The sequence below is a fragment of the Pavona decussata genome, unplaced genomic scaffold (assembly GCF_977016875.1).
Source record: "Pavona decussata unplaced genomic scaffold, jaPavDecu1.1 SCAFFOLD_122, whole genome shotgun sequence".
Taxonomy (NCBI): domain Eukaryota; kingdom Metazoa; phylum Cnidaria; class Anthozoa; order Scleractinia; family Agariciidae; genus Pavona; species Pavona decussata.
In genome coordinates, this window is record NW_028145536.1 from 704,925 (window position 1) to 848,783 (window position 143,859).

The window sequence follows — 143,859 nt, forward strand, 5'->3', positions numbered from 1 at the left end:
GCTACAAGTTGATGCCCATGCAATGGAATTCCAAAAGAAGTGCTAACACAATACACATTACTAACCTATTAAAACATGTAGTGTCAAAGAAGACTGGAAAATATTCATTTACTTCTCTCATCATGACTACAGCCATGCCTCCTTCCCCTAAAGCAGTCAGTTAGATAGGGATTGAGTGTAGCTCAGAACCTGGTCTGACCACTCCCCTTCTGCTAATTTTCTTAAAATGTCCCCCACTATTTTCAGTTTCCGCAAATGGCTTTTAAAGAAACAAAGTACATGTACCAAATTAATTGTATATAGTCATGTACACAATTCACAGGTCCCAAAACCTCATCTTTTAGAGCAGTACGCTACTTGTACATCTCAGAGTTTCAATTTTGTCTCTATAGTGCCTATTGAAGGTTAGCTCAGTCTCAAGATCACAGAGCAAAATGTTCTCCTATTTCAATTCTACTTCATAACATCCATATCAGGGATTTTTACATGCATCATGTAAGATTGATTGATTGATTGATTGATTGATTGATTGAGTGACTGACTGACTGACTGACTGACTAACTGACTGATTGATTGATTGATTGATTGAGTGACTGACTGATTGATTGATTGAGTGACTGACTGACTGACTGGCTGAGTGACTGACTGATTGATTGACTGATTGATTGATTGAGTAAGTGGGTGACTGAGTGACCGACTGATTGATTGATTGATTGATTGATTGATTGATTGACTAACTAAAGGCTTCCATCCAAAGAATAAACTTGTTATTTTCTAGAAGATACTGAAAACTGAAACTACTAGACAAGCAACAAGCAAGTCAGCACAGGCCCGTAACCAGGGGGGGTGCACGGGGTCCGTTCACATCCCCCCCCCCCCCCCACAGGCCCCAAAGGTCTGCATTTTGATACTCGCAATATCCAAGTTACATGTAAGGAGTGTAGTCCGTTAAAGTGGAGTTTAAAACTTAACAGTGATATTTGAAAAAAGCCAAAGAGTGGAAAAAGCAGTAATGTATTCACCGGTAAACTAAAACCAGCTGCACTCTAGTAGCCAGAGCCATTCAGAACATTTCACTAAGCGCACAGATGTCCGAGCTTATCTGAATGAATAATGAAGTTATGGGTAAGGGAGAACAGGAAAATAGAAAGAGGAAGGCTACAGCTAAATCGTGCCAGACTCTCAATACATGGGTCAGTAAAGTACCCCATCCAGAGCCATCAGACGCTGACAATGACTGTGCAGTCTGCGACGACAGCCCAGCTGAAACCACAACTTCAGATCTATCTCAGTTAACTACAGTTTTACAGCGAGATATAGAAGGTAAATCACACTTATTTTCGCGATGTCCACCAGTCTTGATCCCATTATTATGCTCTGAGATTTAGTCGCTATTCCTTAATATGAAACAAACTTACATACAGTGAGGAAACACAGAGTAACAATTCGGAGAGGGACTGGGGGGGGGTTAATCTAAAGCAGCACCTTCTGGAAATCCGCAGGCATCACAAACCATCAAAATAGAAGTTTTTGAGACACAACGAGGGAAAATAAATTTTATGTTTCCCTTGGTCTCTTATCGTCATTTCCTGATGCATGTCAATATTCTATGAAAAGCTGATGTGTACTTTCTTAACAATTCTGCAATATATTATGTATAAAATTGTAGAGACTTCGCAAGCTCCAGTACCTGAAAATACTGATGACTATCTAACGCAGCATCACTTAGAACCAATGATGCAACAAGAACTAAATGACATTGGGAAGTTTTCGACGACCTCTGAGAAATTTGGTTCTTCCGCAAATAAGCTGCCAGTTGGTCAGAAGTATCACTTGTCTGATTAAAAGTCATTTTGTGCCACCGATTAACTACAACTTTCCAAAGCGATTTCTTCATTAGTGCCGAAGACGGTTTCAGTCACGATACCACAGTGAGTACTCGTGGATGGTCTACAGCCCTTCAGTAGATGGAGTATTCTGTAAACACTGTGCTTTGATGACACCTATGCATTGCAGGAAAGACAAGGGCGCTTTCATAAACTGGCATATGAGCAAATGAAGTACCATCACGACGCAATAATCGCTACCGAATCCTTCCTTAATTCGGAGCAAAACATGAACAACCGAATAGATGACGAAAATCAAGGCTTACAACAACAAATTACACAAATGGGTAAGTGAGAGATAACAGTACAATATTGTTTCTTATTTCTTTCAGATACTCCTCAAAACCGAAGGAAGACAGGCCAAATATAGCAGCCAAAGCTCTTAAGGAGTGCGATGATGATCTCTTTCCAAATATATATGCGCTCCTAAAGATATGCGTCTGCAACGAGCTGTAAATGCGAAAGAAGTGCAAGTTGTTTAAGGCGGCTGCATACATATAACAGCGCATGCATGGGCCAGGAAAGGCTGTCGTCCCTCGCACTAATACACATTCATTATCAAGTTAAAATTGTTTTTGATGAGGTCTAAATCTGTTTGCCACCAAACACCCACGGGAAGCTGGAGTTCGGGACAATTCTGAGGGAATATTAGTTCCAGAGTATTTTGATGTATCATTTCACATCGTAAAATTAGTCCTTAATAACTTACTTCAAACAATTGTATTTGACAAATGTAATATTCAGTTCCTACCGTGTACTTTGCCGTTACAATTTCTCATGTATTGCTACTTTCCTAAATAAACGGATCAGCTATAGACAATAAAAAATACATTTTGGTATTTTGGTCCACTTTGGCCTCTTTAGCACCCCCCCACATAAAATCCTGGTTACGAGCCTGCAGCATCATTTTCATTTTATTACACGATGTCCAGTTGGAGCAAGAGGGGTGTATGTGCATTTCTGGGCTTGAAATCTGAATTTCTCAATGTTATCAACTCCGTTTTGGCATATGCTTTGTTGATTTTGTCCTTTATGCTTATAATAAAATGAAAATGATGCTGACTTACTTGTTTAGTATACAGAAAATTGTACAATTTATTGTAGCTTCAGTTTGTCAGGAGAAAGTAATAACCTTATTCTTTGGATTGAAGCTTTTAGTTTGAAAACTAATAATTACATGTAGTATTATGAACTAGTGTATTATTTTCCTTAGTGATATCCAGTCTGTTTACCAGAATATAAATTAGTCAATTTGGTGCAAAATCAGATGTCATGCCCCTCTTGTTTCAAGCCCTGCAAATGTGATCAAGCAAAGGGTGCAAAAAAATAGAGGTTTTATGTTCTCACCACTGCTCCCTGCTCCCAAAAGTATCCTCAAGATTAAATTTTAGAAATGCTAACTAAATCATCCTTACTAAAGCCTTCCCTTATATAATTACTCGGGCCGTAAGGCGGACCGAGTTAAGGTTTTGGTAGCATTATCAAATTCTTTTTTCTTTTTGGGGTCGCGATGGGCCGAGAGATAAGACTTCGAGCCATGAGTTATTGTTCTCGGTCTCGTTTTTTGTACTCGGCTGGTACGAGTTATGTTTTCTGTCAAGTTATCAAATTCTTTAAATTCTCGGTCGCGTTCTTTGTTTTCGGACCGTGAGGAGTGTTTACAATATGCGAGCCAGACGTGCGAGGCATGAACAAAACATGCGAGGCATGCGAGGCATGCGAGGCATGAACAACCCCAACATAAACTGCTAACCCTTAAGCTAACTGGGGAGCTATTTAAGCTAATCTAAGTGCTATTTAGGCTGACTGGAGTGCTCTTTAGGCTAATTGGAGTGCCTCAAGGTTAATTTTGTTTAATCGAAAATTTGGCAACTAAATCAGTCTATGACCTCGCGTGCCAAGATAGATAAAGATGTCTCACGTTTACTATAGATAAACAATCAATGTAGAAATGGTTTCTGTCTTCAAATGAAAGGTTTTCCTTTCCCCTGAATTTCATTAAAAAATATAAACAGAGAAACATTAAAAAACGTACAAGGATATAAATGTATGCGTAATGCGTAACGTTACTCTAGATCCGGGGGGGTGTACTCAACAGATGCTTGGATAGGGAGGTGCGGCCCGGGCGTTCAAACCCTGACCCTGTTTAAGACACAATTCGCCAATTTCCCTATCCCGTTTAAGGCAGAATTTAAAATTTTCAGGCCCTTTCTAAGACATTTAACCCAAAATCACACCCTGTTTAAGACTAGAATGAAATAAGAATACAGTAGTTTCTTATTGTATTTTAATGCATTGGCAATCACAATCTGTTTAAGCCATTAGGTAATGTAGGGATACCCTGTTTCAGACAGAAAGTGATGAAATAGATACCCCATTCAAGACAAAACACCCTGAAAACCATACCCTATCGGGCCGCACGTCCCCGTTGAGGCCACATAAGGGAGTAACCCCCCGGGTCTAGATCATACCGAAAAATACGATCCATCATTGACCCGGCGTCACATACATTTCAGGACCGCACAAATGGTTTCTGTCTCTAAACGAAAGGTGAAAACGTAAGGATTAAAGCCCGGGGATTAAAAAAAGCATTCATATGACAAATGTCGTTTTCCCCTGTATTTTATTCTGACTGCAAGAAATGCAATTCTATCCGGTGGTTACTTATTGCCTCACTATATCTCTGTATCTATCTATTTGGTAGTCAGCGAGCAAGCTCTCTTGGGGGTGGGGGGCGGGACAGGGAAAGAGGCTATCTATTTAGGGGAATTGGCAATGCTGGAGGTTATCACTGTTAAAAGATTGTAGGCTTTCCGCACCACACAGTCAAATATGGCCCCAGTATAAGCTGGAAACAGCTTCTTGTTAACCAACCTTTCTAATCTATCAGTCAGTTCTTGGCTTTCATCCTCTGGTAAAATTTCATAAATATCAGAATTCTCTAGGGGATGTTTGTATCCTTTCTTAAATACATCATTCATCCACCTGGAAGTGAAGATAAAAAAAAGAAAATTAAAAATAGCTGGATTCTTGTTGAGTGAGGCTAGGTGAGCATTCTCGGTGACTGCAGTTTCGTGGTCATGCGCCCGGGTCATGTGGTGATGATTATGTAATTAGAAAATTGTTTCCCACAGGAGCTACAATTTAGAAACCTGTACCGATTACTGACATTATCAACTACATATTTTTTTATAAGAACTCACCAAAACGTAAAAAACTTGCTGATATACGTGGCTTTAGCCATTGGGTTGGCTGTGGTGTGCATCCTCTCGACCGCCATCTTGCCTTTGGGGCGCGTGGATGCGCAGAGAATGGGTAGAGGCGTCCATATAAAATTTAGACTGCGGACAACGGACTGCGGATTACGGACTGGATGACTATGCCCTGCAGAACAGGCGCGATTTTTTTTTTCTCGTTTTCCTGCAGGCGAGTACAGGCAAGCGTAGCCTCCCACGCAGTCGTTTTTAGGGGACTGCTATAAAATTTTTTTTTTTGCATCCCTCCCGTCGTGCGTGACTCGCGCGTGTCTCCACTCGCCTAAAAAACGCCAAAAATAATAAATAAATAAATAATAATAATAATAATAATAATAATAATAATAATAATTAAATAATAATAAATATTAGAGTAAATATGAGAAGTCCAAGGACTAGTGCAAAGCCGATAGATACAGCGTGTAAATGTATTTTAAAACAATATTTCCGCTGGCCAGACCAGCCTTCTTCAGGTTTAGGATGCCTACTAAATTACAAGTGGAAAATATCGCGGACTACGGACTACATCTTGAAATTCTTCGTTTAGGGGTGATGTAGCCATTATGTAGGTAATGCCAATTGCCAAATGTTTCGTTTGTCACGCTTATCAGCGACTTTACCCTCGATTTGTTGCAAAAGTAAGTAAAATAATTGTATATAATTAACCTCCCCGTCGGTATTCGACGACAAAATATTAACGGCAGACTGATCCCAACGGCGGAGGTGACGAGCTTGAGAGAACAAACAACAAAAGCTAGGATAACTGAAATATATTTGTTTTTTAAAAAAACAAATTTTTTTGCCCGATATTTCGGTTGTTTCTTAAGCGCTGCCGAAAGCGATAATAAAAAAAATGTATGTACACCCACAGTGGGTGACTAATGAGGTGAAGTTGTCACCCCCCCCCCCCCCCACCTAAAAAAAAAAAATTCATATTTGGAGAAAGCGTTATCTCCCAAAAGACGGGAGGGAATCACGATTATTTTCTCCGGTCACCGGAAAACCCACCCACCGGCGTCTTCAGAACCTAAAAAAAACAAACGTCTCGCTAGTTGTTGCTCTCCCCATTCTCTGCGCATCCACGGACACGAACGACAAGATGGCGGTGGAGAGGATGCACACCACAGCCAACCCAATGGCTAAAGCCACGTATATCAGCAAGTATTTTACGTATTGGTGAGTTCGCCTCAACAATTTGTAGTTGATAATGTCTCCTTGATGGTACTATTGCGGTCATTTCAGTATTGTGGGATTAGTGGTTCTGTTCTGTTTACAATAATTGTTTGTACGCATTCAAACGTAACAGACGACGCATGCACAAGAGTTTGGGAATTTATTTTGGAGTTTAATTTACTGTTCAGGCCTACATTCTACCGCTGTAAACAATAAATATCCGGCCTTTTAAGGGTTGGCGGGAATAAGAGTGAACTAATAGAAAAGTTTGAACAGGCTCGATCAGGTCGTCATACACGGAACATGAGCCTTCGAACAGTTCAACGAGAGAGTACAACTGCAACGTAACACTGTCATTCACCAAAATTTCAGCTTCTGTGATTTGCGATTCCTGTGAATTGTGAATTTACTGGTTTCTGGTCTCTGATCTCTTGTGCTGTTAAAGCCGTCAATTTCTGGGGAAATTAATGAATTGATTTTTTAATTACATATAGAAGTTTCAGCTTCATTTACAAAGTACTGGGCACGTGTCTTTTGAACGCCTTCAGTTACGTAAGCTGGGGGCCAATTCCTCAGTAGATTATTTTTTGGGAAGATTTCTGCATAGTCCCATACAATAATTATAGGTATAAATTTTGTCACAATAAGAGCTCTATAATTTCATACTCACCGATTTTGGAAGAGGGTTAGTATGACAGTTGTTTAGCATAATTAAGGTATGGGGTTGTGCAGAATTGTTCCCAAAAATGCTACACAGTACAGTATAAGACAGGTCCTGGAGAAAAGGGAGTGATAATTAATATTCCAGAAATCAAGTGACAACAATTAACTTCTGAGTCATTAAAGTCATTTAGGTGCACTTAACAGAAGACGTTAAAGTCGTCAGACTTTAAATGCATCTGTCTTATTTACCGTTTTTATACTAGACGTTAAAGTCATCTCGAGACGACTTTAACCTCTCTAGCATAAAAACAGCCATTGTTACTTTTAGACTTTTGAAGCACTTTTAGTCTTTAGTATTAATTTTCTTTATTGGTTTTGATTATTTTTGAATCAATTCAATTTGACTGGTTTCCTTAGAGTTTGGAGAAATTGAGAAATCCCAGATGGTGGCTGTGATGAGTCAATTTCAAAATTCTTATGTTATATAACATCATTGTCCCATTATGTGGATACCAAAGTAAACAAATTTGAATGAACTATGTATAATATAGGGTTAATGTTATGAAGGGGGAAGTGCCTACTCCCCCCCCCCCCAACCCCACCGAGGCTCAGGAATTTTTAAAAACAACAACAACAACAACAAAAACAGGCTGAATAGTGTTATTACGTACATCTTCTTACTTCTTCCATTTATCTCCACCAGGAAGTTAGGGCATACAGTGTAGCTACTCCTATTACAGTAACTGTAAAATTCTGAATAAATCATTTATACTCTGCAAAGTGTCATATTACACAGCTCTACAGTATAGTAAGTACCTTACCCATGCACACAGCTATATCAGCTAGGCAGTGATGGCCATGGACAGCTGTTTTGGCTTTGTTAGGCCTCAGCAGCATGGCATAGCCGTCGGGCACCTCTACAACCCAGCTGTGTTACAGGTGCCCTTTAATGCTGAGCCGGGTGCAAAAGCCCCCATTTAAGTGCTAGCTCTACTCTTTCCACCCGCTGCGGCAGTAATGATCACCTCTAACATGGCTTTCAGGTTATAGAGGTGATGAGGCCTAACAAGGTTAATGCCTAACAGCTATCCATGACTGCCCCTGTCCTGGTGATTTGGTTATTAATGCATGGAAGGTACAGGCCACACTGCTGTCAGCTGTATAGTGTGACCCTTGTGGTATAAATTGCTAAATTCTGAATTTAAGCCACCCAGAATATAAGCCCCCTAAATACTAGCCTGCGAACAGCAGACGTATTTCCAGTCGCACATGTATGTTAGTTCTCGGAGGTACGACTGGAAATTTGTCTGCTGTTCGCAGGCTACCTAAATACAGACCTCCCAAATCTTAGCTGCTACTTAAGATTATAAGCCCTTCTTCCCTCCCCCAAATATACATGTACATACATGGACTGTTAGGGTTAATAGCCATTTTACATGTACAGTAAGCTGTTAACTTTCATATTTGAAATGCAAAATAGCTTCCAATAATTAGCCAAGTTCCCCCCCCCCCCTAAAAAAAAAAGGCCCCATCCCACCCTCAGAAGTCCCAATTTTTTTACCAATTTCACTTATGGCGTGGATTACTGACAAGCAAATTTTGTCCATGTCTCCACCAAGTGTAGGTTTCAAATTTTGGTAACATGAACCTGTTATTTAGCCAGGCTACGCCATCCTCCCCTTTCATAATGCTTGCCTGGAAAGTTTGGCAGGCCACATTACATGTACCGGTATGTCCCAATAACGTTTAATCATGTGTTCCCCTGCATGTCACAAGTGGACAAAAGAGAAAATGAATGTCAATCACATGGGAGAGGTTTTGATATGTATTTGCACATCAGCAAACTATCTCTACAGGTTTTTAAATGGTAGCTTCTGTGGGCAACAATTTTCTAATTTAAAAATTCATAGTCATTACCACATGATCATGAAACTGCAGTCACCAAGAATTCTCATCTCACTCAACAAGAATCCAGCTATTTTTAATTTTCTGTTTTTGTCTTGGTTCACTTCTAGGTGGATGAATGATGTATTCAAGAAAGGATACAAACATCCCCTGGAGAATTCTGATATTTATGAAATTTTACCAGAGGATGAAAGCCAAGAACTTACTGACAGATTAGAAAGGTTGGTTAAGGAGAGGAAGTGGGAAGGATAGCTTTAATTAATAGTTAAGTAACATTAATTCTATAGAATTAAATCTTGATGGAACGGTGATGAAAGCATCTGTGGTTTTTGCACTACAGTGGAACCCCGTTAAAACGACCACCTTTGGGCTATGAAAATGTGGTCATAATAACAGGATGGTTGGTTTAACAAGGTTGTAAAACTAAGAAAATGACCGGACTTTCAATTCGTATGGGGCACAAAACAGCGGTTGTAATAATGAGGTGGTCATAAGGTGGGGGTCCACTGTATTAATTTTACTAGCTCTGTGCCTTTAGATGTATGTCACCAAGCATTTAAGGTGATGTCCAGAAAAAAAAAATTATTTGACAGTACTCAATGAACAACTTACATGTACATATAGCATAGAGCTAAAAGTTGTGTAAAACTAAATACATTGATCAGTCTAACTTTTTTTAATACCAGGTCGTCTATAAAATAATTATTTTACTTCCTGAAGGTATAAACAATAATGCTTGACTCAAATTTGTTTTTTAAAAAAATGCAAGTACTGTACATGTAAGTTTTTGTTGATGGTCTCTTTTTTTTCTTTACAGTTTGTGGGATAAAGAAGTAAAAGATGCAGAGAGGAAAAACAGAAGACCAAGACTCAGAAATGCTTTCATTAAATTCTTAGGATTTCGATATCTTCTGCTTTCATTATTTCCTTTAGTGGAGGTATGTGTAAATTCTATTTTATTTGTCAACTGGTATTCGATAATATTAAATGTGTTTGACATGATAGTAAATACCAGTAAATCTAATTTTAAAACTTACTTCTTGTTCATATCTTGTCTTGGAATAAAAGCAAGATTGTGGAGATATTTTCTAGGTTGTTCTAGTTGTAATGATTGAGGTTCAGACTTTTTTACCAGGGGCATATTTTTGGACAGATATAACTGTGATTACAACCCACTGATTAATTTTCACATGTTCTCATTAATTTGAACAAAACACGTCACCTGGTACCAAGTTTAATGGCAGTTTTCAGAAGATAACAGTTGTCTGATTTGATAACAGTCACCCAATTTTTTCAACAATTAAGAAAAACAAAGAAAGAACATCACAGCTTTAATTCTTAGTTGTTATAATCCAATCCAGTGAAATTGAGAAAAGCAGTCAGTCCTGCATTTATTTGCCTGTTAAATCATGCCATGGCCATCACTGGCTGTTTTGTCCTTTCCACAGTAAAGCGCACATGTTTTAGAAATTAATTGGAGGGTTATAAATAAATAAAACCCTTTTCTGGCTCACTGGTATATCAGGGGATAATGCCCTTGGCTTAAAGATTGTTGTCTGCATTTCACAGTTGCCCTCAAAGCTTCATATCTCCACCAACTGTTCATTTTTAGGACATTCAATCTTTAATTCAGTCTTGGGCATCATACTCTGATATACATGTACAACAAATAATAATAACAAGCCACCTGGACTGTGAAGGGGTTAAATATATACCGATAATCGTTATTAAGGAGGGATGATGTCACATTATTAGCTGTGTGCGGGACTTTGTAAAACTTAATTTGATGAAAAACTGGCTTCAGAAAAATTAATAGATTTACCGTACTAAACTTAGAAAAATGTGTGAACTTTTGTGTGGACTAGGTGATTCGCTTGAACTTGATTAATAGTAAAATTAACAAACCAATCTGCATGCAATGTATTACACTGTAAATAACATCATTCAGTCCTTTTGCATGCCACCTTTTCTCAGTCATTCTTTCAATTACAGTTTGTTTGTGTGCTACATGCATAAATCAATTTTGATTTTCACCAATAATGTTTTTGTCCATGTTGTGCAGGAAGGAGTGAAAGTCTGTGCCCCAATACTCATTGGTAGACTACTGAGCTTCTTTACTCCTGAGCCTGGTATAAGTAAAACTGATGCCTACATTACTGCAGCACTTCTTTCGCTTGTAGTCCTGACTGAGGGAGCAGTTCACGCTCCCAATTTTTTTAAGAATACAAGGCATGGCTTGCAATTGAGGATTGCTGCAGGGTCACTCATCTATAGAAAGGTTGGTCAGTTGGAATCTGCATGCCAAGACAAACACTTAATATTTTTGCCAAGTTTTACTCTTTAAAGAAAATTAATTGTAACTTAAAAGTTCACAAAGCCAAATTCCATTTGGCAAAATAACAAGAAACAAGTTGTCTTTAACCATCTTGCATTTTTACCCCAAATAAAATGCAAAAAAGGAGAAAATATCTTGCCCAGGGCAAATTGTTTCCCGAAGGAATTGGCCGAAACAACAAAAAAAAAACAATCTAGAAACCCCTATAGGTTGGTTGTGCACCAAGCCCGTCAGTCATTAATATTTTCAACAGCTAAATACAGAATGATTCAACCAGGAGACCAGTAATTAGTGGAAATTACATAGGGGCCAGGTAGAGGGGGGAAGGGTGGGTATGTTTTAATAGTGAATGGGAAAAGGAGAGAAAAAAATGTTAACCTGACAGTTTTTTTAACAATTGTTGTGCAATAGCTGGAAGGGGCATACAGCTCACAGGAAAAAGCCCAGAATGTGGTGGAAACTGGGGGCAAAATCCACACTACTAAAGTGGGAAGTGGAGATGCCCTACCCCAACCCTACCTCCCCCCCCCCCCATCCTACAGTTTTTACCTCATTAATTAGTTATAGTTTACTTATGGGAGTGGCTGATGAGTGAGAACCCCCCCCCCCCCCCCATCCTACAGTTTTTACCTCATTAATTAGTTATAGTTTACTTTTGGGAGTGGCTGATGAGTGAGAAAGAGAAGACGGTTTGAATTGTTTTTATTCCAAAGAACAAGCAGCAGCATCAGTTGGATAATCTTGTTGCAAAGGGTAGTTTGGAAAGGTATCATTGTTCTGTAGGATGTACCAGTAGTGAATTTTGTATCATCTACAGTCAGGTGAAGGTGAACATGCAACAATAGTTGAGCCATTGAACACACAGGGCTTGTATATAAAGGGTTCATGAGAACATGCTGAAAATCAACGAATACAAGTGAACTTGACTTGCAGCTTATTGTTTATGTGATGTATCTGTTTTAGGCGCTGCGACTAAGCCATACCTCATTATCAAAAACAACAACTGGTCAAATAGTAAATCTCATCACAAGTGACGTTCAGAGACTGGAGTCGGTATGTACAGCTGGAGTTAAAATTATATTAAAATTAAAAATTGTTTTTAGTTAAAAGAATGATATTTAAGTAGCTGACAGTCAGATTGATGAGAATTAAAAGTCAGAACTAGGCTGATTGATTTGGTTCCATGCAGTAGTAACGTAATTTCATCATATCATTATTTGACTACACCAACTACCAGAATCCTTCAGGTTTTTGTTTTCTCATGCTTATTAGAGCTGTGGTTATTAATGAAATGAGTTCAGATACATGTAGTTGTAGTCAAATAATGCCATTATGAAAATCGTCTATCAGTAGCCTCTAGCTATTTATCATTATTTTATACATGTACATGTATGTGGCATGCGTGCATTTCTCAAAATATCTGAAAACAATTCAGGCCCCTAAAACCGAACTAAGGTAAAAGGCTGAAAAGTTAACAACATCAAGAAGGGCATCAGGCTAGTTTAATGTGTAAAACTGCTGTTTTACACCTTTTGGACCTGGAAACTCTTCAGGTGTTTTGACAAACAGACCCCTGGGTACAGCCCCCACCATGACACTGTTGCCACTTTTACTTGCCACACTTTAGAAGGGGTTACGATTGAACGCTGTGCTAAGGTTATGGACTAGCATCCTATCATGGAGGAGGGGGATGAGGAAGTTAGGGAAATTCACTGTAACTGGGCCTGATGGCGCTGATGAGCTACCTGGCTCATTGGACTCATCCTCTTGGACTGGATGGAGTATTGTTAACCCTGTTATTATTATTATTTTTTAAATTTTTTAATTTTGTTTTTATTTATTTATTTATTTATTTATTTATTTATTTATTTATCTATTTTTTATTTTTATTTTTTTTCTTCGTTTTTTACTAGATGACCATGTTCCTGCATTATATCTGGGTGGCTCCTTTGGCAGTGGCTGTGGTAGCATTTCTCAGCTGGAGAGAAGTTGGACTTTCTGTTCTGCCTGGAGTTTTTCTTTTCCTGCTGCTTGTCCCATTTCAGTGGTGGATTGGAAGATTTTTTGCCCGATTAAGGTAAAAGGTATTTTGGTGGTGGGGGGACTGAAATTTCAAAACAAATCAAAGGCTCCTGTGAGCCAACTCGGAAATGCAGAAGTAAATAGTGGCAAGGTATTTAAAACGTTGTTCACATTATGTTTGGTTGGCCCAGGACTCGAAATGTAAGCCATTAAGGCTTATGAGGAGCCTCACGAGCATTTCATTCCATATCCTAAGTTGCTTAGATTTTTAGCCGTTTCCCTCAGCAAGATTGAGCTCCTTGAATAAGTTTGTATTTTTTTTTTTTTTGAGAAAGTTTCAATTTTGAAAACTGTGTGGAGCCTTGGGAATGGTTGGCTTTTAAAGGTGAGAAAAAGGAAAAAAAAGAATACGTGAATGAGCAGAGAACACCCTCAGACGTTTCTCCATCGTATTTTCTCCTTCCATTTTGCGCGAATCCCTGTTCACATGGACGACAATCTCGGCCTTAGCGGTTTTCAATGCGGCGCTTTCAGTTACCAATTTGAAAATAAAAACGTAGGAAGACTATATACATTGGTCAAGTATTCTTTAAATAAAAAAGACGTCAATTTTTATAATTGAAGGAGAAGGAACCTAAAGCGAGCCGTGAGAGTACGCCACATTTGAAAGTTTACGACAGATGGACCGACCGATTGACCGAGTGACATTTAACCCACATTACGGTAACTCCTTTATTGCGCTAGGCGCATCCACGAGTTAAAAATGAAAAGAGATGCTGCCAAGCATGAGATTCAGTTGCATGGTTTTTTATTGTACATTGATGTGTTCTGTTGTGTACTGTGCGCTTTCGTCCCTTTCAGATCCAAAGTTGCTGTCCTGACAGACCAACGTATCAAAGTAATGAACGAAATCATCTCAGGAATGAGAGTTATCAAGATGTACACTTGGGAAAAGCCCTTTGCTAAGTTGGTGGCTGATGTTCGAAGGTTTGCACCAAAAAAACTGAAAATGCATTACGTTGTGACTTGTAAATAAAGTTTAAGGTGCACTATTTATAAAATAACTGGTTTTGGTTCTATGACAAAACTGCATGTTGTTGGCTGCGTTAATATCTGAATCAGTTAGTGGCTGATGTTCGAAGGTTGGCGCCAGAAAACTGAAAAGTGAAATACGTTGTAAACTGTAAATGAAGTGTAAGGTGTATAATTTATAAAATTACTGGCTTTTGATCTATGGCAAAACTGTTGTTGGTTGCACGAATGTCCGAGTTTATTACCTTGAATCCCAGTCAAAAAGTCTACGCAACCTTGATATATATATTTTTCTATTTAGGCGAGAAACAAAAGCAGTGAAGCTCACATCATTCTTCCGTGCTATCAATGGTGCATTCTATCTTTCTGCTCTGTCTGTTGTCAACTTGGTGGTTTTTACAACATTTGTGATGACTGGCCACACGCTAACTGCCGAAAGAGTGTTTGTTGTTCTCGGACTGTTCATGTCAGTGAGAGTATGTTTCACTTTGTTTTTCTCTCTTGGTGTGATGTATCTCAAAGAGGCTTCTGTGTCCGAAAAGCGGCTACAAGTAAGGACTGTTAGAAATTTTAAATTTAATGTTTCCCACTTATAGACTTAGCTAAAAAGGCTTCGTTCGCTGTGTTGTTACGTTGGTGGCGAAGTGAAAATGAATGTACGATTGCTTGGTTTTATGAACTGAGTTGATAAGGTACATGTACACTTGGAAAGGTCGACGTACAAAAGCTGCCATTTGCAGCACTAGAACTTTCTCGTTGGATACATGTGCTCTAACCAAGGGCTAGCACTTGTTAATTATGTTTCCAGTCTGAGAGTTGGGTCCAGTGAACAACGTACGGCACAAATTCCGAAAGTAGCGACTCCCTGAAAGTAACTTCAAAAAATTGTGGCCTCTTATAAATCTCTAAGGTAAAGGCCCTCCGAAATTAGTGAGCCCCAAAGACTGCTTTTACCGCTAGCCACCTACTAGTAGAATGAGGAGCTACTAGTCCTAACCTCTGCTACTTGCCTTACTAAAAACATTCGAACTTGAAAACGTAGTTAGGTTTATTGTCATTGTTTATGTAGAGGTGTTTAGAGTTGTTGTTATCTAAAGTTCGTTATTTTAAAGAGTAATGTTGTTTGCTACATTTTTGTTCTTAGAAATTCTTAGAGTTAGAAGAAAGAGATCCAAATTGCTCTGCTAAATCAAATAGCTTTGGCAGTGAAACAGACGCTCCAGTGGTGCAGTTAAATGGTATTACAGCGTATTGGGATCCGGTAAGAATACTTGTGTCTGTTCCGTTGTGACATTGTTTTTAAAAGCAAAACAAAGCAAAACAGCCAAGAACAACCATTTACTTGAAATGCTATAGAATGTCAGTAATAAGTTTGAGTGTGACTCAGTTTTGTTTGTAAGCGAAAAATGTTTCAGCTAACGAGTAAGCCTTTATCTCTTTAAAAATGAATGTTATTACACATGATTTAAAAATTATGTGCTTTAGACTCGTTCACATACTATTGATCCTTAGACCTCTGAGAGGGCAATACAGCTATTCCCAGATTTTTTTTAAATCCTTTTTGGTGGACGTGGCTTGTAATTATACTTTTGAAGTTGTGATCTAGGGCAACGATAGCCCCTCTGTGCCTGTGATCTGCAACATCAGTCATCTTTCTTTCAAACTGATCAAGGCATATGTATTAGCCAGGACGGCTTACATTTGACAACAAAAACAAGCCACATTCTAAGTTATTCCCATTTCTGCAACATGAACTCCTGACCACAGGTACTCCATCTTTACACTTGAAATGATTTTTGGTGTGTTGTAATAACAAGAAATTATTAAATGGATGCACTGACAACGGGGCATCTCTTTTTACACTTTGAAGATTGAGCTAACTGGTTTTGGTGATTTTTCAGTAAGAAAAGTACGGGATGTATGTGAAACAATATCTGAATATAATTTTCGACCTCTTTCAGACACTAAACCCCACTTTGAAGGATGTCACTTTTGAAGCAAATTTGGTATGTTATTTTTATCCATTAAATAGTATCACTAATTGATCTAATTCATGGCATTCGCGAAGGGAATGACTGCATAACGTAACATAAATTAATTTGTTCAATACAGAACCTTTTTATATACTGAGGCCCTCAATAATCTTTCTTTCGAAATGTTTTTATATCTCAGACTATTTGAACTTTGATACACTGTGTACAACTAGGAAACTTTTAATGTACTGGATTAGTTGAGTCTCGCCAACTGGAAATTTGATAAGGATGCAACTGACTCAAATTGGATAGCAACTGTTTTTGGTGATGGTCTTACAGTAATGCCATTTGGTCTTTGTACTGTCCCAAGAACCTTTGACAGACTTCTCCAGTTCTCCTCAGGAGTGTACAGTCAAGAAGTGCTTTTTGTATGTGTTCACCCAGAAGGCCTGATTTTATTTTTGCAATTTCGTGCTTTGAATATACAGGGCTGTTATTTAAGTGTATGTGACAGAATCGTTTTTAATCGCTTGATAAAATCTTCATGTTCTCGTATGAAAATTGAAAGATAATTCCTTATCGATTCTTTTTCTACTGGGGATCGTAGGTCTGTGACGCCTATACAAGAATGCTAGTCTCGTGACTTCTCTATTCCTCAACTGTGTGGACGAAAATTTTGAATGGGACTGTTGAATACTCAGAATAAAACAAGTGAGAAATAGAGAAACCAAGAGACTAAGCGTTCCTGTATTGACATCACAGCGCTACTTTATAGTAAATGATCATTTGAATGATTTAGTGAACTCACAGACTCGAAAAAAAACGTACAGTCGAACCTCTTTATTACGGACACCAAGGGGACAGGGATAAGTGTCCGCATTATAGAGGTGTCCGTTTTGGAGAAGTAGGCTTTATATGGATTTCGGTCTCTCGGGGACCAAGTGAACTGTCCGTAATAGAGAGGTGTCCGTAAGGAGAGGTTCCACTGTATCAGTTTTGAGCTCCCAAAGAGAAAACCTCATTGTTATTTTTTTACATTTGACCACGTTAAACTGAATAGATCCTTATCAAAGCCTTATCAGCTCAAAGCTGATACGTTTTGCATTTTAGGAAAGACAAGGAGTCATGTCATCCCTTAGTGTTTGATGTTTTGTTGCTTTTTCTTCAGGGAGAGCTTCACATTATCATTGGGCCCGTGGGTGCAGGAAAGGTAATCCTGTTTTGCATTAGCTCCATTCGTCTGTAAAGTTTAGTGCATTACATGTATATATCTTTGACCTTGTCAGTTGTTGAAGTGCTCTTTACTAGGAACTGTTTGGTTCCTCAAGACGAATGTTTGCCAGCATTGTTTCTGTAGTTATCAAGGGTGTGAATATGGTACCAGCCATTTGTGAGGCCTAGACAAAGAGAATGCTTGTTTGTAACCCTGTAGTGGATTGGCATCCTTTTAGGGAGACGTAGCAACATTATAAATCGCTTTATGCTGGTAATGCTGTGATAAGCCGCTTACACAGTTGTGATCAGTGACTGCCAATCATCAATCATCTGTCATGACCATCAACTGTAGAGAAACTAACTGGCGACTTAGATTTTGACAGTAACTAAAAGGCAACAGTTATGGATGTGTCGTTACTTTTTGTGGTCCTCTGCCTTCCTTCTGGAACCAAGCAGTTTTAGGTGACTGCACCATGCATATTCATGTAGCATGCTTATAGAGAAGCAGTCGATTTGAAGTTGCATTATTGTTATTCTTTGCAGTCATCATTGTTGATGGTCGTCCTTGGTGAATTGCCAATTTCCGATGGTGACCAGAAGGTGCATGGAAGAATAGGCTATGCATCCCAACAAGCTTGGATTTTTTCTGGAACAGTGAAGGAGAATATCGTATTTGGTCAAGAATTTGACGAAGACCGTTACTTAGAAGTCATTGAGGCTTGCGCGTTGCAAAAGGTTGGCAATTGTATGATTTTTGTAGTACTTTGATTTCATGTTGTTTCTCCTCTAATGATTTCATCCCCTCGTGAACCTTTTTTGTCAGAAATTAAACCGCTCTTTTTGTCCCAATTCTAGTGTTTCTCTAACTGGTGTTCCTGTGAATTCCACGCTGTGGCTTGCAAAGCCTGCATCTCCTTTGCCCATTTGTTTTTTAACTGATAGTTGTCTTCTTTCTTTGTCGTTTATTAGTCTGACCCTGTCCATGTGTTCCTTTTTTTTTCTGTTTGGGAATGGAACCACGCTTAGACGACGGTGGAAAACCCCGAGATAGACAGTTTACTTTATATATCTCTTATGATACCCTGGAGCACTTATATTTATATCTATTTTGTTGCAATTTTTTATTGTAAATGGTGTTGTAATTTGAAAGGTAGAATTAGGGAGGGGGGAGGGGAGCATTTATTTAGGTAAATATGGTGTATAGAAGATCATAGTTCCATCTGTTTAGGGACAAACCAAAGATTACATTAGACAATGGTCATAGTCGTATTTTATTTATCTTCGGTTAATCCTTCAGATATCCACACAAACAAATCAATAACTTATTTCAATAACTTATAATGTCAAAAAAAAAATTAAGTTAAATTAAATTAAAAAGAAAAATTCGTTCTTTACAAGAATGTCATGCTCCTGATAAATTATTTACAGTAGAAAGGGGATTACTCACTTTGCAAATTGTGGTGTACTATTTGTCATCTAAACTCGGCCAGCGATGACACCTCTCTCAGCTGTTCCACAAATGCGCACCACTGGAACTAAAGCGTCGTTTGCGATGATCTCTGCGCCTGCGGGGAAGCGGAAGCCGAACTGCGAGCCTACACTGCGTACATTAGAGTTCCCGCACTGTAGCTGGTAACATTCCCTTGCTCCTTGCATTGTAGGACTTGGAGCTTTTTCCCAGCGGTGATTCCACCTTGGTTGGAGAAAGAGGTGTAGTACTAAGCGGTGGACAGAAAGCACGCATTAGCTTAGCAAGGTTGGTTTGTCTTTTGCTGTTATATTTTGGGCCATTGTCTTTTCCTCGGAATAGTTCAAACAGTGACATGTACGTATGAATTATCCTTACTTATAAATGAATTGATGATTGCTAAGTGAAGTACCTATTCAGGAAATACTTGTATAGTTTAGGCAAATGGACTGTATGTTTTAAGGGTTCCTGGGTAAATGAGAACACAATTCTAAATATCTATTACGTGAAATAACGTAGAGGTGAGTCAGTCAGCAAGTCTAGGAAAACCTTTGAGAGTGTTCATTGTTCATGTTATTTTTGTAATCACTAGAAGTTTCCAAAACGCGTAACTTGTCTTGTTTTTATCCTATTTGAGACCAAAGCGTATGGTTTCCAAGCTACTATCTCAGACCTGATCTTCTAAAACCTGTTTCTGCTCCCAGCACTTACTTTCTCCTTATTTTCTTTCTCCCTCGGTGAAGAAAAGCACGAGAACGTGGTGTCAAACTTTGTTTAGTCATATCCAATTCAAATCCAGTAACCATTGTGTGAAGTCACTTTTTCTCTCATTGTCAGTGAAATGTTGATTTTTAATCAGGTTTGTGTTCGCGCTCTCATAATTCTCGTGTTCTTAAAAGACACTTCCAACCACTTTTTTACCAGAAAGCATTTAATTTTTTGCCAGATTTCAGAGAGCTCTTATGACCGTGTTACACAGCCACCATCCGCTTTCTTTTACTCCCAAGTTGGTACACACGATGACTCCTTCTAATGAGTGCACTCTTTGTTAATCTTGTCTAACAGCCACGATATCTCTCCATTGGCTATCGTTCGCCATGTGTACGAGCTTTTCCTCTTTTGTTGTTCTTTTCCGTCCAGATTTGGGTTTAATTCAAAGCAGCCTGGGTTGCAGTTTCAGCCTCTTTCAACAAAGCATGGCCAATTCAACTCCGTCACTTCCCTACTTTCGTCACAGCTGTTCTCTCATGTAGCTCCTCATTCAGCAACTTCACCAGCTAGAGTATATCTTCAATCAGTATTCATCGCAGACTCCATCCCTCCAAATAGTTAAGCTTCCTGCTATTGTCTCTGTGAGCATTCTGGTCTTCAAGTGTATAACGGCACAGGTATTACGTTGGTGCCCTGCAGCGGTCCTAGGTTTGGATAGTTACTGAACTTAATCCATATTTAGAATTGCTAAAAAAGGGCTTAAAACTGATCTAAAAAACTTATTAAGTAAAAAGTTTCCCAAATTTTCGAACCGTATCTCTGGTCCTTCTTCTTGGGTTGTCTTCATTTTTACAGAAGCAGCCGTTGGAAGTCCAAACCTTTTTACTAACATCCTCTTACCAGGGCACCTTGAACTCCTTTATTGCTTCCATGCTCATCAAGGTACACAGGATGTCACTTCAAAGGGTTTCCCAGTTAACAATTTACCTGCGCCGTCTGTCTTGATGTTTACCTTTTTTATTTTTTCTTTAATTCCCGGGCCAAACGAGGATGAGAGTTGTAGAGAGTTCAGACTCTTGTTCTTGTTTTTCCTGGAACGCTCAAGGGCGCTCTCTTCCTCTCACGCTGTCATCGACTTTCTCGTGCTCTCATGGAATTTAAACCAGTTTAAATTGTCGTTAGTGTCGAGGACAGTTTTCTCTCGTTTATCTCAGTCTTGGGAGTCGTGAGAGAATTTAACAATGAGCAGCTACCGTAAATCTTCAATGGGCTTAACAAGTATTGGAAAAACAGTATGACGACTGAGTCATCGGTGACGGCACGCACACTTTGCAAGGGACGAAAGAAGTGGAGTAACGACGAAGTTTTTTCTTTTTTTTTTTTTTTTTGTCCAATAGGCCATTTTACAGTTATGTGTTTTGTGACCTGGCCTTGGATTGAAAGCGAGGCTGGGGGTGACCTTGTTTTGATACAAACCTCACTGTTTTTCATATGTAAATGCAAACTAGTTAACATGAGAACAGCATGATCTACATATGAAAAGCAGTGAGGTTTGTATCAAAACAAGGTCACCCCCAGCCTCGCTTCCAATCCAAGGCCAAGCCACTAAGCACACAACTGTAAAATGGCCTATTGACTTGTTCGAAAAAAGGCCTTGTCAAGGTGCCGTATCATTTCACGCCACCAGCAGTGTCTTCAAGGTGCAACTCTTCGACTGTATTATTGATGTAGCCTTTATCCGTCCGACAATTGATCCACTTTCTAGTTTTGTCTCCCTGTTAGCACGAGTAACATTATTCTTCCCTTCTTCTAACATAAACATGAGCAATAAACATGCAGCAGCTTTTCTCTTACGTGTAAAATTGTTCGCGCGTGATTATCATGCCTCAGCTCGCGGCGGACCCTCTCGCTTTCTGTTGGCCCCAAGCGCCAACTCTAGTCCTAGCCTCGTTTGACCCGGGCTTGACCCCAATATAGTCGCTCTGGTCCTACCAGATCATCAAAAATCAAATCCTGTGGAACAGTCTGACACAATTGTATGACTTGTTGATAAAGGAGTGATAAGATTTGTTTTCTAAACTGCAGTATAGCAATTAGTTACAGTATTAATTGTATGCAGCTGGTTTTCCTCTATTTGCTTCATTTTCCAGGGCTGTCTACCACAATGCAGACATATATCTCCTGGATGATCCTTTGAGTGCTGTAGACACACATGTAGGACGGGAACTCTTTGACAAGTAAGTCACATTTAAGCAACACTGTTTTTTTTTTCTGTCATTATATTTAGTTTGGGGCCCTGTTTACGTTGTGTCAGTTTTATCTGAATTTATTGAATTGGAATGGGGACGAAATCTTGTTTCTTGAATTCGATGCTCGAGCGAAAATGGTTGGATTTTAAGTGATGTCATCCATGAGACAAGGACGATATGTACGTTATTTAACCACGGCCATTCATGTTTTATCTTTTTGATGCCCCAGGTGTATTCTTGGCCTACTAAAGGATAAAATCTGTATTTTGGTAACCCATCAACTGCAATACCTGAAGGATGCTACCTCAGTTTTGTGTTTGCAGGAGGTTAGTAGACGGAGCTACTTAATGTTGTTGATATGTTATTGTTTTGTGCAGAACTATAAACTCGGCCTTACTGACTCCTAACTGCTGCTTAATATCCATGATGCGATTCGCTTTTTGAAATTTATTGTTGTGCCATTAACGTGTTTACTATCCAACGTCAGAGAATACCAGGTGGTACTTTCAAAAAATGAGTGATTAGGAAAGTCAAAACACACTGACCAGGAAGCCAACTGGACTAAAGAAACAGATAATTACCGACCAGTTAGGTCAACGAAGAGTTAGTGTTTTTCCTGATGTCAACCTTCAAGGAATTCTTGTAAAACCAGTCTACAAGCACAACCTTACATAGAAACAGAAAAACGATTGAACTTTAATCACGAGAAAAACTACCAAAATTATTGAAAACTAAGTGACAACTAAACCAACATCCTAAAATTAGCTTCAGAACAAAAATAATAGAACTATGACTTTATGATCGGTGTTACATTCATGGATGTTTTATTCTTTTGGTTGGGTCATCCGTGCACACGACGAACGTGGGAAGTGGGGTGCGTGACGACCCCAACGAGTGAACGAAGGGGAGGAGTGCATGACGAGCTCGTGACGTGTTACATTCATGGTTACTGAAGTCCTTTGATTAGGTCATCCATGCACATGCCTGTCTTCAGTCACCGGGAAAGGCCACTAAGATTATATTGGTGAAAGTTTGTGTCATTGTTCGTTAATCGTTGTACATTTCCAGTTTTCATATGTTGAAAATAATACATATAGTTTGGGTACTTTCCATTTGCGAGGATTGGCCGACCAGAGCGTCCGCGTAGGAGACTACGGCCAGATGGGTTAGTATATAGACAAGGAATGCGCCTTTTTGTAAATGATTAAATGATTTTTCGACAAATTCCTCCAAAAGTCAGTTAGAAATGGCCTTTACTTTGTCTTTCAGGGTTGCTGTGTTGGCCAAGGCACAGTTTCAGAGTTATCAAAGTCAGGTCTTGATGTGCGGTCCCTAATCTCCATTCCGGAATCCGACAGTGACAGCGCTATTGATACAGATCATGTTCAAATGGAGGAGAAAAATGGAGACATTAATTCCACTCAAATCGCTGAAGTTAAACCTGTGGTAGGAACGTTTTTCAGTTTACGTGTTGAGAGAAGGGAGCCCGTGAAATGTTTCAGGGCTTTAACAGATCAGAGTCTTTCCATTTCTAACGTCCGTAACTGTGCCGTTAAATTTGTTTTGGTCAGCTGGCCATCTGGCTTTGTGAGGTTGATGAACGGTCTGTTATCTGAGACACTGGTTTAGCAGTTAAATGTCAACCTCCACTATTGAAATAAATTAACGTTAAATAGTTGGATTTTAATAAGGCCTATTATTTTCCCATTTTGGCGTCCATGACGTCATACATTTGCCAATTATTCTACACTAAAGAACTTTTGGTTCCTGACAATAGTGGCAACCGTATGGCGTTGTAAAAGTGAAGATGACGGCGCACAGGAAATTTAAATGCAAAAATGGGCGACAATCATATCCAACTTTTAGAGCACAACAATGATACAGGTGTATCTCCGCTTTTTTAAACATTTGCAAAAGTTTATCGTCTATTTGTTGTAAGAGTGAAGGTTTTCTTTTAAATTCTGTAAGTAACAAAGTGTGTTAGCTTTGGTGTTTTATTGTAAGGACTGGTGGAGAAAGTCTGCAGGCTAATGTTGGTGTGTTAAGCGTCCAACTAAACGTTTTTGTACTCATTTGTTAACAGGAATCTAACAAAAAGCAAACCCCTGGGAAGGAAGATCGCTACACAGGAACAGTAACTTGGAAGGTGTACATCGATTATTGGAAAGCAGGAGCTGGAATTCTTGTACTAATACTGTTGGCTGTGGTTTTCCTTGCTGGTCAGGTGCGAAAAGACGTCTACCCTATAGCACTATTATGCTGAGCTTGAATTATGAAGAATTACGATATTAAGAATAGATCAAGTGACGTAGTGTCCCTTTTTAATTTTTTTTAAGTTTGTTAATTTAATTGTAAGTTTACTTAATAGTAAATGATAGGTTTCACCAATTAGTTTAGGATGGTTTCCCTTGGCTAGCAAAGATTGACACGTTAACAAAGCTAGCCTAGCCTAGCTTAGTCTATCCTGTCCTCTCCAAGCCTAACCAATCCTATCCCATCGTAGCTTACCGTGGCTTAGCTATCCTATCCTATCCTAGCCTAACCAATCCTATCCCATCGTAGCTTACCTTGGCTTAGCTATCCAGGATATGACAAGATAGATATGTTCTAGATCTTCATCTACGTTTTCACTTTTTCTGGATTACAGCTTCCCTTTTGCGCTTAAATGGGTGTGATTTTGCCCTCGGAAGAACGCTGCTTCCAGCGTGCTTTATTGAGGCCAGGGTCTTTTTAGGAGGCATTGTAATGCGAGACAAACATTACAAATATGTTGTGGTTTACATTTGGGTTTGGTTTGAAAATTTTTAACCAGTTGGACTTTTAGTTTCCACATTCCAGAATTTGACACAAAGGAGAATAAACAAACACAAATTTAAACCACAGACATGTATTTTGAAGCATTCTACAAAATCGTTGATCTTATTTCAATTTACATTCTTCAAATTCTTTAGGCAGCAGTTATGTCTTCAGATTGGTGGCTGGCTCAGTGGTAAGTTCTTATTACCAAGGTGATATTGTATAATTATCCTCTTCTACTGCCCCTCCACAGCAAGTTAGCCTATCTATGTTTGCTGGATACAGACGTTGTGGAGGACGCAAAGAACTTGAGACTGTCAATTGATTTGAGCTCCAGCTATCGAACTTGAGCCAGCGACCTGGAAAAGGGAGACCTGGTACAAAATAGTTGTAGCTGTTTGCTTGAACCACAGGTCAAAGGAAGCCAGAGAGGTTTCGATTTCCTTCCCCCTTTCCCCTTTTCTAGCAAACTGATCTTTTTCATTTTGGGTTTTATTAAGAAAAGAAAAAGTACTTTTATTTCTTTCTCGTATACGTCATTCCTTTCTTCTGTTTCCACCAGTGTTTTAAACTGTAGATGAACAATTTCTTTTCACAGGGCAGATGCAGAGGAAGAACATGCTTCCTTTTCAGGAAACTCAACAAGTGAAACTGTCGATCTTACTGAGATAAGGAAACGTAATATTTCAATTTACGGTGGCCTTGTCGTTGGCACGTTTCTCCTTGGATACGCAGGCGTGGGCCTTTTCCTCTACGTTACGGTATCTGCTTCCCGGAATCTTCACGACAGGATGTTTGAAAAGCTTGTTGGCGCAACCATTTACTTCTTTGATCACAACCCTGTTGGTAAGTGGGTGCTAACTTTGTATGAACAGTTTACTGTTAAATGCATAAGAAGACACGTTTTCCGCCACGAAATGTTCATCGAATGTTCACTTCAACTTGTCCGACCGTTCTCTGAAGATTTTCTGATCGTTGCCCGAAAGTCAAAGGAACGTTTCCGGACATTTTGAGAAGTTCTCGGATATTTGCTGAAGTTTGCCAGAGATGACTAAGGAGTTCCGGAGACGTTTGACTACTCAAACAGTTCTTAATTCATTCATCGCTTTATCAGAAAGAAAGCGATAACTTTTATACAGTCGTGACCATGAAATTCAATTTCATGAATTTCGAGCGTGAGTTTTGTCTTTAAAAGAACGGTTTGACATGAACAATTTTCTGTCCAAGGCCTTTTTCGTGCCTGGGTAACATCAAATCAATTTTACACTCTTTGTATCTCACCTTGCCTAGGGTAATTCGTGTTTTTTGTTTGTTTTGATTTTTGTTTTTGTTTTTTTAATTTTTTGTAGTCTGTCACCTTTATTCTCTGATTAAAGAATCAAAAGAGATTGGAAGCCAACCCTTTCTTTCAATTAAGTGTCTTGATCTTCGAGTAGACTACGCTTTATGATCTGCAGCCCGCGTAACAACAGACAGCGTTGTTACGCGTTAATCTGTAGCCAGTACTTTGCCATAACACTAGCCTGCAAATATAACTTGTTGTAACTTAATCTAATTAACCCGCTGATGCTTACGAGCTTTAAGTGGAATGTCCCTTTGCAGCTTGTACGGTCAATTTTTAGCCAACCTTTGTACTTCAAGTCGGAGTTTAAAAGATTCTCTTTCAAGATCGAAGACTTTAGTTTAGCCTGTTAATAAAACAATAAATCTTGTGTGCATTTTCAGGAAGGGTGTTGAACAGATTCTCAAAAGACATTGGTCAGATGGATGAAATGTTGCCGTATACATTCTATGATTACGCTCGAGTAAGGTTGCTGTTATTGTTATTATTATTATATTTTTTTTGGAGGGGGAGGGGGGAGGCACTGTAATTAGCCTAATCTATACTGCTTCCCCAGTTTTTTTTTTTCCACTTTCTGTAAGATGTTTTCACATAGTAAAGCTAAGTGAAATCAACATAACATGACATGATGTGACATGACATGGTGTGACGTGACATGACATGACGTGACATAACATGACGTGGCGTGGCGTGACATGGGAAGGCGTGACGTGACGTGACATGATATCACACGGCATGACATGACATGACATCACATAAAATAAAATAAAACCTACCTCAGAGTTCAAAGAAATTAGGGATTAAGAGTGACTAACGAAAGCAAACTAAGGACAGCAATACAGCCTCGGTAAATTAGACTTTTTCAAAGCAGAAATTCAAAGCATTCACATATTTGCTTGAGATGCTAAATACCGCACCGGCTTTGAAAAACCTTTCTGTCCGTTTGCTGAACGAAATTTAATTTTGGAAACATTAGTGCTAATGAAGAGAAAAGCTTGGACATAACAAATATTGTCCTGTAGGTACATAAATTATAGTTAACGTTAACATTTGGCAATCATATTGAGTACATGACAGTACAAAACAGCAGTACTGCAAACGAACTTTGGCGAATTTTGCCCTCTCTTCTCCCCCTTACCCCTTCAAAATTTCTAATGGCCTCGTAACAATTTTCGGCGCAGTCGGTGCCGGAAACGAAATGTCTTATGAGTTCCTGCAATCTCAGATATTCGTTGATGACGGCGCAAAACTTGGCGGATTTAACAGCTAACAAAGCGAATTTCTTTAAGCTTATACATTGCGGACTTGAGAAATTTCATGTATTTTAGAAATTTCAGTTTATGCGGATTGTCGTATGGGGTTAAAATTTTTCGATTATTGTATAAAACCTAACTTTGAAAAACGAACACAAAAATAATTTTGTACGTAAAAAAATACCATGTGACACTTTCGCCTTATTACGGGAAATTCCTGTGACATCATGCAATTTGTCTAAAAACTTCCACGAGGTGTCAAGACAACTAAGTCAAACGGTTTCCGTCCTCAACCATGCCTTTACCCTGCCTTCGAAAAGATTATTGCTGAGGCTAACAATTCGGCTTGCTAAGATTTTCGTGCCACGTTTCACCAAAAATTTAATGCTACAGGATCTATGGGGCTCCATGTGCCTTTACAGAACAGAACATAAATAAAAAGCTTTTATGCTTGTTTGACGCTATATAAAGTCTCTTAAGTTGTTACTGCTTTTAATTGCAGCTAATGCTTCAAGCATTTGCGGTTTTGTTGCTGAATGTGGTGGCCATGCCGTACCTACTGGCAGCAGTCATTCCTATTATAGTGTTGTTCCTTTTCATACGGCACTACTACTTGAAGTCTTCAAGAGAGATCAAACGCCTTGAAGCAATGAGTAAGTCTTAGCCTGGTTGCCTGCCTGTTAAACCCTTTTCTTCCAGTCTAAACGAAAGGGTGGCTTCTCATTGTTGTACGTCTGAGCACTTGAAATACTCCGGAACGAGCAGCAACTTTTGTAAAAAGAAAAGAGTAATTCAGCTATCTTTTGAGTAAAATTCCGAACATAACCGCGACCCCAACCACACACCCTCCTGAATTCAAGCCCTCCAAACCTCGGAAGTTAAAATCCATTCGATAATAACCAACCCTCCCTTCCTTCCCCGCATATAGGTCCATGGGATTTTAGGGTTAACTGTTTTTATTTTTTCACACCCAACAAATTTTGAACAACAAACTTTCCTTCAATAATAAGCTCCCTCCCCACACCCCGATTTGTTTATTTGCCAATTATTTTGTTTCTTGTTCCTCTTCAGACCGCAATCCGTTGTACTCTCACGTGTCCGCGACTCTTCAAGGTCTCACCACCATCCGAGCTTACTCAGCAGAAGACAGATTTCGACACTCTTATCATGTCTACCAAGATGATCACACGGCCTCCTGGTTCTTATTTCTGACAGCATCCAGGTGGCTGGGGTCCCGCCTTGACTTCATGTGTGCCCTCTTTATAACTTTGGCAGCCTTTACTCCGCTGTTGATGGCAGAAGGCGGGATAAGTAAGTCACGATAAAGAAACGATGTTAAATGCGAGGCTTGGTTACTTTTTGAACCATTAAACCGTGTTAAGTATGGCACAAGCTGGGCATAGCAAAGAAACAGAGACACACAGCGGTTCATTTCCAAGATCATTTTCCGAGCCTTTAGGGGTATTTCAGTATGCCAACAAAGTTCAATCTGCTCGGATTCTCTTGCTGAATTTTTAAGCAACAGAAAATGTTTGAGAACACAACCAAATCCCCGCATTTACGAGTTGCTGTTTGATTTGTAAAAATCCTAACTAACGGCATCTCTCGTCTCTTCAAAAGCAAAAGAAATAATTTTTCCATGCTTAGGAAGGAAGGCTAAGGAAAGTTCAAAGTTCAATCCGAATTTCTGAGGCGATTCAACATCCTTCTTATTTCTTCAGGAAAGTGGATTTATTTATTCAACGCAGAAAATAGCCAGGCTTGTAGGGTTGTAAGCAAGATTTGAAAGATTCAAAGTAAAGCTGATAGAGAGCTATACAATCCTTCTAGTGGAACGTTTGCTATTTTAAAATTTCTTGGTTCCTGGCTGTTTTCATCCTCGTGAAATCTCTCTTTTTTCATCATTTTTCAAGGTATTTCTGCTGGAGTGGTTGGCCTTTCTCTGACGTATGCTAAAGTTTTAAGTGGAGGATTCCAGTGGTGCATACGACAGAGCGCTGAGGTAGAGAGCCTGGTAAGTTATAATATTGAATGTTAAAGTTTGCCGCCGGTTTTGCTTCAGAGTTGCTTTTCTTTGAGAGCGCGCAAGAGTGGGTTATAGTCGCAAGAACCCGACATTTATGTTCAATACTCCCAAATGGAGTCGAATTGTCTAAAAGCACAGACGATCTGACTCACCAGTCGCATAAGACTTACAGCGTGTGCACGAGAATACAATTCCATTCACCAACCTGGGTCGAATTCGTTTATATCCGACTCATCGGAGGTCAGGTCATGTGTAAGTGCACAAAGGGACCACAAAATGTGACGAGTCCACGCGGTCCGATCGGGTGGACTCCACCCGTCTTCATGAAAGTCGTATAATTACGCGGGGTGCCCTGAAGGGGCATACCGTGTCTAAAAACGGATCGATTTCTTTTTTTTTTTTTTTTTCTTCGTAGTAGCTACAAATCTGTACATTAATTTATTCATTAAACTCTCCCCTCTCCTACTCGGGATGTATTGTTCTGATTGTCTTCAACAAAAGCAGGCCAATCAAAATCTTTTTTTGTCGCTTATATCGCGAGGGAGGGGACCCACTCACCCCTACTTGTGTGACGTCAAAGCATCATTTGATTTATTTATCAAAACCGGATTAAATTGGGCGCCATATTGTTAACATGTTGTGGACTCAAGTGTGCCGTTTTCAAACGAAAATTTCACCATTTTGAAGCGGTGAATCGAAAGAATAACTTCAAAGAAGCACTCGACATTTAAAACGGTGGAAATTGGTGAGTTCCTGGCAAAGGAATCGTGCTTTGTTTGACAGTCTTAGAAGCACGATGGGAGACTGAAAAGAGGTCATTGAGAAGCTTACGTTCTCGTAATGGAATTTCCGCAATTTCCGGTCAACCTAAGAAGCGTAACACAAGGGAAACAGCGTAACGTGATCTTTGTGACTCAAACCATTCCATCAGCAAGGATAGTTTTATCAATTTGCGAAGCATACAGTTGGAATAAATGAACTAGTCACAGCATCACGCGTACATGCCAGTATAGGCATCTTGTTTGTTTTTGTAACTGAATTAATATGGTAATTAACAGAGATTGGAGAGCTGACCGAGCTTCAGAGCGAATCCGCTCTGTAAGCAGGGGCGTTGCGACCATATACGCATGTACGCAAGTGCGTACCTCGAAAATCTTAAAAGAATATTTTATTTATTTATTTATTTATTTATTTATTTATTTATTTATTTATTTGTTTATTTGTTTATTTATTTATTTATTTATTTATTTGACTTACAGTATTTATTTATTTACTTATAGATTTTTTGGCGGAAAGCGAGTTATACACATGCAAGAGTTTTCTCTTATTACTGCTGCTATTTTACGAAAAGAAAACTGTGTGAATATTGCACTATTCATTTTAATATGAGAGTTCGAACCCCAATCACACAACGGTGATGGTCGAGACACTTGTGTCAACTTACGCTGCCGAACGCAGTTTTAGCAGCATGAAGAGACTGAAAACCCCACTTCGAAGCACTATGAGTGAGGAGAGGCTGTCCTCTTTGGCAATACTCCACACACACAAGCACAAGAATGTGGATATTGACAATCTAGTTTCCGAATTTTCCCGTCGTAAAGGGAGACGTGTCGCCCTTTTCCTGTAGCCACATTTACAGTTGATAATACACAAGTCTAATATACACTTATATCAGTTGTACCAAAGGCTGACAAATAAACAACAAAGTCACTGAATAGTTAGCGTTTTTTCATGCTTTGATTTATGAACCTCCCAGGCCCTTAAAATAAACTTTTCTGGGGGAGCATGCCCCCACACCACCCAAGAGTCTCGCGCCTTCGGCGCTCGTTTCACTACGCCCTCCTGTGCGTACCTAAACGGAAAAACCACGCTACGCCCCTGGTAAGCTCATGCTCAGACGATCCGATTCATCGGAAGGATCAAGCAATGATTATTGTAAAAAGATTTTATAAAAATAAATAACAACTTGTGGCATTTTCCTCCAACGGCTCGTAACGCAACGGGAGGAGCGTTGCGTGACGAGCCTAAAAAGTTTCTCGGAACATCCCGAGATGCGCAGAATTTTTACACCTGTAGTAAAAAACATCCTGCCGTCTTTAAAAGGGATATGTCGTGGAGATTATTTCTACTCTTTGGTCAAAACTGTGCCAAGTATGTTTTCTTTATCTTATCCTGTAGATGACTTCAGTGGAACGTGTTATGGAATACACTCATCTGGAACAAGAATCGCAACCTGACGATAAAACTGTCGCTGTACCAGAGGAGTGGCCAAAGTACGGAATAATTACGGCTGAAGGACTTTACTATGCACATCATCACACAATGCCTTACGTGTTGAGGAAAATGAATTTTTGCATAAGGGCAGAGGAAAAGGTAACCTAGACCATCTACTAGTGATACGGTTAGTCAGAAAACAGTCTTAAATAGGAATCAAAATGGAATGCGAATCTTGTGCAGTAGCTGGTAAAATACTACTTTGTTGTGATTTGTCTCAGGTGGGTGTCGTTGGTAGAACTGGAGCTGGTAAATCATCATTGATGACGGCTTTATTTAGGCTGGCAGAACCGAAAGGAACAGTTCGGATAGACGCTGTACCTATCACCGGCATTTCACTGCATGACTTGAGACGTAACCTGTCCATTATTCCTCAGGTGAGGGGTTTTCTTTATAAACATTCACGGTCGGTAAACACGCGCCCATCGCTGTAAGCACAGTCATTTTAAAAGATTGCAATGACCGGGTAATACTATTCAAGGACGGTGCCTCCTAATACAGAAGTATTTTTGCACACTTCATGGCTATGCGGGAAAAGAGGGTCTTGGTAAGGGCTGTTGGAATCCAAAAAGAAACTTTGGAGTAACCACGCATTTTTCAGAGATAAAAGAATTATCAAAAGCTTTTAAATGCATAGCAATGTGTAGTGCTGTTTTCAAATTATCGCAGAAAAGTGCGTGGTTACCCCATATTATCTTTTTTTGTTGTTGTTGTTGTTGTTTTTCGTTTTTTTTTCTTTTTTTTTTTTTTGATTCCTACAACCCTTGGTACGTTCTGCCTTTCCCCTATAGTCATAAACAGTGCAAAAATATTTCTGTTTTTGGAACCACCGTCCTTTTGAAAGCGGAGTTTCTTGGACCATCCTGGGATGCGCAGAAAGTTTGCGCAACGGCGACGACAACGCCGCAAAACAATAGGTTTATTGAACAAAAACAATCGCTCTGCACGTGCTTTTTTCATTTTGGTACATTTCTTTGTCTTCCTCTGCAAAACAACAACGTGAAATGACCAAATTCAAGGTTTTGTGGAGAACGTGAACGCACGACGGTGAATTTTTCACTTTCTTTCTTAACTTGTACGCTACTCCTACCAATTTGGTGCCTGGATAGCTCGCCATTTTTTGTAAAAGTCGAGCGAGTTGAAATAATCGCGAAGTAGCACAAATGAAAGAAAGATATATTTTCGGGTGACGTTTACGTTGCCGTTGCCGTCGTCGTTGCTTAAGCTCCCTAATGTTACGCCAGTTGTGCATAATTTGTACCGTTGTCATCAAAAGTGCTTCGAGCTGAAAGTGACAATAGTTGAGTATTAATTTCACAAGCAACTTGACTTGTTACTGCAGTTCCACATTCAAATGAGCATAAAGAGTTGACTTCACTGGAAGATAACTTCCATTGATGTTGATACATAAACATCAGTCAGAGAAGATAAACGGGAAGAAGATAATTAAGGAAACTATCCTTTATTTATTTACTCTATTACTTATTGTTATTTTTTTAAGGATCCGGTCCTGTTCAGTGGAAGCCTTAGGAAAAATTTGGATCCTTTCAATCAGTATGGGGACTCGGAACTGTGGAATGCATTAGAAGAGGTTCGTACCAAAAAGGGATGTACAAAACACTTTAGTGTTCCAGTGTCCCATGAAGGGCCTTGAAATATGTTGTTTGAAAGTATGTATTTCATAATATTTTATCCCAGAATACATAGAAGAAAAGATACCCTAAAAATGCGCGAAAATGGTCTGTTAATTTTCGCGATCTTACATCGCATCCATACAAAAACCTTCATTACACCAAATACCGGTATAGTCTTCGCCAAAAGACTTTAACAATTGCCAAAAGCAAATCTGTATCGGCTAGTTTAGTTTGGGGTGCGTTACACTGGCAATGAGAAGTGTTGACGTCGTATTACGTGTAATTACGTCATGACTGCCAAATGGCGGCCATCTTGAATTTCTGGACTACCCAAACTTCAGAAAAGCGCGGAAATTGAACGAAAACGAACGTTGAATCCGTTGAGAGTGCTATCAAGCCTCCCTAGCATGTCTCCAAGTCCTAGCGAGGAAATTGGGGTACCGGGAGTCAAAGTGAATGCTTTGCGATTTCAAAGGTTTTTTTCTTTTGTTTGTTTCGTTTAATCATGTGCCCATACGCCTTCCTTTCTTAGGTACAACTAAAGGAAACAGTATATGAGCTACCAGATGGACTGGAAACTGAACTAACTGAGGGAGGCTCAAATTTCAGTGTGGGTCAGCGGCAACTAGTGTGCCTAGCACGCGCAATCCTGAAACACAATAAAATATTGATCATAGACGAAGCAACGGCAAATGTGGATCTTAGGTATAAACACTAATCAGCACTAACTAGTCATCCTTTGAGTGACCGTGGAGGAATTAGAACTTTATTAATATCCACCTCGAGAAAAACATTTAGGAAACTTGTCATAACAAATTTGTTCCAACAGGAACCACCTTGTCTGGGGTAGGAGGGTTATCGAAGACAGTACCTATCTCATGAGCTTTACCGACAAAATTTTATTGGCTTTAAAATTTGCGTTGACACTGAAATATTCAGCTAGCAACAGACAGCATTGCTAGATAAACAAGACAAGTGAGGTTTTAATCTCATTGTCATTTTCACTGCTGGATAGAGGGGTGGCTATGCAATAATGACACCATCGTTTGAGGTTGAGGAAGGGGGGTGCAGGCAGAGATCACCATCTACTTTGTGGTTTGGTGGGTCCTGTTCGAGTATAGTAGTTTTGACCACTTCCTTGAATGTCGAAGCGAGTGATTCTGAAGGATGACATCGCTCTGTAATAGCTTCCATGTAAAAGGTGTGGCCGTATAGAGGGTCGTAAGTTTATTGGTGTTTTAACACTTTGCGGCAGACTAAAGGTTACCAAGGTTCAACTTTAACAGTTTATCATCGTGGTAAAAATAAAGTCACAGCAACATCTTGCGTGACACGAGATTTGACCTTGGTTATGTGCAAGCTATTCATAGCATCTTGTGACAGTTTTGTCATCTTCTTGGAACTTCTCAGGTAATTGTGGACCTTATGACCGTTGCCATTGCCTTGCATTGAGTTCTGCTCCGAGCTGATTTCGTGGTCGCCACCAATAACACACATTTCGCCGGTATCTCAGCCGTAACAGTTCCATAAGCCAGTCTCGTAAATGAATAATCTTGGGTCCGATTCAGACGCCTTACCTTTTCTAATTTCGCTCCAATGTGGTGTTATGCAGCCAGTTGTTCCTCTCCCGTTTGTTGAAATTTTGCTGTGCCTAACTGAAATCTGTTAAGAAAGTGATTTAGACGCCGTACCACTGCCAAATAACTGAGAGGGACGGTGTCTGAACTGATAGTAACCGGTAATTTTCTTGATTCCAGCACGGACGCTTTAATCCAGGAGACCATACGTAACAAGTTTCAACGTTGTACAGTTCTGACTATCGCTCACAGACTCAACACCATTATGGACTCGGACAGAGTCATGGTAAGCGGAGTTTGTTTATTCTAGAGTGCGACATGGCAAGATTTACAAATACAAGTTTGCAATAGGTGTCAAACGTGAGCCATTTTTGGGACAGTTAAGAACATCGGCCCATAAAAGTAACTGATAACTGAGAAATAGCTTCAATTAATTTAAAGATAAATGGGCCAAAGTTTAACTGGTAACTGAGATTCCTCTACCCCACCCGGACAATCTAATCTGGTTTCTGATTATGCCTTCTCCTCTATCAATGATTGTCTGTTCATTAGGAGACCCCAATAACCATGCAGTATTCCTTTTTTTCTTCTGATTGTGTTCTAGGATCGATTTCCGCCTCTCACTCGGGTCCGTTTTTACTCCCGCGATTGCGAGCTCATTTTTCCGAACAGCGTCTGGTAATCGACCCTAGTTGTGTTCCAGCTAGCACAAAAATACACTTGAAGGCTTTAGTTTGCTGTGTACCGAAATAACCGCTACACAGGAGACTTCTTTGCCTTTGGCATTTGACGCGGATTTCAACATTAAGACTTTGGCGTTAAATTTGCAGTCATTGTACCACATTCAACTCACGGCGCACTGTTGACGGTATTACAATTTCGTCACTTGTCAATGCCATCACCGCGACTCAAAAAATTAAAGTTGCTTAATTATGGGATTTGATAAAGTATTTTCGAAATAAGCATAATTTATTATTCAGTAAGTGACCCTGGCATACTCGAAAAAAAGGAAATCCGAGTGCTCCTATCAGGGGTCGAACCTAAGACCTTCCGATTACTAGTTCGTATGCTCTACCACTGAGCTACAAGAGACTCGTGGGAGCTAAGGCCATTTGGAAATAGTATCCTAGAAAAACGTCTAATCGGCAAGAATTAGATACGTATTCAAATTTCCCATAGGCACCTGTGTCCTATTTTCTCCATACAAATCTGACAAACGGCTAATGCTTGAAACGTCAGCTCCGGAATCTCTTGCCAGTGATTAAATTACCTTATTATATACCTAGACTTTCACTGAACAAAACGAGCACTGTGATTGGTTGATTCTTGGTCACGTGCCCCTGATCAAATGCAAATGTCTCCCGACCGAGATACACAGTTGCTGCCCTCTCAGTTGTTGGTTTGTTTGTTTGTTTGTTTGTTTGTTTGTTTGTTTTGCTGTGATTGTTGAAGGGAAAGTCTAAATATATGACAAAGCACTTAATGTATGGTCCCTCGGGAAACTATTTAGTTTTGTTTTCCATCGAGTCCTGATGTTTCCTTCGACTTCGTTTCGGGAAACATCAGGACTCTCGGGAAAACAAAACTAACTGTTTCCCTCAGGACCATACATTAAGTGTATATTATTACTGACTCAGTTGATAAGACCAAATATTCGTTTCCACTCCCCCCACCGACAAAGTACCACAGTTTCCCATCTATTCGCCAGTAAGACTCGATTACGTGGTTGGCCCCAATTTTCTTTTTTGGATCTCGAGATCCCTTAATAGGACCTGCTTTTCTCGCAAAAATAACACAGTTTTAAGAGGCACCGTTCTTAACATGTGATTCACCTTTCTTTCTTACATTGCTTATATAGGTGACCCTGCTAACTCCAAATCAAACCCGTTTACCACGCATTTATTTATTTATTTATTTTTTTTTATTTTTGTTTTTCTTCAGTCATTTACTATCGGTATCTAGAACTCTGCTACCTACTAGTTTTTACTTCCCTTCACCAAAACTAACCTAACACGCATTAGTATAAATCTACCAGTGTTCTATCACAAATGCCGTTCTCTGATTGGCTACGCTACTCGCTATCTATTCTGTGATAGATAGTGAGTAGCGGTTTTCAACAAAATGGCGGCCGCTTCCTCGAGTTTTTGAAGTGTCTGCGATGAGGATATAGATAATTTACTTGTTTATTTTGAACGACAAGTAGATTTATACTAAAACAATTAGATTCGCTCTCGATTTCTATGCATGATAGCTGATTCGGGCTGCGCCCTCATCAGCTATCACGCGATAGAAATCTCGAGCTCATAATCTAATTGTTAATTAGAAAGTGTCAGAATGGAAGTCGTACAAACATTACATAGAACCTTGATTGCACTTCCTGTGAACAAGGTACACTCTTCCAAGTATGGCACAATTGTTACAATTAATTTTAAAAACTGCTTTGACTATCGTTGTTTTCCAGACCAAAATTCCATGTTAATTAATAATAATTCCCATGAAGTTTGTACGCTAACCCAGCTCGAAACAGCCGGGTTTAACTTTATAAAGCACATTTTTATTCTCTTCATTTTTTGCGCTTTGGATTCCAGGTACTGGACGAGGGAAAGCTAGTGGAATTTGACGAGCCTTATTTGCTGCTCCAAAACAAAGACAGTTTATTTTCAAAAATGGTGGAGCACACCAGCAAACATTTGGCGACGAATCTATACGATGTAGCGCGTCAGGCGTTCTTTTCACGACACGAACTCACTGAAGATTGTGATTTGGATCCGTTGCGGCGGAAATCGATGGACGAATTAACGACATTGCAACAAGAGCAACAACAAGGACCGGAGAATGAAGAAGATTTCGAATTACCTTCACCGAGAGTTAGAAGTAGTTCTTCGTTAGAAAAGGAGAAGTTATTGTTTGAATCAACTGTTTAATGTTCGTGGAAGGACGCATTTCTAGTCAATTTAAGGTTGTTAAAAATCGTTTTCAAGAATGTTATAGATGATGTTTTTAAAGTGCCCCTGGGACGAAAATTTCATTTTCCATCTTTTTGCATTTTCGTGTAGAAGATGACCTTCTTACTCATGTTGTGAACTAAATAACAGCAGAATACAGTTTATGAAGTAGAATCCATATGAAAATTAGCCATGTGGAATTTTTCGTGTTGAGCCAATGACGTTACTTCCTGTATTTTGAGCCTTAACTTCCGGAACAAGGCCAAGTAATGGCGGCCGTAAAATCTCGAATAAAAAGCTAAAAAAAATCCTTCCAATCGCCGTAAAGGATTGAAATTTGGTAACATGAGTAAGAGGGTCATATTCTACACGAAATGCAAAAAGATGGAAAATGAAATTTTCGTCCCAGGGGCACTTTAAACGGTGTGCATCAAAATATATTTAATTAAGTATATTGTATTAAGTCCTCGACTCCACTGGTCAGTTTCAGTTACACTCATGACGAATGTAGTGACGAATTTTGGCCGGGTAAAATTTGCTGGAAAAAAATGAATCTCTCTCTTCGAGTTCATTCCGAACAATGTGAGCCTTGTGGCGTACTTCAAGGCCCACTACGTTTTGATGATTCTGATCGAAATTCTCTTAGCCAATTGATGTACATCTGGAATGTTTGCCGATGACACGTACATTGTACTGTCTACTTACTCTGACGTCGATGGGATTATGCCAAAAATTTAAAACAAATCAATTTGGCGGAACTCAATGCAGCTGGGAAAAAAGCCAGTAGAAAGCCCTTATTGCCCTTGTTTTATGTCTGATTTGTTCACTTACCTCATAGTCCTCGTCGCTGTCACTCCACATTATGACCAAAGAGGCAAGGAAAAAAACATCAGTCATCTTTTCTTACATTGCTGTTGACGTCAGTGAAACGTTATTGGCCAGCTAATCGCTTGACCGACATTGTGTTACATACCCTTTACATTTTCCATTAAAAGGTGCTTTGAAAACGAATTTGTTTTAGTAAAAATGCTCGAAGACCAGAATACATGGATAAGTGTCGTTCTGGTGTGTTTTAAAGCTCCACACTTTAAAGTGATCAAGCGGTTTATCAAGAGCAAATTCAAGTTCCTAAAATACTGTCTTAGAATAAACGCCATAGGCTTAATTGCAGCAAATCTTAGGCTAAGTTTTGAAAATTTCACTGACCTTATAATTTTTCAAGAGCTATAAAAACTATGTAGTTTGTTGAGTTTATTGTTTTTCAAGAGACTTCAACGTTCCGTTGAAATTTTCTACTAAACATCCATTTTTACTTTTATTGTTGAATTGTTTCCATATTTTAGGCAAATCCTCGTCAACCCTTAAGTTTCGTTCTAACAATATTCACATTTGATTTAGGCCTAATTTTCATTCTAATACTATACACTACTGATTTTGGCTTAAAGGTTATCTTCGCACGGTCTATTTGCATTGTCACAATGTGCTTATTGTAGACATTGTACCCTGTTCAAGTAATGACAGATTTCTACGGGTCAGATAATGTAAATGATGAACTTCACCCAGTTGCACATTCTTCTACACGCTCATCTGTGCATGCTTTTAAGTTACCCATTACTAGATGTGATTTTTAAAGTTTTTCTTGCCAAGAACCTTACTGGACTGGAACAGACTGCCAAGACAAGTAGCTTTGGCAAAATCGCTTGAGACTTTTAAGGAAGCTATTGTTGTTGTTATTATTATTATTATTATTATTATTATTATTATTATTATTATTATTATTATTATTATTATTATTATTATTATTATTATTATTTTTAGTTCTTCGCGCATTCCTGTAAATTCATATTAAATTTGGACTTAAATGGTAAATAAATAAATTATATGATTTTAGTACCAACAAAAGCAAAAAGAAAAAAAAACAGCAACAAAATAGCGTGACATGTTTGAACAGCCTGTCTTTTCTCTTCCGGTGTTTGACCCTTGTTCTGTGGTCCTTTAATAAAGTTTTCTGCCTACTGTCGATGCACACAAGTTTCAATTCCTTGGCTCATTTTGCGTTTTGCTTGTTCTGCCATTTTGGCATCCTTTGCCTCTCGCTATCAGCATCTGATAGTGACCTGTGTCAGGTTCAGCCTTGTTGCCAGGCCTAATCGCCCTTTAAAATATTGAGCGAATATAGTGCTAGTGCTGCCTATCTGAGACTTGGGATCGACCGTGACATCGCGTCTTACGTGACGTCTTGCTGTTCTCATAGTATTAAGTAAACGTTCTCTCACGAAAATCTCTTCCATCCGACTAACTGCCCCTGGGTCTCCGAGGATGCCACAATCCTTGCACGTAGGCGAAAGCTAGTTTTTTATTTTTTGTTTCTTTTTTTTTTTTATGGATATTCCTATTGTTGACTTGTCTGGCCTTGCAAACGCAAGCCCAAGTTTAGAAACATTAACTGCGATTGGGAAAGCTTGCCTGGATTTCGGTTTTTTCTACGTCGTCAACCACGGAATAGCTGATGAGCTACAAGTAAACGTTTTCGAAAAGTTGTGGCAGTTCTTCAGTCTTCCAGCTGCAAAAAAGGAAGAAATTCATCGAAGAGACGGTTTTCGTGGGTATTTTTGCAAGGAAGAAGAGCGCAGTATCGAGTATGGCTGCACAGAATGGAAAGAAGGGATCTATTATTTTCGAGACTTCACGAATGTGCCCGGCGGAAGTAGAGAAACTGTATTCTGTGGTCTGAATCCTTGGCCTAAAGATGAATATGTCCCCAACTTCCAACCAGTGGTAAAGGATTACTTTGCGAAGACCCAGGAATTAGCATCACAACTCTTAAGCTGTATTGCATTGAGCTTAGGTACGCACGCAACTTAAGGCTCGTTTTCACTAGCGACGGAGTCGTAAGCGAAGGCGTAAGAGCGCTTATGACCAAGTGAAAATCAAAAATCGGAGTCGTAAGCGGAGTCATAAGCGCGACGGAATCGCAGTCAGAAGAATCAGAACGTTTCCATTTTCTTCCGACTCCGCTTACGACTCCGTCGCTTACGTTCCGCTTAAGCAAAGCTGTTTTCACTAGATCATAAGCTCTACGCTTCTGACTCCGACTCCGTCGCTAGTGAAAACCAGCCGGCTTTTTTAACAGATCGCATTCCTGACAGTACAGTCAATATCTTTTTTTGACCCATCACAAATTGCAACAGAAAGTTTTTCCTCGCCATCCAACTCAGAAAAGCACACTATTTATCATATCAAAAGTCTAGAAAAATCTAAGAAGGGGAAGATACAGAATTTTCATTGAGACAATATGGCATGAAAACGAGGCTGACTACAGCAACCTACTTTCAGGATCTTTTTGACCAAAAATTCACCATTATTCAAAGTTTTGGGTCCAAAGGAAAGACAGGTGAATCATATCTTGTAATCCTGTCAACCAATACTTTTCTAATTGATACAAATATGTTTTTCTAAGTTTAGCATGAAAACGAGGCTAAATACAAAACAGCACGATTGTCATTATATACTGAAAAAAGACACCTGTTTCTGAGACACCTCAGCACATGCAGTTTCAGTAAAAACGTCTGTTTATGAATCCCCCGAGATACCTTCTGTTGCAATTAGTTATAGGTTGACCTTTTTTATTCCCTAAAATACTTGGACTAACTTTTGAACTGGCATATTGTAAGCAAGAGGGTCAATATGCCCTAGGCGTGAATTAGCTTTTTAGTATGGGGTTAAGGCTAGGAGACCCTGTCCCCAGGGGGGTACTCCGGATTTCAAGTGACAGGGATCATCGAAGGGTTTTTTGTGGTTTGAAATTTTTGATTCCAGGATTTAATTGGGTAGGAAAATTTAGCAAATATTTTTTGGGGTGGCTTGATTTAATAGGGAATTTTTTGGGTATGCAAAACAATCTGAAAATTTGTGACAGTGTCCGCATATTCCGGCCGCGTAGTTCTGTGAATAAATTACAACCAAACTTGTTTTGCTGCTGTTTGTTTGGTCCAGGGATTTTGTTGGAAGCCCTAGGGATTTTTTTGCCTAGGGATTTTTTTGGGTTTTGATTTTTGCCCCCATTCAATCATCCCAATCACTTGAAATCCGAAGTACCCCCCTGGGACCCTGTCTAGCTTGTTTATATTAATATACAAATATACAAAATTAATCATGGTGACTTGTAGTTGTGACCTCTGACCTGTAAAAGAAACCTGAACTTTAGCCAGTTTAAGCTAGAAGAAATTGTAACACATTTTCTAATTGGCTGTTTAAATTGCATAATTTATCTGTGGTTTGTCAAGGTTAGTGGGTTGGGGGGGGGAGCAATGTTGTTGGAATTGCCAGGGTTGTGTAGGTTTGCGAGGGTTTTGATATAATTATGTGTTGTTTGGGTATATACACTTGGTACTGGTTGAGATATTAGTCAACATATCAATTAAAGGTAGCCTTCATGGTAGTTATATTGGTGGATGTTAAGGGCCTCTACAGACTAGGCCATTTGTTACCGACAACTATTTTGTTGTTGATCATAAAAAGTTTTCGATAACAGAAAATCCAGCGTGTTAACACCCCCACCAAACATTCAATGACCTTATCCACGCTCTTTATTGCAATGTTGTTAGTTATGCATGAATTCATCAGATGTATTTAGGTCACATGGTCAAGTAGAAATAGAACACTGTAAAATGTCGCTCTTTACACACAAGTGTGGCATTGTGATTTACTCCCGAAGATAATTGCTATGGGCCGATGGTACATTTATCAGTTGTGTAACATTTTTATTGTTAATTTTCCTTTTAAAATTATATGTTGCTGAAATTATATCGTAATATTTCTTTTTCTTTTCCGTGTAGGCCTTGAACAGGATTTCTTTAGCAAAAAATATACTGATGATCCATTTGCACAACTAGCAATGTTTCACTACCCACCACACCCTGCCACTTCCAAAGATGGCAATGAAGTGTGGGGGGTGGGTAGGCACACCGACTATGGCATGCTGACAATTCTTCTTCAAGATGACGTGGGTGGGCTGCAAGTGGAGACCAAGAATGGTTCATGGATTGAAGTCCCCCCAGTTCCTGGCTCGTTTGTCATCAATTTAGGTGACATGATGGAAATCTGGACAAGTGGTGCTTTGAGGGCGGGACCACACAGAGTCAAAGTTTCACCATCTCGTCACAGACTCTCAGTTGCCATGTTTTATGATCCAGGGTTTGATTGTGTTATTTCACCCATTCCTCTGGACAACACATTAATCCCTGTAGAAAAGACTGCAGCCAAGCTGTCCATGGAATTCCCAATACGTTATGGTGACTACGCCATAAAGAAATATTCTAACATTTTACCAGGGAATGATGAGCCTCAGAACTCTCAAGGAAATTGATTTAGATAAAAGAGTTTCAGGATTGTAAGTGTTATCATTTTAGTAAACTGAGATGTGATGTACTTTTTGAGCTTGTAGAGTTTACTTTTTTTAACTGATTTTAATTGACTTTGCTTGCAATTTTGATTGCTCATCTATTGGGCTCTTTTCTCAATAAACATATGAGCTAGCGCTATTAAAAGATACTTTTGATGGCAAATTTTATTTTAACAGTGCAACACAATTTCCTGTTGTCCCCCACTACTCACCGCTCGCATGCATGCAACTCACACTTCGATTATCTTGTGTTCTTCCCCGCAGATTCTCAAGCAAAAGGGAGACTGCTTGCAGTCTAGTTCGGAGAACATTTAAATACTGCAGCATGTACGACCAACTTTAAGATGCCCCATCATATCCTGTGCACATTTACCCCCCTCCACAAGAAAAATTGAGGAAGGACCTTCTTCGATTTTTCTCGTGGAGGGCAGCTGTGCACAGGCCACTCCGTCATGACTGACTTTAAATAGATCTGTATAGACAATCATTCACTAAGCATGCAGTTTGAATGTCTTGATGATCTCCTTTGTGTCCAAGTCAACAAGATCATTGTGAATTTTATACACTGTACCAAATACAGCCTCGATGCTCATCTTCTAGTTTGTAGTACAGAAAATGAAAATATAATTTGTTTACCCATGGAGCACCAAAGAGCTCTCTAGGAGCTTGTCCAAATTGAAATTTGGAAATGTTGGTTTTTGTGGTGGGAAAGAAGAACCCAAGTACCTGGAGTAAAACCTTCGAGCAGGGGTGAGAACCAACAAACTCAACCCACAAATGGCATCAACTCTGGGAATCTAACCCAGGCCACATTGGTAGGAGCTGAATGGCCTCACCACTGCACCATCCCTTCACCATCCCTGCTTCCTGGTTATCAGCCAAGATGCGTTAGCGTGCCACCACCTCTAGATGCATTGTTATAACTGTTGAGAGGAATTCTCACAGCCCTACTAACATCGTAAACTTTTTTCCAAACCCTTAACCCTAAACCCCTATCAACCTCAAGAGTTAACTCTGTGGACAAATCCTGAATATTTGTAGCAGAATTTACAGTAACACTACTCTCCTCTCCAGCTACCCCACCGAATAATATTGCAGTTTCAGAAAATATCCATACCCACCCAATGGTAGCACAAGAGAGCTTGCTCGCAGGCTAACCCAATGGAAGATCAGTGGAAATCCTAAAGGGGTGGGGGAGGGACTCAAACAGCAGTGTCAAGTTACAATGGAATTTCTAAGGAGGTAGGTGGGGGGGGGGGGGGTCAAACCAAACAACCTTCCATGGGGGGTTGGCTTTTTTCTGGAAAAATGCAATGCCTGAAAAAAAAGAGATGATCATATGAGTAAGTCATACATATAAGATCACATCAACAACCCTTTGCACAACTGGACCGCAATAGAATAAAGCAGACATTTTAATTTTTGAAACAACAATGATGCACTTTGATGCTCAGTATTCAATTACAAGTCAGTCATATAATGCAAATATTGCCCGTTATTCACAAAACTGTATGAAGACGCAAGTCTTAAGTTCTTAATCAACCTGTAGAAGGATAAAATTGCCACAAAATAGAAACATCATAACGAAGGTTGATTACAGAACAATCCAAGTACATCGATTTATCAAATCAACTGTTCTTTGTTAAGAAGTCCACCAGCATAGATAGAGTCAAACTGCATTTGCCCAAGTTTATGTAACATCACTGCTTCAAAAGACGTCATGAAATGTTTTGAATCTTGAATTAAGAAAATCCACTCCAGATGAGTTAATACAACGTTCACACATCATTTTCATAGTCCTTCGGGTTCTTTCTGTTTCGTTGTTTAAAGTCGTTCGTCCCCCAGTTGTAGATCAATACTCCAACGACGATAGCCGGTAACTGGTAGGGTAACTGCCACTTCACTCTTCTTACCCAGTTAGCGAGACTCTTGGTAAACCCAGCAAAAGCGCGCTGCTCAAATGGAGACAATGAGTAGGTAACAACGTTCTTGGACCTTCCAATCGCACCCCATTTTCTGCCCATGTTGAAAAACAAACTCCCAAACGAGGGACAATCACGGTCAAAGTTGGAATACTCAACCCAATATGGCGTCCACCAGAAGCTCTTGTAGGCGCGAAAAGAGCCTTGGGATTTCTCATGACGAAGATATCCGATAATTTCCGAGAACTTCCGATCTAATTTCGTGAGCCACTGATTGCGGGCTCACGGGAAGTTGTTGATTTCCGGCAGTGAGTGAATTGAAAAATCTTCCGCTTTGGTCTCTACTTTGCACGCAGCGGAAACTAAACGCGTTTAGTTGCCTCAGGGGACTAAAGATTTATACTTGAAACATCCAAAGCTTACGTATGCGGCTGGCAACAGTCTATTCGTTTTGCTATGGGGAAGAGAAGCAGAATGGGAACTGAGGAACGCTACCGGCTTGTTGTTCCAAAACATGCTCAAACCACGGAACTTCTACGCGATCCTCATTCGAAGCACAATCGGAATAATGCGATCAAGACCACAAAATATTCAATATGGTCCTTCTTTCCGAAGAACTTATTCGAACAATTTCATCGCTTCGCGAATATTTATTTCTTGGCTATCGTTATTTTAAATTTGATTCCAGAGATTAATGCGTTTGGAAAATACATCGCCATGGCCCCTCTGATTTTCGTTTTAGCTGTCACCGCAATCAAAGATTTGTTTGAAGATCGCAGACGGTACAAATCAGATAAAGCAGTGAACAACAGCATTTGCCACGTTTTTAAGAGGTAAGAAAAATCATTTTCTCTTTTTTTTTTTTTTTTAATATATAAGTACTTATCTTAAACACGAAAGGTTACTTTTTTCATGTAGGCTGAAGATTTTATTGCTTAAATTTTATGAATTCTTAATTCATTTGCATTTATAGTCCACGTGTAACCAATGAAAATTGTTAATAAGTCCTGAGCTTAAAGGCTTTAAGCATATTAAATTTTGGTAAAAATTTGTTCAGCTGTGAAATTGAAAAGGAGGCTTTGAAGCGCGCACGTGTATGAAAGCACTTCAAAATGATACTTGGATGTTCAAGCTGAATCGATCGTGTTTAACTTCTGAACCCTGCAGTTAGACATCAAATTAATTTGGATATTTTCGATGAAGAGATTACATCACTATTTTTAACTAAACATGCCAGTTTTGTACTTTTATTTATTTTTTATTAGTCTGTGAAGGAATCATTGTGATTTTGATGTCTATAAGAATAGACATGTTGGAGGATAATTTATAACGATGGATGGATTTTTTATCATGCAATATGTTAATAATTACGTTTTGCATTGACGTCACGAAAAACAATGTCAACATTTCCTGCAATATCAGATTTCAGACCTTTGGCCTGGGATGCTTACTGATGTTGCCTCTGAAGGAAATATTCATATCAATTACGACTGTTAAAGAAACACTCCAGTGGAAGAGTAAGGGGAAGTTTGAAAATAAAAACAATTCAGGGAAGTCAAGAGCTCCAAAACTTAAAATTTGAAGTTAACTTTTCAGGGTTGATTTTTTAAACAATGTGACATCGGGTTGTTCTTTGTCCAGAGGTCAGTTGGAAACAATACATGAAGCTGGCCTAGGCATTGGCTAAGATTCAGGTGGCCACCACAAAAGCAGAAAATCTGATTGCAGTTTACTGAGTTGCTCTGACTTATACACGTACATAGTGGCAGACCAGCTGGCGTTCTGTTCTTATTTTCTGCGTTCTTATCCCTGTTATTAACTGATTCTGTCACACCTTCGTTTATGTTATTAAATCATATTTACATGTAGGGGTATCAAATGGTCTTTTCGAGCGTGAGAGCACTGTGGGCTTTTACTTCAAGCACGATCATTGATCAAATTTGTCTTGCGAGTAGCCAGCACTTTAGAAAATACAACTGGCGAGCAGCGAGCACTCTGAAATTTTTCTGCTACAGTGTGTAGTAGCAAAGCTTGGCATGTTTTCATAAGAATGCGCCTAGTAGTCTCAGAGTTACACCTCCACAATTTGTAACACTTTTACATCTTGTTGTGATCCAGGTTATGGCATGTACACGTATAATTGTGTAACTTATGTTATTGTCGTGTACTTTCAACAGAACTTAACAGCTAGATTCAGTATCATGTAGAGATACATTTACATATTTCTGTACCTAAAAACCTACAAAGCATGATTTAAGAAATTTCGAGCAATCAAACAAAATTAAATGAGAGTCCAGACATGCAAGCAGTTGCGAAAATTTTGTGATCTCAAGTAAGTTAGGACTCATTTAATTTTTGCAAGCAAATCGAGCAATAAGACCAAATTTTACAAGCACTAGAAAATTTTAGGGACCATTCAATACCCCTACATTTTATTGCCCCCTTCAAATGCTGCATGGTTTTGTTTTATGAAGTAGCCATAATTTAACTGGTAGTACTAAAAGTAAATGATAATAAATTAAAATCTAGGACTTTCATCAGGACTTGTAAATGGTGGATCAATTTGACCTCTTTATCAAACTAAGGTGACTGGTAATGAACTCGGGTGCATGATTTCAGTAAATATAAGGGTACTTTCAGAACAGGCTGTTACTGCATGAACAACCTGGGTTCTTAATGCAAATTTCAACTGTTATGTTATATATTATTTTATATTTCATTTCTTTCCCTTTTATTATTCAAGCGATACCAATGAATACCAGCCAATAGCATGGAAGAAAGTGGTAGTGGGTGACTTCATAAAGCTGAGCAGCGATGAGATCATCCCAGCAGACCTTCTGTTGTTAAATTCAAGTGATGCTAATTCCATTTGCCATATCGAGACAGCCAATCTTGATGGTGAAACCAATCTCAAACAGCGAGAGGTTGTGAAAGGACTAAACAGGGTAAGATAGGAAGACTGAGGTATAATATTGCAGTTACTGTAGAATTGCACTCAGTCTTTAAATCCTTTAAGAGAAAGAAAAAATTGAAGACCTTGAGGGAGTAATTCAGATTTCAAGGTCAAACACTACTTGTAACTTATAGCGTATCTTTGACCATGAGAATCCCTACACCCTACATGTAGGAGACAACAGTTCCTTTAAATATTTTGGCCTTGGCTAGTACTAACTAAAGTGCCATTAATGGCACAAGATGCAGTTAAATGCTCAATATGTGGTACCAAAACATCTTGGAAAGTTCTGTGCGTTCAAGGCAAATTAGACTTTATAATTGATTTACAACCCCTTCAACTTTAGCAACTTTTTTCCTTTGTAGCCAGTCAAGAACTTGATATCTTTAATAAAGGAACCATTGCACTAAGATTTGCAAATTAAGCTATACAAAGTCATGTAGTTTAGGGATATATACTCTTCAAATAATACTATGTGGGAGGAATAGGAAAATTTTCAACATTTTTCTTTTCACGTTTTGGACACGTCTGTAACCTGCGCCATCCCTGCTCATACCCCAGAGAATTCTTTTTAAAATGATGTTTTTACGTGGTACTCTCCCGGTTTGCAGTTACCAGGTTAGAAAAAATGGGCATTTCTCGTGGGCATTAAATTAAAGGTTCAGTGTGTGTAATAGTAGCTGCGAAGTGTATACGCAAAGATACATGTATATAGGGGGTTGGACTGTCGGGCTCTTGCATTAGTTTACAGCTTTCAATATTAAACTAATTTTTCTGTTTCTTATTCGGCAGGGGAATTCCAGATTTTCTCCCGATCAGTTTCCTTACAAACTGAAGTGTGCCGTACCCGATAATCACATTCACAGATTTCATGGAACTTTGTAAGCACGGTGTTTTTTTTTTTTTTTTTGTGACGATCAGCTGATTGGAATCTTTTCTGTAAAACTTTGAATGTTCCCAGTCCTTAATTAAACTTGGCTTTCACTAGTGACGCAAGCACAGTCTCAAGCACAAGCACAAGCTTAAGTAGTAAGAGTACTTTTTTCACCGTGTCTGAAAACAGATTCAACACTGAAGCAGAAGGATCAAAATTTTTCCCTTTTCTTGTGCCTCAGGTTTTGCTTGCGTAGTGTTCATTTTCACTAGACATTAAGCTCTTATGCTTGTGCTTACGCCCGTGCTTGTGTCGCTAGTGATAACCAGGAGGCTGTAGGCCATCCTCTCTTTTTCTGCGTTTCTTGTTGTTGTGGTTCCAAAATTTAGGGTTGGTTACAAAATAAAAATTAAGCCAAGTTAAGAAATGTAAACAAAAATAATAAAGAGGAGGGGTTTGAATGTGGAAACAGCTGCAGCTGTATTAAAAAAAAAAAAAAACAAGATTGATAGCTTTGATTTAAATGATCAAATCTTATCATGGTTCATTGGTTCACAAAATAGCAGCAGATAGACACTTCCTGAGAAAACACTTCCTGAGAATCTACAGGTGTGGCTTTCAGGTGTTACTTGGAGAATTATCTAAAATTTCTATCAAATGAATATTAATAACTTTAATTTTTTCTTGATTACAAAACTGAATGGCAAAAAATCGTAGTTGGTCAGTCAGATGACAGAGGAAGAAAGGGGATGGATAATTAAAGCAATGTGACAACTTAAGTTAATATTTTCTGTTCTGCTTTGCACTTAGGATAAATGACAATGGAAGAGAGTTGGCAGTCGACAAAAACAACTTGTTGCTACGTGGGTGTGTTATTCGCAATACCGACTGGGTGGAGGGAATGGTTGTTTATGCAGGTTTGTTGCTCTCAGGTCATCATCTTTTGGCTTTATGCACTGGGTTGATTTCCAGGGTTTAAGTCTGACCACTCTACATTATGTAGGTTCATGTTAATTAAAGGGCGGCCGGACCTTACTGCCATGGCGATTTTGCTGTATGTTGGTGAAAACTGTGCTTGCAAATATTTGACTTCTCTGAAAAAAATATGAAATCATTTTTCTGAGTGAGAATAAACTATAATCTTATCATTCAGTTTTTAACCATTTTTCCAAGCTGTACATGTATACATAGTCTACTTGATTCAAAAATTGGCCAAATTTTTTCAAGTTTCACTCTAGTTCCATCCTAACCATCGATCTGCAGACAAAGAGGTAGACCAACAGTATATTTCAGCCTTGGTGAACCAAATGCTCACTTGATATATGTTACCCAACCACTTATAACTTGAACATAGACTTAATTAAAGGCACATTAAACTTAAAATCACTAAAAAGGAAATGCCTTGATTTTTAGACAAATTCTCCCAACTAGTAACATAACAAATGTATGGAGGACAGTGAGGCGAAAATGCATGTACATGTTGATATTGGGGTTGAAAGGGTTAAAAAAACCTCCCTGACCCCTCAGCCAATATCAATATAAAAATAGTAATAATCAAAGATTATGGAGTGCATTCGATGATCTCCATCCCAGGTTCTTTGCCAAGTTGGTGATGATGTCATCTGCCCCTGCAAAGTCCCCGGGTCATGCCAGATATGTGTCCATTATCTACAGTGTATTAGTTGATTGATTGGCTGTCCCATATAATCTCAACTCCAATCTGTATTAGGAGTGCGTTCTTTCTACTTCGAACTTAATAACTTACTGGCACTTGATGTCACTGATATACTTACATGTAGTCCTGCTTGAAAAAATAATGTCCATAGGCAGTATCTGTTGTTTCAACATACCATGCGACACTGGGCACATGACCATCATCACTTCTGCATGCATTACATGCCTGTGTTTGTCTAATCTATATGGCAACAGTTTGATGGCAGTGCATGACCAGGTTTGATCCAGTAACCTTCAAATTGAAAATCCCCCCTTCCTCCCCACTGGGCCACACTCCATTTTAGTACTCCAACAAATACCTCAAGGATTACTAATCGAGTTTGAGGTCCGCACTGCAAGTTAGGGACCAAGATTTTTGCCGTTGATTTATGGCCCAAGTGCAAAGTGCACAGGCCATAAATCAACAAGGATCCGTAGCTACTGTAGTACGGACCATGAGAACAAGGTTAGTAATGAGGTTAAGTGTGGGAAAGGAAAACTTTCAAATTTAGCAGGCCATACAGTGAAATAGGGCCCAGTAAATTGACCAATCACACTGCACATACTAACTGAGAGATAATAATAATTAATAAACACAATCATTGCCAACTCTATGACGTCTCCAAAATGCGTTGTACATGTATAATATTTCTTATCATTTTAGGTCATGACACCAAAGCTCTCATGAACAACAGTGGACCACGATACAAACGCAGCAAGGTTGAGAGAGATCTTAACCTGGACGTCATTGCCTGTGTTGTTATCCTCTTCGTCCTTTGCTTACTTGGAGGAGTTGGTAAAGTTTTAATAATAATTAATTAATCATAGTGTCCTCTGTCAGCTAAGGTTGTTTGTTGGCTGACAGTTTACCAACAGTCAAGTGACAGGTGTATGGGGAGGCTGTTCTTCAATTTTGCCGTATCTTTGACCATGTTAGTCTGCATGATCAGCAAGGATTTAGTAAGGTTCTAAGGACTTACAAAGATTTATTTAAGAATAAGATCATTACAATTTCCACCTTTTCTATTTTATTTTATTTATTTATTTATTTATTTATTTATTTATTTTATTTAATATTTTTTTTGTACAATATCCTTAATGATCTGCCCAACCTGTGCAAGCTAGATCCTTAAAGCCTTTAAGTAAGAATTTGTAAGAATCTGGATCCAGGTAAGAGGTTGAAGGTCCTGGACAAGATTCTATACTTAAATTTTTTGTTTGTTTGAATGTTTGTTTGTTTGTTTGTTTGTTTCTTTCTTTCTTTCTTTCTCTCATTGTATACATGGTTAAAGAGTCATTAAACATTTAAATGAATGAGATCTTGCAAGATCACCTCAATGAACCAGAGGTGAAATAAAAACTGAACGTATTTCCATACAAACTGCGCAGAAATGAACATTAAGAGGGATGATTTACTACATCATAAACTTTGTGTTTGACTGTGTCACACTTGCTGTCCTTTCCTTCTAGGATGTGGCTTCTGGACAAGCCGCAACGATTTCTTCAACAGACATTTCACTCCTGGGTCAAACAGTTCTGGCGAGCCTTTTGTAAGAGGCCCATTGATGGAGGGTTTTATTAGATTCTGGACTTTCGTTATCATTTTACAGGTTTGTTCTCAAACAACAGAAATTGTATGGCCAAGAACACTCCGTAGTTTGTTTTAATGGAATATAATACTTTTTATTAAAAACTGAATCATTGTATAATGCAATTCGAGGGATTTGATTGGCTTAGCGGCCATGGTATATGAGCCATTATACCATGGCTGAGAAATGGCGGCCATTAAATTGTCTGCTGGTTATTCTTGCACAGCGAAATCAGTAAGATCTAGCAATATTTCTTGATTGTTTTTAATAAAACAATTATTCCACTTGGGCTTGTTGGATATGAGATGATTATAGCCAACTCGGCGCTACGCGCCTCGTTGGCTATCTATCATCTCATATCCAACACGCGCTCATGGAATAATTGTTAAATATACTGTATCAGGTTACAAGTAATATATCAAAACAAAAGGAAGAGTGTTTCATCCGATATACAAACACATAGAAATGCCAGGTTGAAAATGCGAGGCACAGCTGAATTTTTTTATTTTTTATTTTTATTTTTATTTTTATTTATTTATTTATTTATTTATTTATTTACTTAGTTATTTATTTATTTGGAAATCAGATGAAATACTCTTTTGGGTGTTCGATATACATGAAGCTTCTCAAGTCATTAATAATAATAATAATAATTCAAAGCAAAAATTGACCAAATTTTATGATAATTAAGATCGCATTTCTAATTGAAAGCTCCTAAAGTTGCGGTAGTGGTTTTCTTTGTTTTCTCTTCATGAAGTACTAATGGGTTTGAAAATCCTTTTTAAAATCACCGTCACCAGAAATTCAGTTTTAGTTGTGAACAAAACTTGTTTCAATGAAAGTACATGTAGTGCTTTCTCTAGTGAAATTATTAATGACTTGTGTCGTTCGACGAGTGCTTAACACTTTCATAACATAGGAGTGCACATTTCCAGTATACACCATCTGTGTCCCAAGTCATCAATAAGTATTCACATGTAGTCGGATGGACTTCGCACAAGTCTAGATGTAACTACTTGACCAGTAGTCTCGTGAATTCAGATGGATTAAGTGGAAGACTAGACATTTCTACATGTACTTGACTGCAAATCTGTTTTGAAAAGCAAACACCTACTGGGATTTTTGGAAATACAACAGCAGCCTGGAAAACCAGGAAGTAAAATCTTGATGATCCGTTGAATAATTGCTATTAAACCAAAAACGTCTATTTATCAGTTGTAGTATTCTTACAGCTTTCATTCCCTAAATCCAGTCGAGGTCTTGTTTTTTTTTTGTTTTTGTTTTTGTTTTTTTGTTTTGTTTTGTTTTTTCCAGTAAAATTGTTAGATTCAATTGCAACAGGCTCACGCTCACTTACTACGGACTGATCTCAAATTGCTGCAACCAAATTTTAGTTTCCTTGGAGTGTTCAAGACTGGAGTAGTCTACTGAATAGTAAATTCACTTGGCTTGATGTCATCTTCTCCTTTTTATATATAGGAGACAGCAGGGATGGCGCAGTGGTGAGAGCACTCGCCTCTCACCAGTGTGGCTCGGTTTTGATTCCCGGACTTGGTGTCATATGTGGGTTGAGTTTGTTGTTGGTTCTTGTCCTTGCTCCGAGAGGTTTTTCTCCGGGTACTCCGGTTTTCCCTCTCCTCAAAAACCAACATTTCCAAATTCCAATTCGATCTCGAGTCTGAGGGCCACAGGTTTGTCAGTTGTAACAGTGTCACCAAAAGTGTCACCCTCGTTACATGTATTAAAACAAAGTTGGTTGGTTGGTTGGTTGGTTGGTTGGTTGGTTGGTTGGTTGGTTGGTTGGTTGGTTGGTTGGTTGGTTGGTTGGTTGGTTGGTTGGTTGGTTGGTTGGTTGGTTGGTTGGTTGGTTGGTTGGTTGGTTGGTTGGTTGGTTGGTTGGTTGGTTGGTTGGTTGGTTGGTTGGTTGGTTGGTTGGTTGGTTGGTTGGTTGGTTGGTTGGTTGGTTGGTTGGTTGGTTGGTTGGTTGGTTGGTTGGTTGGTTGGTTGGTTGGTTGGTTGGTTGGTTGGTTGGTTGGTTGGTTGGTTGGTTGGTTGGTTGGTTGGTTGGTTGGTTGGTTGGTTGGTTGGTTGGTTGGTTGGTTGGTTGGTTGGTTGGTTGGTTGGTTGGTTGGTTGGTTGGTTGGTTGGTTGGTTGGTTGGTTGGTTGGTTGGTTGGTTGGTTGGTTGGTTGGTTGGTTGGTTGATTGATTGATTGATTGATTGATTGATTCATTGATTCATTTCATTGATTGATTGATTGATTGATTTTTTTATTTAGGTCCTAATACCAATCTCACTGTACGTTTCTATGGAAGTTGTCAAGTTATTCCAAGTCTACTTCATATCTAATGATCTGCAGCTGTATTATGCCGAGATAGATCAGCCAGTGCTATGCCGTGCACTCAATATTAACGAAGATCTTGGACAAATCAAATATGTTTTCTCAGACAAGACAGGAACTCTGACTGAAAATAAAATGGTGTTCAAGAAGTGTACGATTGGCGGAAGGAACTTTGCCCACAAGGATAAACTGGGTAAGAATTATCAGGTTGGCGATCAGGTATTCAAAATTTCCCAAGTTGCAGTCAGGTAGCGGTGTGTAATTTCAGTTGTCCCGCAGCGGGGAGGGGGGGGGGGGGAGGGTGGGGCGTGATGGGTCTGTTAGTTTCAAGAAGGTGATTATACAAAGGCAACTAAGTTTAATTCTGGAAATCGACGTCTGAGGGTGTTAGGGAGATTTTAGCGGGGCCATTATTTTCAAAAACGGGATCCCAGGTATTTCACCTTGTCAAATGGAACACTGGGATTACAGATAAACTGGAGGTGTAGAATTGATTTTTTTTTTCCATTTGTCATTTTAACATTTTGGCAGTTTAATATTACATGAATATACGATATAATTTAAAAAATGTATAAGTAACTATATACTAAGGTGTACCATTAATATTTTAAGACATGGAACCTTTTACAACTTTGTTTTGATAGCCGATTAAATTTGTAGCGTTTTCAGGAGTGTAGTACAGGAATATTTCAGATATAACCATATTGAAAAAGATATTCAACTGTTAAATCTCTTTGTTAAAGGAAAAGTCCTCGTTTGTATGATTTGTACGCTTTGTTTTACGCGCAAGCACAATAGGCCATTTCTGAGTTGCTTTGAACCTCATTATGAAAGCGAGGCGAAGCGCAAAGTTTTTATTATGAAAATTAGTCCTCATCCAATTCATATGCAAACAAAACTAATTATCTGTTGATTCCTGGGTAGCTGTTCCTTGTTTTGTACAAGTTGGATGAGTTGAAATAATCGCGAAGTAGCACAAATAAAATGAAGTTATATTTTCAAGTGACGTTTTCGTTGCCGTTGTCGTTGTCGTTGCTTAAGTTCCCTAATGTTTAGTTGACTGTTATTATTTTTTTTTTATGGAGCAGACTCTGTAGACTCCAAGCCTTCATCATCAGCTGGTGATCAACTGTACCATCAAATTTCTGATGGGTCAAAGGTAAGTTAAACGATAATACACACGTTTGGCTTTTACATACAAGAGGGATTTAACCGTAACCTTAACCGTTCACACACATAGTACAAAACGTTTTATCGCTTTGTTATGCCAGAGACAGACGATAATGTCCTAGAATATTCGCCCGGCGTCGTAATGTTTGCGTTATGATTTTTGCCAGGAATTTCTGCTACCCCTTCTAGTTAAAAACTACTGCTTCTAGTACTCGGTAAAGTGTGTTTTTACCCGCTAAAGGTGTTTTTTTATTACTAAGTGAATAAAAAAGGTTGAAAATTTAATTTTGATGCTCATAATACGCTGCCATTTCGGTTCACAGTCCATTCTTCGCGACCCTTGAAAATAGGCGATATTTACGATGAAGCTATTTTGCTACAACTCCCAGAATCCTCTTCGTTTTTCTTTTCCCCGCTCATGGCTATAAGTTCATTCTTTGAACTGATAGCAGTAAACTGACCGTGAATACAAAATGCACATCAAGGGCGCATTCTTCTGGGAGCTATTCTAGCTATTCTTATTCCGGTTTAGTAATAACAGAATACACGGAATTTCAATTTCGAAAAGAACGCTCCTAAAATCTGGAAACGGAATACCCATGGTGGAGGTGACGCGAGCGGCTGCGTAGGATTTCCCGCGAAAAATTTCCCAAAAGAACGCGTATTCTGTCTATTCTGAGTCAACCGTATTCCTTCCATTCTGTTCAGAATTATATTCCGTTCATTCCGAAAACGGAATAGCTCCCAAAAGAACACAAAAACCGTCTATTCCGAGTATTCCTATTCCGGAATAGTCCCAAAAGAACACGCCCTAAGTTTCACACCTGTTTAATACCCTCATAAACTTCAGTCAGTAAAAACTGCAGCACTAAATTCATGAGTATTCTTGTGTTTCTCTTTTGCCATCAGGGAGATGAAATTTATTGGGACAAAGATCTTGCAGCTGTAGTAGACTCACACAGTAGGTTTGGTTACCACTGTGGACCAGAAAGCTCTTATCTTAGAGAATTCTTCATACTGCTAGCCATGTGTAACACTGTGGTTGTATCGAGAAGGATTCCACCCGCGGAAAACAGCAGAAATTCACAAACAGATGAGACAGATTTGCCCAGCGGTCCAGCTAATAACCACGTCCCCTTAGATTTAGGCGAGTACGGTACACTTAATAATCATCTAAGCGCTGATTATGGATCGACGCGTGCTGGGTCTACGGACGACATTTCAGGGCATGAAAATCTGGCCGTTTCGGCAACTCCGGTGAAACCATCCCTCGAGAGTTTACCAAACAGGCCGAAGAGGTGTCCCTCTTTGATAGAGTCTGTGGAAGTTGGTGAGTCCAGCGTGGCATACCAGGAAATTATTTACGAAGCAGAGTCGCCAGATGAGGCAGCGCTCGTGAAAGCAGCCAGCTTATACGGCTATAAACTTCTATCGCGCAGTCCCGACAAAGTTACGTTGTATATCCCTGGCGAAGGGGAAGTCACTTACGAAGTGCTTCATGTTCTACCGTTTGATTCGTCACGTAAGCGGATGTCAATTGTCGTGCGCCGCGAGGATGATAGTAGTATAGTAATGTACTGTAAGGGAGCCGACTCGGCCGTGCTTCCAAAGTTGGAACGAGCCAGTCACCAGTTCACGGCTGATGACGTCGATGCCGGTGAAGGGGAGGGGGGTGTTAGGCGTGACAGCAGGGGCTCATTAGTTGAAGAAACCACAACTCATTTGGATCTCTATGCCAGGGATGGACTGAGAACATTGTGTATGGCGAGAAGGGTGAGTGATGTTAAAGAACGTCAGCTTTATTAAACGTAGAGATTTCATTCAGAAGAACAGTTAATTTGTGTGTATGCATTCACCATTTCATATTCCCTGTCCATACGGACTCATCGCTATTAAATCACAGAAAATTACAGCATCATGGTGCGCCATAAAGGGGGACCTCCCACCTCGCCGTACCATCTGTACAGTTGTGTATCGTTTGCCATGAAGATTGTGGCGAAGGCGACTGCTTTTTGCACGGGCGTCCTCTTTTTTGGGCCCCCTTTCTTGAAAAAGGGACCCCTAAAATTACAGAAGGGGGCCCACTGGGCCCTCATTGGCCAATTTCTAGAATAGACCCTGTATATGTCCACGTTGCCCATTGGCGGTCTTCATAATCTTCTTTCCCGTTATTATAGACTCTTCCAGAAATAAACTGCCTTCCCGAGGTGCCCGAATTATAAGGGGGTTGACTGAAGTTTGGAAAGTTTTCGGGTCTTCGTTATTTCATATTGCTTAGGAGGTATCCGCGTTTGATGGATTAACACAGGAATGAAAAAGAAGTTTTGCATCGTGTGCTAGCCTCATGAGGAATTTCTCCTGCAAAAATGTTCGTTGGTAATGCCATTTGTTGGCGATAAGCTGACGTTCACTCATAAGTATATTACGGACCACATTATCTAAGTTGATAACTGCTAAGACAATTAGAATAAAACTGCATTCATTATCTGATTGTGCTACCTTTTAAAGACATCACTTTCGAAATTGAAGGCGATTTGAAAAACTTTCAGCTAGAGATTTATGACGCTGCAAGTCGTAGAAATCAGACGTGAACCAGCTTTTCTTTAGCTAATTTGGTCTGTCTGTCTGTTTGTATCAGGATTTATCAGATGCAGATTACGAAGAGTGGTTAGAGCAGCACAGACATGCCGAAACAGCTCTTCACGACAGAGAAAGGCTCCTTCACGTGTCAGCTCATAAACTGGAGTGTAACATGGAGCTGCTTGGCGCCACCGGTATCGAGGATCGTTTGCAAGATGGTGTCCCTGAGACCATTGCGAGGTTACGTGAGGGGGGCCTTAAAGTGTGGGTCCTCACGGGAGATAAACAGGTAGGAACCCTTGTTTCTTGCGCTCAGAAAGGATTGTGGGTAAAATAAAGGTGACCCACTCCCCACTTAGGTTATGGATGGATTCACTTTGAATCTTCACACTTCGCACTTTTCAGTGCAACTTTTGTCGCCCTTGAGCTCGGGATAAAAATAGCAGGTGCAAACTAATGGCAAGTATCGAATGAAGCATACATGCAACTTGATGGCGATTTTAAGCAAATTGCAGCAAATCGCTGCAGATATCACACCCGAATCGTCCCCAGATTGTACTGAAATTGCCGCTAGTTTACACGATTTTCCTTGCAAGATCAAGTGCGACAAATCCGCGACAAAATCACATCAAAATCACACATGTTATACTGTTGGACACGCTTTTGCCAGTAACAACATCTGTTGGTTTAACATTGTTTACGTGTCCTTGTTTTTTCCTGTACAGAAGGCTTCTGCTATCCTTAAAATAGTCTCGGAAATTTGGCAAGTTAAAAAAGGAATTAAGTTGCACATTTGTAATTTTGTTTTAAGAATATATTTTTATTTTTGTCGACGCACAATTTGATTCCAAGTTTCCGAAATGACTTACAAGATTTCGGAAGCAGAACGCGTTCGAGCGGTAATTAACGTGGGTGTCTTAACGCCTTTTTTTCAGGAGACGGCTATAAACGTGGCATATTCCTGCAGACTGCTGGATAACAACATGCAGAAAGTGATATTGAATGCAAAATCCACGGTAGGTTTCTATTTCAGTAGTCTGGTTTATTCTAGATCGCGGCTTTGCGGGATTTCCGCACTTCGAAACAAAATGCCGCCTAAAATTTACGTTTTCGCGTCAAATGGAGCGCACAAAATTGTGTCCAAGATAAGTACTTATTTTCTGAAATAAAGTATTCGAAAACATCACTGACGATAAGATTGATATGACCGCCGCTCTATACTTCGTTATTAGTAGCCTCTTACTGTCTCAACTGCCTTTCTCTTCTTCGTTTGTTTCTCCGTTCGTATTCTGCACTTTATCGAGTTCCTTCTGAATAGACTGTACAAAGAAGTTCAAATATCTTTTGGCGGTCCCTTTTCTTGAAAAAAAGGACCCCTAAAATTACAGAAGGGGGCCCACTCGGCCCTCACTGGCCAATTTCTAGAGCAAACCCTGGAAGTCGGTTCAATTAACCACGAGGAAAGTACAATTGAGATATTCCGCCTTGTTTCAATGTGCATCCATGGTATCTCAGAAGACAAATAGGTAGTTTCCCGCAATCCCAGACAACCATCAGTCGTTACCTTGGAAGCTGTACGGTAGGTGTGGGAAAAGATGGATTCCTCTGAGTGCCGTGTTCTGTGTTCTTGTGGCCCGTGATCGCGATTTAATTTCAAGTGAAACATTTTCATTCTTTCATTTCCATAATAAAACGTCTTTTCTATCCGCAGGACGAATGCAAAGATCAGATTACATCTTGGCTTGCTCACTTCCAGTCTGAAGTTGTTAGCATCTGTAGCGACAATTCCTCGAACACCATATCAGGGCACATAAGCTCATCTGCCGCTGCCACCCAGCCATTAGGACTAGTGATTGACGGACGGACACTAATGCATGCTCTGGAGGAGCCTTTGAATGTGAAGTTCTTGGATTTAGCGAGACGATGTCAAGTTGTTCTTTGTTGCAGAGCTACTCCATTACAAAAGGTTAGTTTAGAGAAGACTACCGCGAAATGTTTGAGAAAGGTTCTCAATTCCAGTTCACAGATGATATACTGGCTGATAGTGTTTCTTTTTTAATTATAGTAACAGGGGTTGGGGGGAAGCCAAAAAAACAAAACGATTAAAGGCGAAGAGAACTTGCTTGGTGAAACGAAAAGCTTGATTAAAAATTTATTAATTATTAATCAATAATTAACTTTTAATATAAATTATTAATTAATTATTATATTTAATATTTTATTAATTATCGTTATATATTTTTCTGCCTCATCTTGTATTCTTGTGTTTTAAACAAAATACAGCATGGATATTTCCTCTGGTCATCCAGTTTCTGAGAACGGCAAACATGTAGTTGTGTATCTCTCTCACCTCTAACGTTTCTTCCTGTTCGTTTGACACAGAACTTAGCACTTTACGAGCCGGCTTGTCCTCAAAAGCCTTCAACCGGTGTCTTGCAGTTGATAGCATGTTAGTTCAGCTCGCGCGTCCGACCTTGAGTTCTAAGAACAAAGGCTGCTGTCGCTCGTTTCTTTCTAGTAGCTAAGTCCTTCGTAACTCTTTCAGTCTGCAGTTGTACAGCTCGTCAGGGATGGTCTGAAAACGATGACGTTAGCCATCGGCGATGGCGCTAATGACGTAAGCATGATTCAGATGGCCGATGTAGGGATTGGAATCTCCGGCCAGGAAGGCATGCAAGCTGTCATGGCTAGCGATTTCGCCATTGGTCGATTTAAATTCTTATCTCGACTCCTATTGGTCCATGGGCATTGGTGCTATGATCGCATCACCAAGATGTTCTTGTATTTCTTCTTCAAAAACGCGGTAAGTGTCAGTCACCTGTTTAGTAAACTAATACGTTAGTCTTATGCAAAGAGAACTTGCTTCAGTAGTATAGCGCCAATACCTTACAAAGCTAGTAGGATAATGCACTGAGGCAGAACTATGACACAGTATGTCTTTTGCAACACTATCTTCATCCTCCGCTTTCGACTGAATATAGGAAATAATATATTTTTTTAATAGCCAAATGGCAGAGTGAGTTTACTGACTTATGGGAATTAACCCGTTCTAGAAGATAAACGCCCCGAATGTCACTCTCCAAGTCATGATTTAGCATTTGTTATTTTTATTGCTTGAACATTAGAATTATCATTTACTGTCCTGCGTATATGTTCTTTGGGATTCATAATGGCTGTTATCTTTTTTTTTTATTATTATTTTTTTTTTTTTTTTAATAAACTTTATTGACAAATCAACAAACCGTACAACATTACATAGTCTTTTATAATACACTAATTACAGCTGCAAGCACAAAAAAAATAAAAATAACAAAAAATTAAATATAATAATAGTAATAATAATACAGTGTAATAATAATAATTATACTAATAACAATAACAATAGTCGTGATAGTAAAACATACATTTAAGAAAATGGTGATGACAGATTTTAGCAGTAAACACTTCTCTTATAGTAAATGGGAAAATCAAAAACATAGTAGTGAGCAGTGCCAAGAACGAAAATTAGAAGAAAATTAATGAATGCTGTAAAAACAATAGCTTCTCAAAAGCCAGGAGGCCAATTGGGAAAAGCATACTAATTTGTTAAAGGCTTGTCATAGAAACTAACAATAATTATTGAAGAGGGGCACTAAAGGATCCCACTTCTTCGAAGTAGGAGCTTGTTTGTAGGATTCAATTTTAAATTGGGACTTGAGGACCGCCAAAAACATATTTAGTTGAGGGACTGTTGTCACAGTGGATGAAGGCTAACAAGTTTGGACAAACAAATTGTCACAGACAGACAAGTCGCTGAGTGTGACAATGAGACAGACACAATTATGAATGTCAAGTCGCCTGCTTTTGTCCTTCGGTTGGTGCGTCTATTAAGCTGATCACAAAATCAGACGACTTTGTCTGTTTCGTTTCCACACTGAGATTATTGTCCGTCCGAGAAGAATCGTTTGTACAAAATTGTTGTCCACATTTTTCTACTTTTCGAGCGTAGTAATGGCCAATGTTGACTTTCTGTAATGGCAAAATCAAACCATTTGGACACCAAAGGGAAAGACAAAGAAAGACCCTTACAGTATTGTACTGTTTTTACCCATCATTTTTACCATCATTGAATCATTTTCATTTCAGATGTTTGTGTTAGTTCTGTTCTGGTTCCAACTCTACAATGGTTTCTCTGGCTCGAATGCCATTGATGACTTATCCCTGATATTCTTCAACCTTCTATTCACCGCTGTCCCTCCTGTTATCTGTGGAATACTGGATAAAGATGTCCCTGATCCGATACTGACCGCTAAACCAGATCTCTACAGATCGGGACAAAACAGTGAGGTGGGTGGCTGGGTAACGTTGTCTTGCTTTTTGACCCGCTTTTCTTTTCTTTTCTTTTCTTTTTTTTTTTTTATTTTGGCTTCTTTCACTGCCCGCGTTGATTAGCTTTCGCTGCTTGCGGTCCAGTTTAATTAGCTTAAAATTGGTAACCATATAATAAAGGTTGGTTGATTGGTTGTTGGTTGGTTGAGTGATTGGATGGTTGGTTGGTTGGTTGGTTGGTTGGTTGGTTGGTTGGTTGGTTGGTTGGTTGGTTGGTTGGTTGGTTGGTTTGGTTTGGTTGGTTGGTTGGTTGGTTGGTTGGTTGGTTGGTTGGTTGGTTGGTTGGTTGGTTGGTTGGTTGGTTGGTTGGTTGGTTGGTTGGTTGGTTGGTTGGTTGGTTGGTTGGTTGGTTGGTTGGTTGGTTGGTTGGTTGGTTGGTTGGTTGGTTGGTTGGTTGGTTGGTTGGTTGGTTGGTTGGTTGGTTGGTTGGTTGGTTGGTTGGTTGGTTGGTTGGTTGGTTGGTTGGTTGGTTGGTTGGTTGGCCCTTATTGCAAAGGATGAGGCCTTTTATGATTCTTTCAATATTAATCTATGCTCTCTTTTATTTTTCAGTTGTACTCGAGAAAGTGGTTTTGGCTGACCATTTTAGATGCCTTATACGAAAGTTTGGTGGTGTTTTTTGTCGCCTTATGGGTATGTTTTTCACATTAGCACGTTGGCTATCTAAAGCACGTCGTCGTTTTTATTTGCAAGAGTAAAAAGAAAACCGTTCTGATTTGTTTTCTGTTAAAGGTGTACAATGGAACTGCAGCAGACTTACGAATGGTTGGAATGACTCTTCAACAGAGTTCAGTCATTGTTGCAAATTTATATCTGGCACTAGTAACAGCGCAGTGGGTAAGTTAATCCTCAAGCATTTAGGAAGGTTAGCAGTTTTCAAGCATGATGCGCTATGAAACAACGACAGAGACCCGTCGTTTGAGTCAAATGGGCCAGAATTTTGTCCTTTAGGAGATGAGGAATATGAAGAGGGATAGGGGACAATGTAGCAGGGGATAAATGGGATTTCATGATCCACCAGACACGAAAGCTGTGGTAATATCCGGTTTTTCTGGCTTTGTTTCAAGCGCATTCTTCCAGAGACCTAGATTACAGAACAGTCAGCATTTTAGCGCACGCCGATTTGGCCAAGCGCGGCTGGCCTTAATCCTTGTTTTAATCTCTTTTTTTCATGTCTGACAGAAGGCAGTAAACGAAGGAAAAAGTGAAAGAATAAAATCTTCTAAATCTATTGCTATGCTGGAAACACAAAATTGTATTTTTCAGGATACGGCAACTCAAATTTCAACTTATTTAATCATTTCGTTGCAGACATTCATCCATCACCTGATATTATGGGGCAGCATTCTTATTTCCTTCTTGTGGCTTGCCTTATATGGCGTCCTCGAAAATGTCTTCTGGGACATGTACTTCGTACCATTTGTAACCATGGCAACTGTGGAATTCTGGTCTGTGTGTGCACTGAGTGCAATAGCAGCCCTTCTCCCAAGGTATGGTTGCTTGTTTGTTTGTTTGGTTATTAGTTTGTTTACTCGTTCGTTTTTCAGTCTAAGTCGTAATAAACCTGATGCCAAAATGGCTTCCATTTTACTATTCTTATATTTGCATTCAAATTAGCCCTCCTTGCCTCATTCAAGGTGAAATTTTCGTTTGATTTTTTAACTTAAGAACGAGCAAAGGAGGGCTGATTTGAATACGAACAAAAGAATATTAAAATGGTAGTCGTTTTAGAATGAGCTTTATAAATTGTCCGATTATATCTTATGCAACTATTTTGTAATTAACAGAGAGCATAGTACAGTAGATTTAGTTGTAGTAACATGTCTTACACGTCATTATTTTGAACGGTTTTTTTTTTTATAGTTATTGTTAGTTTGTTTTGTTTGTTTTTCCTTTAGTTTTATCTTTACTTTTTTTTTTAATATTAAGTCGTTTTTGCGTCAACTCTCGACCCCGCCTCGATTGCCTATGTAGCTACTAGCAGAGGGCAAGTATTTTCAGTAACAAAAACTACTGTGGTTGTTGTTCACTGTTGTTGGTATTGCTGTTGTTTCAACGCATAATAATGAAGCTTTGACAAGACTTAAACAAAGGAATTGAGCCAAACCCACAGTCAATTGTGGCTCTCGCTAGCATTTCCAGATACCGTTAAATTCCGAAAATAAGGCCAACCCCCCCCCCCCCCTCCCCTTCCTCCCCGCCTGAAAAAACTCCTGAGACGCTAAAATCCTCCCTGAATGTCCTCCAGAATGTAAACCCATGGACCTTTGCGGTTAGCTGTTCTAATCTATGAGCTTTGTTGTCAATCTGTTTTTATTGTCGAAATAAGTCGGCAAGTTTGACACGCAAAAATCCCCTTCATTAATAAACCTGTCTGAAAACAGGTCCTTCCCGAAAATAAACCCTAAGATTCCTTTGAACGAATATACCCCCGGGGCTTATATTGCGATAGACCGCGGGCAGTCGTACCACGAACCCAAAGCGACGGCTAAATATGCAAATTAGAAAAGTGAACAAGGGGGGATTGGGGTGAGGCCGCTCACTAGATCCATCGCGCGCGCTACAGAACTTAGAAGAAGAAAGTGTCTGCTCGCAGACTAATATTGGGAATTGTACAGTTTTGCTTCAATTTTTGAATTGTTCGTTTTATTGGTTATTTTTGGTAAGAGGGATTTCTTTGGGTTAGTTTTACGAAATTTTTCACGAAATTGAAAACCGCACAAAATTAGTAAGAGGAGATGGTCTGCATCTGATCATCATGCCCGGTTGTTCGAAAGCCGATTAACGCTAATCCACGATTAAAAGTTAACCGAGGTTTTCATCTCGCTCATTAAAAGGGCTCAGTTTTGAAAGCTAATTTTAATCTCTTGCTAAAGAGAAGTCTTAGTCAATACTGAAGGACAAAAATCTTTGGCGGAACCTTTTATGACTAGTCATTAAACTAGAATCAAAGTTCACGTTAATCCAGGATTAGTTTAATCGGGCTTTGAACAACTTCTCGTTTAAACTTTACTCTGGTTGTTTACATTACTTTTGTGTTTAAGGTGTAAGTCTCCTCTAGTAAACTTTATGATTACGATTTGGTACTGAAAGCACAAATTTCTTCCTACTTCCAAAGGTTTGTGATCGTGGCGGCTCAACATACGATCTGGCCGACAGAAATTAACAAGGCTCAACTCCTGTCAAAGCAACGAAGCAGAACGACTTTCGTCGAACAAGGTCCGGAAAGAACGACGGGTGTTTCCGTATCTCTGTAGCAACATCTGAAGACGTTCAAATACTTGTGACTAAAGTCATCTCAATCCAACCCGGCCCTATCTCCGTTTTTCTTGGGAGCTGGCCACCTTTGTGAAAGATTAAGTCAAGTGAAAAGTACAGCTACAGGAACCTGCTTGGAGTGTCCAGTTATAAGCACGGTCGCTGTATCCTTGTTCCCTGATATCTCATTTAAGAGGCCTTAAACATGAACGTACAAGTTAGAAGGATAATGAATGTACAGCCAACTCTCGAAAGCGACCACCCTTGGGGCACGACAAAGTGGTCGCTTACGGGAAAGATCAACAAAATAAGTCTAATGCTGGATTGATTAATTAATTACATAAAAACATTACCTTATCAGCTAAAATTAGGCAAATAGAAACTAATTTATTTTATTTTTCCACATCCAACAAGTTTCGGGAAATATACAGTAGAGTGTACAGGACCTGAAACTTTGTATAACATTTTGGAACAGGTTTTAAGGTTTTACGGTTTTTATTATGGTGCACTATTTCAATGGCTCACAACAAAAGGAAATTACAATATATAAGAAAAGTAACATAAAGATAGCATTAAATTACATAAATGTGAAAAGTAAAATGTGCGCAGTGACCAAAGGAGCTTAGGCTTTCGAGTTGGTCACTGCCACGTGCAATTAACTGGCGTATAACGTGCAACTAAACAGCAAAAAAATTAAAGAATAATAAAAGTGCAATAATAGAAACATACTACAATTTTTACATAAAAAACAATAGGAATGATAATTAATAATGAGGGCAATACCTTTTAAATATCCAATATTCATTGGGCATTTAAAAGGTACAATTTGTACTGCTTGTAGAAGCTATTATATGAGAGCTTTTTTAATTTAGTGGGAATTTTTCCCAAATTTTTGACCCAGCAAATGCTAAAGTGGCAGCTCCGTAGTTATTCATTATCCTCGGCCGATGAAAATTAAGGTTTGATACAAATCTGGTGTTATAGCTATGAACTTCAGAGGCAAGAGTTAGGGTTCCTTTGAAAATGTTAGGAATATTAGTAGTATTGTTAATAATTTTATGTGTGAAAAGGGCCACCTTAAATTTGTAGATGTTTTCAAGTGTAAGAATACCTAAGAGATTTAAGTATGGTATAGCACTGTCCCTGCTATAAGCAAAGAACATGCTACGCACACACTTATTCTGTTTAGTTTTAATCTTAAGCAACCTGGTCTTGTAAGCACTACCCCAGCTTGTAATACCATAAGTTAAACATGGATAAATGAAGGAGAAATACATCTGCCTTAAAGTATGAAGATCTACGTAATATCTTAATTTATTAATGTTGCCAATATTTTTACCTAATTTATTGTTTATGTGTTGAATCTGTGGTCCCCAGTGTAAATTTTGATCAATGTATACACCTAAATATTTTATTTGGCTTTTCCGTTCAATATTATGTATACATATACTTCCATTTAATTTTGGAGATGAGATTACCATATAGTTTGTCTTAGCAAGATTTATAGAAAGCTTGTTAATGTCGCAATACTTAATAACTAATTTTAGTTCCTCATTCATGATGGTTTCAAGATGCTGTAACTTATCACATATGTAGAACATATTTGTGTCATCAGCAAAGATTCGAAATGATAGTTTCTTAGAGCAATTTGGCAAGTCATTAATATAAAGAAAAAATAAAAGTGGGCCTAGCGTTGATCCTTGTGGTATGCCACAAACAATCGTTTCATAACTGGATTTAGTATTGCCAATCTCAACAAACTGAGTGCGATTATGTAAGTAGCTTTTAAACCAGTTAAAGGGAGTTCCACGTACTCCATAGTGATAGAGTTTTGATAACAGAGTGTCATGGTTCACAGTATCAAATGCCTTTGAGAAATCTAAGAAAAGACCACAGGTAACCATTTTCTTATCTAAAGCCTTTTAGAGTGAATCAGTGATTTCTAAAATAGCTTGTTCAGTTGAGTGTCCTTTCCTAAACCCAAACTGATACTGATACAAAATGTCATTTTTTTCTAAGAAATTATTTAGTTGATTGTAAATTAGTCTTTCGAACACCTTACTAAAGGGTGATAAAGTTGAAATCGGCCTGTAGTTACCTGTGTTGGTGACATCACCATTTTTGTAAACTGGAGTGACCCGTGAGACTTTCATTACATTGGGCACTATGCCTGTTTCAATTGATTGATTGTAGATTTGGGTGAAAAGTACTGACAGTGGATCAGCAGCTAGTTTTATTAATTTGTTAGGTATATCAATTGATGATTTATTTGCATCCAGGGTTTTAAACAAGGTAGAAACTTCAGGTTCAGTGACAGGAAACAAAACAAAACTATTGGCTGGAGATGATGTGATATATTGCAAAGGGTTTTGGTTGCTGTTCTCAATTTTGCTGGCCAGAAGTGGGCCAACATTAATAAAATGTTTATCGAACTGATCTGGAATATCAGCATTATTAGTGTATGCTTTGTTGTTCCTTACAATTCTTAGCGGTGTAGACTGGGCCTTAGTTTTTCTTTTGATGAGTGTACCAATTAGCTTCCATGTAGCTTTTAAATAACCTTTACACAGATCAAAGTGCTTACAAAAATAAGTTTTCTTACTGATGTTTTTAAGGTAGTTCAATCTATTAGAATATTTTTTTAAACTCACAGACTTTGGACGGATCTCTGGATAGAAAATGCATTAAATGTACTATAGTCTCTAAAGTACATTATTTGTTTTTGTTTTTTAACCTTTATGTCAGTCATACAGAAAACTGGTAGATGATCTGAGATGTCAATAGTTAAAATCCCAGAAACCAAACTATTAACTGTATTTGTATAGATATGATCAATCAATGTTGCAGTATGACTAGTGATTCTAGTAGGCTTAGTTATTACTGGTAGAAGATCATGAGAGAAAAGCATATCAAGATATCTGCCTGTTTGCTGATGTGTGTGATGCTTCAAGAGGTCAATATTCATATCCCCCAGGATGTATGCATCATACTTGTTTAGATTTAACTCTTTTAGAAGTTCGTCAAATTTCAATGTAAATTCTTCCACATTTGCAGATGGGTGTTTGTAAACACATCCAAGCATAATGTGTTTCTTATTATTACCAGGGTCTATTTCAACCCAGCATGACTCAACTAATGGGAGATCAATTCTTAGATCTGGTCTGGGAATAGCTGTAAGGTTCTTACTAACAGAACACTGTAACTATTCCCGTTTACCTACAGATCTAATTATAGCCATCTTCTCTGTCTGTGAACTGTTATTATCTGTCAGCAGTCCGGGGTAGCGTCATTAAAAATTGAATTTTTGTCACTTCTGAGTAATGATTTACTAACGATCATACGTGACTATGTTGGGTGGTCGCTTACCAGAAACAGAAAACAGAAGAATGTCAAATTTCTGGCCTAAAAAGTGGTCGCGGTCCCTTAAGAAATTTGAGTGGTGGTCGCTTACGAGAGAGCTCTTGAAACAGTATTTAACTGAGAAGCAAAACGGTTGTTTACGTAGTGGTCGCTTTCGGGAGGTGGTCGCTTACAAGAAGTGGTCGCTATGAGAGAGTTGACTGTATTGTCATTCATGTGGAAGATTTTGATTGACCTCAAACTCGTGTAGTTGGCTTGTTAGTCTGTATGTGATAACGGTTATTGGAGGGTGTCAATGGGGTTAACTGACTTGCTAAAGAAAGCGTATAAATAATAAAATAGCAACTGATTACCGTGTAGAAGAAAGTTGATTTTTTTTAGCGTATTTGGAACACAGAAAGAGACGCTTGAATGATTCTTAGGAAGAATTGTTATATTTTGGATAAAGAAATCCTAATTTTAACTTACTTTGACCTCATTTAAACTTGCCCAGACTATTTCTACCTTTTCACGTTTCCCGTTTCACGTTTCACCTGTTGCGTGACTTACTGCGTGACAAGTGCCGAGCTTGCACTCTATTTGAGATCTTACGTTTCAGTTCCAGGCCTACCTCGAATTTCCTGCCCCCACAAAATGCATGGCTTCTATTAGTGCTGTTGTCAGTTTCTATCGTAATTCGGAGATAAAAAGTAGCTTCTTGACGGAGTAATAAGGAAAATCATTTCCTGCGCTGACTAAAATTAAACCGTTCAAAACCATCGCCTGGTGAAGAATAGCAGTCACGGTGAATGTCACAGCATCTCAGGTGACTAGATTATGGCACGTGATATATTAATTTTTTTCCTTTTTTAACTGATTTATCTCTTTTTTAAACTAAATCGATTTTTTTGACAGTTTATTGACTAAATGACATTAGACTGTTCACACTCCCCTAATTTTCCGTGGGATTTTCGAGAGTCGCTTCGATCGATCTCCCGCCATCTTGGCTTGTAACAGCGAGCGCAACCTGGGAGGAGTGTCTAAACGTACCCTGTCAAGGGCCCCCCTCGGTAGTTTAGGCACTCTCCCCAGGTTGCGCTCGCCTTTACAGACAAGATGGCGGGAATTCGATCGAAGCGTACGAGCCTCGAAAATCCAACGAAAAATAGAGGACTGTGAACAGTCTAAATGACGTTTTTAAAACTGTTTTCAGACTAGAGCTATACCCCATTGACACCCTCAGAAATTAGAGGATCTCTGGGTCGCTCCCAGGGAATTTGAGACCGCGATGTTAACAGTTTTGTCATCAGCAAATACTCGGACAAATGCCGGCCAATATTAACTATCAATTTGTGATTAATACAAGGAAGTCTCGTAAGAAGAAACAAATAAACTGTTTTATTAGCATTTGCAATGTGTTACATGTGAGTCTGACTTTTAGCTTTTCTTTCGGTTGTTTGATATAATTAGCGCATGGTATGAACTAACAATGTCACACTCGTCAGGTGACGGGCTGTATATAAAAAAAACGCAGAAGACAAGTAGTTGCGATTGCAACAATCTTTTGTTTTGCTATTCCGCTTTGTCTAGTTTTGCTTTCTATCAGTTTTCTTGCCCTGAAGGAGAAGGTCGTTTTGAAACAATGATGTTTGTAGTATCTGGTTATTGCGTTCGACGTAGAAAGAACACACTCCTAATTACGTTTGGAGTCGAGATTGTAAGGGACATTCAATCGATCAACGAATGAATGGATCTTGGGACGCGTATCTGGCATCCCCCGCAGATCTGGCATGGGCGGATGACATCATCACCAACTTGGCAAAGAAGAGAAAGCCCGGGATCGAGATCATCGAACGCACTTCCTAATCTTTGATTATTAGTGGTAAAGAACTGTGGATCTTTATCCTCGACTCGAAAATACAGAATTCTGTTAAGTCTACAGAGCTTGAAATAGTTCTTATACTGAGCAAAGCATTCTAATTTCATGATCCAACTTACCGCAACTTTTACGTTTTTAGCTCAAATTTGTGTTTTTTTATTGGTTTTGATTACTTATTCTGGGGAAATCCAGAAATTAAAGATTGCAGATCCAAGATGGCCTCCATTAAGCAAGCATTACGTAATTACCACGTCATATGGCGTCATCACTTCCCGTTGTAGACCTCAAAGGAAACCTTTGGACGTACTATCTATCCTCCAAGCCAGGCGCACTGTCATAACTTTTATACTTGGGAAGTTATGGAGGCCCCAAAAGACAGGAAAAAAAGCCCGGTCTAGATAGAGCTGAGATATAGGAGGGCGTCAGGAACTTGGCTCCTGGCTCCAAACCGGTACTTATATCTTCCCAGCCAATCTCCATCCTGAATGTCAGTTTTTGGAGTTTCAACTGCGCGAAAAAACTTGCATGGTGGATAAAGGTAAGATTTTTGGATATGCCTTTAATTTGCAATGTGCGCATGCCACAATTGAAGCAGTAGGAGCACATAAAATTCTTATGTTGAATAATTTTAGACTGGTTTTTCGTATTGGTCGAGAAAGCAGCAAATGGATCGCAAATTTTAAAAAGATCACGATACTTTTTAATTTGCAAAACATGTTTCGATGTGTCACATCTTCGTCAATTACAAAAAGTTTGCACATCATCTGGGAAAATCCCATTCTCAATCAACAGGTTAATCGAATCAACTTAACACTCACGCTTAAAGCATTGTCAATCTCTCATTGTTATTTACTTCTGTATATAATATTTAATTACGCATGTTTCCATACGTTGTTATAAATTCAAGCTGTTTTTCAAATACTTTTTGTAAACTGACGAAGATGTGAGTCACATCGAAAGATGTTTTGCAAATTAAAAAGTATCGTGATCTTTTTAAAATCGAAATTTTTCGTATATGCATGGGACCTTCAATTTAGTCAGAAAAAATTGCTCTGGGTTTTGTTACTGGTTTACGCTTACAAGGTGAAAATATTGAGCCAGCGAAATTCAGCATAAGACAGTTATACTCTCAGCACGTCAATTCATGATTGTTTTTCAGGGTGGAGAGGGAGGGGCTTATTTTCAATGTGGTAAAGGTGCGGGAAGAGGAAGCAAACGTAGGGTTCGTCGACACTGGGGACGAAACAATGCTTTGCACTAAGCTTTGCGGCTCTTAAAAAATCTTTTTGCGTAACTGAAACTACCATAGCGAAGAAAGATTAACGAAGTGTTACCAGTAGAAATAGGTACACATGAGGAGACCTGTTACAGGGACCTACACCCGGAAACTTGTGTCCTCTTGGGGATCTTTAGATAAATACGGACAAACCCCACAAGTGATCCACAGATTGTTTTCTGTTCTCCGTCATCCGCTCGGTCCAGATTGTGGCCTTTTTGTAGCGAAAAAAGGGTCTTTCAATGGCGATCAATGGCGGAAAAAGAAATGGCCTTACAAATTGTCGTGTTTTGCTTAACATTTTTCCGCTTGCATGCTTGCGATATTGTTGTGGAAACTGACCTTTTTGACAACGCAAAGTAAACGGGACAAGTGTTGAGAAATTGTTTCCAGAAGTATTTCACTTACAATAAAAACGAAATTAAATTGCGCCCGTGAGCGGGGAACCAATTTTTCCACAATGAATATATCCTGGTTTGAGGGACCTTCAGAAATGATTGCCATTTTGATAGGCCGGTGTTTAGCACAACTAAGGCGATAGCATATTAATTAAGGCATGCATTCTTGTCAGAATTCGTGCTGGTGCCGTTTTTAGCAGTTGTTGATTGGTTCCAGCATCTAATGCATGTTTATTACATCTTCCGCATTTCGTGTCAAAGCAACGAACTTGCCGACAAGTGAAGACGTGTGAGGACGAACTCTGCTCTTGAAAATGTACCGAAATGGAAGTAAGAAGACTTGGCTTCAAACAAACAAATGGTGAGTATATATTTTCATAGGACTTAAGCCCACAAATTTTCGAACTCTTAGTGAGCAAACAGGACCTGGAATTATTTTGGTCTGCTAGCTTGAACAGATTCACTGAGTTCCGTGAATTTATATTTTCCGAAGTACAATAATATCAGAATTCGCGAACGTTCAATTTCAGTTGCTATCACACAAAGTTCTATCCTGAGAAAGAGAAGGGGAGCTTGGCTGAAGGAAAAGGCTGCGAGGAAGTTGGTTTCGTTCGCCGTTCAATGTTCAAGCGATTTTGGATCAACTTGTTCGAAACACTGAGCACGTGCTTTGACGTGGCACCTTTGGTCCTTTCACGGATTCTGTTGCGATGACAATATTTCGAAGTTTAGTTTCTCTGACGTTCTGAAAGCTTGAAAATATACTCCAGAAATATTTCTTTGAGCTAATTTAAGAGCTTCAATGAAAATTTAGTTGTCAAATTCAATTTACCTCAAGAGACAAACTAGGTAATCTCTCAACAGCTAGGAAGGAAAGGATCCCTTTATACCTGAGCATAATTGGGTGTACTTTGTATTTTCCGAAAAAAAGCTCATGAGTTTTTATTATTATTTCTTTCTTAAAGATGAAGTCATCAGAGGATGAAACAATTCACAAGAAGACGAAAAGATTCACAGAGCAAGGAATGGACTACAGGAAACGGGATTAAAGATAAGCTAAGAAAATTGATTTTTTATTTTGCTAAAAAATACCTCTGATGGACGATGATCATATGTGACAAAGCTAAAGGAAGTTTTTGGGAAATGACACTTAAAATTTTGATTTTATATTGACCGCGAACGGGGAGGTTCTAGGCTCCAGAGGCAAATTGACTTCATATACTCGTGTAGTTGAGCCAAAATACTTCAGTTCGTAAAGTTAACCGATTCTTTCTTATTGTCGTTGTTAAACCGATTAAAATGCGGGTTGCGTTTCTTGCTTTTGTCCAAATATACCAGTAATCGTCCATTAAGAGATGTTTTTTTTATTGAGAACACTTAAAGTCAACTTTGAGCGATCTTCTGCATTCGCATAACGTTTTCGTTTGATCAGTTGAATTAACAATACTTCGTAAATTTCTATATTTGATAGAACTTGAAACTTCGATAAATCTTTTCATCTTATTTATCTTGGTTGATTTTAAAGTCAACAACGAAAGTTTAGTAAGTAAGACAGCGATCACTCAAAGTTAGGTTGTTTATCAGATATATAGTTCTATTACAAGTTTAAACTGCCAGATACCATGGTTACGAAAAACGAAAATGTTACCGTCATATCGAACGTAACAGTACAAAACTTTTCAAAATTGAAGTAAGCACAGATTTACTAAATCGCGTCAAAAACGCTGACTGTTAATGATCAAAAAGATTTATTATGTGGCGAGGGTTGGGCGGTAGGCGGCACCCCTCCCCCAAAAATCAGCGGGGTCCAAATCTGGAGGGTTATATGAAGTATAGTTGTTCAAAATGTGAAGAATGCGACTCAAAATTCATCAAAGAGGATTAAGAACTAAAAAAACGAAAAGAGGTGGAAAAACTTGAAAGTCACGCTGACAAAGTATTTGCATCTATTTTTCTGGTCTTGTTTTTTCCCGGCATTCAAACAACACTAAATTCCACTATGGTAAAAAAAGATTCGTGGCATCTCCTGACTGATTGAATATTTCCTGTCATAAACGTTTTGTGGAATTTAGGATACATTGATTAGGGGTGCAGTGGAGGTGTGGGTGGGCTACCCAGTTTAAATAAGTTTTTCAAACCTGTTCTTAATTTGGCTAGTTATATTAGGTACTGCTTCGCTTTACTTTTAAAAACTGGATTATCTTGATTGGAGGTAATCAAGGGGGTACAAATTCCCTGTGACTCGGGAAGTTTTGACGTGGAAATTTTGTGACCTTTAGTTTCAAATTTGCAAAGGGCTTTAGGAGAAGAAGACAACAAATACATCAGCGTTGAAAATATTTCTTCTGTTTTGGATGTTTTCTAATACTGGCTCTTAAAATTAGCTATCAGGAATCATAAGAGACCATTAGACTTGGCACCTAGCAGTTGTATCTTGTAAGTTTTGTGTAGTTGTCAAGTGAATGTAAGGCTCATAAGGGAATCCTTATTGCAAAGAAAAGGACAAAACTGTATTACCAAATTTTCGCAGGAAAGCAAATGCGTACGAGCATTTCTTCCTATATTTCTTATTGTACAAAATTACCTAATGAGCAATTAATTGAAGCAATTGAACGAAATCATTTATTTCCAATCTGAGCAAAACAAAATTTCGGGGAAAGGTAACAATTTAAATTTAAATGACAATTTAATATCTTATGTTCTCTTGACATATTATAACAGTAAACTAGTGTCTGGTTGAAGAAATGTTTACATAAACGCTCTAAAACATCTTCGGCATTCAAATTAGGCGGAAAAAAGGGTTAAAGGTCGCAAAAGATTGTCGATTCAAGGGTGCTATATTTTTTCTCGAAAAATATTCAGGCAAATGAAACTCGGTTAGGGAGCATCTAGTCATTCAACTCTTTGAAAATGGGCTTTATGCCGTTTACCATTTTGTTCTTTAACTACTATGGTATGAAAGGAAGGCTAGGGACAAAATTAAATTTGGAACAAACTTGACTTTCACACCAGTGAATACGAGATTATGCCTTAATTTGTATTTATTTCCACGAATCGTGTATTTTAAGTTTTTAAAAGATGTATCTTACGGCCGGCCAATTGCAATAGAATTTTTGAGTCGTCTGAATTTCTGAAGGTTTCGTTTTTGTTATTTGAATATTTACTGCTTCTATTCATGTAAAATTTCAAATATTAAAATGTTATTTGAAGAAAAGTCGAGTCTTATCCCAGAAATATGTTTCAAAGCTATCAAATTGAGTTCATACCAGTATGATTTTCTGGTACCGTAGTGAAATTTGTATTTTAGTTTTTTTAATTAAAAGGTTTTTTTTATTGCTGCAGAAATCGTTTGTTAGAATATAGGTTGATATGGGAAGGAATGCGTATAACGTTCTCAGTAAAAAACTGTTCTGTTCTGGAATTCGCACACTTTGAAGTACTAGAAATGAGAAACAAAATCTTGAAATCATATGGGTGAAATTATAACTTTACACAACCAAATGAACCTTTCGGTCGATCACATGAAAGGAACTTCTAGATTTTAGTTATTTTTTTGTGGTCCATTACCTTGAAAATCGAGAAAATAAACTTAACAAATTATAGATAAACAACCATTCTAACTTACAAAAAAAGAAATATGTATATTTCCTTTTTTTCGTTCAGGCGTTGGCTCTGTCTCAGCCTAGTTTTGTTTTTAGGCTTGAACTGTTTGCATTATCTCAACCAGACATTAGTTTAAGAAGTGTGCTTGATATTTAAGACCTTGTTTAACTATATTAGTGTTGCATTGGACAACGGGAATAAGTGAAACTTCCAACTATTAAGTTTCAATAAGAATTGACCAAGAAACTGGAGGCAAAAGACAATTGAAAGAGAAATTGCGACAAATTAAAACAAAAACCAAAGGATCACTACAGACATTGGTGTTGAAATTGGACGAAATTTGGCTGAAACTAGAGAGTGAATAGAATTCTTTTGATTGATAATTGAAAAGAAATTTCTAAAACGAGATCGATTCACCAAACTTGTAAGCTAGTGAAAATTAAATAACCATAACTACAGATTGTTTGCCAAGGAACGACACAACCTCTTTTTTTTATATTTTGACCAAAAGGGTAAGAAGAGAAGGAGTTAATTAAGCGATTACCAACGAAAATTGTCCTTATTGATCACAAAAGCAAAATCTGAGAAAAAAAAAAAAACAAAATAGAGCGACAAATGACTTCGAACATCACTTAGGACGAATTGTCTTGATACTCGAAAACCAGAATAGCTTTCAAATCTGGGTGTGGGTTGTACAATGTATCATTTTCTAGAGGCTTTCACCACAAATGTCTTGTCCTGTGTAACACTGTATATAGACGTGGAGTTTTGTACTCTGCCGGTTCAACAAGGCCACAAAAGCGACATTGCAAGTTAGACAATTTTGCAACAGTTTGAAGGAAAAGGCATTGAAGTATCAGTTCAATGTTAAATTTTCCTGAAAGAATCGGTATTTCTTTTTCGCGACAATCCAAAAACGTTTCTTCTTCTGTTGCAAAATGTTTTCTCAAATTGCCATGTCTCTTCTTTATTTCTAAAGTCGCCTTCACTCGGCAAAGTAAGGTTTCCAATCTTGTCTTGTCAAATAGGATTTGGCGTATTAAAACGTTGCGAAAAAACAAAACAAAACACAAAACAGTATTTCTCAATCAGCATTTACAATGTTTGCTCACGCCAACTTGTACTTGACAACACAAGTTTGCAAACCTTATTTAGCCTTGTGAAGATGACTTTAGGTAGATTGTTAAAGCATAAACCACCTGGGAGATGAAACTTCACTAAAACGAACGTTTTGTTCAAAATTTTAAACTTTCGCCTTTTTAATTACCCAGAAATTGAACAAAAAGTTGCGTTAAGTTTCTCTCCGAGGTGGTTTATGTTTAACTGGCGGGAAAATTTGTAGGGTTTTTTGTGAACAAATAATGTTCAAAGAGTACCCCGCTATTTTTTGGCGAAATTTGTTGCCAGGGGAAACGCTGTGCAAATTTTTCCAAATTTTCCCGCCAAAAGACTTAGTATATATAGGGAAAAAATTGTACACACCTTCTAATTAATTAATTGATTTTTACTTAATTAAATAACTAAAAGTATTCATTGTATATAAGACGGAAAATAAAGGACACAATGAAATAATTGTTTGCTTGAGCGTGACTTTTATTGTTGAGATCATTAAGTTCTTTAGTTATAAGTTTACTTACTGAAATATAACATTAGCTATGAAAATTAAAAAAAAACGGCGCATGCGTATTTTAAGCGCCTGTATTTTTTCTAAGTCTTTTGGCGGGAAAATTAGACAAAATTGAACAGCCGTTACCCTAACAACAAACGAGAGCCAAACAAATATTAAGTTGTGCAAAAATTTATTTATTTTGAACATGCGTTAGTCAATCAGTTTTGATTAAAACATGGACAATTGGGGTAATTTGAACTTTGCTGAAAATTTCCATTTCTAGACAAACTAATTTTGCCAAAAACGTCTTGCAATTGACTCAAAGAGAAACTGTTAGATTTCTAAACTTTGCAAATGCAAAATGAACACAAAGACGCACTGTAAACAAGAACTTTCCATGAAAAACCTTGTTTCATTTATTTGTTGTTATAACGAGCGAATCAATTATATTGGCATGTGATATAGTTGCAATCTTCATTTTAAAATCCATGGTTTTAACCGAGATTGCACTTGAAAATGTTTTGGCCCGCTCAAAAATTAATAAGCAAAATGCATATTTAAAAAGTTTATAACTGACTATAATCACCGATGAGTACAACTTTCACGATTTTTTCCATCAAATCAGGCTTTAAACTAAAATTTGAAATTAAACTTCAAGAAAAAGACTTAAAGTAGCCTATAATTGCGAGAAACTTCGAGTCCAGTTTCCATTGACACGCAGAATTTTGCTAGCAGTTACGGTCGCTTTGGTATGAATTTGTTTTATATTAGATATCAAGTCATTGTTTTAAAAATATATTTGCTTTCAAAACCCGACAAAACCAAGCAGATTTAGAGAATTTCAAACTTCTTTAAAAGTTGGCCAAACCTGTAGACAATTGCAATAATTTTAAATTAAACCGAACATGCCTCATCTATAAAATTTTAAAATAGTTTCTTTAACGAACAAAACAACGATTCTCTCCGTCCTTTTACGAAATCTAAACATTGTGGCTTACCGAAGACTGAAATTTCTTGAAAGCGGTAAAAAATGCAAAAAAAAAAAATGCATAGAAAATTTACCTGGAAAATAAAATGCTAATCGAGGCCCTTTGATACAGTGCGCCTTCATGTTTACAGTTCGATTCACCGAAGAGTAAAAGTTCTATCTTAGCTCAGTTTTGGAAAATAATTAATGCTTATGTTCTACCTTGACTACAAAAATGCTTGACTTGCTCTTGTTTCCATGCTTGTGTTGTCAAGGCTTGTCATCTACAAAGCGTCCTGAAAAATAAGCAAAATCGGCAATTAGAAAATTAAATTTTAATCACCTTTTTTTATATTGGTTCAGTCTACAAGGTCAATCATTTAAGGTTCAACATCTTTTGCTCTGGCCACGAAAATATTAAACACGAACTAGTCTCTTGGACATAATATTTACTTTTTGCTCAACAGCGATGCAATTAAATGTATTTAACACTTGTTTTACCTACGTGCAAACCTTTGGTATGCGCACGGCCAAATTACATTGGAATTGGGTAGCTATGGATACACCCTGGAATCCCAACAATCATGAAAGAGCTTCTGTCATTGTTACGGTTTGTTTCCGGTGAGCGTAGTGGTATTGAAGGGTATGTAGAGTGTTTTCAATGATTTGTATAACCTTAACTGCATCCTCTCTGTTTCTCCTGCAAGAAAGGAAGACAGAGAAGCCTTGGAATTCTTACACTTACCAAAAATATGAACTCTACAGATTGTGCGCAATGTTATTCCGTGTGTCTCAGCTTTAGAGCGATATTATTATAAGACACGATTTTTAACGCAACAACGTTGCGTGGATAAACTAACCTACTCTCACCGCTATAACACGAAATACCCTGGCCCAAAAAAAAATCTCCATATTTTTCATTATGGATTGGGAATCTACTCTCGACTTATGACTTCAATGAGCTTTTAGAGAATGGCAGAAAGTTAGCAAAAGAAAGGTCTCCCCAAAACATTTTGTTGGCAGAGTTAGTTGAGCCAGAGTTCTTATTACTATATACACCAATGAACAGTATCCATTTGGCGCGAACCGAAGGACATCCGGGGCCCCTTCCTCGAAGGTCCGGCAAAACTTAACGGGCCTTTTGAATACAATCTTGAATCGACTAGTGCTGAGTATTAGTTCAAACTTTTCAATGTGTTGTATAAAGTTGTAACGATATTAAAATCAAACCTTCAAAATCAACGATACTAGCTAGGAAACTCTCTTAAAGTGAATCGCTGATGAAATCTAGACATTGTACAGTACACATGAATAAGTTCTCATCCTTCCTGTCCACGCTCCACAATGGTCATGAAACCAAAATTAAATAAGTAGGTGTTTGACTCAAGCAGTAAAATACGAGAATTTCTCCATTGCTAAAGAAATAAAATTAAAAATGATCCACCATGCCCTGACAGACCTCTGATGACAAATGTGTCCCACCATGGAGATCATCAAAACGACAAATGCCTGACATATAACCAGGGTGGTGGGGCAGGGGGAACCATTGGAGAAGCCAAAATGGCTGATCTAAGATGGCCGATTTTTCTGTGACATAGCTAGATTGAAGTAACGCCTCAGGTTAGAGGCCTACAGTGACTTCGAAGCAATCAAAAAATTATGGGAAGCTGGGAGGGGTTGTAGGTTGGAGAATACACACATCCAGTTTGGCGTCAGAGAAAGATGCTAAGTGTTTCCCGCCGAGTAAAATAATCTGGCCTAAGGGTCCCCTGGGTTGCCTTGGGGGAAGGGTGTGTGGTAGAGACGGAACCCATCCCATGCAGACTGCACTCGTTAATATCCCTCGAATTATCCGAGCAATGACGACTGAATTTTTGATCTTTAATTGAGGAATATCACATTTTGCTGTCTATGGAACGGAAACGTTCACGGAAACGTCTCTATCAATAAGAAGCATGTCACCTGAACAAATGTCCTCTGACAAACCCAGATTTTATGGCTATCTTTTTTTTTAGTTCTGGAAATAACTTAAGTAAACTGTCTTTGATTTAATTTATTTCGGTAACTTTCAAGATACAAGGCCGATCTAGCAACTTCTTTTAAGGTACACTGAGTGTATCTGGTTGGAATTTAAAAGGTATTAGTGTACGTTTCAATCTAACATTTGATCAGCAGAGATTTGCTAAAGCAAAGGCATAGAAAAAACCAGGAAAGATTTATTACTCGACGTTTCGGGGTCATCGTGACTCCATTATCAAGAGACTGGTTAAAAAGCATGCAAATAAGGAAAGGTACAAGAAAAGCATAAATTAGAATAAACGGCCTAAACAAACACCTTGGCGCGGATGGAATCCGTTTGCACATTCAGTGTTGGTTTATGCATGCAAATGTACAGCATTTCTTTAACGAGGCAATCAAATTTGCCACTACATTTCGCGATGACGTTGAATTGCTCGATGAAGCGTTCAGGCATTTCATTATTGTGTTGGAGGCTGTAACGTTTGTAAATAGAAGATGACTTTCTAGTGTGCCCTTCTACGCGCTCGTGTAAGTGACCACGTGTATAACCCTGCATCACACCGGCCACATTTAAATTCATAAACGATACATTGTTGGTTGACAATAGGGGGCTTAATTTCGTGTCGCTTAAGTTGTTGCTCGAGCTTAGGGCTTACAAACACTGGTTGGACAGTCAAGTTCAACTTCAGTCAAGTTCACGAAATTAAGCCCCCTATTGTCAACCAACAATGTATCGTTTACAAATTTAAATGTAACCTGTGTGACGCAGGGTATGTGGGTTATACACGTGGTCACTTACACGAGCGCGTAGAAGGGCACACTAGAAAGTCATCTTCTATTTACAAACGTTACAACCTCCAACACAATAATGAAATGCCTGAACGCTTCATCGAGTAATTCAACGTCATCGCGAAATGTAGCGGCAAATTTGATATCCTCGTTAAAGAAATGCTGTACATTAGCATGCGTAAACCAACACTGAATGTGTAAACGGATTCCATCCGCGCCAAGGTGTTTGTTTAGGCCGTTTATTCTAATTTATGCTTTTCTTGTACCTTTCCTTATTTGCATGCTTTTTAACTAGTCTCTTGATAATGGAGTCACGATGACCCCGAAACGTTGAGCAATAAATATTTCCTGGTTGTTTCAATCTAAGGCCATTCATTCTCAGATCAAAATTGTCATCCATATTGCTAGCTTTGAGCAGGTGTTCAAGACATAAAAGCAGGATGTCAAAGAACTCTATCTCATACCTTCGGTCATTCAATGGACACGGTTTCCGACAAAAAGTTTGTTTTTTCTTTCTCTTGTCAAGGCCGCTTGGAAAGAAAACGACAGCTAAGTAGACTGAGAACTCTTGTCCTTAAACTCTCGGAAAATTTTAAATGACCGCAGCCCAAAATAATTTCGGAAGATTTACCCTTAATTGAAACTAACACTTGTTTTCTAGACTGCAGAGTGCATTTTAGACGATTTGGCCCAAGCTAACAGAAATACCATTTGCTGCTTGAAAATTAGCTTTAACCGAAAAAAGATTGTTTTGTCAAGAAATTTAAATTTTCTAGGGTAAGACCGTTTATTAAAATACACTTCGCAGTCCGAATACTGAATTGCGTGTACAAATAATTAAATTGTATGAAACTGAAGACATAATATATACAAATAAGTAAAAAAATATAGAAAACATTTCGTAACTACAGGTAACATAATAAAGATGAAAGCTAAGATATCAAATACATAGAACAATGCGAGAGGAAAAAAGATGTTAAAAAAACTATATACTGCTACAAATGACTAATAATAAAAGAGTTCTTGTAACGATTGGTCTTGCAAACCGGAATTATAAAACGATTATTTCTCCTAAGCTTGTGGGATGAAAGGGCAGTTGGAGGCAGCAAATTTGAGAGTTTGTGGTTTCTTGATGAAGATATAGAGTTAAAAAGTTTGTTCGAAAGAAAGTCACGTCGGGCATACAATGTTGGTAGATCTGCCCGCTTTACTGCTTCGTTGTAACTGCAATCAGGAAAAATGATCTTTAACGCACACATTTGAATACGTTCAACTTCGTCAGAAAGAGATTTGAGAAGACAACCGTGGAAGACCAGTGAGGCGTATCCCACTACAGAGCGAATAACGCAGCAGTAAAAAAGAATGACATCGTTGGGAGGGGCACCTGCTCTCTTAAGCGGCCTGAGAAGGTAGAGTCTTTGAGCGGCTTTGGTGGTGATGTCATGAAGATCACCATGATCGATGATCATGATCGATCTCATGATAATCGAGGGAGTCGAACTTCGCTCGCTGCGCCTTATGGGCTCCTTATTTCAAACGTCATGTTAATTTTATTTTATGTTCATTTTGACATTACATCATGCTTCATACTAACGAGATTTTGAAAATTCCCCCCTTTTTCCTAAGGCCGAGACACACGGTGTAACATTGAGGCAAGGAAGTTGGAAAGTGTGATGAAAGGAACTTCTACTCTTCCAAACAAATTGATGTTAAATTGTCAAAAATTATGTCTAAATCTCAAAGCGTAGTTTAAATACTGGAGATAACATTTTTCTAAAAATTGGATATGATTACCGCACGTTTTCGCGCGTAAATTTCCCGCGCGCCGCGATTTTGGGTTTTATGACGTCATGCGGTTGCCGCTATTGCCAGGAAGCAGGTTTTCTTTTATGTAGAATAATTGGGCAGCCGTATGACGTCATGGAATCCAAATTGGTGGCGCGAAGAAAATTTAAAAGCGAAAATACGCGATAATAAAATCCGATTTATAGAACAATAAAATATCCACTTTTTTAATCAAGCTTTGAAATTTAGACACCATTTCCAACAATTTAACGTCAATTTGTTGGAGTAGTGGAAGTTATCTTTAACCATATGAACGTCTTATCATTCTCCTTGGTAGAAAATGTTAAGTGTAATATTTTCTGGTATGGACACACTGTGTTATGTGTAACGCTAAGCGCAGTGTCACAGCGCGCCGATGTCAATACCAAATATTCGATATCATTGGCATTAGGTATCGATACTCACAAGAAAATAAATATCGTTCTAATAGGTCACGAGAAAAGAGAGCGTGTACTGTCATTTACCAGGTAAAAGCGTGACGCGTTATTATAGAGTAACTACGGTTCAAATTTTCAAGGGCTGTGAGCTTCGAAAACCATCTTCAGCAACCCAATTTAATTAATATTAAGACAAACACAACTTTATCAAAACTCACCATTGTCAGCAATATCTTTGATCTTCTTCTCTTTTCTTTCCCGTCAATCTTTCTGCAGAAAATAAATAACCATGGCAAATGTTGTTGTTATTTTCTTCCATTCCATGGCACTGCTAATCACAGAACTGCATCCAAATTACGAGGTTTACAGCTACCCATACCACTGTTTCGGTCTTGTCGTTTAAAGTTGGGGCTTTAAATTCAGACAATGTTGATTGAATATGCTGTAAAAGAACAGTGACAGTTCATACCAAAAATACTAGAAAGTTTGGGGTAGTTTTTGCTTGTATCTAGACGTCCAAAGTCCGTTAGGGCAGATTTGCACTCCTCTCCTTCTTGCTCTTTTTAATTGAACTGTGACTCATCATGTTATTGAAGCAAAATTCAACAACTTAAATTTTACCTAAACGAATGACCGCCCTCCAAAATTAACTTACTTTCATTTCAAGATTAACTTATAAAAACTTGATATGTCGGTGAGAAATTACCTGTCATAGAATGAATGTTGAATTTTCATATTCGTTAATCCAGTATTGATGAACGTTAAAGCCTTGCTCTCTGCGTCGTTTTGTCTTCAGTGGTGCTTGTTTTACAATTTTGTGGTTCCCCAGTGCTTTGCACTCGCCTAGAAGTTCGTTAGGTAGAGATAATACTCCATAAAAGCTCAGAAACAAGGATTTCTGAGATACTGGATGGTTAACTTTGAATTACTACTTTGCGAACGGCGCCATGTGCAAGAAGGTGAGAGATGAATTAAAGATCATGATCATTTTTAGCAGTTTACATTTGCAATTCAAATTGAGTGATAAGAATTGCAGATTACAAAGACAAGAAGAAACATTCAACGACTGGGTGGAAATGACAAAAAATAATGAAAACTGCAGTTTAGGGACGTAAGGGAAAACACAAAAATGAAAACTTGAAACGAAACTTTGTTTGTTGTGGAAAAATACTTCATTAAAATTTCAGCCTGCAAGCAGTGCCGAGAGGCTCTTCGCTTGCAGGGTTAGCGAGAAAATGAAACATTTTCAAGCTGACAAAATGCACGTGCTTCCAACGTAAAATGGTTTAATGGCATAACTTACGAACTAATATACACACATCCTCGGAGACCAGGGGCAGCTGGTCAGGTCCCGTTCTTGTAGTAAACGTTCGCCCACGAAAATCTCTTCCACCCGACTAGCTGCCCTTGGGCCTCCGAGGTTGCTGGGGTACTGGAATTTTATTACCGTTCCTGGCCGAGAGCAACTTTTTCTTTCCACGCCCGTTTTCGGAAGGTGAAGGGAAGAAAAAGAAGACTATAATGAAGGGTGGAGGTCTTAAAATCTAGGACTGGAAAATCCTTTGCTTTTTCTTGCCAAGGTTCCGCCAGCTAAGAGGCTCGGAGGGCTTACATAGACAAGAATACAAGAATGTCTTCCTTAATTCGAAACTAGTTTTACTCTGTTTCCAACCCTCACATGGTCAAGAAGCGAAAAAAAAAATTCAAAGTTAAAGGGGGAAGTGTCACCTATTTTAAGTGTCACTTTCATGACAGCCTAAAGACATCATGATTCGTAATATCGCGGCAATTGGAAAAAAAATGGCCAATATTTTCAAGTTCCTTCTATGAATCTTAGAGAAATGGCTAAAAGCTGATTATAACTTATTCCTGCTTGGAGAAATTATTTCATATTTTCCTCCCGGTGCTCTACAGGCAATTTCATGTTAGGGAAAGAAGTTCTCGGTCAAATGCTTGAGCCGAGTTTGACCAACATACAACACAATTTCCGTGACAGTATCCTTTTAAAAAAATCTATCTTCTAACGAGGAAAATGGCCACAAAACGTTAATTCGGAAACATTGTTTCCTAAAAGTGTGCGCACACACGAAACATTGGTTGCGGTAACATTTAGTTTACATCCAATTAGGAACAAATGCTTGTTTAATTTATGATCATTTCCAGAAGCATCTTGTTTCCGTAACTGTGGTAACTGTGGAGGAAAATTGCAACAAAACGTTAATTCGGAAACATTGTTTCCTAATCGTGTGCGCGCACACGAAACATTGGTTGCGGAAACATTTTTTGCATCCAGTTAGGAACAAATGCATGTTTAATTTCTGATCATTTCCAGAAGCATCTTGTTTCCGTAACTGTGGTAACTGTGTAGGAAAATTGCCACAAAACGCTAATTCGGAAACATTGTTTGCTAATCGTGTGCGCGCACATGAAACATTGGTTGCGGAAACATTTTTTGCATCCAATTAGGAAAAAATGCATGTTTCATATCTGATTATTTCCAGAAGCATCTTGTTTCCGTAACTGTGGTAACTGTGTAGGAAAATTGCCACAAAACGCTAATTCGGAAACATTGTTTGCTGAATCGTGTGTGCGCACTCGAAACATTGGTTGCGGAAACATTTTTTGCATCCAGTTAGGAACAAATGCATGTTTAATTTCTGATCATTTCCAGAAGCATCTTGTTTCCGTAACTGTGGTAACTGTGTAGGAAAATTGCCACAAAACGCTAATTCGGAAACATTGTTTGCTAATCGTGTGCGCGCACATGAAACATTGGTTGCGGAAACATTTTTTGCATCCAATTAGGAAAAAATGCATGTTTCATATCTGATTATTTCCAGAAGCATCTTGTTTCCGTAACTGTGGTAACTGTGTAGGAAAATTGCCACAAAACGCTAATTCGGAAACATTGTTTGCTGAATCGTGTGTGCGCACTCGAAACATTGGTTGCGGAAACATTTTTTGCATCCAGTTAGGAACAAATGCATGTTTAATTTCTGATCATTTCCAGAAGCATCTTGTTTCTGTAACTGTGGTAACTGTGTTCCGCAACGACTTATCTTCCCTTGAGCGCAAGAATATACGTACACAATGTGTTCATGCAACTAGGGCAACATAAGGTTCCTCTCCTTTTTTCACATTTGCCATTTCAACCTACAGCGTAATAAGCCCCTACTTTGAAACTCAGAAGATCTTTTTCATCGGACTGTAACTTTGGTAAGATTTTAATTAACTCAGCCCTTTAATAAAATCTAATTGTTTCAACCCCTCACCCCCTCCCCCAGCAGTAACTAAACTGTAAATGGCTCATGCATATAACTAACAAAAGGCTCTTATTAGGGCCAAAGTAGTTTTCTATTTCAGGAAAATACAAACACCTAAATTTTGATTTCCAAGGTGAATTGTAACGGATTTGATGAGTCCGTTTCAACCACAAGCGATACAACGTCACAAATGGTTGAATTATTCCTTGGAGCATTACGGTTTGAATTCGGCACAAAGAGACTGACAATTCGGTAGACGATATCTATCATCGAAAAGATTGTTTAATGAGAATAAAGAAGGATCGAGGCGAGATAGAGAGGGATCAGGCACCGAACTTGAAGTGGGGTTGTTTCCAAAGACTAAATTAACGCTGTGTTGTGGAATATTGGCATGTTACGATGCAATCAGACCGTCCAATGGTACTTCAAAGTGCGTAAATACGGCTATAAAAACAGTATGATTTATCATTTCTACTTGTCAATGACAAGTTTACATAATGTTTCATTTAAGAGAGTGGATTTTGACCTTACGTAATACAGGAAGGCCACGCTTAGCTGATAAAGGATCGAGGTTTTCGATCAGGAATGTCAAAGGAACCCGTTCTGATATTTGTTTAGATTTGCTTTTGTTGACTAAGTTCAAGTTCACAAAGGAAGTAGACTGACAGTGACTTATTCCACCTGAAACCACTAATATTCTAAGGTTTTTGTAAAGAAGAATAACAAGAGGAGAGCTTATTCAAGAAGCCTCTTTGTTTAATAACCACATTTAATAACCTCTTGTCGGTTACGTGCTTGACGAGGTTGACTTATTGAACTCGCGTTTGTTTCCGAAGATGCCGTCAAAAAGTTGCCTGTGAGCGAGCATGACGTGTTTCCCGCCTTATATAATCGCCATGGCAACGGCTACAATGACTGTGTTAGTTTGACGCGCGCCGCGATCTTAAAATGGTATCACTGTCATGTCGTTTGTCAGTTTTGGACACCGTATAAAATGAACGAGGTACTTCTGGAAATTACGTTCATTGCGTTTTACCGGTTCCTTAAAAAAAAAATACGAAAGTTTCTTGCGTGATGAAAAGCTTGTGGGCTGTCTTTGTGTAACCCTCTGCATTCTTGTTGCCCATTCTCTTCTAAAATACCTTTAATCTACTTTCTAATTTATCGCGTCGTCTATTCTTCAGTGCGTCTAAGCATCGCACGATCAAACTCATGCAAGCGAGACTGTATTATGGCATGCGCAATGAGGCTTATCCGTCAGGCCTCTTGAACAGTCGAGTGTTTGTCTTGGCTAGCGTTTTAAAATGCTTCGTCACAAGGAAAAGTTCAACAACTAATACCAAGAACCATACCTGTATTAAAAAAAAAAAACATTTGATTTAGATCCGGGGGAAAATTACTTTGTTGTCAGTAGTTACGCTTAGTTCTATGTTTAGTCAGTGGTGGCACGATTAGGTTGCGTACTTAATGGCGTATAAAATCGGGTGCAGGGTCCACTAGTTAAGCGTAAATCCGTACAAATAGATCGTTCAGCGCGTTTAAATCAGTTCGTGTTTGTTTATACAAAGGGTTTATATATATTGCTAAGGTTTGCGCACTGAAAGACAGACCTGCGGCGTAATGCATGAAGAGATTTAAAGCGCATATGTCCTGTACAAGTGTACACTGACTCTGATTTTGGCGTATATATAGCTTAGCGCTACTCGGCTGCCCACCGCTTGACTTGTGCACTATTGCCGGATAAATTCATGTACTTTTCTGCCACTGCGATTTGACAGTGCTTTGGTATCAATCTACTGATGACTCTACCAACCGACTCAGTGAAACCAATAAGAATGATTTGCAATTTAATTTACTTGCAAATCAACACCCTAAAACTGAACATTTTCGACCTACTCTCGCCTTTCACAAATCACAAATGGCAGTGGTTTCACACTTTGCTGGTCAGATAACATCGATCAGCCGGCTACCAAGCCTGGCTTGCGTTTATCTCTGTCTTAATGCAGCTTTTTATGATATAGCAATTTAACGTCTTCCTGTTAAGCTACCAACGTAAGCGATTAATTTCTTTGTAGTGAACAAGCACACCAACTTATTAGTAGCTATTCAGGGAATGCGGAGACGCGCTTAATGTGTCCAAACACTTGGGCTTGTTTATGTCTTCTAAGGCAATTGCCAACTTTATAACTAATGTTAGTTTACATTTTGTTTAACGGGGTTTGGAATAAAAATCTTTAAAAGAAAATTCGCCACCGGAAAGCTGTTTTCTCCAATTTTGACATGTTGTTTAGAATAATTATCTATCACAGTGGGTAATTGAGATATCATAGGCTGGTTCTGACCTTATTTAGTTTTCGAGGACAAAGAAGGGGTCGGGTTCACAGCGCAAGGAAGAGAAAATTAATGTCTTTCAAACAGATTAAAGCCAAGTACTGGTCTTGCGGAATGCGCTCAGAAGCAAATATAACAAGATGAAAACATGTTTAATTTTCTACAACTAAGCTACGATGCTCGACTTTTTGTTAATTCATGGATGAGCTGTTAGCCAATCAAATCGCTGCTCGCAAATTGAATTGAGTTTTCGACTTGGTTGTAATATTGAGGTTGATTCAGTGTTGTAGGTGAGGCGTAAAGACCCTTAAAAGAAATAAACAATGTCCCGCATTGGCGTTTTTTATTACAAGCTTAGCAAGGTCAATTTGTAGACGATTTGGTAGGCTCGTACCACCTTGCGTTTTTATTGTATCCGCGGCATAAGGGAAGCTTTGAGAGAACGCTAAAAGCCAGGAATGTGCACAGTCGACGCTATGTTTCGTCTTTTGTCTCGCAAAACAACAGCGGTCGCAACTACGTCAATTGATGTTGAAAACATTATTCAACTTCCATAAAAATAGCCTGCAAAACTTGACGTCCGCCTGCACGTAACCAAACAAAAATTGGATGAACTTCGCAGTAGCAGATCGGTGTTTTGTTAATCAGATATCGTCAAAAACCACAAAGCAAATCATTCTTATTCTGGAAAGATCTTGAGATCTTTTTGAACTTCGAGATTCCCTTTTGCTGAACTTATCGTGGTCTGAGCGGGACATTTTCACAAATAGCTGGAGGCAAAAAACATTAGTTGAGTATATTACGAACTAGTTAATCAAAGACTCATATACATAACAAAAGGTAGGCACTCTAGGAAGCCCTATTTATTGGCAAACCCTATACAAACTTTTTGTACCTTTGTGAAGTATCTTCGACGGACGCAAGCGAGTTGACCACACTCGCTTAAGAAGGTAAAGTGATTTTCTATTTTTTGTCCTCTTGAAATATAGTTAGTTGTATTCCTTTTCACTTAATGTACTTAAATAATTATAGAGTGAGACTATTTTGCTTCTATTTTTGTAGATAAATGCATTTTGTTGAATACATGTGAAGGAATTTCCTTGCTTTTGGCTCGCCTAGGTTCGAAACGTTGCGAGAGTTAACAAGCCATAACATAATCTGTGTGTAAGCGCTATGCGCTTTTCAACGATTTGCTTGGCATATTTTGCTGCTATCTCATGCTTGACTATAGTAGTGTTAAATCGTTCACAAACAAACAATTCCACGTACAAATCCGAATTGACGCCTAGCCACGAGTTCTTGTTTACTGCGCAAATACTTGCACGGATAGAGAGATGGGCTGCCCGCTTTCGTTCCGATTGAGATCGGGACGGTTAAACCGTCGTTCCGTATCGCGATTCCCGATATTCGGTGGCCGTACCACTTGCAGTGCTGTGGTGAAACGGGCTGCGATTTTGTTTTAGATTTCTGGTTCATTGGTTTAACACGGACGACACGAATTCATTCGAGTGAGGTGTGAAGTTAAGGTAGAACGGACCACTGGTCTGTGATGAGTTAGCAAATAGCTTGTAATTCGATTAACACTACGTACAACGACGAGCGTTAGAGATATCTAACGTGCGCAAAGATTCCGTCTCATCAGCGGCAATCGAAGCTACCGCTTTCTGGGAACCTTGAGGCCAGATTAAAAAGATCCAGTCGTCAGTGTCGTTAATTCTCTCATGGGAAGGCGAGGAGACTTAATAGAATTGGACTAACTCACGGAATTTGTCGTGCGAGAAATATGACTTGCTTTGTTTGAGTGTTCAGTTAAAAACAAATGAGATTGCAAGCATACAATTTCGCTCTTGAAGACTCCGGCTTGAAGATCAAAGTGCGTGCAAAGAAGCGTTCTTGCATCTCAAAGTGTGTGCGTTTAGTTGATACACATCACTAGCCCAGAATACAAGAGCATGCAATTTTGCCAAGACTCAGCAAGCATTTCGTTTCTCTCTGTTGAACTGCGTCGAATTAATACTGTTGCGCACGATATCAAACTGCTCAGAACTCACGAAGATAAAACCGCAACTCATTCAACTTTGAGATAAGGAGGAAACAAACTTCATGATGAACGTAAAACTCAGGTTGTGTCTCTGCAGTGAAAGGAATCGACGTGATGAATTGGGTGTTCTTAAAATTCGGACTAGCGCGCTTATTCTCATCAAACCGATTGCCAAGTGGACCAAACTTTATATCGAATCTGTCCATTTAAAAGGAAATTGAAGAAAACTGTGCTCTAAGCTGTCCAAAAACAACTGATTTTAGTAATACTGAAGCGCTTCAGTTGATGTTTCACGGAAGATACTGCTTAGTTTATACAGGGAACTGTTCATTTTATGAGAGGCATGAAAATATAAATTCTTTATTATCTAAAAGAAAGGAAGCGATAACAGGAATAAGACATTGAGCTTGAAAATAGTCCTGACCATGCTTTCGTCAACGTGAACGAAACTTGCATACTCTCAGACAAAGTTCTAAAGCGAAGTCATCTTAAATTCAACGGCTTTTGCTTGTGTACCATTTATTGATGCAAAACTCCTTCATTTGCCTCTAAGCGTAATAAAAGAAGAGCTTAACAACAAAAAGGAAAAGCCTTTGGACGAGCTGTGTATTTCATCTTCACTCACTCTGGTAACAATAGCCGTATTGTGGCACGAGCAGAAAGTGTCTTTTAAATTTCGGTGTTGGTCCAGCTATCGTCAACCGCCTTGGACCGGAATAGATGTTTGTAAGCAGTGACGCTCTCTGGTTTCGTGTCTTGTGCTGTCCGCTGAAGCATGCAAAATTTCTCGATGGTTTTCCGTATGACCAAGCACCCACTTAAAGCACTCTAGATTCAAAGGTCAAAACTATTTGCCGCGCATTCTGTAGCTAAACAAAATTCAGTTGAACTTTTAGAAAGGAGTAATCGGTACAAGGCACGTACAGGTTGCTTTTGGGATCTGCCGCCTAATCTAAAAAAAAAAAAGACCGATGGCAGTGCGCAGTCGAGAAAAGCCCAAACCGATTTGAAGCTATTAGCTTGGGGGTTTAATTAAGGCTGATAAAAAATAAAGATACAAGGCAACTCAAACGTCACGTCTGTTTAACTTCAAAGAATTAGTGAGAAAGCCTCAAAAGGTTTTTAAGGAAAAGTTCTGAATGGGCGCAGATCGTTTGGACCAAAACAAGCAGAAAATATAGGCGCATTAATGCCCGGCTGAAAAGCGCGTCTAATATCGCCTTTTTGTAGCTCAAACCAACCAAGCAAGCTTAATCTCTCTTTAGCCGCTCAAGCTAGGCCAAAGGATTAATTGAAACGATCGTCCACGGAATGCGCACGTGGACAAATTATCGGTGGGCTGCCCTTTTATTTTTTCGCAGAGAAGCGATACATTTGACGTGGCAAAAACTTCGCGTTTAGATCAGAGGTAGTTAACCAACGAGAGGAAATCGACATTCCATTTTGATGACGTCACAGATTCCAACCGAAGACCGGAATTGATCTGACTGCGTCGTGTTGCCTGTGAAATCTTGGTACAATATTTGTGTTAGAAAAGCAATATTAATTCGCCAATCTGCAGCAGATAGGAATAAAAAATAAATAAATAAATAAATGAAAATCCTGTTATCAAATTAGGCTTTCTGATCGTTTTATTAAGATTGTTTTTTCTGGGTCTTTTAACAATCACCGCAAAATAGCCTCGAGCTAGAATGAAACATTTTTCTTGGTTGATACAAACGGGAAACCGCAGTTTCCTTCAGACTCAGTCTCGAACCGACAAATTATTGTCTAATACGTCCTTAACCTATTCGCGCCTTCTTAAAAGGGTGTTGTGATCGAGTGATCGGCTTCCCGTTAAACACATCAGCAGCTCCTTATAAATTCACCTCACGCCCTCCCCTGATAAATATTCATCCAGCGAATAACTTGGGCAATCGATAATTAGAAGTCAAAAGGTCTTGTATACGCTCAGGGGCAAATGCAGAAAACAATGTTAAAGGCTGTAATATTGAACTTTGATGTCGATGAAGTTACATTCAAGACCAACATTTATCGCGCCGTAGAGAATTAAACACGCATTTGCGGATTAGGGTTTAGAGTCCACGAGAGTCTCCTTGGCTTCACTGTAGCATGAAATCGACGAAAGTGGGCCAATAGCTTATTGCGCAAAAAACAAATAAGTCAAACACAACAATGAGCAGTGGGTGCTAAGTAGTTGCTGGCGTCCGTTATCAGAACAACATTTTTTCCGGCTTCTGTATTAAAGTCGGAAAAATACAAAAGATTTTTACTCAAAGAAATGCAAATGTGGTTGCCTAGCTTTGAAGAAAAATGCGCTTTGTAGGGTGCTATTTAGCCCATCCACAACACAAAGACCGGCTTTCAATAGGGTTTTCAAGAGATAATATTTCCCCTGTCATTTGATAGTTTTGACTTTGCGCTTTACATTTAAGAGCTTCCTTTCCGTCCGGCTTTCGTTTTCTGGTGTAGTTAAGGTAGTCCTGGGACACGGTACAGTGAATTTCACTTCTCTAACTAAAAATCAGTCACACTTTGACGCTTCTGGCTCGCTTCCTTCTTTATTTCTTTTCTCTTCAGCACAAATTCCTTTGCTGTGTGAAAAAATGCGCGCCCGAATAGACAATTGCGAAGCTTAATTATGCTAATATCGTGTCTTCTGTGCGCAATCTCGACGCAATCGATAAACAGGAAATTCGTATGTCCTCTCATATTCGGGTATCAATGCGCGTTACAGAGCGTTACACCCTTTCAATTTGACATCAAAGCAAGCTGGGAATCGATCCAAATTGTACTTGGTGGCTGCCCTTGCGAATCTTGTTTTTGATCCCCGGGGAAGGAATTGACTATCAAGTGATCATGTTTTTATTAGCTACAGATGAGTGACAGATCGGCCGTTGTTCAATTGTTCCGTGCTCGCCCAAATTAGGTTTCGCGAACAATACCTTTCTCTGCGAGCCAATCAGAAATTTCGAACGGGAATATCTGTCAATCAGTTTTGAGTAGAGTTTCGAATGCAATATTCTGGAGCCTGAGAAATCAGGGTGCGATCATTTGCAAGTTTAACGTCCGCGGCCACGAGGTGTGAGGAAGGAATGCGAACTTGGCAAGGCTTTTCTCTGTTTCTGTTCTCTTCCGTGCTTGAAACGCTTCACTGATCTGCAGCAGAAACTTGATAGTATTTGTGCTCTTTATTTGATTTTCACAGGTTTTCGCTTACGGCCCACTGGCAGTGTTTAGTAACGCCTGACTGAACTCAAACGGCCGTAGCGCCTGAGTGATTTTTGGAAAGGCAAAATACACACGGATCGACTGGTGCCCCAGAATGGCTCATACCACGAAACAAGGTAGTTAATGAATGTGGTGTTTAGTAGCAAAACAAATGCGCGAGTCCAAAACTAAGAGCTAATTTACTACCTCACAGGGCATGGCGGGGTGAATCAACTTGGAGGTTTGTTCGTGAATGGAAGACCTCTTCCCGATGTTGTTCGATCAAGAATTGTTGAGCTGGCTCAGAGCGGAGTTCGACCATGTGACATCTCGCGACAGCTGAGAGTTTCTCACGGTTGTGTGAGCAAGATTCTGTGCCGGTTCTACGAGACTGGATCCATCAAGCCTGGAGTCATCGGCGGGAGCAAGCCGAAGGTAGCAACAGGTCCCGTCGTCACCAAAATTGCGGATTATAAGCGTGCGAATCCAACAATGTTCGCTTGGGAGATCCGAGACCGGCTTCTCAGCGAAGGAGTTTGTACAACTGACAATGTTCCCAGTGTGAGCTCCATAAACAGGATTGTCAGAAATCGTATCAACAGCGGGGACAGTAAAATCAGCCCGGGAAAGCCTGAAGACGTTGTAAACGGCGGCCCCGATCCCATGAAAGTTGAATCATCGAGTGTTCATTTGCCAAGAAATTCCTATTCTATCAGTGGTATACTGGGAATGCCAGGCCATGCGGCTAACTCTGTCCCGCCGAGCAAGAGGAAGCACTCAGTAGAAAGCGCAGAGAGCACAGGTATTTTAATTCTTTTTCAAAGTTGTGTGATGGAATTTACTTTGTCGTAAGAAACCTTATGCCTAATCTTCTGCTCATGCGTTCAGACATTTCGTAATCCAGATGGTTGGCGCGCGCGCGAAAATTCTTGTTTACATATTGATTAAATTATCGACAGGAAACTTTGGCTTTTTATCGAGTAAACGGCGTTTTGTGACCGATTGCTATCGATCTTTTATGTTTCTTGCTTCGGATTCGAAAATCGTATTATTTTACATGAAGCAGGCTTTTCTTTTTATGATTCATGCATAGTAAACCAACTTTTAAGAAAATAATTTTTGCTCAGTATTATATGGTAAGTACGTAGGATGCTTTTTTATCTTCGCCAAGCGAAATAATAGGAAAAGTGCAAAGAGGTTTTTATGAATTTCTCTTTCGGTGATCGCAAGGTAAGCTAAATTATTCCAGACTTTGTCTTCTTAGTATTTTGTGCTTTTTTCAATGCCACTGTTGCAACTTTCTCAGTTCATGACAATTATTTACTTCAGGGCGGTCATCAAGCTTGTTGCTTTGACCTTGACTGTCATAACAAACTTGAGTAAATTATACCAACAGAAGATAAGGGGTTAGCTTAAAAAGAAACCATGGTGCTATGTCGGTGGGCAGTTGTTTGGTTTTATAAAATGATTTGATAACTAATGCTAGTTTCAAATTGGCAATTGTAAGAGAATTGAGTGCTGATGTTTTTGAGCATTAGTGCCTTCCCAGGTGTGCTGATGCTCAAAATACCAGCTCTTGAATCTTGTGTACCAGTGGTCGTCAAGGTTATTCATAACATCAAGGTGCCCTCACTCACACTCAGCTGTAATTAACAAGGGTTCAGGTTACAGCCCTCACTAAAAGCCTTATTAATGGCTGATTACTGCATTTCTCCTAACCATGACCCACTTCACCCCATTATAGGGGCACAAGGAACTTTGTCTTCATATGAAACCTGAAATGTGACCATTCAGTTCAAAGCTTCTTGTGTTTTTTTTTTTTTTTTTTACAGAATGTAACTGAATTTTTTTTCCTTTAAATATTTTGATGTAGGACACTCAAGTTGAATAATTACTGCAAAGGTTATAAATTTGGAAAATGCAGTCTGTAGCATCTGTTTTATAAATCATTCCAAATTTTTTAGTTGTGTATATTATTCCTTGCCAGTTAAAAAAGTTACACGTACAGAAACAAGAAGGTTTAACAAGTTACTTTAAAGTTGCAATTTCTAATAATTTGTTTCTGCCATTCTGAAACTCTTTTAGGGAGTCATTCTGAAGAAGAGGTTCAAGGCGAAGGGGATGCAACATCACCGACAGATCTACGTGGGCACAAGATAATACGGCGCCAACGCACTACATTCTCTGGTGAACAAATTGAGCAGTTGGAAAAGACTTTTGAGAAGACTCACTACCCTGACGTTTTCACGCGTGAAAAGCTTGCACAGGATGTTGATCTTTCTGAGGCAAGAATTCAGGTAGCAAAGCTATTGCTGTTAATGCTGGAAAAGGACTTAAAAAAGGATTGCAGTGTTTGTATTTTTGCCATCTAACAAAACTGGGATCGTCTATCACTGTTCAAGAAAAACTCTGACTAATCAACCCTTGAATGATAATCAGGAACGTGCAGCCTAAGTGCCACTAATAGTAAACGTTTGATAAATTCATGTTATTTTTACTTCGCGACCTTGCAATGAAGCTTTAATAAGCTGAAATCCAGTTCTCGTTGGTGTTAACAGTGAATGGGGTTACAGGTGCAACTCAAATTCATCTTTACAGAAATAGCAAAGAAAATATTTCTAACTTCTGTTCCTTTGGTGACAACTTTTTTTCAGTGAGACGATTTGTCTACGGTTATAGTTAACATCTTTGCTGGAAAACATCACATTTCTATTTTTTTTCTTGAAAATACAGAAGGCTTCTCTTTTTAAACCTTTTTCATTCTTAATCAAGAGAGATTTGCTGAAGCAAAGACATAAATATCAACGATAAAATTTTAAAATCGCAAACTTTTGCCATCATGGCGCCATTATCAAGAGAAAGTTAATATTCAAAGATTGCAAGAAGACCTTTTTAAGGATGAAAAAAATCACGCCAATTTAAGGTCTTTTTTAATGCCTTTTGTTAATTTTTTCATCTTTAAAAAAGTCTTGTTGCAATCTTTAAATAATATCTTTCTCTTGATAATGGCATCATGATGATGGTGAAGTGTCGAGATTGTATAAGTTCATCGTTAATATTTACGTGTAGTTTTTCATTCTTGTCTGGCTAAGTCGACATAAGTGAACATTAGCAGAGCTTCAAATGACAGGTAATTTTTTGTAGACAAGATGTGAGATATCAAAAAGTTTGTTTGGAAAAGTTTAGCTTGAATTTTTTTTTTTTTTTGCATTTTGTAACTCCTGTTCATCAGTAACACTTGCATAACGCTCAGTATAACACTGTTCGTGAATTTGATTTTCCTTCCAGCTTAGCAGTGGTGGATTTAACCTGGTCTAATTTCTTTAATTTATGTTGCTATATACTTATCTGTGAACTGAGTAATTTTGTGAAGTGCATGTAACCAGTAACATGGTGCGCTATTTTAGGTCTGACAAACATAATTATTTGATATATTTTCTTGCCCTTTGATTACTCTAACCTAATCAGTAGACTTAAATTAGTATATATCATGACAGCATGATGATACTGTGACAAGATTACCACAGAATTATACTGCAAATATGACATTTTCAAGATATTTTGAAATATGTTATACCTCTCAACACGCAGGAGACTGTAACTAAGCTACTGATATTTCTGACAGAAAAAGAAGTGTTTTGCAAAGTTCACTGTCAATATCATGCTGGCGTAATTAAAATTGAAATTTTTGGGCATTGTTTCCTCCAAAACTGAGAACTAGTATATAGTGATTTTCAATGAAGGGTCAAGGATTTTAATATCTCTGGCCAGTTACACCTTATGCAAAGAGCAAGTAAATCAGCAATTGGAGCAAATGTGTGTAACTTAGCAATGCTGTGGAAAACAAATACAGTTAGATAAGTTTTGCTGTGACTTCTAATTGGCTGAAAGAGTGTTTGAGTGACCAATCACAGACTGAGACAAGGCAAAGGCAAATTAGTTTCAAAATTCACATTGAATAGGCCCAGATTTTTCGTTATTGTACCAGACTTGGTTCATCAAATCATTGAAACAGAAGTTCCTTTCAAATGTTTATTTCAACCCCCCTGTATGCAGGTTTGGTTCTCCAATCGTCGGGCTAAGTGGAGGAAGCAAGAAAAAGTGCCCCCCATTGGCAGCCCCACAGCAGCAAGCCCCGCACAATCAGTGCCAACGACCTTCATTAACACAGCCACTGGCTATCCCACCACAGTCATAAGCCCCCCACCAAATCAACCCACTCCTGTGCCAGAGGATAACATGCCGTCTAGTCATTACCATCATCAAACTAACGATGTGAGTTGTGCCAGTTGATACATAGTTTGTGCTTTGTTTTGAATGGTAAAGCCTTGTCAATTGAAAAGGGAATCTTGGTGTCCCAAGGAAATTAGTTAGGGTCATCTGAGGTGTCAGTTGCATTTACTTGTGTTTACATCTTGTTTTGATTTGACTGCTTTCAAAGGTTTTGAGCAAACTGGTCTCTGAATTTAAAGCTCAGTGTTAATAATTATGCAATTTTTATTCACAGCCGGATACTCCGGTGAAAACAGAATTGACAGAGCTGAAACCAGTTTCCGACTCAGGCCTTTCCATGCATACCACCATGGGAATGCCCAACCTGGGTCCACCACCTCAGGTTCAGCAGCCTCCGTATGAAATGATGCGACAAGCGGCCCCTGCTCCTAGCCAGACATTCATTGCTGTGCCAAATGGTAACCTGCTCCAAGCCTCCCACCCTATAGCCAGTGGACAAGGTTACACAATGCGGCTCAGTGACCACACCCAGTCATCTGTGTCCAGCAACAGCTCTTCAGCTGGGTACTCCTCTGTTGGACAAACTGTGATGACGACTTCACCATCCTATGCTACACGTAAGTTCATTTGTGGTCAAGATACGTGTAAATGAGGGTTGTCTGCATAACTTTTAATTAACTTTTCAGGCAGAATAATAAAGTGCAAACATTAGAGATGTTCTAAAATTTCAACGCGGAGAAGATTGAAAATCAAATGACAGTACTCAGTTAGCTAATAACATTCATTTGAATAGTCTCAGTTTAGGATTTGATCTGTAGACTACAAAATGATAACTATGGTACCTTATATATTGTTACTGTTGAGTCCTGTTTAATTTGAAAATTGAAAGAATTTCACTGTACACTGTAGTAACCTTGTAATTTGAACTGAACCATAAGTAATTTTCTGACTACTTTTTGATGATGTAAGGCCAAAGTAATTCAGGAAGAGAAGTTCGGAGATCCGATTAATGCATTCTTGATAGATAGGGCAGAGAAAGATTTTAATTTAATATGTTACTTTTTGTTTGTTTAGGAAGCCCAGCAATACAATATCAAAGGGTTATCACAAGTGGTAAGAATTTTTACTTTCATTCCTGTTAAGTAACTACTACTGTACGGTTGTAGTTGTTAACTTTTGATCTGTGTGTTAATTATGCTTTCTGACTTTGTTATCTATTTTGTTCCTTTTTGTTTTTACATTTTTTTTAAACATGATTTCATTATAATTATGTAAACTTGCAATTAACTGTAAATTACCTAGACATGGGTGATATACAAATGTTATTACATATTAAATCAAATTTTGCTTTTGCTAAATTTTATTGATTTTGATTGATTGATTTCAATTATCTTTACATGTACTATTTTATGCAAGTCTAATCCCAAACCTCTTCCCTCAAAGGCGGTGACGTTGGTCAGGCCACCTCTCCCCCTGCAGCCAATCCCGCACCTGGGTATGTCCTCCCACCAGTGAGCACGCTCACCAAGGGTCAGATCCCTGCAGACATGACTGGTCAGTTTCCACCAGCAAGTTACGCCCAAGTACAGCCTCCGTATCCTGACCAGTGGATTCCGTACGCACCTCAGGGGTTCATTGGTAGACCAACAGTCTTTCTCCCTGCCAACTGGTAAGACTGTGTTTAACACAGGTTTGTATATTATGTGTAGAGAATAGGTATTAGTTGTGCAGAGTATTACCCTTCTTCGTGAGAAAAACTCCCACATGACACATGAAGGGGCGTGGATCCTTGCCGTCTTGTTTGGGGTGTAGACGTCCACTTAGGGTTTTCAGGATGGAATGCCAATATTTTTAGCAAGTATCTCTTAAGGGTTACACATGAAGAAAGAAATATGCTGCCATACTGTGTTAGCAGACTAGACTGATCAGATATGACATTGATTGTTTAGAATAGTATCTTTTAGGGCTCTTATAAAGCTTGAGCCACACCCAGCTTGGTCTCCATAAGGGGTATAATAAATATTCAAATTTGCTAAGAAGCAAGCCCACCCTTTTAATGCCAGTAGGAGTTATGCTCCTTCCCCAAACCCTTCTTACAGTACAAATCAAGAAACCATGAGCACTTTGATTTAACTTTCAAATGTCAATATTCCTCGCTATGCATTTAATGAATACTTTGACTGCAGGAAAGCCCCAATGGTAATCGGCATCAAATTTCCCATTATAGTACATGTACCAATGCATAAATCAATCAAAAAGGCTATAAGAATTAAGCATAATTTTATGATCACCCAACTTGAATTCTCTTCAACTTCCCCCACTACTGCTATAATAAAATTCATGTATGGGAACAAGGAAGGAGAATTTGTATTTTAATATTGGGAATTAAATAAAATGGTTTTTGGACTCCTGCAGAAGTGTTAAGTTCTAATTAGAATTTGAAGGAACGTCCCCCTTTCCACTGTTTCTTTATGACTTTATACCTTGGTTTGCATTATACATGAACATATACAAGCATAGGCTGAAGTTTCAGCTCAACACGTGCATATAAAACCTGGAAATGCAATGAAGGAAATCGTTCCTTTTTCTTTCTTTTTTTTTTTCGGCTTATGCTTGTAATGTTGCATTGTGCCACAGACTGGGATAAATTGAAGCACAATTTAATTGTATGTGTAAGTAATAAGAAAAGCTAAAAATCCTGCATGGCAAACCTGCAAATAAATTAAAACACTGTACATGCCGGTAAATAGATAATGCACGTCACAACATAGTGGGTGGAAGCCACACAAAAATGTACAGCTGGCATAGGTTAATTTAACAGTAAATATATTGTATGTCGTATAATTTATACAATCCATGTCTGACTGTGTATTTTGAATACTCTTTAGGACGGCCCCTGCCCCACCTCCAGCCAGAGTGCCTCCTGCGAAACTTACCACGTCTGCATAAAACAGATTTAAGGTGGTTTATCGTTGATGTCATGACAATTGTTGTCATAGCAACCAGCCTCACTGCATGTCCAAGCACGGTGAATATACCTAGTTTTAGTGTGGATATTGGAATAGCTGCTGTATTTTAATTCATGCAATGGGACATGTTATTATTATTTGCATTAGTTTTGTTTGTTTGTTTGTTTGTTTGTTTGTTAGTTTTTTCAAAACAGGACTTGTGGATTTTATTGATTGATGTAATCAATCTGTTGGTTAGATGTAACTTCCAACCAGTAGTTATTTATACCTTTACTAAGGCTGGTTCCAATTAACAAGCAGGGTTTCCTTGACAAGGTATTTGCAAACTTAAAGAATAATTAATTATGAAACAAGTTTTTTTCGTGAACTTTTTCAAAAACTGAAACCCCAGTTTTCGAACAGGGGGACATGTTGAGGAAAACCTTGACAAATTTTGTTGTATACACGCTAGAATAAAAAGCTTGACAAATTGAGACTTTCCGAGAAAACCTTGCTTGTGTAACAACCAGCCTAAGCACTATTAAGAATGTCAAGGAGCAAGTAATTTAATAACAGTCTTTCTTTAAAGACGTATCATACATGTATTTGTTGTATCCTTTAATGTAGAAACTATGTAAACTGTACACTTTGGTTCAAAACCACAAGTCAAGTTGCCATTGCATAAATCAAGCAATAATTGATAGTTTCTGTCAGTCGAGTTTCTGAATGTATAAATTTGCATCGTGAATGCAAAAACCGTGGGAAAAAATTGACATTTTCTCCACAGGAGTAGGTAGTCTAGTATTAGACAACTGACAGCGATACATAGCCAAGCTAAAGAAGGGATGTTTTACTTAATAATCCCTTGACCTAATTCTTAGGTAGTTTATCTAATTGTGATGAGCTAAAGTAAATTACTCATCAAATTCTCCATTAGCCCTGTCTGACTTCAAGATCAATTAATGTTGCTACAAGAAATGCTTTGTGTACCATGCGGTAGAGGCTTAGTCAGGGTTATTCAATATTGTAGTCCTGAAAGAATTGCAAGCGTGGTGTTGTAGGTAGATCTTTGAAAATTTATTTCTATTATGTACCCGTAATTTTAGTTCCAAAGAAGATATGTCATCCACTACTTGCAAACAAATATTTTTAATTGTTCAATGGATTGTAAATTGGCAAGGACAACACCAAATGATATTCACAAACAAATCGTTACTTTTGTTAAAACTTGTGACCAAGTTTATCAATCCATTCTAGGTGTGAGTTTTTGATATCTCATCCGTGTTTTTCTTCTCATGAAAACTGCAGTTACTGCTGCCATTTAAAGTTTTTGTAGGTTACTTACAATATTTCTATTCCTTTGATTTTGCTGGACAAATCTCCCATTTTGACACGTATCTGTAGTAGATGATTGCCAAGTACACGACGAAACAAGCTTGTTGGGTCTCACCTCGGGCAAAAGAAGTTAATTATATGAACAGGTTTCCTTCTCTTTCATCCGTATTTCTGGAATTGTCTGATTTATGTTGAAGTGTATTTTGTAGAAGACGTTCAGGTAGCATACACGAGTAAACATGTAATCATTTCTTTCTGTACCGTTAACGGTGGGGGAGGGGGGAGGGGCGTTTATAATGTAATAGGATGGACCTTTTGTAAGTGTGTTGAGTCAGTGTATGGTCATCTGTAAATATTTTATGTAAATTATCTTTTCTAAATATTTTCAGACTAAGAAATGACCCTTCTAAATGACCCTATTTAGTCGTGTGTGTGTGCGTGTATTTTTTTTTCATCGTACGTGGATAATTCAGTTTGTCATTGAATGAAGAAGGCATTTATGCTTTTAACGATATTTGAACGTTTCAAGAAATAACAAAAACTGTAAAAGTATGTGCTCGTAGTGTCACTATTTTCCAGTTTGCTACAGTATTTAGTGTACAATACTTTTTTTAAAAAATATTTTTCGATATCTCTGCCAGATTTTTTGGAAGTGATGCAACTTAGACAATTTTCTACAAATTTAACCACGTTTAATTTCTACGTTGTGCGCATGAACACTGTATGGTCATATCAAGAACGCAATATTTTTACCTTCTAAACCTGGCTTGTGAAAGCTAGTACACAGTAAAGTTGGAGACTACTGCCGAAGGCATAAATAGGAGTTTTTCCACTTAATATATTCAACTTTCACTTTCAACAACCAACAAACATTAATCCGTTTTATTTTTCGTTTACTCTTTGTTGGGGTTAACCAGTTAGAAACAAAACTATAACGTATTTTTCTTATAACATAATTTAGACTCGAAACATTTTTGTATAGTTATGAATATATTTTTCTACCTTTGACATTGTAATCTAGGAGATATTTTTGTAAACGCGCAAACGAAAACAGTATTTTTTGGCTAACCAGTGCGATCTGCTATAAGTGACGGCACTATTTAAGCGCCAAGGTATGTATTTAATAAAGGGTACATTTAGTAGGTTTGTCAATAAAGTGCAATTTTTTAACTCTGTGTTTATTTTTGGAAATATCTATGATAATGTTTGTTAATTTATATACCACACATATCACATATTCTCATGGCGGTTGACAATTCTTTGGGGTGAGATCGGACGTCAGCATGTAAAGGCGCCGCTGACAGCCGCTGTCAGTCCATGTTTCAATCTCACCCACCCTCCCAACCCACGCATGAATGTGAAAGACAGATGAAATCAGAGAGATAGACCACCACACCGGGGACTACCTCCCCTACTCTTTGCAAACAGTGTGTGGGTTCTTTAACGTCCCACAGATTGTTACGAAGATGTGTTGAGACGGAACCTACGGTTTATCGCCCTTATCCGTGAAACTAAAAGGTTCAACCGTTTGTACATGTCATTACAAAGGCAGGACTTGCTTCTCAGCTATTTAAAGACCCCAAGTGTTGGTCCGGCCGGGGTTTGAACCCGCGACCTCTCGAGTAGTCCGGTGCTCTCCCAACTGAGCCGGCTCACCGGTACTCGCACGATTTTTGCTAAGGCCAACCGGACGAAGCAAAGGTGTCGGACCTTGGAGGGTATAGTCAGTAAAATTTAGAAAATGCAACTAATGCAGAAATCCTGACTTATATCCCAATGGTGGATCTTGGAGAGGGGCCTACTCCCTTTTACTTTATAGACAAAAACCATTTTTTCTTTGGTGTTTTTCATTGTAAAGTTAGTTTCTTTCTGAGGAAGTCGGGCCAGTCTTGACGAAATACAGGAGCCCAACTTTTACTCGAACATGTACATTAAAAGAAAAATCTAAAATATACGAAAGCCCGGCTTTGTTACATAAGCTGCAAAGTTGCTATATGATCAGTATGGTAAGATTTTGTAAACATTTGGTGCAAACGCAAATTATGAAGCATTTGCGGCAATTCTAGATAAATTTCTTGGAAGAGAAGCACAGCATAAAGCAGTGTTGCCCCTAAACGCGAGTGGTGGGTAAGCTCGTAGTTCTGGCGATGATTCAGCTCATTTTTCTGTCCTCAATATTTTCTAATAATCAGTTAAACATAAAGAGGATAATAACTAAAGCCGCCGTTACACGTTGGAACTTTTAGCTGAAACTTGTGTGCAACGGCTAACGCGACCAGTTTCACGAAGTGGTGTTACACGGTGAAACTCTCGTTTTTTCACCACTGCGACCGTTGCGAGCCGTTGCAGAAGTAGAAAGCAGTTCTACTTTTCGTGAAACTTGTCCCGCAACGGAAGTTCGAAAAAGTTTCACAAAAACAACCATGTTACACGGTGCAACGCCTGCTGAAACTTGTTTCGCAGCGCCGTTGCACACAAGTTTCAGCTTAAAGTTTCAACGTGTAACGGCGGCTTAAGTCAAAATAACGAGATAAAAAAAGATAGATCACAGTGCTCGTTTAGGAAAAGAGATGAGTATAATCCACCGTACCAAAAAAGATGGCGACTGGCAAATATTACCCATAATTCTTAGCGTACGAAAACCCTAAAAACGCTCATAAGAATGCACAGAAAAGTTCCAAAAACTTCAAACCTAGCATACACAATGTTGTTCGTACAGGGACGAAATTCGTGAAAGATATGGGTTTCTGTGTGCCTATTGGCTGTGTTAGGTTCGAAAGGTATATCTCGGAAAATGTACAGCGGCCATGTTTTTCCGTACAGCGAATTATTGGCTGGGCTTAGCATCAAGGACTGAAACACATCATGTTTCAACGGGCGCACGCGCTCACGCCTGGTTCCTACTTGTGCGATAAGCACAAGCATAAGCACAAGTATAAACTTGCGATGTTCCCACATGTGAAACAAGCACAAGAAAATAAGACATACGCAAGCGCAGTAACGTTGGAGGAGATCGGGAAACTGATTCAAGATGGCGGAATCATCTTGCTTGTGCTTGTGCTTACCTCACGCCGGTTCCCACTTGTGAAATAAGCGCAAGCGTGAGATAAGCACAAGCATAAGGAATGGAAAAAGTTTCTTTTTCTTGCGCTTATGCTTATGCTTAACTCACGCTTATTCCATGCCGTTCCCACAGGATGCTTATGCTTGTGCTTATCTCACAAGTGGGAACCAGGCTTAAGCGGGCGCTAATGACGCGAGAAAACATGCGCAGTAAGAATGCAGAATACAATTCAATGGAATCACATTAAGTACTAGTACTTCAATAGTCTTTCGATTGTCATGACCTTGAAGTTCTTTCTTGCACCCTGAAGCCGTATGCACGTTAATTATTACAGAGTTTTAATCGAATTCTAAGTGGAAACGATGGTCCAGCTTAATTGAAACGTTTCCACTTCCTCGTGCCGGATTTCTACAATATTGAATGGAAGCATAATTTAATTAAAGGGTTAAGATGGCTTCCTCTTACACTTTATTTGAAATCAGTTTGGTATAAGAATACCTTCAGTATCGTACGTTGGAATTGAAAAGAATTAAAGCGCGCGCAAGTTACATCACAAATTTATTGTCACGTCACGAAATTAATCAAAATAATCGAATGAAGAAAAACAATTGAGTTTGAGTTCAGTCTTAAAACGTTTTCAATATTCTTGAAATTTGACAAGGTTGTTTGATATATAACTTGTGATTGTAAAGTCGAGAGGCTTACGAGAAATGAAATCAGTTTACAAATACGTACTTGGTGGCTTGGCTGTAGCCGCGGCTGTCGGGGCTTCTGTGGCGGTTTACAAGTGGTGGAAAAGTAAGAAACGGGTAAGTAAGAGACATTGAGTGAGTATACTGGTCCGGACTACATGGAACATTTTTTAAAATGTCTGAAAGCCTGGTGATGGTATTTTTTTCCGCAGAACGTTTCTCACGACTGTGGGAACTCAAGTTTGGTAGTTGAGAACTTCGCTCGCTTGGAGCATCTCTGTAGTTCGGTATTTCGAGTATCCGACCGGTGTAAGGAAAGCCATGGGTTTGAGGCCTCGTCAAATTCAAATCGGAGTACTCTGAACTCATATATTTGTAAAAGTTGGTACTTATTCCGCTCTAAACAAACCAGTCCTAAATTTCTAGGCTTATAATAAAAGACTTAATGTAGTTTGCACCGTCCTCACCTTTTTAAAAACACAGGAAAATGGCGATGACACGGATGACGAGCAAAAGAATCACCCTGAACTAAGATATGGAGTTTACAAGAACCCGATTGATGGTCCGTCCTGGAGACTGGAACCTGGCGAGTACTACAACCCGGCCTGAATCACACGGACAGTCAACCAAATGCAAATCAACTGCCAGTATAGCGTGAAGAACATCAGTAGTCAATTGAGTGCCAACGACAGTGAGCCAACCGTCAACCGAATCCGCTCAATCGACTGTCAACCTATTGTCAATGGACTAACAACCAACAAGCAAATGACAGTCAACCAAGGTCAAACAACTCTCAACGATGACAGCATGAATGCCAACCGAGAGATGATCTCTTGCCGAGGGAGAACCGACTGTCCACGGGCCAACGGCCGACTCTCAACTGACATTCACGGATGACTGCGCCTACGATTGCACGTAAGACCGCTGCAGGAGTCATATGGTGAGTATCAGGACCTGGTTTCATGCTGCAACTACTATGTCAAACTACTTTTCAATTACTAGCTCGGATGCTGTACCCGGCACTAAGCTAGGAAGATTCGTGGGAGCCGGGCCATTAAACTAGGTTCTTGTGACAAACATCCAGCATACTGCTTGGATTTGAATGTCGATGTGTGCCCCGCATATGCGCAATGGAATAAATGTGATGGTATATTTTAAGCCTGGTAAATAAATTGGAAAATGGTCGCCAAAAATTCACCTCTGCGACTTATTTTACTTGAGGTGGGGCCCAACTGAAAGTCAGTAAGCACCATTTTGCCGGGGACTGTGCTTGCGCTGCACGTATTACCCTGTGCGTTACAGAACTCCCGAGAACACGTGAAATATTCTAATTGGTCAATACGGTCCGATTACATCATTTATTTTCCAGAAGATTTCAGACGCCTTTTCAAATGTAAATTAGTAGGTCCCGCAGCAGTTACACTACTCTGTCTTGGCTTTCATCAATTCTTCTAATAAGTCAAGGGGCTTACTGACAGATTTGTCTCCTTGAAAGCAAACACGAGAAAGATTAATAACATGTTATCTGATGGCGTTAATAGCCATAAATAAAGAAATCTGTTACGCTGTTTCACAAAAGCTTTTTATGATCCTCGATTTCTTTTTCTCTACTGACAAGAAGTAAATTTAATACGTTTTTCTAAAAGTGTTTTTAAGAATTAATCATCAGTTTATTTTATAGCAAAAGAAATATAGTTTCTCCTAGAAAACGGATCTGTCAGTTTTTTTGACATGGCAACGCCCCAGTAATATGCATACACTGTCTCCATTAACTACACTGCGCTCTATTCATATATCCAGCATCAGATAAAGTTGAGAAACAGTTTAAGTATGTTAAAACGCCATTTAAAAGCAATTCAATTCCGAAGAGAATTAAAGTCAGATGATTTTATTTGCACCAAAATTAACGAACTTAATCGGTACTCAAATTAGCCAAGTCGGTTGCCATGGTGATCAAGCGAATGTTCAAAATTGCGGCCCAAAACCCTACCGTTCTGAATGAAAGCAAAGTTAATTCCAGTATTATTCTTCCTTTATTTATTTTTCAGTTCCATTTTGCCAACATTTCCTTTCCTTGGTTCTCCCCATTTTCCCTTTCTTCACACGTATTATTACCAATTCGTGGACTATGCAGATTTTTCTTTGTTGTTTTTCTGTTTGACACCTTAAAAAGCTGACCAAACCAGGGCCTGACAACTTCACTCTTCAATGTGGCGATAGCGCGAATTTTTCGTTTAACCAGCTGCAGAGAAACGTCAACACGTTTTCTTATTTAAGACGCAAACAACAAATGAAGCAGGCATAAAATTTCCTTTTACGCTCTTCGAGAGTCGTTAGTACGGAGCTTTTTCTTGAAAAGGTGGTAAACCTTAGCAAAGCCGTGAAATAAAAACGGAGCCAAGGGTATTTCAACATGAGTTTTAAACGCCTCCGTGCTAAAACTGTTATATGTTTTCTAATATTTTCGTCACTTTTACGGCGCGGATCGACAAAAGTCGTGTCGGACCATTTGAAGGAATTTAAAACAGCGGCGTTACCAGAAGAAGGAAACACGGCAACAGATCCACCATGGATGTTTCGACCAGGTAGGGTGATATTATTCCATATCGACTTTACCTATTCTGGAAATCAGTTACAAAGCCGTCGAAAATTACGATGGCGAATTTGTTTGTTCAATAGGCATCGAAAGAATGACGCAATTATTTACTATTTTATTGTGGTTGTTTTTAAGGTTTGCGTGGGAATAATATTTTAATTACAAAGCGTTTGAGATTCCTGGGTTCAAAGCGTTAACCATATGACAATTGAGAAGTACTGAAAAAAGAAAGGATAAATCAAATAATGGTTTCTCGCAAAGAAATACGTGTTTTCTGAATAAATGGGCTTGAATTTTATTCGCTGACCTTATTTGACACCTTGTAGCTTCTGACAAGACCGTCACTCCAGAATAAAAGTTCTTGGTGGACATTTGCATCCTCGTGTTTTCTTTCAGGGGGCATATTGCCGCATGCTGTTCACATAACAGGCATCATTTTTGAATTGCTCTTCATTGTCAAACGACAGATGAAGTAAGCCAAGAAAGTAAGCATAAGTGATCATGAGATACTGTGAATCAACACGATAATTCTTTTCTAGCTTTCTCATTGGCTGGTAACGCTCGCTTGTTTTAAGGAAAATACACCTCGACAACGTGGGCACTTCAGTTTTTCAGCAAAAGTTTCTTGGCTGACCATAAGAGATAGCATAAGAAATGCTAGTAAGTCGTTATTTAGGCTAATCGTCAAACTGACATTCCTATTTACCCTCTATGTTGATTTATGTAGATCGCCACACTAAAACAGTTAACGTACTGCTTGGCAAGTTTCGGTTTCTACTCATCAGTTTAATGTTGACTGTTGACAGCGCCTTAGTTATTCAATACTTACCTTACTTTTTATTGCGAATACAGTGGTTTTCAATCAAGTATCGCTAAACTAACACCAGAGTAAATAAGCGGCCAATGACAACTGACACAAACAGCGCGATGAACCAATCAGAACTCGAAGCAAACGCAACTAGAACTGGCGTCAAGCACGAAAAAATGCGTGCGAGTTCGGCAAAGATGATTTTAAATAAATGTAAATGTAAATAACTGCGGCTGAAAGATCAAATAGAAAATAGATCCTCGCAGTTACTACGCAACTTAAGCTGTTGCGAAAAGAACTGAGCCTGAAAAAAATTCAGGCTTGAACGGGATTCGAACCCATGACCTCTGCGATGCCGGTGCAGTACTCTACCAACTGAGCTATCAAGCAACATGGGAGCTGGGCATATTGTGGGTTCGCAATATACCCGTGAAGGATGAATAAATAAATAAAATGTTTGAAACATATATTTTGAACTGCGGATGACCAGCTCCCAGTTGGCTTGATAGCTCAGTTGGTGGAGCACTGCACCGGCATCGCAGAGGTCATGGGTTCGAAAAGGCTTTTCGCAACTGCTTATGTTGCGTAGTAACTGCGAGGATCTTTCTTCTATTTGAACGGATGATTTTGTTTTATTCTGCTTCTCATTGGCTGAGAAAGCAGCGCTGGTTTTGTTAACCAATCACAGAGCGTAGTAACTTAAGACCATTGAAAAACTCGAACTTTTTGACACTCTATGAACGAAATTTAATCGACTCTTTCACTCGTTTTGTACTCCTTAGTAGTCAGCAATAATCGTCCACATTTTTTCAAGGTCCTTACTATTAAAGTGGAAAATCCAGGAATTCCGTTAGGTATGGGCCATCGGTGTAATTGATGCTGCAGTCTTGCTACTCTTTTTCCAGTTGATAGTGATACACATTGAACGTTTCCATCTTCCGTTAGGAACAGTTAATCATTTGATATTTCAAAAGTACCCCTGTTTTTACTCTTGTAACGTTTTCTGAAAGGGTTCCAGCTGCAGTCATTTATAGTTTTCCTGTTTACTCATCAAATTCCCATTTTCATGGTCTTATTGGCTCTTTATTCTAAAGGGACTGTTTTACGGAATTCTGACCATGCCACTTTCCCTTGCTCATATATCAAATACTCTAAAACCTCCAACAGAGGATCATAAAATGATCCATTTCTCGGCTCTCTGTTGTCGTCGTAAGAGCATTTCAGATATTAGGGAGCTTTAGCAACAGCGACGGCGACGGCAGCAAAAACGTCACTTTCAACGTTTTTTTCAAACGTCGTCGAGATTATACCAGCTCGTTTTGAAGGTCAAATGTAGGTGAAATTTCTTAGAGCTGAATTTTTGGAAACCGCACCAACGTTTGGAAAGAAAAGGAAAAATTCGTCGTCGCCTTTTGTGTTTACGTCCTCCATAAAACGTCCCATCAGGAAATTCCACGTCCGAGTCGTGCAGTGACTGCAATGAAACGTACCAAAAAGTGTCATGCACGGGCAGAGTTGTTGTTTTGGTTATTAAGCCAGTACTGCTGTTTTAACGTTCAAGTTACCGTCACCCGGCGGTCGTCCTTGTTCAGTAAAGCTCCCTAAAAATTTGAAATTATCGGAAACACATGAATGTTCAGCGTTGGGGCGTTGTTGTTGTTGTTTTTCTTTCGTTCTTTTTTTTTTTTCTTGAACGTGAATGCAAAAGATGAAGAAGTTTGCTTATTAACCTCTTCATGGTTGCAATCCATGTCCATCTTGTCAACTTTGACAAGACAGAGTTATTTGCAGAGTTACATAATGCACTAAATTTTGTTGCATTTATTCAGTATAGTAAATTGTATCAAACCTGGAAAGTTATCTTCTAGGTTTCAATCAATTTAAAAATATGTGCTCGAAATCGCCTCCCATCAAAGCATCACTGTAATATAAATGTATTTTAATACAAAAATAATTCACTAGTCAATTGCTTACATACGTGTAACACTTGCCTTTTAGACCTTTTAGAGGGAGATATAGTGTTGGAAGGTGTTGGCTCTCGTGCTGCAGTAAACAAGCAAATTTACCTTTGGCCAGGAGGAATTGTACCCTATGTCTTTGATTCAGGATTAAGTATGTGCAGTTTTCCTTGCAATTTACTGTTTCGATACCACTTTAATTCCTGAAATTCTACAAAGGCATCCAACGAGAGCATTAAACCAAAATAGTTTAAAGTTCATGTGTATCCTTCATTCCCACATCAGCATTGTATGGCCTTTTTAAAGGCAAATTTGTGTGAGCTAACACTTTCAGTTTAATCTATTCGGATTCTTTGTAGATGAGACTGATTGAAATTGCCGAAAGTTATAGGGAACTTAACTTTATTCCACGAATTTACGAGCTACTCTTGGCTTTCCGAACTGCTATCTGGCCTTGCTGTACACTTTAAACGAGATATTTGCCCCTCCCCCCCCCTCCCCCCGAAAACAAAAGGGATCAGGTTTTCGGAAGCCAAGAGCACCTCCTAAAATTCGGGGATTTTACGTTCCCTAACTTTTCGGCTAATTAAAATTTTCAGCTAAAAAATCAAACAGATTAAACTGTGTTAGCTTAAACAAATTTTGCCTTTGAAAGGCCATAAAATGATGTGGGAATGTAGGAAAAGTATTTTTGCTTAAATGTGCTCGTTGCATGTGACGATTGGAGGAATGTTTAACTTGAGTATCTCAGAAGTAAACAGTCGAAAAAGGAACAAGCAATGTCTATTGCGTTAGTGATTAAAAAATGTTTCGGCAAGATTTTGCGGGACAGACAATGTTTGATCAGTTAGGCAGTTGATCCAACACAATTTTAGATGAAAAGTTGTCATCGTGTACCCCCTTAGCTGCTAACCCATGTGGGTACGAGAAATTTTTGCCTCGTGATTTAAAAACAAGAACTATTTTCTTCATTTGCAGCCTTTTACGCACAGGAGGTCATTACCAAAGCAATAAAGACTTTGGAGAAGATTTCTTGTGTGCGATTTCAGCTCAGAAAAAGCGAACGGTTCTTTGTCAAATTCATACGAGGAATAGGGTAACTTTTGAAACTGAAGCAACAACGACGGCGACGGCAACGACAGCGACGCAAAACAATAGGTTTAATGTGAATCAAAAACCATCGCTCTGCACGTGCGTTTTAAATTTTGGTACATTTCTTTGAAGTCCTCTGCCAAAACAACAACGTTAAATGGCCCAATTCAAGGTTTTGTGAAGAACGTGAACACACGGCGGTGAAATCAAACCGAGTGGAAATATAATATTCCAACGAGCTGAAATATAAATCGCAAAGTAGCAGAAATGAACTGAAGTTATATTTTCAACTGACGTTTTCGTTGGCGTTGCCGTCGTCGCTGCTTAAAGCATAGGTCACCCAAGCTTAATATAAGAGTTTTTTGGCGTTAAAATTCGATCGAAAATTAGACAACAATATTCCCTCGAAAAACCACACAAATTACGATAAAGTCTGAAAAAGCTTACCCGGTGTGTTTTGTTGTGTTTTCATGGCTCCTCAGAGCTTCCAAACGCCGTTTTGAGCGGTTTATCTCTCAGCGGCTTGTTGCACGTGCATCACTGTATTATGTTAGTTGGAAAACTTGGAGTAGAATTTGAATGTGGATGTGATTTGACCCGTCATTTGAGGGGAGCACTTCGAAAACCCAACTAAAATTCGCTTGAAACAGCTAAAAATGTATTATAGTTTACTCTTGCTCTGGGAAATCTTTTCATATTTTCTTCCCGCTGCTCTAAGAGCAATCTCATGTTGGTGAAGAGGTTCTTAGTCAATTGTTTGAGTAGTTTTAACAAAAATACAGCAAAATCTCCGTTATAGTGCTCCTTTAAAAGTGATAGTGGCTTGCTTCAAATGTCATTCACAGGCTTGATATCGTCAAGACTCGCTTGGAATTATCTTTTTATTAATGTACGTCTGTTCTCTCGGCTTTCTCTTTTAACCATTTTCATTGACCCATTTTCATTAGAGAGAGGGTGATAGACTACAAAACACTTCAGGTCTAAAACAGGGCACTCTTTCAAGCTATGCTCTAATTAAACTGGCATATTGAATGGAAAAATGTTAATCATGCATGTCTTACAACAAGGCAAGTCTTGAATTGAGTTGTCGTTTTTGTTTCCGTTCAAGATGCTACTCCTATATCGGTCGAACGATGGATCCCAATGGCCAGACTGTGTCCATAGGATTCGGCTGTGAATATGAGGGATTTGTGTTGCATGAGTTAATGCACACTTTGGGCTTCTTTCACACAAATTCACGGCCGGACAGGGATGCGTATGTCATTGTGTATACACAAAACATCAAGCCAGGTAGGTTAGTGTACATTGACATTGCACAAACTATATAGCAATCTGATTGGTTCCTTTATATTTAAGGTATGTCTAACAATTATCCACGAGGGTGCGTTAGATATGCGATTTTATCTAAAACTGGATCATTGTATAATGCAATTCCCGGGATTTGATTGGGTTAGCGGCCATTGGTAAATGAGCCATTTTACCATGCCCAAGAAAAAGCGATCATTAAATCGTCTCCTGGTCGGTTCCTGCTAAGCGAAGTCAACAAGACTAGCAATATTTCTTGATTGTTTTTAATAAAACAATTATTCTACTCGCGCTTGTTGGATATGAGATGATTATAGCCAATCAGGCGCTACGCGCCTCGTTGCTCTCTATCATGTCATACCCAACAAGCGCGAGGAAAATAATTGTTAAATGGATAGCCAACGAGGCGCGTAGCGTCAAGTTACCTATAGTAACGCGAATGGAATATTTGTGCTATTAAAAACAACCAGGAAATATAATTAAATCTTGCTTATTTCGTTTGGAAGAAAGACCAGAAGACAATTTAATCATTAGTGAAGGCCGCCATCTCTTGTGTATGATATAACGGCTGGCATCCCACGGCTGCTAAGCTAATCAAAATCTGGAATTGGTTGTTTAATGCCCCAGCGTTTAAATCCGTTCTTATCCTGTGAGTAATATTGCAAATAATTATTTATTCAGTCCATCTATGGTGTGCTGTTATAAATAGTTGTCTTACAAGATACTACTAATATATAGAAAAATATATCAGTATTATATTAGAAAAATGAAATTAAATTTGACAAAGTTTATAATTCATTAGGCAGTTTTTGCTTTGTAGAATTATGAGATTGATAGGACTCAGTTACAAATATCAAAATCGATAAAACTCACAAATATCAAAATCGAAAACTTAGATGACAGAAAAGGGCGTCTCTGCACACAAACTTTGAATTCTCTGGTGAGGCATCTGTGAAAGAAAACATCTCTCCCCTTGCTCTAACTGTTCTTTGCAGTTTACGAACATTACGAAATTTCAGAATGCTGGCTTTCGAATTTTTCGTAGACGTACAACTTGCCACAAATATTCCTAGACCTGCTTCAAGTCGTTGTGAAGAGGCACTAAACATTTCATCGCTGCTAAAAGAGGGCGCAGATTCTTTATCAAAATAAACGGTCGTTCTGCTTCCTCATGTCGTTCCATTCTTACTTCATGAAAAACGAGTGACATAAAGCAAGTATTGACTAGACAAAGACTCTTTGGTTTTACTAGAATCTAAACATTTCTACGTCAGAGTTTCGACGAAACTTTAGGAAGTACAGCCATGGGGAAGTGGACCGCTTGGGAGCACCTTATGACGTCACGTCACTCATGCATCTGCCACGAAACAGTTGGAGCATTAACGGGAGGAACACGATAGAGTCACGTGCTGGCGCCCACGTGATTTTGGGTCAGCAGCGTGGTTTGTCGATAGTGGATGAACAACAGCTCAATCAACTGTACAAATGCCGTAATAATCGTGGTAAGATGTGTATTTATTCCAGTTATGGTCAATCGAGCTTACACCGAAGGCGCATTCTTTTGAGACAATTTTGGCGGTTGTTACCAGAATGGATAATCCAAAACAAGGTTGGATACCTTGTGGTATTTACACAACAAAAATCTTATGGTTTTTACACAACAGAAAGCTAACTTCAAACGGTGGTAAAATAAGTAAAAAAAAAAAAATCAATTTTAATATATTAATGTACGCCTCGAACTAGGACCATTAGCTTCATATCTCCTATCCACATTTACTAGACCAAAGAGGGCTGGCTGACTAAAATGGTAATTTTTAACTTATTTCACAGAGTTAGCCATAACATCAAATGATCAAATGACATCTAACCGTTTTTAAAGTAGCACTTAGGCCTAAATAGTGTAGATCAGTGCTAAACCCCAGAACGGATTTTCCCTGCCTAAATGGAACTCTATGTTCTGAGTTCTCTGCCTAACAAATGGATTTCAGGGCTTTCACGATAAAGGATATTACATTGTGTTAACACCATAAGGTGTCCATCCTTGTTTTGAAGTATCCATTCTGGGAACAACTTATTTCCCTTCAGAAATAACAAAATACACAGAATATCAGTTCCTAAAAGATAACAATTCCGCTTATTTCTATTAACTTGAAAATCTTCCCAAAAGACCGAAATTCCTGTTATTCTGAGTAAAGTATTCTGCACATTCTGCTATCAGGGGCATACTAGTCTATTAAGCGACATATTTGACGAACACAGACGCGCAATCGAAAAAGCCCTTCAACAACGTCTCATTGACCAACCTACCGCCGTTTCAGATCACTTCACTCTTCCTGGCCATTCAATCAAAAACATAGAACTCATTCCCCTAGAACTCATTAACTCCAACAGAGACGGCATTCGGAAAGCCAGAGAAGCATTTCTAACTTCCAAAGGGCAAGACTCTTGAACCCTATGGAATAAACAGACGCGATGAAACTTAATCTGTCTATTATACACGTTTCAGCTTTCTTTATTTATTAACCAATCGCATCTCAACTTTTCATTTGTATCGTCTTTAAATATTGTAACCGTTTATTTCCAATTTTTACTTAGCTTTTTGCCGCCCCTGAAGAGGGTCAGTGTTGTCTAAACGAAATATTGGGCAATAAAATTATTTTAGCTGTCCTATCAGCCTTGCATTTAATTTTACGTTGCATACTATTAAGTTCATTCCGAAAACAGATAGCTCCCAAAAGAACACGAATACCCTCTCTTCCGTGTATTCCTGTTCCGAAACAGTCCGAAAAGAGCGCGCCCTCAGGTTAATTGAGCTTGTCATTCGCTCTGACTGAGGGCTATCGCTCGAAATGTCATCCGGCTAGAATCTCTTTCCGGTGGACAAATTACCTCATCAACGTCAACTCTGTTAATAAAACGAAACATTCGTTTTCTCCGACGCAGCACCACAGTTTTGTTAAAAAACTAACTCTCTTGTCTATGTGCTTTCCTTAGGTTGCTACTTCGCTGCAGGTCTTGAGAAGGGCCAAATCACCGACTCACAATTGCGAGCTAGTTCGTCCAAGCCTTTCCACGACCCACACCAAGCTCGGTTACATCTGACCGCGGGGCCGAAGGGAAATGGGGCCTGGTGTGCTGCTAGGAAAGCAATTGGAGAATACCTACAGGTGAATCGTCTGGCTTATTTGTTGAAAATAGCTAGAATTAACAGTAGAGCACAGGAGTGAAAAGTCGACAAGTGATTAGACCTTTAGGCCTTTTGGCCAAGATATTAACACACGCGGAATTGTGTCTCTTAGCTATAAGTGACAAACAGGCCTTGCAACAGATTAAAGCTTATTGTATCCAATTGTTGTATATATGTAATTGTTGTTGCTGTAATTCGGAGAAATTTGGATCTAAAGCCTTAATTGTGGCTTGTGCCCCTATCCATCGAGCTCTTATTTGCCACAAATTTGCACAAATTTTCTGTTGCGTGTCGACTCTAGCATATTCAGAGAATTAAGCTCAACATTGCAAACTCTCGTTAACTTGTAGTTCATTTACTTAAACGCACCCACAGCTTCCTAGTAATTTTCACTTGTGTTTTGTTGCATGGTAAAGCGAAAAGTCGTACATACTGAGTTCGCCGGGTCATGTAAGTCTCTGTCGGGATCCATCACATGATTCTCAATACACTTTCGGACGCACACTATCCTCAGCTGTCAGTGACCCAAAAAGAGACTCATGAGATCATGTAGCGAGGCTTGTAGGAAAACAGAGTGACTTTACCATGCTCCCAGCGTAGCTCCGCTGATGACACTATACAAACACATACAACCGACAATTCCTTGATTCGCTCTGACGTAGGGATAACTCTCGAAACGTTAGCACTCGAATGCCTTTACGGTGGTCAATTTACCTTTAGCTATCAACTCTGTTAATTAACCAAACATTCGTTTCTACTCCCCACCGATGCAACACCACATTGTCTTTAGAAACTAAGCCCTTTAAACTGACGTTACGGCCTACTTATCTTGTTTGTTTATTTCAATTGTTTCCATTTCCCTACAGATTGATTTAGGCTCAAGGCACAAGGTAACGGCAATTGCCACGCAAGGCACGAGCCTGTTTCTTTTAACGGCCTGGGTTTCAGGATACAAGGTTCAGAGCAGCAACAATGGAAATCTGCATAGCTGGGTCACAAACATACAGGTCAGCGGTATCTTTTGAGATAATCCCCTTTGGAGCAGAAATTCTCTTAAACGAGTCCCAAATGCAACGATCTTAAGTTGGTTTTGCCAAACGTTCTTAAAGCTACAAGTAAACAGCAAAGAAAGATACAATTTTGGAACATTTCGCGAGCAATGGGACAATGCAATAAAAGAAAACAACAACTAAAAACATACAACACGAGTCCATGACCTCGCCGTACAGCGGTCGGATGCTTTAATCCGTAGGTACTTCATGTATCCACTTTTATAGGTTGTGGCGAGCTAAGGATCAGCAATGTTCACAACCAAGAGAACATTAAGCTCTTCCCATAATGCAAATCAAACATATGATACCAGCCGAATACTCCAATGGCATAGATATGAGACGAAGCATTGGACACTTTTTAGAACAAAATCTTCCAGGGTGAGGGAGGGTTGCGAACCCTATGGCCTTCGGCATAACGGTCGAATGCTCTAATCGTTGAGCTGCTGAATGTCTGGTTGCTAGTGAGGCCATTTACTAGGTTCATGTGACGCATGCGTGTTGCTTACTGCAAAGATCAGCAACTCGAAAGCGTTCGGTGTTGTGATATTAAAGCATGATATAGTAAGTGTTTAGCTTGGCCATGTCATAAGGAAGGTGCACTCCGTTTGTCACCTACAGGAGACTACAAAGCTTTCGTTTATTGTTGAGCAAAGAATGTGCTTCAAACGTTTGCTTAACCACACGAGTCATTTTTCGTTAATTTCGTGTTTAATATTTTTTATTTTATAACAGTTTCTAAGTGGGAATTGGGATGCGAACTCCGTTCAGTACAATGCCCTTAAGACGCCATTCACTGCTCGGTACGTCAGAATTCTCCCCACTCACTGGTACAACGATATATGTTTACGGGTCGAATTGTATGGGTGCAAGTAAAATAAGGTGAGAAACAAAACATATTTTGTTTACAAAACAGGTATTTCTGTAGATGTAATCAGCGTGAGCTTTATTGGTGGCCGCCAGCAGTGCACCTCACCATAACCACAAATAAAAGAAAGTGGCACGCCATTTTATGTGATGTCACAACCTGTGATGCAGTAATGTAAATAAAGTCATGTAAAGAGGAAGTATCATGCGGATTTGATGTCCATTTCAAAACCAAGAAACGTTTTCCTGTCACAACAACAACAACAACAACAACAACAACAACAATTGTCTAATTTTGTTATGAATTATCGTCCCAGTGCAATAATTATGCTAATTATGCTATCGATTAGTGCCTCTAGCCAGAGACAGAGTAGGTCGGAATAGATTGAAGCTTGAAAAACGTTAGGCTAACCGGCGTTGTTCAAGTTCTCGCCTTTTTGTTTCCAAAATGCTCTGGAACAGATCACGAGTTGTAAGTTTCAAGAATTGAGTTGATATCTTCCTCTCGTAGTTCTACAATTATTTTGCAGCTAAGTGAAAATCTTTTTTTTCACCGTTTTTTAACTGACAAAAAAGGTTAAAAACCCCATGATACTTCCCCTTAAGTCATGTCATGCTATGCAACATGTTACGTCATGAAAACATTTTATGCCTTTGCGACGCCTGCTCGTAGGGCCAGCCAAATCGATCTTTGTTTGTAAATTCAGACAAACAAAACCCGATAAACGGCTGGCTGTCGGATAATTAACGGAAGAGCAGATCAAGGTTCTGTTTCCAGGATTTTTTCGCTTGCTAAATGTAGCTCCGAATTAGCTGCTATTACAGTTATCAGTAGTTTGACAACCAATCAAGATAACTGGGTCATTTTCCATTGTATTGACATCCTCGACTCGTTGGCAAAGAATATCGACCTCATCCCCAGGGGCCAAAATAAAATTTGGACGAGGTTCGGAGGCTCAAATGTTAATAATAACAGCAAATTTCACGAAGCTAGAAAAGAGGGCCAGAATTAATTACAGCCTTCCTCTATACGAAGTTGTAAAACTGAATAAGTTCAGTACGTATGACTTAGAATCTAAACAACCTTCCAGTTGACACCGTGCGATTTGAGCTGAATGTTCATTCTTTCATTCATTCACAAACTCACTCATTCACTCATTTGTTCGTTCTTTCATTCATTCCATCAATCAATCAACCCATCCATCAATCAACCCATCAATCAATCAATCAATCAATCAATCAATCAATCAATCAATCAATCAATCAATCAATCAATCAATCAATCAATCAATCAATCAATTAGTCAGTCAATCAATCATTCATTTGTTGTTTTCGCTGTAGGTTCTTGTATTTATTTAGTCATTCTTTCGTTCGTTCGTTCGTTCATTCATTCATTCAACCACATTTAATATTGTGGAGATAGAAAGCGCCTTAGTTTATTGAAATGACTAAATTATAACAAAAACTGCTATAAAGCAGTTTCCTCTTTTTTTGCTTATTCCGCCTTAGATTCAATCAAAAATTATTACTCCTTTCCAATTGGTGTATGACTCTCTCCTAGCTCTCCTAGATAAGCAATCCTTATAAGTGGTTGGTATTGTTAACTGTCTCTGGGAGAAAACTGAATGTTGCTTAGGAAAAGCTAAGAAATTAATTTACTCTCCGATTTAGTGGTCTTCAATCTTATTTGTTTTTCTTTCTTCCTTTTTAGAGTTATGACAGATGTTCCTCCGAAAGTGGTGGACAAAGCTGCAACGTCCAAGTTGTATTTATTAAATTAATAATTCATATTTTGTTATCAATAGCAGCAAGCGTGAATTTAAAGTTAAAACTTCCGACGATACAAGTATGAAATTTCATTTGATGTAATTGGCAAAAATGAAAGAACGTTATATATTTTTCCTTTGTTTCATGAGGCGACAATGAAAGCGATAAAAAAGAATGAGTAAGCTAACAATATATTTAACGTAAGGTAAGTTTTTGGGACATATGATGACCAGTACCACTTTCAGATACTTCGTCTGATCGTGTTGGAGTTGACTATAAGCCTCTCTCGCCGGTGTATTACCGGCTTTTACTGGGGCGCTTTTACTTGGAATGTTTCAAGAATTGTCAAGTACAATGGTTAAATAATAGTAACAGTTTCTCAATGGGAAAAAATAAACAAAAGTTATTTTATTTTTCCACATTTATTATCTCTTTCTCTCTTAGTATTTTCTCAACTCTTTTCTGTCTTTTGGTGTACATATTTTATTGTGTAAAATTTCCACACTTTTGCCGTATATATTTGCAAATTCGCGCTTCTTCCATTTTCGGGTTTTAAGGCTTCAGACTTCTAGCCAAAAGGTAATTGTTTTAAAACATTTTAAACCAGAGCTTTCACTTAGAAATAGCTTTGATTACAGGCATGCTAACGGCACTGTTAAAATTTACCCATACCCAGAAATTTGTTTACCTTCAGACTATGCTTCAGGCTCTGCTTATAAAAGAGAGAATTAGAATCTTTACACTTGATCAAACTTGCTTTTTTAAATTCTGATCCACTTTCATTCTAAGGATCGAGTTTCCAGAAAATTGAGTCAAAGTATCCAATTCGTCGGTTTCAGTCGAAATCAACTGAATACATAAAGGAACAACAAGAACAACGATTTTGCATAAATCGCTTACCCCCGCACAATCGCGTTCTCGACAATGATTTGTTCATGAATGGACTCAAAAGAAATTCGCCTACCCTTAGGTCAAACTTATCAAAGGAATCTTTAACCTTTCCGACATGATTTTCTTCTCTTTAAAGAGAAGAAAATTTAAATTTCTGCCAGATAGTTAGGGCGAGAGAAAGTCACAATGGCGAATATTTTCTCCCCCGTTTTGTCTGTTCTTGTGCCTTCACAATCTGCCCTTGCGCCTGCGCAGATACATAGGGCACTAAACTAGTGTTTATGCAAAGCTCAATAGCTTGAGTTTTCGGCTCAGCAAGCAGATGTTGTGTACTTTTTTTGGTTTTCGAAGCTTTAGAATTTCTGGGCTTTAATTAACGCCATCACAAAGCATTGGCCAAACAAAACATTTTTCTTCCTAAATTTCCTTAAAAATTCAATTCTGACATAATTACCATAGAAAGTACTGTTGATGAGCTTTCATTGGGGACACCCAACCAGTTAATTTTAGAAAAATATTTCAAATGTCCTTTTTTTTGTTTCCGAGCATTGCCTTGTGGCCTTCATATTTGTATAGGATAGAACGTTTTGATATAATTGATTTTTTAGCTAAACTTTTAATTATATTATTAATTAGTCGCACAAAATGTAAGGCAACAGAACTCTTTACCTCGATTTTAAGAGCTGCTGTTTGGTCTCCGAAAATCCTAGCTGAACTTATTTCCCCCTCTTAACTACACTTTTGGCATTACAACGTAAAACAAAAGAGAATATCATTTCCCTTGTTATGAGAAAACGCTTATTCTTCTTTACAATTCAATCCGAATTTCTGAGGCTTGTAAGATCTTCTGAACTGACATACACCGAGATTTCCGTTGGCGTTCACCTGCTTAAATCTAAATAGTCTCACTTTTTAAGGAATTGATTCGCAGGCTGAAAGTTAGAACCGCGTATTACGATACTCAAGGTTTGGCCGTCCATGGGGACAAGTGTTTGGACCGGAGTTCTCACAAAGTCAACACAATATTCATGAACTGATTTTTGGTTGGAGCGGGTGAATTCAATCTATCTCCGCTGCCTATCTTTTACAGCAGATTGAACATGTGCTATCGCAGATTCATTTAACAGACGAATGCCAGCTTTGCAGTAGAAGTATTCGATCACGATAGCTTTTTTTTAGTTTCGTTTCCTCACCAAATTGTTATCCAGACAAAGTGCTTCTCCGTGGAAGATTTTAAAACGAACTGTACTTTTTGTATTTCGTTTTAAATTCAAGTCCTAGTCAAATCATTCTTCATAGGAAGTGGTTTTTGTTGCACAATTTTTAAAATGGACTGTCCTTTTTATTTCTCTTATTTGTTACAATAAAGTAAACGATCATTAGAACTATATCACAGTGTTTTTACCTTATTTTTCGTACATTTCCCAATTTCATTATCTTATTTCCGAATTAATTTTGAAAAAGTTCAAAGAAAAGGAATCAGAAATGTTCTCTGTTTTCAGGTGTTGTGTGTATGCCCAAGGCATCATCCACTGTCCGGATAGGTTCAAAAGGCAGGAAATTGAGCAAAAATCGTGAAAAAGAAGCAAAAACAACAGACAGACAGACAGATGTAGTGGGAAACTAGCTGGCAGCGAAGACCTTTTTGACTGCTTAAATTGTTTCACGATTTTTTTCGCTACGACATGCAGGCCTTAGGCGGAACGAAAGCAACGATCCACTCTACCGTCAACACCAGCTCAGTGCCCCGCTATACTTGCCCACATTCAGAACATTTTAGCTGGGAAATGAATAGCGAAGTTCTTTCCTGGATTTTAATCGTCATCGCATCTATCGCGTCTCTTCTTGCCGTTATTATGAACGTATTAGTAATCATAGTCATGAAACGAACGAAACATTTGCAGTCACGATCCAACTTTCTGTTGGCCAATCTTGCCGTAGCGGACATTCTAATGGGTGCTGTATGCATGCCGTTGTTTGCAGCTACTGAAATTTTAATGGTCCACCAAGCGTCGTTTGAGCATATCTGCATAATAGACTCAGTTCGTATACGCTTGACAACTTTCTTGACTTTTTCGTCTTTATCTCACTTGACTTTCATCGCTTGGGAGAGATACGTCGCGGTGAGAAAGTGGAAGAGCTACAAGGCTATCGTCACGAAAGGCCGTGTCAGAATGCTTGTAATAATTGGTTGGCTAGTTGCAACGGTTTACCTTATTATAATACTGGCTATCGGCATGGACAAAAAGACCGTAAGTAAATTGTTTATCATTACAGCGGTTTTGATGGCGTTTTGTTCAATAATTATCCTATATTTCTATGTCATGGTGTATCTTGAACTACGTAAACGTAATGTAAACGACATCGGCCAAACAACTTCACGGAGGACAAGCCTCGAGTCCAAAGTTGCTAAGATGACTGGCTTGGTTACGGTTGCCCTGGTTTTTTCATTTGTTCCAGGTATTATCGTTGCGAATTTTTGCAGTTTTTCCCAGCCCTACGTAGAAGTGCACTTTTCCGGGTACCAGGATTACTCTTGATCTTAAACTCTCTTCTAAATCCTCTTATTTACTTCTATACCAACCAGCGTTTCAGGAACGCCTTGCTAGAGCTATTAAAAATACGAAAATCTCAAGCAATACAGCCATCAGAGCACTTTCGCAGACGAAAGGAACCCTCTGCTTCGTTTGAATGCGTGGATATGCAAATCGGGGAAAGAGATACCCACTTGACAAGATCAGGGTCGTTGGACGCATCCCTGGTGTCAGAATTGGTTCATCCGTGGCCCGGTGAAATCAAGTTGAAAAGATTCATGTCAGCTCCATCGCGTCCGGAAAGGAAAATTTCCTTGAAATGTTCACAGCGGAATCAACACTTCTCCACTTTGACAACAACTGCATCCATTCATGTGGAAAGCTGGCAATGTCAAATGGAGAGAAATTATTCAAAACGTCGCGGCGCTTTTCTCGAAGCGCTCCAAACGGCGAATAAACAAATCCACCTGGGAAGACCAGTGTCATGTGACCCAGCCATTAATCAACTGGATTGTGGTAACCGAGAAGCTCATGGAAAAATCTTGAACAGATCCTCGTCAATGCCATCGCTTGGTAAAAGTAACAACATGTTCAAAGGTCTTGCAAAACCCGTCGTCCATGCTTAAAGAATAACAACTGCAACGACGCAGTACAAAAGTACTGGGAGATGTCGAATGACGGAAAGTTATCCTAGCCTGCAGAAAAAAGACATACATCAGCGTTCCACATCCTACACGTGTAAAACGCCACGATCAAAATCTTTGGAACGTGCTTAAACTCTGTTATTTAAACCAAACGTCGTAAAAGCTCACAAGAACGGAATGTTCTCAGAACTTGCCTCTTGTCGAACGTGTCTCTTCTGGTGTTTGGCTCGGGAAAAACCCCTTGATCAGTTCAAGAGAGTGTCTAAGGCGGACCTCAGAAGGTTCAGTTAATTGGTCCATCTGTAAAATAACCAATACACATTCATTGACCAAGATTTACCTAGTTCATGGCTGGAGGCATAATTGGCGTACCTTCTAATAAGGGGTAAAAAGTTTGATGTCTAGAAAACCCTCGGATCTCTACGTTGCCGTATACACGAATGTGGAAGTTCTTTGCTACTCAGCAAACCAATTAAACCAAACCAACGAGATGGCTGGTGCAAGACTCAAAATCAACAATCTTAGACAGTTGATATGAAAAATTAAGAGCAACCCTTCCCCATTTCAATGATGGAAAAATGGCCCGTTTTGCTTTGCATGGGAATTCATCATTGGTTTGGGATTGGGTAATTTCTTAATTTATTCCGTCAATGAGTACGGCCATCTTTGAATTCCATCCAGGGTCAGGTAGTCCGGGACAAGAAAAGTCAAAACCTCGTGAATTTTCTCCTTCGGCGTTTTTACTTTCCCCTGCCTTGCTTAACTGTCGCTTCATTCTCCGCGGACGGTACTAAACTTGTGCATGTGTTTGTGTCGAATGATCAATCACACAAAATAGAATATTACGCTGTGAAGGTTCGCAATTTGCATAATTACCAATGATTTTACGCATAGCGAGCAGATGTTGTGTACTTTTTTCTTTTCTGAAGCAAAATTTCGCGCTCTAATTAATTAAAGCCATTCTCACAAACTCATCGAAAGCATGGGCAAAACACAAAACGTTTCCTTTTCAAGAACTCCCAAATGAAAATGCAAGAAAAAGTCCTACATGTCATTAAAATTACCATTGAAAAGTACTGTTGATCTGTTGATGAGCTTTCACCAGGGACACCCGACTGTTGAATTTAAGAAAAATATTTCAAATGTCTTGTTCTCGCAGATCGCTTTATGGCCTTTAAAAGTTGATATTTGTATACGATAGCACATTTTGATATAATTGGATTCTTTCGCTTGGAGACTGGTTTCTAGTGAAGCCATTTACTAGGTTCATATGAATGAATGAATGAATGAATGAATGAATGAATGAATGAATGAATGAATGAATGAATGAATGAATGAATAAATGAATGAAATAAATGAATGAATGAATGAATGAATGAATGAATGAATGAATGAATGAATGAATGAATGAATGAATGAATGAATGAATGAATGAATGAATGAATGAATGAATGAATGAATGAATGAATGAATGAATGAAATCTTTATGTAAACACGGTAAAAATATCAGTATAACAATAGAAAATGAAGAAATTTATCTTGAGTATAATTTTCTATTTACTGGTTTACATATTTGCCGTGTGGGAGTCCGATTCAGAGAGCCATTTGTCAATTCTTCTCTTGTAGTTGCGTAGAGATGTTGTAGTGCGGATATCCTCAGGAAGATCTTTCCAAAGAGAAGCTCTGCTATAACTGAAACTACGCCTCAGGTAGTCAGTTCTCGGTTTCGGCAAGTACAATTTTTAACTTGCGTCACGAAGATCAAAGGACAAAGTTCTCGGAGTGAACATGTTACAAAGATAATCTGGGGCGAGCTTATTAACGCATTTGTACATTAAATTTGCCTTTTGCTTCGTTCTTCTAACGGATAAGTTGTCCCAGCTGAGAGAGTTGAGAAGACAGCTGGAGTTCGTATTATACCTTGATTTAGTAATTACTCTGGCAGCGCGATTTTGTAGTTTTTGTAGTTTCTCACTCAGCTGTTGAGACAAGCCATCCCAAACAGCACTGCAGTAATCAAAATGTGGTTCGATAAGACCTTTGCATATTTCAATAGCGGTGTGCATTGAAATAAAAGGTCTGACTCGGTTAAGTGCACTGATACTGGAAGCGACGTTTTTTGAAATTGCGTATATGAGCTCCTTCCAGGATATAGGTTCTCATCTATGTTCAGTCCGAGAGCTTTGCTATTATCTGTTTGGTTTATTTTGACACCCTCTACATTAATATTTAGTGGTTTTTCATTTAAAGACTGCAGTTTTTGACGTGAGATAATTACCATAAACTCAGTTTTTGCCATATTGAGGCTCAACTTGTTAGCTCTGAGCCAGAGATTAATGCTTTTCAGTTCAGTATTGATTCGGGTCTTAACACCAAGCATGTCAGATGCAGCAAAGGTAACATTCGTGTCATCAGCGTACATTCTAGGGGAGCCAAGACTCAAACAATTCGGTAAGTCATTTATATAGATCAAAAAGAGTGAAGGACCAATTATTGATCCTCGGGGAACCCCGTAGTTTAAAGGGGTTGCACTGGAGAGGTGATTGTTTACATTGCATCGTTGTAAACGATTTGTTAGATAAGACTTAAACCATTTCAGTGCATCTTGATCCACCCCAGATTTAGCAACTTTTTGCAAGATGATTTAGTGATCTATAGTGTCAAAGGCTTTCTTTAAATCAATGAAAATTACACCATTGAGTAGACCTTTGTCAACATTGACACACCAGTTGTTGCTAGTCTCCAACAAGGCAGTGAGCGTACTGTGTAAAGAACGAAAGCCAGACTGGCAACTGGTTAATAAATCATTAACATTTAGATAATCATAGTTGGTCATAGATAATTTTTTCAAAGATTTTGGCCACAGTCGGTATAACCGATATAGGCCGATAGTTGTTTAAGTCAGACTTGGATCCAGTATTAGAGATAGGTGCTACTTTAGCCAGCTTCCAGTCGGAAGGGTAGATACCAGTCAGTAGTGATTGATTAAATATACAAGTTAATAGTTTGCATGGAATATTGTCAAGACCAGTGGCCTTCCCTCCATCGATACCTTTCACCAAGTTGACGACTTCTTGGACATTGATCCTCTCGAAAGAAAATACCCTGTCAGAGGGTTTCACATAGTAAAGCGGATCAATGTCTACAGTACTGAGGAATTTCACGGGCTAGAGTCTGGCCAATACTAGTAAAATGGTTGTTAAACGAGTCTGCTATGTCTTCGGGTGAAGTAAAGACTTGATGCCCTGATTTAATCTGAGAGACTTAGTAAATTTGTATTAGCGAGATTGGAGTTCATTGATTAACTGCCATGTTTTACGTGGATCACATTTACTTGCGTCCAATTTCTCCGAAAAATAGCTGCGTTTGGCATTCTTAATTGAGTTATTTACCTTATTTCTTGCGTCTTTGAATTCTATCCAAATCAGGGGATCATTTGTAGATGTAGCTTTCTTTTTTAAAAAATCTCTTTTTTAAACTTCGCGTAACAACTCATTCGTATCCACGGAGATCTATTGTTTCTAATTCTTTTTGTTTTCAACGGTGCGTGCTTATCAATAACACTCATCAGAAGGTGTTTCCAAGAATTCCACATTTCATTTGGGTTATTGAGCATGGAGACGCGGTTCCATTTATTCATACGAATGAATGCCTGCTGCTTACTGCAAAGATCGGCAACTCGAAAGCGTTCGGTAATGTGATATTAAAACATGAGGTAGTAAGTGTTTAGCTTGGCCATGTCACAAGGAAGATGCATTCCGTTTGTCACCTACATGAGAATTAGAATTTCTGGTCCTTAACTAACGCCATTTCACAAAGTAACAAAGCACTGGCAAAACAGAGCATTTCCTTTCCAAGAGCTCCCCAAATCAAAATGCAACAATACATCCTAAATTTCCTTAAAAATTCAATTCTGACATAATTACCATTGAAAAGTACTGTAGATAAGCTTTCATGGGAGACACCCAACCGGTAAATTTAGTAATTTTCTCACAAAATAAAATACCTTGGAACTTTAAAATATGATTTTCGAAAATGATTAATCCAAGGGTATCTTCAGACGAAATATCAGAAATTCGACCAACTGGTCGCTGAAATGCAGTTCTCGATTCTTACAGGCAGCCGCTCTTAAACTCTCTTCTTAATCCTCTAATTTACTTGTATTCTCGGTTTTCACGTGACGTCACCAAATTCTCGAATTCAAAACTGGGAGGCCTACAAAATTTTTACCTTCATTCAAGGAAAGATTACCTAAAAATATGTCTGTTCACAATTTCTTAGCTCGATGTCGTGCTTACTTTTGAAAATAGAACAGTTTCAATTTCCGAGTTTCCATCGTGCGTGACATAAGGAAGTCGGCCGTGACAGAGCTTTTCCGTATCTCAAAAATGACTCTTCGGGTGATTTTTCAGCATTCTAAACAATTTGAGTTTGAGGAGAAATATTAATCTAAACATTCAAAAATTCACAAGGGCAAACAAACCTCTTTTCTGGCAAAAGTGAACTCCAGATGTTTTTTCGTATTTCCGGCCGCCATGTTTGTGCCCCTCAGAGGGACACAAACATGGCGTCTCCATACTAAGGTCTATAAATTTATGTGGAACATTTTGTCAAATAACTCGAGTACGGAATGCCGCACAGACCTGACACTTGGACAGATGCCTTATTTATTTATCCTCTATACCATGTCAATTTCTTGACTTCATTCATGGAATGGTTTCGATTTTTTTTTTTCAATGGCGTGACAGTGAAAACCGAGAATACCAACCAGCGTTTCAAGAACACCTTGCTAAAGCTATTAAAAATACGAAAATCTCAAGCAATACAGCCTTCATAACACTTTCGCCGACGAAAGGAACCCTCTGCTTCATTTGACTGCGTGGATATGCAAATCGGGGAACGAGATATCAGCTTGACAAGATCAGGGTCGTTGGACGCATCCCTGGTGTCAGAATTGGGTCATCCGTGGCCCCGTGAAATCAAGTTGAAAAGATTCATGTCAGCTCCATCGCGTCCGCAAAGGAAAAGTTCCTTGAAAGGTTCACAGCGGAATCAACACTTCTCCACTTTGACAACAACTGCATCCATTCATGTGGAAAGCTGACAATGTCAAATGGAGAGAAATTATTCAAAACGTCGTGGCGCTTTTCTCGATGCGCTCGAAACCGTGAATAAACAAATCCACCTGGAAAGAACAGCATCATGTGACCCAGCCATTAATCAACTGGATTGTGGTAACCGAGAACCTCATGAAAAAATGTTGAACAAGTCTTCGTCAATGCCATCGCTTGGTAAAAGTAACAACATGTTCAAAGATTTTGCAAAACCCCCCGTCTACGGAAGCCCATAAGGGACACATCTTTCCTGGTAATATTCCTCCATATAACAAGAAATTACACATCTCACAAAATAAAATGCACTGCAAACTAAATAAATCCGCACACTGCGAACAAAATAAACCAGCACGCTGCAAATAAATAAATAAATAAATCCGCACACTGCGAACAAAATAAATCGGCACGCTGCAATTAAAAAAGTCCGCACGCTACAAACAAAAAAATCCCCACGCTGCAAACAAAATAAATCCGCACGCTGCAAACAAAAAAGTCCGCACGCTACAAACAAAAAAATCCGCACGCTGCAAACAAAATAAATCCGCACGCTGCAAACAAAAAAGTCCGCACGCTAACAAAATAAAAAGTTCTGCGCACGCAGGTAGATGCAAAGTAGTGGGACTGAGTGTTGCATTTGAAAAACATGGCGTCCAGTGAAGCGATGGCGAAGAAAGCTGAGTGATGAAATGGTGCTCGACAGTTTGCCCTCTAGATCTGATGGAGAGCTATTTCAACAGAGGCCTTATGTACAGCCATATAACGCTGATGTTGGGAAGACGTCAACATGTAGATGTCGTGAATGAACGAACATTGAAGCGAAGACCTCAAGACTGCGGTCTTTAAAGAAGGCGAGATGCATGCTGTGAATGATGATCTAGTTGAACTCGAACGCGTACGGGATTTGATTTTACTTAAAAAGTTTATTGGTCCACGCAGTTTTCTACCATTTATATCATGAAAAAAATATATATATATATAGTCCTGTAAATTACTACTTGGAAAACTCAGGGAATGCCATTATAAAAGTGATGGGGTGCTAGTCATAGTTTTGGCACCTCTTGGGGTGTCCATTTGTACCTTTTGAGGTACTCTTCAGGGTAAAAGTAAAGTAAAGGCTTATGACAGTCCTTTCTAAAACCTTCAAAAGAATAAAAGTTTGCAATTGAACTAAATGCATGTTATCACATATGTCAAATTACTACTAACAGGTCAGATTATTTATTTATTTATTTATTTATTTATTTTTTTGGTACCTCTGATAGGTACAATTTATGTGGAACGACACCATGAAACAAAATCTTAGGACCTTATAGGGTTTTCTTATATACCCAGTGATGAACACCACTGTCACTTTTGAATGGGATTTCTGCCATTCCCAGGGTAGAAACCCTAAAACCGTTTCAGGACTTAACTTTCAGCTGAAACAACCTCAATTGGTCTGCAAGCAATTGCATACATCTAACATTCAAAGTTGTTAAATGAGGTGAAGTGGAAGTTATTATATAAGAATGACCTTGACATTCAGCTGTTGGTCAATCATCACCCACCCACCCTTGCAACCTGGTGTTCCAGTGTTAACTTCAATAAAATGTTTGGTAAAATTCTGTAACTTGTGTCTTTTATTATGCATTTCTTATGGGAGATCGTATTTTTCCAAGCTTTAAAACATATCTTAGAAACTAATTCAGAAATGAAAACATGTTCAATATTCAATAAAATTACTTTACACCGGGAGTCCTGCTTCCTAACAGTGGAAATTGCAACGATTTTAAACAGTATAGCAAAATTGTGCAAGGACTAGGGATGATCTCAGGTTGAACTTTATGACATATTTTTGGACAATCACCTTCTTATTTTCATCTTGTCTCCAATGTACTAATCTCCAGATCTCCAGTTCCACCTTGTTGACAATAGTCTACACCATTTTTGATATTTTGAGTACTTTTTGACAATCTGTTTGAAGAGCCTGTATGAGTTAATTTAGTGTTAATTCATTGTACCCTTGTTCTAGAAACATGAAAATAAAAGGGTCGTTATTCAAGGGAACAGGGGTCCTTACTTTAAAGGCTTTATGTAACCCCCGCTTCCCTTATAGAGGGGGTTTATTAGAGAAAGAAGGGGGGACTGGGGGCATATTTTCTTAAAATGCCATTACCAGTAAGAATTACTTCTGTTTAAGAGACAGTTACCATGGCGGCAAAATATAGATAGAATGACAGATATTATGGAACATTTCATCCTCATTCTGTTGCATTTTGCGTTTACTTAAGTAAAACTTGTTTCGATTAGAATTTGAAAGGAACAGAACTGCGGGTCATTCAGACGATTTTGCCAATATCACATAATTTTATATTTTTTAATCATTAAACTGGATTGCTCTGACAGGCCTGTTTCCAAACAGGCTTCCAGGCTTGTTTACATTTGTATCTCAAAATATATGTTTAAAAATTTACCCAAGGAAACACGAGGAAATCCACTGTTAATTTTTTTTTGGTTATGCTGACATCATAGTCTTGAAGCCTTCGTTTAAACGTTCGTTTATTCATATCGCCGAATACAGGGACAAATTTCGCCAGTCAAGGTCGAAATTAAAAGTACGGGTAAGGTTCATATTCAGTGGCTCGCCAGTCGTGGCCAGAGTGTATTTAAACAAAGGAGTTAAGGCCCTCAAGCCGGCTCAGCTGATGATGATGTCTTCCCAACATCAGGGTTATATGGCTGTACATAAGGCCTCTGTTGAAATAGCTCTCCATCAGATCTACAGGGCAAACTGTCGAGCACAATTCCATCACTCAGCTTTCTTCACCATCGCTTCACTGGACGCCATGTTTTTCAAATGCAACACTCAGTCCCAGTACTTTGCATCTACCTGCGTGCGCAGAACTTTTTTTTTAGTTTGCAGCGTGCGGACTTTTTTGTTTGCAGCGTGCGGATTTTTCTGTTTGCAGCGTGCGGATTTATTTTGTTTGCAGCGTGCGGATTTTTTTGTTTGTAGCGTGCGGACTTTTTTGTTTGCAGCGTGCGGATTTATTTTGTTTGCAGCGTGCGAATTTTTTATTTGCAGCGTGCGGATTTATTTTGTTCGCAGTGGGCGGATTTATTTAGTTTGCAGTGTATTTTATTTTGTGAGATGTGTAACTTCTTGTTATATGGAGGAATATTACCAGGAAAGATGTGTCCCTTGTGGGCTTCCGTACCCGTCCATGCTGAAAGAATAACAACTGCAACGACGCAGGACAAAAGTACTGGGACATGTCGAATGACGGAAAGTTATCCTAGCCTGCAGAAAAAAGACATACATCGGCGTTCAAAATCCTTCACGTGTAAAACGCCACGATCAAAATCATTGGAACGTGCTAACTCTGTTATTTAATCCAAACGTTGTCAAAGCTTACAAGAACGGAATGTTCTCAGAACGGGAAATCGCACTGCCCGATGCCTTCTAGCACCGGCCGTCTCGGTGAAAGAACCAGTTACAGTTTCTGGATATAAGAGCTGTTCGTCGAACTTGTGTCTTCTCGTGTTTGGCTCTGGAAAACCCCTTGATCAGTTCAAGAGAGAGTCTAAGACGGACCTCAGAAGGTTCAGTTGGGTCATCTGTAAAATAACCAATACACATACATTGACCAAGATTTGCGTAGTGCATGGCTGAAGGCATAATTGGCATACCTTCTAATAAGGGGTAAACCGTTTGATGATAAGAAGACCTTCGGGCCTCTGCGTCGTCGCAAGCACGAATGTGGACATTGTTTGCAACTCAGCAAACCAAGTCACAGCTGTTGGTCAAAAAGCCCTGTGTACCAGCCTTCTTTAATTACAGGGTTCCTACAGATAACCAACGAGACGGCTTGTGCAAGACTCAAAATCAACAATCTTAGACAGTTGATATGAAAAATTAAGAGCACCCCTTCCCTATTTCAATGATGGAAAAATGGCCCGTTTTGCTTTGCATGGGAATTCATCATTGGTTTGGGATTGGGTAATTTCTTATTTTATTCCGTCCAAGAGTACGGCCTGATCTTCTGAAGACCATCCAGGGGCAGCTAGTCCAGAACAGTGAAAGTCAAAACCGTGTTAATTTTCTCGTCCGTTTTTAGTATCCCTCGCCTTGACTAACTTTCCCTCCATTCTCCGCGGATGGTACTAAACTTGCGTGTTTGTGTCGAATGATCAATCACACCAAATCGAATATTACACTGTGAAGGTCCGCAACTTGCATAATTACCAATGATGATTTTAAGTATAGCGAGCAGATGTTGTGTACTTTTTTCTTTTCCGAAGATAAATTTCGGCTCTCTAATTAAGAACATAGTCACAACTCATTGAAAACATTATGAAAACAAAACTCTTCCTTTCCAAGAGCTCCCAAAATGAAAATGGAAGAGAAAACTTCTAAATGGAATTAAAATTTAATCCCGACATAATTACCATTGAAAAGAACCCGTTGATGAGCTTTTATCAGGGACACCCAACCGGTGTATTTAAGAAAAATATTTCAACTGTTCACGAGATCAGTTGAAGATCAAGATCGCTTTGTGGCCTTTGGTGTTTGTATAAGCTAGCACATATTGATATAATTGGATTCTTTAGCTCAACTTTTAAGTGACAGAAAACGTAAAGCAACAGACATCTTTCCCTCGAATATTTGAGCTGCTGTTTGCTCTCCGAAAATCCCACTGGATCTTGTTTCGTCCTCTTAATCCTTTAACACTTAATATCAAAGGATATATTCTCCTATCTTGTCCCTGTACTTTTCTTATAAAAGTACTGGGGAGATGTTATTAAATATCAAGAAAATTCTACTTGGGCGATCATATCCTTTATTCTCATGACCTCACGGGTTGAATAAGTATTCATATTGCAGGGAGAAATTTTATGCTGATCACGGGGCCCAAAGGGTTAACTACACGTTTGTCCATACAACTTAAAAAAAGATAACTTTTCCCCTTGTTATGAGAGAACGCTAGTTTTTTCTTCGCAATTAATATTCAATCCATTTAGGTCTTCAGAACTAACATTGTTTGGAATTTCCGTTGGCGTACCCCTGCTTAGTCACATTTTCATCGACCATATGATTCGCAGGCTAAAAGTTACAATCACATTGCACTACGCAAGATTTGGCTGTCCATGGGAACGAGTGTTTGGACCGGATTTGTTCGAAAGTCAACATAATAATCATGGACTGATTTTTGTTTGAAGGGAGTGAACTCAATCTATACCCGCTTTCTATCTTTGATAGCAGATTCAACATGTTCTATCACTGATCCACTTATAAGACGAATGCCAGCTTTGCTGTAGAAGTGACTAATCACGAAAGCTTGCCGAAATTCGGTTTTGTTTCCTCGTCAAGTTATCTTAGTCCAGGCGTATTGATTCTCTCTGTAAAATTTTTAAAAGAATTTTACTACTTGGATTTCGTTTTTTATATTCCATTCCTACTCTAATCATTCTTCTCAGGCAGTGGTTTTTGATGAATAATTTTTCAAAGAACTGCTCGTTTTTCTTCTTACATTTTTGTGTATCAGATCAATGGAAAAAGAAGACCTCTTTCTCTATAGCATAACAAACATGAGTATTAACCCTATTTAGACCGGGCTTCTTCTTTTTTTTTTTTTTTTTCTTTCTCTTTTTTGTTGTTGTTGTCTTTTCTGATAGGGGGGATCACGCGTACTCTCCCCTCCGTAACTTCGCAACTATATACGCTATGACAATGAGGCTTAAAGGACACATATTACTTCCGAGGATGTTTCCATTGAGGTCAGCAACGGGGAGTCATGACGTCATATGACGTGGTAAACATGTCATGATCGCCAAATGGTCGCCATCTTGGATCCGTCCTCTCAGATTTTAGGATTTCCTAAAAACTTTACAAAAGCGCCGAAATTAAACGAAAAATAAACCAAAAACCAATAAAAACTTTAATTTGAGCTAACAACATAAGGCGTTACAGTAAGAAAATTGACTTTTCTTCATTTTAAAAAGTATTTTCCCTTGGTCTATATTAACTGCCTGTGAAAAATTGGTTGCCATGGTAACCTCAAAGTCTTGAAGCACTAACAAACCACATCAAAATTCTGCCAGGAGATTTTTTGTAAAAGAGCTGAAGTCTCATGGCATTTTGGCAACCTGAAGAAAATTCTTCGTAATATTTTAATACAACTTTTAACTGATTAAATTTAATCGTTTATAACATGTTTATGTCCATTAATAGCAAAGAGAACTGGGCAAACGGAGAAGCAACTAAACAAATCAGAAACAGAAAAGAAGGAACAAGCAAAGAACAAGCGAACGAACAACAGGATGAGAAAACGGATAGCCGAATGACTAAATTAATCATCGAACAGTCCATCAAGAGCTCACCGGTAGAAGCGAACGAACGGAAAACCGAGAGAACGAACACGCGAAACTAGATGAACAGCTGAACATCCGAGTGGACAGCTCTTTTGGTTGGAGCTATAAGGGGTTAAATGGATCGATTTTCTGATATTTAAATTAAATGCAAACTAAAAACAAATATCCCTTGAGAATAAGTTAGAAAAGGATGGTTTTCATTGTAACTGCTTTAAGATTAACTGACTAACTGATAATAATGTCTGACGCACGTATTTCAGTGAGCTTAACAATAAGAAAATAAGAAACAGCATTGATTGAGGGAAACATTAGCTTTGTAATTTACTAGAATGATAATTGTCCACTCAGGCACGTAGGGCCAGCTGTGGTGCCGCAATTTGAAACGGATGGAGAAACTTATTTAAAATTTCTTTATCACCATTACGTTTGTTCCTTCGTGCGTTTTTCATTGATTCAGTGTTTCTTGAACTCTCCTCCGGGTCTGTTCACTGTGCCCCTGACGAGAATGACAGACCTTCCAAGAAGACGACTCTTTTTTTGCTTTTGTCAATCTATGCTGTTTGTTATTATTCTTTTGGTGAGCTCACTAAAACCCTTATCATTATCTACTCTATTGAACATTTAAGCAATAAGAACTAAAGCCACCTCGTTTCTCACTCATTCCGAAAGGAAATATGCTTTTAAATTTTACATAAAAAGTATCCGAACATCAATCCATTTGAACCCAAATTAGAGAGCTGTCCACTCGCAGTCGTTCAGCTTCTCACCTGGTTTCGCGAGTTCGTTCACTTGGTTTTTCGTTCTTTCGTTTTCACCGGTGAAAGATTGGAGGACTGTTTGATCGTTGACTCGGTCATGCGGCAATCCGTTTGCTCACTCTTGTTGTTCGTTCGCTTGTTTTTCCGTTTGCGCGTTTGTTTGCTTTTCTGGTCGTTGTTCGGCAGTTGGTTTTCCGTTTGCCCGGTTCTCCTTTGTAGTTATAGGCATAAACATTTTGCAAAAAAGTTTATTTGCATCAATTTAAAGCTGTATTAAAACATTCCTAGGAAAGTTCTTCTCGTTTTAAAATTTTTGGCTGGCATAGTATAGAGAAAGACTTCTTGTCTCCGTTGACAAGATTCACAATAGGTCTTATGAAACGACCTGCGCGACGGTCACCAAGCCACTTGTCTTAGAAACTTCGGACTCGAATTTTGTTTCTCCGTGAAGTGGTTTGGCCAATAACGTTTAGATTACGTTTACGTAGTTCAAGATACACCATGGCATAGAAAAATACGACAGCTATTGAGCAAAACGCCACCAAAACCGCCTTAGTAATAAACAGTTCTTGGTAATATTTTAATACAACTTTTAATTAATAGAATTTAATCGTTTATTACATGTTTATGTCCACTAATAGCAAGGAGAACTGGGTAAACGGAGCTGAACAACTGAACAAATCAGAAACGAAAACGAACGAACAAGCGAAAGAAAGAGCGAACGAACAACAGTATAAGCAAACAGATAGCCGATTGACCGAGTTAACGATCAAAAGGTCCACCGAGTTCTCACCGGTGAAAGGGAACGAACGAAAACCGAGTGAACGAACTCGCAAAACTCGGTGAACAGCTGAACAACCGAGTGGACAGCTCTTTTGGTTGGAGCTATAAGGGTTTAAATGGATCGATTTTCTGATATTTGAATTTAATGCAAACTAAAAACAACTATTTTTTGAAAATGAGTGAGAAAAGAGATGGTTTTCATTGTAACTGCTTTAAGATTATGTGACTAACTGATAGTAATATCTCACGCACATAATTCAGTGAGCTCATCAATAAGAAAACAAGAAACAGCATTGTTTGAGGGAAACATTTGCTTTATAATTTACTAGAATGATAATTGTCCACTCAGGCACGTAGGGCCAGCTGTGGTGCCGCAATTTAAAACGGATAGAGAAAATTATTTTAAATTCATCTATCACCGTTACGTTTTCTCCTTCATTCGTTTTTCATTGTTTTAGTGTTTCTTGAACTCTCTTCCGGGTCTGTTCACTGTGCCCCTGACGAAAATGACAGACCTTCTGAGAAGACGAATCTTTTTTTCGGTTTTGTCAATCTATGCTATTTATTATTATTCTTTTGGTGAGCTCACTAAACCCTTTATCATTATCTACTTTATTGAACATAATTAAGCAATAACAACTAAAGACACCTCGTTCAGTTCTCACTCATTACTAAAGGAAATATGCTTTTAAATTTACATAAAAAATATCCGAACATCGATCCATTTAAACTTAAACTGAAGAGCTGTCCACTCGCAGGCGTTCAGCTTCTCACCTTGTTTCGCGAGTTCGTTCACTCGGTTTCTCGTTCGTTCATTTTCACCGGTGAACGATTGGTGGACTGTTTGATCGTTGACTCGGTCATGCGGCAATCCGTTTGCTCACTCTTGTTGTTCATTCGCTCGTTCTTCCGTTTGCGCGTTTGTTTGCTTTTCTGGTCGTTGTTTGGCAGTTGGTTCTCCGTTTGTCGGTCCCATTCTCGTTTGTATTTATGGGCGTAAACACTTTATAAGCAGTTTATTTGAATCAATTTAAAGCTGTATTAAAACATTCCTAGGAAAGTTCTTGTTTTAAAATTTTTAGCCGTCATTTTATAGAGAAAGACTTCTCCTTTCCTGTCTCCGTTGACCAGATCCACAAAAAAATTCGTATGACTCAGAATTTGTCAATAAGTAATCTTTTCCGAACTGAGATAATCCCGAACGAAATCCAAAGAAAAGGACCTTCAGTGTAACAGGACATTGTTAATAAGAAATGTTCCATGTTTTGCAGGTGTTTTTTTTATGTTCTACGCATCGTCTATCCTGATAGGTTGAAAAGGAAGGTAGATTGACACACTTTTGTTTTCTGCCTCAACACCTATGAAAAAAAAAGACGGTGAAAAAATCAAAAACAGAACGAAAGCAGCAGACAGACAGATATCGGGAAGCGATTACGCACCGAAGACCACTTCTTTTTTGCTTAAACCAGTTCCGAATTTTTTCGGCGTTGAACATGAAGGGCTTAAATGGAACGGGAACAACGACCCACTCTTCCATTACCATCATCTCAGTGCCCCGCTATACTTGCGCACACTCAGCAAATTTTAGCTGGGAAGTGAATAGCGCAATTCTTCCCTGGATTTTAGTCGTCATCGCATCTATCGCGTCTCTTCTTACCGTTATTATGAACGTCTTGGTAATCATAGTCATCAAACGAACGAAACATTTGCAGTCACGATCCAACTTTCTGTTGGCCAATCTTGCCTTGGCGGACATTCTAATGGGTGCCGTATGTATGCCGTTATTTGCAACTACTAAAATTTTATTGGTCTACCAAGCGTCGTTTGAGTATATCTGCATAATAGACTCACTTCGTATGCGCCTGACAGTTTTTTTGACATTTTCGTCTTTATGTCACTTAACTTTCATCGCTTGGGAGAGATACGTCGCAGTGAAAAAGTGGAAGAGCTACAAGGCTATCGTCACGAAAGGCCGTGTCAGAATGCTTGCAATAATCGGTTGGCTAGTTGCAACCGTTTACATTACTATAATACTGGCTATCGGCATGGACAAAAAAAATGTAAAAAAATTGTTTATCACCACGGCGGTTTTGGTGGTGTTTTGCTTAATAGCTATCGTATTTTTCTATGCCATGGTGTATCTTGAACTACGTAAACGTAATTTAAGCGATATCGGCGAAACCACCTCACGGAGACAAAAACTCGAGTCCAAAGTTGCTAAGACAGGTGGCTTGGTTACCGTCGCCCTGGTTGTTTCATTTGTTCCAGGTATTATCATTGCAATCTTTTTGGAGTTGTTCCCAGCCCTTCGTAGAAGTTCACTTGTCCGGGTACCAGGATTATTCTTTATCTTAAACTCTCTTCTTAATCCTTTAATTTACTTCTATACCAACCAGCGTTTCAGGAACGCCTTGCTAGTGCTATTAAAAATACGAAAATCTCAAGCAATACAGCCTTCAGAACACTTTCGCAGACGAAAGAGACCCTCTACTTCATTTAAATGCGTGGATATGCAAATCGGGGAACGAGATATCGGCTTGACAAGACCAGGTTCCTTCGACGCAGCCCTGGTCTCAGAATTGGGTCATCCGTGGCCCCGTGAAGCTCCATCGCTTGCGGAAAGGAACAGTTACTTGAAAGGTTCACAGCAGAATCAACACTTTTCCACTTTTACAACAACTGCATCCATTCATGTGAAAAGCTGGCAATGTCAAATGGAGAGAAATTATTCAAAACGTCGCGGCGCTTTTCTCGAAGAACTCCGAACCGCGAATAAACAAATCCGCCTGGGAAGAGCAGTATCATGTGACCAAGCCATTAATCAACTGGATTGTGGTAACCGAGAACCTCATGAAAAAATGTTGAACAGATCCTCGTCAATGCCATCCCTTGGTAAAAGTAACAAAATGTTCAAAGGTCTTGCAAAACCCCTCGTCCATGAAGAAAGAATAACAACTGCAACGACGCAGGACAAACGTACTGGGAGGTGTCAAATGACGGAGAGTTATCCTAGCCTGCAGAAAAAAGACATACATCAGCGTTCCACATCCTTCACGTGTAAAATGCCACGATCAAAATCTTTGGAACGTGCTAACTCCGTTATTTAAACCAAACGTTGTCAAAGCTCACAAGAACAGAATGTTCTCAGAAAGGGAAAAGCGCACTGCCCGATGCCTTCGTCTCGGTGAAAGAACCAGTTACAGCTTGTGGATATAAGAGCTGTTCGTCGAACTTGTGTCTTCTCATGTTTGGCTCTGGAAAACCCCTTGATCAGTTCAAGAGAGAGTCTAAGACGGACCTCAGAAGGTTCAGTTGGGCCATCTGTAAAATAACCAATACACATACATTGACCAAGATTTTGCCTAGTGCATGGCTGGAGGCATAATTGGCATACCTTCTAATAAGGGGTAAACCGTTTGATGATTAGAAGATCTTGGACCTCTACGTCGCCGTAAGCACGAATGTGGACATCTTTTGCAACTCAGCAAACCAAGTCACAGCTGTTGGTCATAAAGCCCTGTGTACCAGCCTTCTTTAATTACAGGGTTCCTACAGATAACCAACGAGACGGCTTGTGCAAGACCCAAAATAAAAAAATATTAGGCAGTGGAAATGAAAAATTAAGAGCACCCCTTCTTTATTTCAATGATGGAAAAATGGCCCGTTTTGCTTTGCATGGGAATTCATCATTGGTTTGGGATTGGGTAATTTCTTATTTTATTCCGTCCAAGAGTACGGCCTGATCTTTGAAGACCATCTAAGAGCAGATAGTCCGGGACAGTGAAAGTCAAAACCGTGTTAATTTTCTCGTCCGTTTTTAGTTTCCCTCGCCTTGACTAACTGTCCCTCCATTCTCCGCGGATGGTACTAAACTTGCGTGTTTGTGTCGAATGATCAACCACACTAAAAAGAATATTACACTGTGAAGGTCCGCAACTTGCATAATTACCAATGATTTTAAGCATAGCGAGCAGATGTTGTGTACTTTTTACTTTCCGAAGATAAATTTCCGCCTCTCTAATTAAGACCATTCTCACCAACTCATTGAAAGCATAAGGAAAACAGAACGCTTCCTTTCCAAGAGCTCCCAAAATGAAAATGGAAGAAAAAAATCCTAAATGGAATTAAAATTCAATCCTGACATAATTACCATTGAAAAGTACCAATGTTCCGGCTCGTGACTCGTGATGCCGGAAAAGCAAAGCTTTTTGAACGAGACACGAAGTGCTCAGATGCGTCCACATGCGGCTTATGTCTTGGGATTAATTTTTCAACAGACGCGTAATAGGATCCCATAACGCTTTGTTCCATTCTGCTCTTATATTTGAATCGACAAACTCGATCTGAGACGCAATTTCCCAGGGATTTAAGCCGTAATTTTCTCAAATTTAAGTCCTCTGTGCCCTGTGTTTTTAATTGGAAATCTGGTAAACCGGGTCATCAAACGTGGCTTGTGATATTTCTACAGTGACAGTGAGTTTTCGAACACGTAACCATGAGAAGACACAAGTATTATAAGGAATTGTATGGAACTTTTTAGGCCTAAGTCGAGTCGACACGTATGATCGAAGAGAGGTGTTTTCCCGGGAGAGGGGGGGTACTCCTCGGAATTCTTGGTGAGGGTGTGCCGCCAGGGTCTTCAAATCCCAACCCTATTTCAGACCTAAACATGCCATTTTCCACACCCTTTTTCAGACCTGACGTCTAAAATTCACACTCGTGCTATCAGTTAGTCCTTCCAATTACGTACTGAGAAGAAGAATATGTTTGTAAGCTTTTGTAAATGTTCCCCGCCCCAAAAACCCGATCCGATTTCAGACCGTAATTGTCAAAATCTATACCCGTTTTCAGAACAAAACGGCTCAAAAACCATACCCTTTGGGGCGGCACATACCTATATACCTTATATAGGGGAGTACCCCCCGGGGGTGTTTTTTTCGCGACACTCTTCTGTCAAAAGAATGTCCAGAAACCACCGAGGAACAACTCCTGCTTTTACATGTCATCAAGTTGTTTAAAACGAGCTTTGAAT

The 143,859-nt window shown here is 38.9% G+C and overlaps 7 protein-coding genes across 17 annotated transcripts in view; 5 read left to right on the forward strand and 2 right to left on the reverse strand.

The window, feature by feature from the left end:
• LOC146469532 (ATP-binding cassette sub-family C member 4-like) overlaps window positions 1-5,204 on the reverse strand; it is a 44,900-nt gene extending 39,696 nt beyond the window's left edge. Inside the window, exons 1-2 of the mRNA XM_085123155.1 lie at window positions 5,090-5,204; window positions 4,761-4,871 (exon numbers count right to left, since the gene is read on the reverse strand). Of these exons, the coding sequence (XP_084979281.1) occupies window positions 4,761-4,871; window positions 5,090-5,166 (188 nt within the window). The 5' untranslated portion in view covers window positions 5,167-5,204. The remainder of the gene's footprint in view (window positions 1-4,760; window positions 4,872-5,089) is intronic.
• A 1,008-nt stretch (window positions 5,205-6,212) lies between these two features.
• LOC146469534 (ATP-binding cassette sub-family C member 4-like) lies at window positions 6,213-38,727 on the forward strand. Of its 2 annotated transcripts, XM_085123177.1 has the most exons (30): window positions 6,213-6,316; window positions 8,992-9,102; window positions 9,699-9,819; window positions 10,944-11,159; window positions 12,180-12,269; window positions 13,130-13,293; window positions 14,100-14,225; window positions 14,572-14,821; window positions 15,415-15,531; window positions 16,232-16,276; window positions 17,412-17,453; window positions 18,002-18,193; window positions 19,120-19,214; window positions 21,788-21,874; window positions 22,116-22,212; window positions 23,156-23,332; window positions 23,970-24,110; window positions 24,838-24,875; window positions 25,281-25,528; window positions 26,408-26,487; window positions 27,780-27,930; window positions 28,349-28,588; window positions 29,191-29,291; window positions 31,482-31,676; window positions 31,799-31,954; window positions 33,079-33,168; window positions 33,744-33,916; window positions 34,969-35,074; window positions 37,377-37,717; window positions 37,748-38,727. In XM_085123177.1, the coding sequence occupies exons 1-29, from the start codon at window positions 6,240-6,242 to the stop codon at window positions 37,710-37,712; spliced, it is 4,062 nt and encodes a 1,353-aa protein (XP_084979303.1). In that variant the 5' UTR covers window positions 6,213-6,239; the 3' UTR covers window positions 37,713-37,717; window positions 37,748-38,727. The 2 variants fall into 2 exon arrangements, with proteins under 2 accessions (XP_084979303.1, XP_084979302.1); XM_085123176.1 differs by having other exon boundaries at window positions 37,377-38,727.
• Window positions 38,728-39,966: 1,239 nt separating this feature from the next.
• On the forward strand, window positions 39,967-43,311 carry LOC146469535 (1-aminocyclopropane-1-carboxylate oxidase-like). The gene is made up of 2 exons (XM_085123088.1): window positions 39,967-40,581; window positions 42,572-43,311. The coding sequence occupies exons 1-2, from the start codon at window positions 40,116-40,118 to the stop codon at window positions 43,099-43,101; spliced, it is 996 nt and encodes a 331-aa protein (XP_084979214.1). The 5' UTR covers window positions 39,967-40,115; the 3' UTR covers window positions 43,102-43,311.
• A 2,059-nt stretch (window positions 43,312-45,370) lies between these two features.
• LOC146469536 (phospholipid-transporting ATPase VD-like) lies at window positions 45,371-67,604 on the forward strand. Of its 4 annotated transcripts, none has more exons than XM_085123161.1 (18): window positions 45,371-45,892; window positions 47,803-48,002; window positions 48,800-48,893; window positions 49,697-49,803; window positions 51,264-51,395; window positions 52,070-52,209; window positions 54,467-54,722; window positions 55,615-55,688; window positions 56,609-57,472; window positions 58,338-58,568; window positions 59,215-59,295; window positions 59,991-60,245; window positions 60,825-61,082; window positions 62,405-62,605; window positions 63,200-63,280; window positions 63,380-63,484; window positions 63,959-64,137; window positions 65,766-67,604. In XM_085123161.1, the coding sequence occupies exons 1-18, from the start codon at window positions 45,516-45,518 to the stop codon at window positions 65,902-65,904; spliced, it is 3,774 nt and encodes a 1,257-aa protein (XP_084979287.1). In that variant the 5' UTR covers window positions 45,371-45,515; the 3' UTR covers window positions 65,905-67,604. The 4 variants fall into 4 exon arrangements, with proteins under 4 accessions (XP_084979287.1, XP_084979289.1, XP_084979290.1 ...); XM_085123163.1 differs by having other exon boundaries at window positions 45,372-45,892; window positions 47,803-48,004; window positions 48,805-48,893; XM_085123164.1 differs by having other exon boundaries at window positions 45,372-45,892; window positions 47,803-48,004; window positions 48,805-48,893; window positions 55,618-55,688.
• Window positions 67,605-68,552: 948 nt separating this feature from the next.
• Window positions 68,553-71,389, reverse strand: LOC146469537 (uncharacterized). The gene is made up of 2 exons (XM_085123116.1): window positions 71,372-71,389; window positions 68,553-69,101 (listed from the first exon to the last, which is right to left on the reverse strand). Exons 1-2 carry the CDS (start codon window positions 71,387-71,389, stop codon window positions 68,553-68,555), a joined length of 567 nt encoding a protein of 188 aa, XP_084979242.1.
• An 18,638-nt stretch (window positions 71,390-90,027) lies between these two features.
• On the forward strand, window positions 90,028-104,537 carry LOC146469538 (paired box protein Pax-6-like). Of its 4 annotated transcripts, none has more exons than XM_085123168.1 (9): window positions 90,028-90,550; window positions 94,850-94,988; window positions 95,066-95,653; window positions 96,937-97,148; window positions 98,908-99,126; window positions 99,359-99,701; window positions 100,159-100,197; window positions 100,528-100,774; window positions 101,973-104,537. In XM_085123168.1, exons 2-8 carry the CDS (start codon window positions 94,967-94,969, stop codon window positions 100,755-100,757), a joined length of 1,653 nt encoding a protein of 550 aa, XP_084979294.1. In that variant the 5' UTR covers window positions 90,028-90,550; window positions 94,850-94,966; the 3' UTR covers window positions 100,758-100,774; window positions 101,973-104,537. The 4 variants fall into 4 exon arrangements, with proteins under 4 accessions (XP_084979294.1, XP_084979291.1, XP_084979293.1 ...); XM_085123165.1 differs by having other exon boundaries at window positions 90,031-90,550; window positions 100,528-100,753; XM_085123167.1 differs by having other exon boundaries at window positions 90,033-90,550; window positions 96,937-97,136; window positions 100,528-100,753.
• Window positions 104,538-107,025: 2,488 nt separating this feature from the next.
• LOC146469539 (high choriolytic enzyme 1-like) lies at window positions 107,026-122,171 on the forward strand. Of its 4 annotated transcripts, none has more exons than XM_085123170.1 (11): window positions 107,026-107,240; window positions 107,607-108,063; window positions 109,172-109,708; window positions 112,526-112,639; window positions 113,464-113,581; window positions 114,686-114,867; window positions 116,157-116,384; window positions 117,877-118,049; window positions 118,936-119,076; window positions 119,854-120,000; window positions 121,697-122,171. In XM_085123170.1, the coding sequence occupies exons 3-10, from the start codon at window positions 109,537-109,539 to the stop codon at window positions 119,992-119,994; spliced, it is 1,269 nt and encodes a 422-aa protein (XP_084979296.1). In that variant the 5' UTR covers window positions 107,026-107,240; window positions 107,607-108,063; window positions 109,172-109,536; the 3' UTR covers window positions 119,995-120,000; window positions 121,697-122,171. The 4 variants fall into 4 exon arrangements, with proteins under 4 accessions (XP_084979296.1, XP_084979298.1, XP_084979295.1 ...); XM_085123172.1 differs by having other exon boundaries at window positions 109,619-109,708; XM_085123169.1 differs by having other exon boundaries at window positions 107,607-109,708.
• The last annotated feature ends 21,688 nt before the right edge of the window (window positions 122,172-143,859 follow it).

Coding starts and splice junctions, on each gene's coding strand:
- LOC146469534 (XM_085123176.1), top strand. CDS start 6,240: ATGGCGGTGGAGAGGATGCACACCACAGCCAACCCAATGGCTAAAGCC. Junction 31,677..31,798: donor GCATAAGGGCAGAGGAAAAG/GTAACCTAGACC, acceptor GATTTGTCTCAG/GTGGGTGTCGTTGGTAGAAC. Junction 33,917..34,968: donor ACGGCAAATGTGGATCTTAG/GTATAAACACTA, acceptor TCTTGATTCCAG/CACGGACGCTTTAATCCAGG.
- LOC146469535 (XM_085123088.1), top strand. CDS start 40,116: ATGGATATTCCTATTGTTGACTTGTCTGGCCTTGCAAACGCAAGCCCA. Junction 40,582..42,571: donor CTGTATTGCATTGAGCTTAG/GTACGCACGCAA, acceptor TTTTCCGTGTAG/GCCTTGAACAGGATTTCTTT.
- LOC146469536 (XM_085123161.1), top strand. CDS start 45,516: ATGGGGAAGAGAAGCAGAATGGGAACTGAGGAACGCTACCGGCTTGTT. Junction 62,606..63,199: donor GATCGGGACAAAACAGTGAG/GTGGGTGGCTGG, acceptor TTTATTTTTCAG/TTGTACTCGAGAAAGTGGTT. Junction 64,138..65,765: donor ATAGCAGCCCTTCTCCCAAG/GTATGGTTGCTT, acceptor CTACTTCCAAAG/GTTTGTGATCGTGGCGGCTC.
- LOC146469538 (XM_085123165.1), top strand. CDS start 94,967: ATGGCTCATACCACGAAACAAG. Junction 94,989..95,065: donor GGCTCATACCACGAAACAAG/GTAGTTAATGAA, acceptor ACTACCTCACAG/GGCATGGCGGGGTGAATCAA. Junction 97,149..98,907: donor TTTCTGAGGCAAGAATTCAG/GTAGCAAAGCTA, acceptor CCCTGTATGCAG/GTTTGGTTCTCCAATCGTCG.
- LOC146469539 (XM_085123169.1), top strand. CDS start 109,537: ATGAGTTTTAAACGCCTCCGTGCTAAAACTGTTATATGTTTTCTAATA. Junction 113,582..114,685: donor AAATTCATACGAGGAATAGG/GTAACTTTTGAA, acceptor TTTCCGTTCAAG/ATGCTACTCCTATATCGGTC. Junction 114,868..116,156: donor TACACAAAACATCAAGCCAG/GTAGGTTAGTGT, acceptor TTTCTACGTCAG/AGTTTCGACGAAACTTTAGG.